We start from the raw sequence: 144,179 nt of genomic DNA on the forward strand, positions 1-144,179 counted from the left end.
GAATGGAGGGGCTTTCTTTCCTGCAGTCCCCAGGTCATTTAAAAGAGTTACAGTCGATTTGCTTTGTTTTTCCCTTTAAGACGTATAAACTTTTCTACTTAATTTTTGTCAAAGTTTTTTTTCCGTAAAAAACTTATTAAGTATTATTTTGTCCCCCTTAACACAACATCACAACACGGAAAACAAAAGTTATCCAGCAACCTTCTGAGATGCATTTAAACAAAAAAGGCGAAGCCAGGGTCGACAAAGTCTGGCATAGAAAGAATTCAAGGATCGAAATGTGATTGATCCTCAGGCTTCCCCAAAAGACCCATAGATAGTCGCAACCACCCACCAGCTGCCTCAGTACATTTGTTAAAAATGCTGATTCCTGGGGCTGGCCAGTTGGTTAGAGCCCGGCCTTATAACTCCAAGGTCCCGGGTTCGGATCCTGTACAGACCAGCAGCCAAAAAAAAAAAAAAAAAAAAACCCCAAAAATCCCCCAAACCAGACTGATTTCTGCCCCGCCCCTCGCGCCCGGCCTCGCCCAGGCCCCGCCCTCCGTCCCCACCCTTCTCGCGCAGACTCTCGCGGCCTCGCGGGCCCCTTCCCATGATGCCCCGCGCCAGGCTGTCGCGGTTGCCGGGCAACGCTCAGTCCCCCCCCTGGCGCTGGTCGCCGGGAGATCCGAGGGGCGATGGGGCCGAGCGGCCTTCCGCCGCTCCTGCTGGTGTTCCTGGGCTGCTGGGCCTCCGTAAGCGCCCAGGCCGGGGCCACCCCTGCGGTGACAACGGAGGGCCTCAACACCACCGAGGCAGCCCAGGCCACTCGCGGACCGTCCCTGTCACATGGGCCTCCGCGGACCCCCAAGGCCCCGGGGCCCTCCTCCGGCCCCAGGCCCACCCCAGTCACGGACGGTGGGTACCCAGTGCCAAATCCTGGGGTTTCACAGTGATCTAACTTGGAGCGGGTAGCACGGGTGAGGATGTACTAATAGTGATAGCGAACGTTTATTGAACAGTTACTGCGTGCACCCATCGCTGAGTGTTGCATAGGCATTAATTCTTTCGACAGTAACCCTAAGAGTAGATATTCTTATCCCTGTCATACATATGAGGAAACTGAGGCTCAGAGAGCGTAAGTGGGAAAGTAAAAATCTTTTATTAAAGTACTTGCAGTAAGCCTGGACAACATTAATGCTAAAGGTAATAATAATGAATGAATCCTTGCAGCTGAACACGAAATTAAATAGAAAGTTTCTAGACAATGGTGGAGATTAATGCATAGATTGCATGGCACTTCATTTATATTAAAAAGAGGCATCAAAGGTCTAGCTTACTAAATGTGATTAGGTCAAGGCCCTTGTCAGCTGAATTATCCTGTGTTGAGTTGGAGGTGGGAAGGTATGGGTGAGAGGTTATGCCCACTTATTAGGATTCGTATTTAAGGATAATTAACATATTCTTCACAAAGTGATCTTCTAATCCTGGAATTACACATGTAGTGAATCTTTTTTTGGTGGCTGGGATCTGAACCATTGACCTTGGTGTTACAAGGCTGTGCTCTAACCAACTGAGCCAACTGGCCAGCCCCTGTAGTGAGTATTTTATAATCTGACATGGGTGACTTCAGGGGATGGCTGTGACCCCCTGAGATTGAATGCAAAATTTTGTGAATTTGCATTTTTCTGGAGTGAAGATTCATAGGGGTCAGCAGAGTCTCAAAGGGGTTTGTAATCTCAAAAAAAAATTTTTTATCCTCTGTGTGGACTGAGGAAACCCCTGTAGAGATGCAGTATTTTAAATCCCTTCTTAAGAGAAAAATATCTTTTCTTAAATTGAGTAAGGCTCAATATTAATAAATAAAAGTCGTTGGCTGACATCCTGAACTCTAGTACTTTAATCACTGAAATATTATTTCTCCAAAGGCCTCCTTTATAAATTATGAGCAGCCTGTAAGAAAAAGTACAGAGAAATATCTGTTATTTTAATATATAAACAAAACTGTTTTATATATAAACTTGATTTGATAAATTAGTTGGGAAGTTAAATCAGTAATAAATTGGGACAGAATATGGCTGAGTATTCAATGCCTGAAATCCTCTAAGGTTTTTGGAGTGCGTTGTCTTTTATCCATGTGGGTACTATGTACTCCATCTGTTAATGCATTTTCTCCCCAAAATGAATCTATGCTTGAACTATCATTATTAGGGCCCGTGTTCAGGGCTGTTTTTCCAGTATGGGGGATGAATTTGTGCTTTTTTCATCTTTTTGAAGGACTCCTCTTTAGACCTGCGACAGTAATAATAACTTATTCATTAACTGCTTAATGTGTGGCAGGCACTGTGCTAAGCATTTCACCTGTGATATATGTTATTTAATCCTCACAACAACCCTAGGATGTTATCCCAATTTTTCAGGTAGGTGAATTACTTACCCAATTATAGGTCACACAGTTGGTAAGTGCTGGAGCAGTAGGCTGACTCCGAGTGGAGAACTGGACAGAAATTTGCAGAATGGCTTGCAGGTGGTGTTGGTGGAAGTGAAGAGTGATAACTGTTCATCTTGGATCTGAGCTCCGTTCCTTAGTACCCTGATCTAGGAGCCAGGCCTGCAGATGATAAGAGGCATAGAAGGGCAGATGAGTGCTGTTTAGACCTGGCGAGTGCTCAACAGATACTTGTTGGGTGATTAAGTGCACTCACATCCTGGATAGAGACCATCTTTCCCTAAGTGGAGTTATTAAACCCTATTGCTTTATCCTTAGTTGTCTTACATCTACCTACAAGGGTTTTAAATTTTGAAAACAAATCAAGATTGTAATTTTAAACACATAAGGCAGGGAACCTAAATACTCTTTTTATTTTTTACATTTGCATGCGTTACTTGCATCGTGATTTTACTAAGCACATAGAGGAGTCCTTGGTTAGAGGGAAGCATATAAGCTTAAGGGGGAAAACTTCTGTGTGCATTATCTATTGACAAAACCTTCCCCTTCTCCTCACACACTTTTTTCCAGAGTATGTTATACCTTTTTGGGGGGCTACATTTTTCTAAAGCTCATTTTTATTGTGAAATAATTCATACATACAAATAAGAATGTTGTATGGACCCTCTACCAGCATTTGCTTGAGTTCCTTTTTTCGAAAAAAGAAATTTTACAGATAAGATTGAAGTCCTGATCTTATTTCCTCTCTCCCAGCAATAATCATTACCATGGATTCAGTGTTTATCATTCTCATGTTTTTTAATTTTTTTTTTTGTTGGCTGGTATAGGGATCAAACTTTGGATCTGTTATCAGCCCCAGCCTCTAACCATCTGAGCTAACTGGCCAGCCCTGTACTATTTTTTTAAAAGGAGTTTTCTTTTTTTTTCCTTTGACAGAATAAAATAGGAATTAAAAATCCAGATAGTTATTATTCTTAATAATTAAAAGTTGCTAAGTGGGGGAATTTCTATCCCTCCCCCATACTTTATTGTCTAAATTACTAAAGATTTTCTAAGCCAGTTTGATTGTTGGCCAAGAGCCTATTAATGTGAATTCAGCTTCGAAGCTGCGGGTTATGAATGAGAAGGACAGGATTGAAAACCCTGTTTCCTGTAGGTGTTTAGGGGGCCCTTCCTCTGAATGATAATCTCCAGAGAAGGAGCTTCAGAATCTGTGATTTTTTTGTGTGTGGCAGCTGTCTGATACAGAATCTGTGATTTTAAACTGGTGATTCTTAGGGTGATTTAGGTGGGCTGGTTCTTAAATTGTATTATCAGCATCACCTGGAAAGTTTTTGGAAACTACAAGTGTCTGGGTTTCATAGTCACCTTACCAAATCAGAGTCTTTGTAGGCAAAGCAGACAGAACTTTCCAAGTGAGTCAGATGATTAGCCACTTTGGGGAAAAGCTCTGATTGTGGAGTGCTCAAACTGGCTAATTTCCACTTCACAAATTTCCCCCTAAGTGCAATTGGAAAAATAAAATGGACCTTTTGTATGAAATTGATTTACGGTACATCGTGGTGGTAGAGGGCAGTCACTACCTGCTGATTGTGATGTCATGGTTCCTACCTCTCTTATTTCTGTAGTTGCTGCTTTGTGTGTCTGTGACTTGTCCCCAGCACAGTGTGATGTCAACTGCTGTTGTGATCCCGACTGCAGCTCCATAGATTTCAGTGTTTTTGCTACCTGCTCAGTTCCAGTTGTCACGTAAGTTTGACACAAGCAGTTTTGATAAAACTTGACCAGGATAATAAAATTTGGGGACAGAAAGTGAAAACTCCCCCAGGCGGAGAAACTCAAACCTGATTTCTTGTATTTTGCATCATGTAGAAGCCATACTAGAGTTCGGATCCCCGTACCAGGGTCCCTCAGATATTTGGAATCTTGCCAAGCAAATGATGTAAAAATATGCACGTGTGCCTAGGTGTTCCTTGGTTGTTGTCTAATTGTGCATGTGCACCCAGGTGTCCTTGGTTATCAGACTTAAGTATAAAGGATGAGTGGCTCTGATCCCCAGTGCCTCCCACGCCTGGGATGACCTGGGTGGGGGTCACGGAGAGGCTGCTACTGCTGCTGGATCTGCTGAAGGCTGCTGTAAGCTGCTGCTGTTGCTGAGGACTGAACTCATGTCATCTGCCAGCGGCTCCCAGGATCTTTCCCAATTACCTAGCTTGTAGACCTGCATGTGAAGGGTCTGGTGACCAAGCCTGGCATGTGAGGGGTCTATGACCCAGTCTGTACAATGGGTTTGAAGGGTGTGAGCCCTAGCCTGACAGTACAATTGGCTACGTTAGCAGGATTCCAACAAGTGCCTTAGCCAGACTATTAGCGTAGCTACTGCTGTAACCCTACAAGTGGCATAGTTGTCATCAGGATTCCAGGCAGGTAAAAGAGCCCAGCAATTGGCATCATGGGTAAGTTGCCACGCAGGTAAAGAAACAGAAAGCCCCTTGGGATGAGGAGGAAATGTGGCTACCCTTGAGTATGTGGTGCCTGTCGGCCACTTTCCTGTTGACAGGGGTCTGGCTGTTGCTTGCTGTACTGCGAGCCAACATAGACCAGAAACCCCATGAAGTGGCACAGTTTGGAGAGTTGCAGCAGAAAGCAGACAGGATGGAAACACGAGTGCACTGGAAGCTGAAGTACTGCAACAGGTCACTCCTGTTTCTGACGCTGGGGACAATGGTGAGCTGGGGGAGACTGTGCGTCTCCTGGAATGACCTGTTGCTCATCAGAAAGTGAAGCACAAGCAGCCTATGGGACTGGAGGGTGCTGCATAAACCCGAGAAAAGAGTGCCTCATGCAGATGGGCAGATGACCCAAGGACGGGTGCTCCTGCAGAATTTCAAGTATGTTTTCACCTGGTGAAGAGGTGGAAAAGTTAGCCTCTGCTGTGGCAGCTGTCGCAGAATAGCTGTGGATATGCACAGGGGCGGGGCAGCCACTCCTTGATGAAATGGGCAAATGCAGTTTGAACTGTGTGGGAGAATGTGAAGATTGAACTGCCCAAGACTGAGTAAATGGCAAACTTATGCTGAGCTGGTTCAAGTAATTTGGGAGCTGGGGTTGGGGCAGCTATATGCTAACAGCCAAGAGAAGGGGAGAAAGGCCCTGAGGGCATTTCAGAAGTTTGGAAGAGCACCCCTCCCATCACAGACCCAGAGGCCTAGCAGAACTGAGTTTCTCTAGAGGTCAGACCTGGGGCACTGCTGCCCTCGGGAAACTGCTCTCTACATCCCAGCCGCTCTGGCTGAAGCAGTCCTGCTTTGGGCAGCCCCAAGTGTGGTTCGTTCAGCAGCTCTGGTGAGCACAAGCCGGAAACCTTGGTGGTGTTCATGTTGTGTTAAGTTTGTAGGCCAGCAGAATATGAGAGCAGTGGAGTTGTTGCAGCCTCCACTCAGAGTTCAGAAGATGTCTGGAAAAGCCTGGGGACCCAGGCAGAGACCTGCTGCAGGAGTGGAGCCACTGCAGAGGTCATCTACTGGGGAAATGTCTAGTGGAGCCAGGACAGTGGGGCTGCTGCCAGGAGCCCAGAACTCTGGGGCTGCTGGCAACGTGCAGCACTGGCCTGGAAAAGCTGCAGGCACCATGGCAGCTCAATGGGCTCTACCTGGCAGAGTTGTAGGAGTGAGGCTGCCCAATGTTTTGGGGGCCCAGATGCCCCACTGTGCTTAGTGTTTGCTCTCCTTGGATTTTGGATTTGTTTGGGGTCTGTTTTTTCTCCTTTCTGGTCTATTCCTCCCTTCTGGAATGGGAATGTGTACCCAATGTCTGTCCCACTATATCTTGGAAGTAGATAAATTTGTTTTTGATTTTTATCAGCACCACACTCTCCCCCGCTTTTTTTTTTTTTGACCGGTAAGGTGATTGCAACCCTCAGCACGGTGTTGTCTGCAGCACGCTCAACCAGCGAGCGCACCGGCCATCCCTATATAGGATCCGAACCCGCGGTCTGGGCGCTCCCAGTGCCACACTCTCCCGAGTGAGCCACGGGGCTGGCCCTGCTTTTGATTTTTACAGGTACACAGCTGAAGGGAGCTTTGCCTTTAGTCTCAGATGAAACTTTAGACTTTTGAGTTGGTACTGGAACAAGCTAAAGACTTGGGACTGTTGGGATGGAATGTGTTATATGGATACAAGGGTCAGCTATCCTAAGGGAACATTGCGGAAGATTCTGAGTGTGTAGATTGTGTGGTGAGGGACTCCGAAGGGGTGGCTTGAAGGGAAAATATAGGAAAATGGTCACGGACCCTCAGATGTTCAGAATCTTGCCAAGTATTTGTAAATATGCACGTGTGCCCAAGGTGTTCCTTGGTTATTTAGCATAATTGTGTGTGGGCACCCAGGTGTCCTGGGCTATCAGACTTGAGTAAAAGGATGAGTGGCTCTGCTCCACGGCGCCCCCCACAGATGCCCTGGGGGTGGTGGTCATGGGGAGGCTGCTACTGCTGCTGGAGGCTGTTGCTGCCAGGGCCCTCAGGACACCCCGGGAGACCACTAGGGCAGCTGCTGTTAGCTACCTGAGCTTGCATCTGAATAAAGCCTATTAATTTTTACCCATGGCTCCTAGGATCTTTTTTTATTACTTAGTTTGTGGACCTGCAGGTGAGGGGGTTTGTGACCCAGTTTGTATAACGGGTTTGTAGGCCCTAGCCTTAGCAATACACTGCACCCCCCAAAAAAACCATACTGTCCAAACCAACATGTAAATAGATTAGCTATCCATTATTTGCATCCAGCTAGGTGATGGTGCAGACAAAAGAAAAGAGAATGTGTTTCTTTTAAAGAGTACAGTATAATGAAATCTGTTTGGAGACTTTAGTTACATATCTGTTTGAGTTGTAAACAGGTATTGTGCCACATTTTTTCTATCAGTGATCATGTCTCATGGATAGCCTTGGGTGATGAAAAGTGAAATTTAATTTAAAGCTTTTATTGTGGACATAGTAGTTCTAACAAAATAGGAAAGCTTTGCTTATGCTTTTCTGACATGTAAACCTACCAAGAGTTCTCACAGTTCACACTGTATATAGGACAATGGAAAAATGACATTCCCAGTCAAATACAAGGTAAAGAAATAATCTTTTCTGAATGACCTGTTCTCATAAGTCAGATTTCAAAGCTTTTTGAAAAAATAGCAGCACTTAGAAAAGGCTTATTTATTCAGGATTGTAAAGCTACAACTAATGCTGGAATGCTGCCGATGTAGCCAATTGTAAAGCACACGACTTGGCCAGTTGTGGAGTAAGGCAAATCATAACTAAAGCCAAAATGTTTCATTATTCTAGTTATACTAAGTTTCCATTTATATTGTCAGAGCTAGGGCTCAGACCCTTCAAACCCATTGTACAGATTGGGTCCCCAGATGCCTCACACGCAGGTCTATGCTCAGTAATTGGGAAAGATCCCGGGAGCTGTCAGCAGATGACACGAGCTCAGTCATCATCAGTGGATTCCCGCACTGGCCAGCTGCCAAAAAAATGAAAAACGATATACTTTTAATGTAACATTGGAAAAGTGAAAACTATAGGAACAGGGAATGGATCAACATCGTCAGGGGCTGGGCCAGGGGAGGGGTTGACTATAAAAGAGCATGAGGGAACTTTTTGGGACAGTAAAATTGTTCTTTATCTTGATTGTGGTTGTGCTAATGATGTTGGAGGTAGGGTCCGAGGGGACCCGATAGTCAGCTTCAGCCGACTCAGTCCTCTTACCAGGTTCTTGACTCTGCCACAGGAAAGAATTCAAGGGCAGAGTCCCAGTAAACAGTGAGAACAAGTTTAATGTATCAGATAAGAAATACAGGTTCCACGGAGAGAGTGCGGCCTAGCTCCAGAGACTGAGCAGGGCCCCCACCAAGCTTAGCATAAAAGTAAGTTCAGTACAGACATCAAGTCTAACATAAAAGAAAGAAAAACATACTGAAAGTTCAGTACAGGGTGCAGGCTGGCTCTAGAGAACGAGCCGCCCATTGCTGAAAGTAAGTTTGATACAAGGAAGCGTAGATTGCTTCCAGGAAAGTGAGCAACAACGCTGCCTTTGGCTGGGATTTGGCTTTTACAGTTTCTCTATCTAATGAACATTCAGTTAAGGGGGTGGCCCCCAGTTATGTAACATTTAGTCTTGCACATGCTCGGCTGGTCTCTTCCTGAAGCATATTCATTGGTCAGATCCCACCACATGCACCAGACATATTCAAGAATGTTCTGTGCTCTCTATTGAGCATGCCCAGCCACTGGATTTACATAAGGGAGCCCTCTGTGCTCTCATCATCCAGATTTGGTGCTGAAAATAGGTCTGTCAACAGTAACTTTCCTCTAGGGGAGAGCCTGGAGGAAGGGGCCTGAGACCTCAGGGAGTGGCTGGAAACCCAGAGGCATATTTTGAAACCAGAGCCTGGGGAAACTGAGTACCTCCTATATCAGTTACATGACTGTATGTGTTTGATAAAACTCATAAAATTGTACACCAAAAAACCCTGTACACTGATGTATAAGAAAAACTGTACACCAAAAACTGTACACACAAGGTCAAGGATTCGAATCCCCATATGGGCAGCCACCAAAAAATAAGAAATAAAATAAAATAAATTGTACACAAAAAATTCATACTGTATATATATTATTCTTCAATAAGCCTGACTAAAAAGAAATGTGGAGCAGGAACAGCAAAAATTTCAGCATCTGAATAATTTCGGTGCAGTGTACAGTTACAGTGGTATTTTTGGCATGTTTCAATCTGCAAATAATAAAAACCAGTATGATTTTTTAAAAGCCAACTAGTTTATCCAAACTGAAGTATGGTCCAATAATAGGATGCAAGGCAGGCGGGTTAGCTCAGTTGGTTAGAGCGTGGTGCTGATAACACTAAGGTCAAGGGTTTGATCCCTTTACTAGCCAGCCACCAACAAAACAAAACAAAACAAAACAAAAAAGCAATAATAGGACGCAAGGTTGAAATTGTATGGTAAGCAAATAATTCTAATTTAAATCCTCTCAGTGGATGTCTGTGACTATACATTGCTTCATTGTGAGAAAAGGTCAGATATTAATTTGAGACCTTTCGAGAATGTGAAGTATACTCAAATAGTCCTTCTGTCTCCATAATGTTTCAGAAACACTGGCAGAACAAGAATAACACCTGGTGGTTGACGAGGCAGGTGGGGAGTGGGAGAAGGAGAGAAGTTGAGGATTATTTTCTTCTAGGTGTTGATTTAGAAATCAATTGCTGGATTGGTTACTTAACATCGAAATGGTAAAGCCAGTCCTTTGTCTTCACACAGTCGTGATCTCCGTGTAGCTCTAAGCAACCCTGTTATAAAGCTTGATGATTCATCCTCCCTATTTGTAAAATACTTGATGAATAAAGATGGATGAATATACTTAATCACTGGGAAAAAACAGATACCTAATTTTAAACAGATTAGAAGCCACGACGTTAGCAATGACAACAACAATAATAACCAATTCTGTCAAACCACACAAAGAACAAGATAGAGTGGCTGACTCTGCCTTGTGAGGTCAGCCTTAGGTTTTTTTCCTGCTTAGCTGCTCCTCCTGTCTCTGATTGTTCAGGCTCCTAAAATGTGGCAGCTTCCAAGTACAGAATTCCAAAAAGCTGAACTGTCTTGATTCCTACCAACACTGGCACAGACTATAAGGAATTGAGAATGCCACTAATCCTAGGGAAACAGATGGACATTTTACATCATCAGCAGCAGCGGTGGCGGCCTCTTAGAGGGTCCCTGGGACGCTGGCGGCAACAGCTTCTAGCAGCAGTAGTGGCATCTCAGGGGTAAGGGGGCCCATGGATCAGAGCCACTCATCCTTTATACTTAAGTCCATAACCCAGGACAACTGAGTGCACATGCACAATTATATTAGATAATAACCAAGGAACACCTGGGCACACATGCATATTTACATCAAATGCTTGACAAGATTCTGAACATCTGAGGGGCCCTGACCATTTTCTTTCACTTTTCCAACAAGGATGGAACCAATTTCTTATTCAGAGATTGCTAATTTTAGATTTAGCCTTATAGCAAGTTTTAGTAATTGATACTTCATAGGCTGAATCTTTTTTGGAAGTAAAATGGATTTTTCCTGTGAAAAACTATTTTACTGACCAATGAGAAATTCAATTTATTTCTAATATTGTGAAAATGCTTGGAGAATGGGGTGTTAGATTTATTTTCTGGCTACCTGGATTATAGTATGGTATGGTCTTTGAAAATTATTGTGCTTTCCTGACTTAGTGAGTACAGGAGCCTGAGAGTGAGATTTCTGCTCCAACTTGGGACCGTTTTTTAGAATGTTATTTTTTATTTTTTTATTTTTATTTTTAAAAGATGACCGGTAAGGGGATCTTAACCCTTAACTTGGTGTTGTCAGCACCACGCTCAGCCAGTGAGCGAACCGGCCATCCGTGTATGGGATCCGAACCCGGGGCCTTGGTGTTATCAGCACCGCACTCTCCCGAGTGAGCCACGGGCCGGCCCAGAATGTTATTTTTTTGATTAGCCAATATAGTAATTTTATACATAGACTATTTAGAACAGGGGTCAGCAAGCATTGTCTGTAAAAGGTCAGATAGTAAGTACTATTTTAAGCTTCACAGGCCATATGGGACTGTGTTGCAACTTCTCAACTCTACCATTGTTGAGCAAAAGCATCTACAGAATATGTAAATGAGTATGTTTTTTATTTATTTTTATTTTTTGGGCAGCTGGCCGGTAAAGGGATCCAAATAGAATATATAAATGAATGTTCATAACTATGTTCCAATAACACTTTATTTACAAAAACAGGTGTGGTTTGCAGACCCCTAGTTTAGAAGTCAGGGCTGAATCTATAATGCCCTCAGGAAAGGACTTGACATTTTTTTTGGAGTTATTTTTCTTGTGACTTTCTCCTAAATTTGAAGTAGGGAAATAACCAAATCAAAAGTCATAATCCTAATTAATTGAGCATTCTTAAGTAGATTCTAATTCATAAAAGATTTGTTTACATTTGTGAAACTGTCAACAAATACTGTCACTTATAAACTTATTAGTTTATTGGATTAATGTCTGTTTTCCCTTGGAAGCTTCATGAGCTCAAGAAGAATATCTCTTTTGTATACCACCGGTGTCTAGAAGAGCTCCTGCCACATAGTTGGCCCTCATTAAAAATGAGTTGAACGGATTAATGACTTTCTCCCCTCCACCTGTAACTGATCTTCGATTATCCCCCTTTTTTTTTTTTTTTTTTTTTGTCCTTTTCGTGACCGGCACTCAGCCAGTGAGTGCACCGGCCAGTCCTATATAGGATCCGAACCCGCGGCGGGAGCGTCGCAGCGCTCCCAGCGCCGCACTCTACCAAGTGCGCCACGGGCTCGGCCCTGATTATCCCCTTTTGACTTGCTCTGCCGTCAATCTTTCAGGCAGACACCAGGCAAGAAACCTGGAGGCTCCCCTGACTCCTACCTCTTCCTTACCTTCTCTAAGCAGTCTTTCACTCCTTACAGTGCCTTTCTTGAGCACCTCCTGTATGCCATCACCAGGGACGTAAAGACAAGGTAGACATGATCCTGCCTTCAAAGAGCTTACTGTTGAGTGAGGGAGACAGATGAGTGGGTGGCGGTTTCTGCACCAAACACTGGGAGAGCTCAGATGAGTGGCATCTAACTCAGACAGCCAGGCTATAGAAGGTTTTCTAGAAAATATGATCTGATCTGAGCTGAGCTGTGTCCTGAAAGGCAAGTAGAAGCTGGCTAGCGTGGAAACGGGGGAAGTGCATTCCAGGCTAAAGGAGCTGCAGGGGCAGAGTCTTGGGGGATGAAGGTGTATGGCCTGTTTGCTTAACTGCAGGTAACTCTGTGTGGCTAGAGAGGGGTGGGATGAGAGAAGAGTGGAGAAGAGAGTAGGAGTCATGTCCTGAGGGGCCATGTGTGTACGCGAGGGTTTAGATTTTTGTCCTGAAGTCTTCAGGGGGCTGAGGAGTGAGTGGATCAGATTCCTATTTTATGTAATTCTGTAGCAGCATGCACAATGGATCACAGCATCCAAGTCTGGTGGCAGAGAACCAAGTAAGCAGCTATTGGAGATGAAGGTTAACAGGTACCCTCCTCTCCCTGAAGGGTGTGACAGTGGTACTGGAGAGAAGTACCAGATCTGATACCGATACACTGCATAGGACTGGAGAGCTGGCTGACTGGAGGGAAGTAAGACGCCCCATTCTATCAAGTCTTCTTTCATCATGGCCCTCATGTTTGTCCATTCCTACTCCCTTCCACTTTATACGCCCATACCTCATCTGGTCACTCACTGGCTAAAGCCTTCAGAAGCTCTCTTACCTGTAGACTCCTTAGCCTGGTTTCACATCAATCCACAACTTATTCCAGATTCTGTTTTCTACTAACTGCATCTCAAATCCTCTATTCCAGCCCAGCCTTGGCACTCAGAATTTCCCAAAGACAATCAGTAGATCATTATCCATCCTTGGTCAGTGCCGTTCTTGCACTTGGATTAGCTTCTCATTTCTTCTGTCTGCCTGATTCCTACTCATCCTTTAAGGCCCAGTAAAAACCGAATGATAATATCCAATCTTGGCAAGAGTATAGGGAAATAGGCATTCTTACTACATGTTAGTAAGGATGTATACTGTATATTTATGGAGGGCAATCTGGCAATATGTCTTGGAAGCCTTAAATAATGTACCTGCCTTTTGACTTAGCAATTCCACTTCAGGGCGTGTATTGTAGGAAATAACTGGAGACATTCATAAAGATGTAGGTACAAGGATGTCATTATGACGTTATATATAATTGGGAAAAATTAGAAACAATCTAGTTGTAGAGGATTGGCTAAACAAATTGGGATGTATAAATAAGCTGGCATATGATGAAGCCGTTTAGTAGAATATTGCAAAAGCATATTTGATGACATGGAAGTATTAGACATTATATATTAAGTGAGAAAAGTCTTAAAGCAGTATGTAGAATATGATCCCATTTTTGTTACAACTCTATCTCCATACCATATTTATGTAAAGTCTGGGTTTGGTTGAAGATGACTGTACCATAACTTCTAGGCCCTAAACCTTCCAGATGATTTCACATTTTCTCATTCACACAATCCTGTGAAGAAATCTTTATTCTCAAGACAGAGAATTTTGCATATATTCTGGGTACTTATAAATAATCTGAAGTTCTATAAGCTTTTTTTTGTAATTGATGCTATCAGAGTTTATAAGGTTCATTTACATCAAAATTTTACCCTGGTCTATATTCTATACTTGACAAGATTTGCTTAAATGTTATTCTACTTGTCTTAATTTTGTCCCTGTTAGAGAAAAAATTGTCAAATGCCAAACATTTAAACATTGAAAAGACTAAATAAAAATGGATTCAGTTCTAACATCATGCTTTCATAAATATTCTCCATGTAGCTTTTATCATAGTATACTAAAAGGGCCGAGCCCGTGGCGCACTTGGGAGAGTGCCGCGCTGGGAGCGCAGTGATGCTCCCGCCGGGGGTTCGGATCCTATATGGGAATGGCCGGTGCACTCACTGGCTGAGTGCCAGTCACGAAAAAAGACAAAAAAAAAAAAAAAAGTCTCTAATATCATAGTATACTATAAGCATATGACAGTTTTTAAATAATTTTTCTAAGTTTATGCTTATGCCTTAAAACTTTGTATTATTATAATATATTTTTTAATTTTCAGGGGTGATAGCCAGTTTTGTAGTCAAAAAGCAGCCATCTATTCGTTGAATTTTTCAGCAAACCCACCTCAAAGGGTGTTTAAAGTTGTTGACCAGATTAATCCATCTATTTTCTGCATTCATATTACAAACTGTAAGTATTTGACATTGTAATATTTTGTGAAACTCTGGAAAATTTTTATTTTAAAGTTATTTTATGGAAAAATACCTCATGCCTTTTCTATGTTTTGTCTATGTGTATAATGTATATTTTCTGAAGCCATTTCACAGGTAACTGCAAGTAATTTTTTTTTTTTTTTTTTGGTGTCTGGCCAGTACAGGGATCGAACCCTGGACCTTGGTGTTATTAGCACCACACTCTAACCAAGTGAGCTAACCAGCCAGGCCCCGCAAGTAATTTAATAGATCTAAGGACATGAACATGAAAGGGTAGTTTGCTTGTGCAGTTGTCTTTTGAAATCTTATACTTAATTTCGAAGGTGTTTATAATATGTAGACATATATCGTAATCTAGATTAATACACATGTGTTTTTTTGTTTTCTTTTTACTTTTTTCCCTCCCGGCTTAATGGTGGAAAATCAGGCTCAGCTTTGAACATTACCTGTGGTTTCTATTTCCTCTTTCTCTTTTATTTTTACTAAGAATATTTGCATGAAAACAGGATCTTTATTTTTATCTGAACATTTAGCTGAAATAAGTGTCTATATCCAAAGTATATTAAGTGTAAAATGTTACCAAGATATTGAAGATCAGAGACTTTATATGGTTTTATTTATCAGTTAAACTTCATCATCTTTTGAGAATGTCTTTATATATTTTGGCTTTGTTCCCTTGTGATTGAAAACTTAGGTGAATGCTTTGTGTTTTGTAATCTGGAGTAAGGACTGACCAGTGACAGTCATGTTCTCTGTTGTTACACCAGCCCAGTGAACCGATCAATCTGCTCCCTTCCTCTTTCTCTCTGCACACAGCACATTTTTCTCCAGGGCTTTAGAGGGGCTTTGTGAGAGTAGAAATTAGAAATAGGATTCTTTCATTCCTATAGCTATCTGGAGAGAGCTTCCCCTTACAGGTTGATGCAGCAGACTCATCAGTCCGTGGGATTCAAGAAATCCTGGGAGAAGTGAATATGGAAAAAACCATTTTATTTTTTTCAAATTAACCTTTTTTTGTTTGTTTTTGTTTTTGGAGGCTGGCCAGTACAGGGACACATCTGCCTTAATGCTACTGAAAACTGTTTCCCAAAATATTTTATGTGTCATACCTAATATACATGTATTTTATGCTGATTTAAAATACTTTTTCTAAAACCAGATAAACCTGCACTATCCTTTATTAATCCAGAAGTGCCTGATGAAAAGAATTTTGATAAATTGATGAAAACATCTGATGGTTTTACATTGAATGCAGAATCAGATGCTTCTTTCACAATCAAATTGGATGCTCCAAATTCTGCTAAATATGAGGTGAGCTGAGGACTTGATTGGGTCTACCCATGCTGTCACAGACATCCTGTCCTCATAAGTTAATTTTCAGTAGTTACCAGCAAAACTGGCTTCTCTGAGACATAGTCTTGATATTATAGACTGAAAAACTTAATGTTTGTGCCTACAAATCAAAGATCATGAAAATTTAAATTGAGTATTTGAATTCTGAATATAGGATTTAAGGTAATTTATTCTGTGGTAAGCTTGCATTTTTATATCTGCAGAATTTTTTGTACTTTTCAACCTTAAAAGATATAGCAAAATGCTTGAGGCACGCTGCTGGGAACATGGAATGGATTGGTTGGATTCCTGGTCCTCTTCTCAAAATTCTATTTAGTTTTGCAGACTTTGGGAAGATGTGTGCTATTTTTTGGTTTTTAAAAATTTTGTCTTTTGTGTGCTGTTTTATATCTATTCATTAGTAAACCTTTAAAATGTGACATACATTAACTTTAAATAAACTTTAACTTTTTTAGAAAAATGTGAAAGCAACATGTACTAGTTCTAAAAGTTAAAAGTATAAAAAAATTAATAAAGAAGTATAGAGGGTACATAAGTAAAAATCGAAAGGCCCCATGTCTCCATTAAAACTCACACTGCAAATCATTGGTTTTTAAATGCACCTATGAAAATGTATGTATAGTATTGGATAGGAGTGGGATTTATAATTATCCACGTTGTTCTAGAAAATTCCTTTTTCAGTGATAAATCTTGTTCATCTTCCCATGTCGACATAAAAGTTATAATTTCTTGAGCATTTTTCATGTGCCAGGCACTGTGTAGAGTTTTCCAGGCATTACCTCACACAACTCTGGGAGGGACACATCATTGTCCCCATTTACCTGATGAGAAAAACCTAGGCACAGTTATAACTCATCATAACTAGTGTTAGAGCTACATTTTATAAAGTGTCTTTTTCTGTTTATGTACCTGAGCCATTCCACTCTTTACAGACTTTTTTTTCCAGTTCTTGCTATTATAGATAATACACAACAAACATTTTTTAATATACATATATCTTTGTATACTTGTGTGATTAAATCCTTAGGATACATTCCTATAAATGGGTTAGCTTGGTCACAGTGAATGGAAATTTTAAATATTGATACCAGATTGCCATTCAGAAAGATTGTAGGAGGTTATACTCCCAGCTCCAGTGAACGAGAGGACTTGTTTTCCCATACCCTGGCTGGCACCAAAAGGTTTGGATAAACTTTCAAATTCAAGAAAATTAACTGTATGCCCAATAGCTGTAAATCTGGGTTTTGAATACTGGGGAAGAATTTTAGAGGATCTGGTTTTGGGAAAGAAGGCATTCTTTCACTAAGTTGACTTATAAAATATTGACTAATAAAAATTGATTTCTATAATTTTAATGTATACTGTATCTGTTATTTAAATTTTTTTTTTTTTGGGTGGCCAGTAAGTGGATCCAAACCTTTGCCCTTGGTGTTTTTTTTTTTTTTTTTTTTTTTTTTGGTCTTTTTCGTGACCGGCACTCAGCCAGTGAGTGCACCGGCCAGTCCTATATAGGATCCGAACCCGCGGCGGGAGCGTCGCCGCGCTCCCAGCGCCGCACTCTCCCGAGTGCGCCACGGGCTCGGCCCTGCCCTTGGTGTTTTAACACCACGCTCTAACCAACTGAGCTAACCAGCCAGCCCTGTTATTTAAATAATAATGTTAGTGAAAAATAATTACTTTTCTCACCCAGTTCCTGTCTGCAGAGGCAAACGCTTATGTCAGCTTCTTGAATACCTTTCAGAGGAATTCCATAATTAAAAAGCCTATAAATACAGTAACATGCACATACAGAAACCCACATCCTTTAAAAAAGGATGAGACAGCTAGATGCAAGTTTCACATGGGTGAGGACCATATCTGGTTTTAGCTCATCACTGTGTCCCTGACACTTGCAGTGCTGCCTGGCATGCAGTAGGTGCCCAATAAGTGTTGAATGAATGCTTTAATTACAACATAGTGACTATTGGTTGTTGTGTTTGCAGTATGGGTCTCAGCTGCAGACTTCAGATTCATTTCTGAGATTTCCTTCACCTCTAACGTCATCTCTGTGCACTGATAATAACCCTGCAGGTAAGAGAGTGGCCATTCTTCTTTCTTTTTGTAAATAGTTTGTCATTAACAGTTTACATTTGTAGTAGTCATAATTAAACAGTCTTCCTAACTAGAAACAGAATCTTCAGGCTGAAAGAGGCTTCAAAGGTTATATAGTTTTATTTTCCACTCATGGAATCTTCTCTACCTTGTGCAGTCACTGCTTTGAGCACTTGTAGTGATGGGGAACTCACTCCTGAAAACAAGACCACTCAGTTGTTTAGAACTCTCTAACAACTGGAAGTGTTAAAGCTTGTCAGTAGCTGATATTTATTAAGGACTTACTGTGTGTTGGGTATTGTGTTAAGTGCTTGCATGTGTTTTTCCATTATATCCTCACAGTGCTCCCTTGAGGTCAGGTTAGTATCTTCATTTTTAGATAAGGAAACTGAGAGACGTGCAGTTTCCTGCTTAGGCTCACTCAGGCGGTGGTGGAGCAGGGATGGAACCCATGTAGTCGGCTTGCAGCCCAAGCACCACTGTGCTCCCTTGCCTCCCATGGGTCCTGCTTCTTTCAGGAACATGATGGAATCCAGGGAATAGCCCCCTAGGCAGTGGAAGGCAGCAGGCATGGCTCTCCGATCCTTAAGTGAGCCTTACTATGAAGTAGCGATCTAAGAGATGAGTCATAGGAAAATACATTTTGTTGAAAAGATGCTTAACCTTGCACACACTAGGAACAATGTAAGTTAAAACCAAACTGAGATACCATTTTCACTTATCAGATTGGCAAAGCTCAAAAAATTTGAGGCTGGGGGAAATAGGCACTCACCTACATAGCTAGTGGGACTCTAAGTTTGGCACAACCTCTGTGAAGGGCAGTTTAGCAATATGTATCAAAATCACAAGTGAATGTGCCTTTCAACCCAGCTGTTAAACCTTCTAGAAGCTGATCCTATGAAACTCTGGCCTGCATGCAAAATAATAGACTGCAGCATTGTTTGTGGTAGCAAAGATAAAGACGACTTGTGTCCATTAATTGGGAACTGGTAGAATAATTGTGGCACATTTATGATAGAATACTGATTATACCCACCCCCCAAAAAAGGAATCTCTTTGTGTACTAGACAGACTGATCTTTAAGACGTATTGTTCAATGAAAAGAACGAGGGGCAGAATAGTATATATATCGTGCATTTGTTTCCAAAAGGGGAAAGAAAAAAAAAAAAATATGTAATATATATATATTTTTAACATATGTATTTGCTTTTATTTTCATAGAATATTTCCAGAAAGATAGACAAGAAACTTCATGCTGGTTGCCTCTGGGGAAGGGGCCTGGTAGTGGGGTGGGGGGTGGGGAGGGCAGGAAAGGAGTTAGAGGGAGACTTTGCTCAATATCTTTTTGTGCCTTTCGAATTTTGAATCTTGTGAATGTGTTACCTTTTGGAAAATAATTTCTAAGCCTTATTTTAAATATATTTCATATCTGCCTTGTAATTTATTTTGCAGTTTTACCTAGATTACATTTTTTTAGTTACCATTGGACAGTTGAAAAATTTCTTCTCTTTTGTATTTTTTTTTCCTTGGGAATGTTATGATTTCCAGCGTTTCTGGTGAACCAGGCTGTTAAGTGCAGCAGAAGGATAAATTTAGAACAGTGTGAAGAAATTGAAGCCCTTCACATGGCTTATTACAGCAGCCCTAAAATTTTGAAGGTAAGAATTATTTTGAAGTGGAACTGATTCATTAGGTATGTTTCTGTTGTTTGTACTCTAAAATGACAGTATAGAATAATTTCAGTACATGATTGACGCTCAAGTTTAAATTTCTGTACTTTGGTATCAGTGATTATTGAAATAATTCTTTAAATAATTTTTATCTTTATATAGTTAGTTCATATTTTATGTTTATTTTTTTCATTCTTTTATTAGTTTTCTTTTCTGGTGGCTGGCCAGCATGGGGATCCAAATCCTTGACCTTGGCGTTTTATAACACTGCTCTAACCAACTGAGCTAACCAACTAACTCCACTTTTATTCATTTTAATGGTAACTGATAATGTCTGTCTCCTGAATTTAAAAAAAGAAAAAAAGAAAAACTTTACTAGTAACTAAACACTTTATTTTATTTTTCTTGGTGGCGTTACAACACCGTGCTCTAACCGACTGAGCTAACTGGCCGGCCCTCTAAACACTTTAGAAATCATAAAACCATCTTAATGTCTGTGACAGAAATAATTATATTAGCACCAAAAAGAGCTCGTTGTCGGAAACCAGAAGAGAAAATCCACTCTCTGGTTGGCAGATGAAGTGCACAGCCGGACAGGAAAGGAAACAGGATTGTTGGAGAAGAGAGAAGTGGGGCCCTTCTCTCTGGGTGTAGTGACCGAAGCCTGGACTGCCTAAATGAGAGAGGCCACTTGGTGGATGAGATGGAGGGTTGCAAGGGGGGAAGACTTTTTTCAGTGATTAAAAACCATATATGATTATTGTCAACTCCTCTCTGCTTCCTGATTCTCTTTTTTGGGGGGGTGGGGGAGGGTGGAGGTAGGGTGGTCCATGGCACCATTATTCATCTGGGCCTCAGTTTTCAGGATCAGGTTTAATGTTTTCCTCTCCCCACCCTTTCCCTCTCCCTTTCTTCTTGTAAGTTGGCCATCTAGGCCTATGAACCCTTCCAGTTAGCTTGACTTTCATAGTTGACCTGAAGTAGGCCCTTGGGCATGCAGGTATGGTTCTCTTTCAGCACAGGCCTCCCCAAACATGTCTATTGTCCCCCTCCCTAAAGCTCCCATGGCCTAGTAGGGTGTCTTCTGATGAGGTTAGGAGAGATGGAGGACAGGAAATGAAGGGAAGTCGAGTCTTTCAGAGGGAGACATCCAGCTGTACTGGGAGGCAGGAGCTTGGCATCAAGGGGGCCTGGGCTAGAGGCAGGAAGACCAGTTAGGAGGCTGTGGAAATCACCTGGGTAAGCAATGGTGTCCTTCCAGTAAGGACAGGTGTAGTGAGTGAGCAGGAGGGCAGGAGCTGTGCCCTCCCCACGGTGTGTATGGCAGCGATGGCCATGTGGAAATAGGGAGTATGAAACGGAAGCATGGAGGCTTCCTGAGACTAGCTCTTGAGCTGGCCACTGAGCTTCTGCGGTGAAAGTGCAGCATTACCTCTTTGAATATAACAGACACACAAACATATGTAGATGGCAAGTCTTGACTAAGGAAATTCTGTCTTCTTCTTTGTGAAATCTTTGATAAGATGAATATGCCCTTTTAATCCAAGGTCTGAAAAAGCAATTGAAATCCTCCTCATTGTTGTACTTAAAATTTGTTGTGGTTTCTTTTTGTCTAGGTGCCTAATTCAAGAATAAAGGTAAGAGTATTTATTGATTGATTGATTGATTGATTGATTGATTGGTGGCTGGCTGGTATGGGGATCCAAACCCTTGACCTTGGTGTTATAACACCGCACTCTAACCAACTGAGCTAACTGGCCAGCTCCCCCTTGAGTATTTTTTTTTTTTTTTAAAAAGATGACCGTTAAGGAGATCTTAACCCTTGACTTGGTGTTGTCAGCACCACGCTCAGCCAGTGAGCGAACCGGCCATCCCTATATGGGATCCAAACCCATGGCCTCGGTGTTATCAGCACCACACTCTCCTGAGTGAGCCATGGGCTGGCCCCGAACCCCTTGGGTATTTCTTAATGGAAAATAAGATCATTCATAGCATACTATCTTATTTCTGAGCAATTTGAAGTGAATACATTTATGATTAGAAAGGTACCTTATTTTATTTATTTTCTTTGGCAGTCGGCTGGTATGGGGAACCAAACCTGTCATCTTCGTGTTTTGTTGCAACCAACTGAGCTAACTGGCCAGGCCTTGAAGAGTACTTTACTGCCAGTAACATAAAACATTTTGCCCAAAAGCAAGCTGAAGTGCAACAGGGAAATTCCTGAGTAGATGACCCTTCTGGAATCCCACTTCAGATTTTCTGAATCCCTCAGTTTTGGTAGCTCCACATGTTTTCATGTCTAAATGACCCAGCTGTCTTGACCAACAATGGGTATGATTGGCTTCTGGACTTTCAGGCCATCCCTTGCTCTCTTCTTGGTCTCCTGTCAGGAAAGCTGGCTAGCTCCCAGGATGCTTTGTGTTCAGTGTAGAATCTGTGGGCATTTTGCTCAGTGGGTGTGCACACTTGTGTAAGGAAGCAGGTACTCTCAGAGTGTCCCATCAGGTTGGTTTGAGGGTAGATTCTATTCAAAACTTTGTTGCCCCCACCTCGGGGGTTCTGTTGGGCTGTGGTCAGGAGGTCAAAGCATCTTTGTGGATATATCAGAGAAGCAATGTGGATCTTCTACCCCCTATTCTAGGTTCTGTGCCCTATGCCTGCCGGCATGTGAACACCATCCCCAAGGAGGCCTGAGATGATGGACTTGTCGTAGTCTCCCAAACCCTGTGGAATTGGTCAGCCTAGGTTCAAAACCCAGCTTTGCCATTACTTTCTTGTCTGATATACACCTCAGTTTCCCTTTGTCGAGTGGATGGTAAATGCCCGTGCAGAGGCTTGATGCAGGACTGAGTGGGAGAATGTGCGGGCAGCGACACTGGCTGCAGTTGATTCCGGACACAAACATATTTGAGGGAGATATTGAAAGGAAGCAGCCGTGTGACCCTGGATTTCACACTACTGTGTGTGAACCTGATTCACTCATCTGTGAAGGTGTTTTCAAACTTGTTTTGGTTTTAGCGCCCCTTTGTCCAATGCAGACTTAAGCAGAGCCCTTCCTAGTGTGGAACAGTGATTGAATCCAGACCTCTGCTGGGCGGAGCAAGGGTGGAGACCAGAAGCCTCTGCCTGACCAGTCTCCCCATCTCTCTCCTCTTTGGTCCCTCTGAGGAACCCCAGGGCTCCCAGGAACCCAGTTATGAAAGTCACATCATGGAAAAAAAAGAAAAAATAAGTCACGTCATGGGCCAGCTCTCACATCCTTCCAACCACTAGAAAGTGCTTTGATTCCACCATTGAAATCTTGAGCTGTATGTGGAGGCAGTGACCCCATCTGCCTTGTTCATGGTATATCCTCATTTGTAGTGTAGCACCTGGCATGTCCTGGGCACTCAGTGGGCTATGTGTTAAGTGAGGGAGTGACCAGGAGGTTGGGCTAATCAGGTTAGGAAGGCCTATTGTGAAGAATGGGGGATGTGACTGGAAGGTATGGAGCAGGAGCTAGGCATTGTTCTAAGTGCTGTACATGTCTCAAGTCCTTGAATCCTCTCAGCAGTCATAGGAAGGAGGTTCTGTTATTGTCACTCTGGCAGATGAGTCACAGAGAGATGAATTAGCTTGCCCACGGCTACACATGTAGGAAGTGGCCAAGCCAGGGTGGGAATCCAGCCAGTCTGGCCACAGACACCTTACAATTTACCACGACAATGGACTAGCTCTACTGTGTGACAGGACGCATGTTACCAGTGTTACACATGTTGCCTCTGTGCTTTCTGAGGCCACACAAGACATGGCAGACGGGGACTTCCAACTCAGGTCTATGTCACATCAAAGCTTGTGCTCTAAAGGACAAGCATATAAACTAATAGCAGGGATTTGTTTAAATTAAAAAGAAAAAAATAAACTTCCAGGGTCTATTAGAGGATCAGGAATATAGAAACCGGATCTAGTCTTCCCATTAGGTGAAGCCTGCTATGATTGCCCAGAATCGCTGTCAGCATCTGTCAAGCCACCAGTGAAAGATTTAAGTAGAGCCCTATAGTTGCATTGTTGAGTATGCCGAACTTCTTTACCAGTAGGTGGTTTGGGCATGGAATATGATTGAAGAGGACATTGAGGAAATCAGAACACCCCTACCGTTGAATTCTCATGACGGTTCCAGTGAGATGTTGATGGACAAGTGCAGCTCTTGCCATTTACATGAGTCCACCAGTCTTTCTACAGCTTATTGAAAGTGGGCCCTTCCATTTTTGCCAACTATACCCACACACTGTGGGAGTGGTCCCATCACAGGCTGGTATGGAAGGGCATGTACTTTCCTGGACCCCAGTGTCATTGATGAATCAGGGATCAGTATATTCAGATCAAGGAATCCGAGGCTCTCTCTCTTTTTTTTTTTTTTTGGCAGCTGGCCAGTACAGGAATCTGAACCCTTCACCTTGGTGTTTATCAGCATCACACTCTTCCAAGTGAGCTAACCAGCCAGCCCCTGGGGCTGTCTTTTGAATTAATTGGTAGCATAAGACTCCCTACATAACTAATTAAATGGCAGCACGAGACTCTCTATGTAATTCTTGAACCCATTGGTACAGCTTGTTATACAGAGGGTATTGTGGTGGATGTTTTTGCCTTCTGCCAGCCTTGACACATGACAGCTTATCTTTGTTACTGAATCATAATGTTCTTATATGAGAGGTTTTGACTTATAAGGACAGTTCAGGTCCTCTTGGTCATGGCAGCAGACACATGAGGACTGCTTATTTATCTCTATAATAACAGCTTAAATACATAGTAATTTTGAATTAAAAACACCATGGCACATGACTGAGGGCAAAGTTCAAAGCAATATAAACAACTCAACACATCAGGTTCCTTCCTAAACAGTGGTTTCCAAGATTTGAAATTTAGAGCAAATGTCAGACTTGTCTTATAGTTTGAGGAGGCCCAGCTATCTTTAGAGGATTTCTTGCTGCTTTATCACTCTGCTGGCAATAGCCATAAATGAAAAATTGTCCTTTAATAGCAAGGAGGTAATCAGGGCTTCCTGATTCTGCTTAAAAAGTTTGTCTCTGTTTTCTCTTGCCTATAATCCCACCACCCAGGGATAACTGCTTTGTGTCTGTGTGTGAGGGTGTGTATAGAAGTTGTGCATCAATTGAGTTGAATTCAGGGAGGTTGTGGGGGCTTAAGGATATGTATCCCAGGATTGTGTGAGGGGTGTGCCTGTGTGTGTATAGAGTGTGTGGATTTATCAGTAGGAGTTGTGTTTTGGAGGTGAGAGTACATATATACATTCATGTGCTGTATGACTTCATTTTGGTCAACTACAGACCACATGTATGAGGGTTACACCATATAGCCTAGATGTGTGGTAGGCCATGTCATCTAGGTTTGTGTAAGTACACTTTATGATGATCAGATAATGATGAAATCGCCTAATGCATTTCTCAGAACAGATCCCTGTTGTTAAGAGACGCATGACTGTATATGCGTTTGACAGTGTGATGGAGTTGTGTGTGTGTGTGAGATATAATTCACACACCATAAAACTCACCATTTTAAAGTATATCATTCAGTGTTTTTAATTTATTCACAAGGCTGTGCAACCATCACCACTATCTAATGCCAGAACATTTTCATCACCTTGGAAAGAAACCCTGTACTCATTTGCAGTCTCACTCGCCGTTCTTTCCCAACTCTCCTCCTCATCCCCTGGCAACCACTAATCTACTCTTTGTCTCTATTATCTTTTTGGACATTTCATTTAAATGGAATCATATAATACATGTTACCTTTTGTGTTTGGCTTCTGTCACTTAGTGCATTTTCAAGACTCATCTATATTGTAGCATATCTTAGTACTTAATTCATTTTTATGGATGAATAATATTTCTTTGTATGAATATGCCACATTTTATTTATCCATTCATAAGTTGATTGACATTTGGGTTATTTTCAGTGTTTAGATATTATTAATAGTACTGCTATAAACATTCATGTACAAGTTTTTGTGTGAACATATGTTTTCAGAGGTAACTGCTTTTAAGATTTTGGTTATATCCTTCTCCAGTATTTTCTTTGTGAATGTATATATGTATTTACATATAAATATATGTATTTTTGCAAATGTGGAATCAGAGTATGCATATTGCTCTGCAGCATTCCCCCACTTGGCAGCATATCAGTGGAGGTTTGTTTAAAGGTTTTTGCTATTTTAACCCATCTACCTCTGTTGTAGAGCGTCTTTAATAATCCAGGTCTTCGTCACCTTGCAGGTCCCTATCACTGTTCAGTCCATTGTCATTCAGTCTCTAAATAAAACGCTAACCCTCCTGGAAGGCACTGATGTACAGCAGCCGTCCCTTGCCGATGTTGGGCATGTTAGAATCTGCAATAACGTCGTTCTTGAGGTGGGTGCCCAATTTGGCTTTGAAAGCCCGATCTGTTTGTGGCAGACTCAAGCTGCATGTCCTAGGGGCATAACTGGACACTCTCCAAAGAGGACTCTGGCCCATCCTGTGGTGTGGCTTTTCTTGGCTTAGCCTCCTACTTGCTGTCTCATCAGAGAGTGTTTCTTTACTAGTCACCACAAACCTAGCGACTTGCGAGGATACGTCAGAATTGTGGTGGTGTTTGTTTTCACACGTTTCCTCTGCAGAGATGGGCTAATTGCATTCTGCTTAGACCAACTGATTTGGAACTTTTGTAATTGGACACAGAGAGGCTCAGATGACCCTATCTACTGGGGGCGATGCTGGGGAACACCTCTCGTAATCCAATCAGTCAGCAGAGAAAAGCTTCTGCAAGTGGAGAAATGGGAAAGGATTTGTTGCCTATGGATATTTTGTGTTATTAATACCTGTAATGGGAACAAGTGTATTTGAAATATCATTTTGTTTTTAGGTAAAGTACAGCCTCATATATACAGATGCAGGGGAAGTAACAAAGGCTGGTCTCTCTTTCCTCCTGGGGACAGTTAACAGTGCAGTGGTTCCACTACAGCAAAAGTTTGAAATTCATTTTATTCAGGTAAGTTTGATCAATTTTGTACAAGTATGTAATTGCCAAGTTAAGAAGAAATCATAACTTAGTGAAAAAAAACTTCGATTTAGAAGTATTACCACACTAACCCTTTGTACTGAACAGAGGGCTTGCATGTAGCATGTGGAGTTTATAATGAAACCAAGCACAGTCCTTGTATCTTTTGCCATTTGGGAAAAAGATTCCCTTCCATGTTAGCTTGTTCTTTTACAGCATGATGTCCTCCTACACTTAGTAGATATATTTATAGTTTTGAGTAGGGGGAGAAATTCTTTTACTGGTTGGTAATTCCAGATTTTATTATGAAAAGCATTTGATTTTCTCCTTATTAAAATGAGAATCATTTGGGGGCATTCCTGCATTGTCTTTCAGCAAAATACAAAGCCAGTTCCTCTCAGTGGAAACCCTGGTTATGTTGTGGGGCTCCCATTGGCTGCTGGGTTTCAGCCTCAGGAGGGATATCCTTTTTGGTTCCGTGGAGAGGACTGATCTCCCCTGTTCACATGTGTGGGCTGCACTTCTCTTTATTGCTGCGGGGCCTGTGGGCTGATCTTGAGAAGGAGAGGCCAGTCTTGGCCACAGCTCCCTCTGTGGCTCTGGAGGATGGGGGGTCTGGCTGCACAGCAAGCGGGGCTGAGTGGGGAGTGGGCAGTTGGGGGTGAAACAGCTTGTCCTGGGAAAATGTTCGGGTTTCAAAGTGAAATCTGAAGACAGAAAGGTTGGCATTTAGATGTTTTTAATTTCACATCTTAACAGAAATTCCTGAACAAATGTAGTGATTTTGAAAATTTGGAATAATTTTCAAGGACCAGTTTCTGGGGATTTTTTTCTGAGGATCTACTAATCAAGGAAAATAGTTATAACTATTTTTGGCCCTCTCCTGGGAAATAACTGTCAAATCCCAGAGGCCCAGAGAAAAGGGATTTGGGTCTCACTTATGCCTCATGTCACACAAGTGTTACTGTCCTCTTACCTGAGAATCAGGCTGTTCTGGCATTGGGTGATTGTCCCTTAACTGTCTGTGAATGTCCGGGATTATTCAGATCATGAATAGATATGGACAACTTACTATTCTTCGTAGCACAACTGAGCAAGACTGCTTAGACATTGAGGGGATCCGGACCCCAGTACTATTTGGTTACAATATACAATCTGGCTGTAAACTAAGGTAAGAAGGTAACTTGTTTCTATCTGAACTTGTTATTGTTGATCAAAAAACAAAGCATTCCTGCTCTTCCCAAGGTTAATCAAACCTCTGTATCATATAAACTGATGAGTTTATATGAAAGCCATATGTAGTTTATTATCATTATTAATGAATAAGTAGCAAAACTATTACAACCACTTTTCTTATCAAATATGTCAGTAAAAATCTCAAGGCTTTGTATGTTTCATTTTTAAGTTTGCATAGCCCTGGAGTTCACAGCAAAAATATTTCTCCTAAAAGTCCTTCCTATACTTCTGAATCCTAATATACACAGCACAACAAAACAAGTGAGAGGAAGTCCAGATGTGATCTGTTTTTAATTTATCTTTTTATTGTTGAATATATACATATTGTAAGATGTCAAGCAGCTCTGCACAGCATGTTGTGAAACCAGCAGTTCTTATCCTCATTTGCCCTATCCCAGAGGTAACCACTTTGAACTCTTGTGCCTTTTTTTTTTTTTTAAATATATCCCCAAGTTATTAAATAACCAGCATGTAATGTTACTTCTTGATTTTTTGGTTTTATGAATTTTTTATTGAGTTCCTACTATGGAAGACAAAGATTTGGCTCTTTCCCTCATTACCCTTATCCCACAACTCCCACACTTCCCTTATCTTCCCAGGGTAATTATTTTGGATAGACCAGTATTCTCCATTTACATTATTCTGATCTTTTTAGACCAGCATTTCTCAAAGGGTGTTCTGTGGAGTACATTTCTACAAGATGTCAGTAGGGGTAGGTCCATGGTTCAATATGTTTGGGACACACCAAATTCAAGTTAAAGCCACGATTCTTTCCCGAAGGATTTCTCAAAGCCTTTAATATGCCAGTGTGCTTCAGGAGGGACAGAAAGACATGGAAATGCAATGTTTCCCCAACTTTTGGCCATGGAACCCTTCTGTACAGAGCTGCAGTGGAACACAGTTGGGAAATGTTGTTTGGACTCCTCTCCCTGGCCAAGATTTCACAAAGTTAGAGGCACTTTAGCTTCTGTTAAATAATCCCTCTTTTGGAGAATGAGAACATAATGAAACTGGAGAGGGATACATGTCATAGAGGCCTTTAAAAACTGCTGGCACGTGAACCAACAGCCTTATTCAGTTGACATCTCTGTCCTTCCCAAAGGCTGCCCAGTGCTCTCCCGTGTTGGCTTGTAGTACAGAAGGTGAAGAGCCTGCTGAAGGGCCAGGGTTTCCCGGATTATGTGGCCCCTTTCGGAAATTCCCGGGCCCAGGATGTGCTGGACTGGGTGCCTATCCACTTTGTCACCCAGTCATCCAACATGAAGGTAAGGGGGAAGAAGTTGAAGGCCATGTGCTAGCATAGCTGTGTCTCCTACTTCCAGGTGGGGTGATGTAACAGGCAGCTGGGGAAACCACCTGTTAAGGAGGTGGCATTGGCTCTGGGGAGGAGCTTGGGCTTTGCTGTCAGATTGGCCTGAATCCTGAATACTGATTTTGCCCCTTGTTAGCAAGGTCGCCTTAGGCCAGCAACTTTAGGGGGTTTGAGCCTCTGTTTCCTCATCTGTAAAATGGGAATGATAGTCATAGCACCGCCCTCTAGGGGGTGTGGAGAGGGTTAAATGAGTAACATTCCTTTGGCCCTCGGCATGGTCCCAAGTGGTCACTCCATCCATGGGAACCACTTTCCGATCACCATCCTATTACTACTGTTATTGTTGGTGTTACACGAGCTCTCCCTAGGCACCTTGGGATATGACAGATGAATGTGAGGCCTGTCTCAAAGACTGAGACTTCCTCCCATCCACATAGCGGCCCCACCTAGTGTTCCTGGGTTCCTAAAGGCAGCCCACATGTGAGAGCTTTCACTTCCAAAGTTCCCCAAAGAGTTTAATGGAAGGTGATATTCTACAAATAGGTTCCTGGTCATGTGTGATTTCCCTTGCCCACCTTTTTCTTTTGTCTCAGCAGTGAGAGTGTAGCTATCCCCTCACTGGAGGTGTGCTCTCCATCTTGTCCTTAATTGCCCAGAATCATCTTGTCACAGTTTCTTCAGGCCTCTCATTGTCCTTTTAGCATATTTATAGCCTGGGCATCATGGAGGTGAGGACTTGCTGACTTTGATTCCCACCCTCTCCGCTGCATCCCTGGATTACCCCAGCAGAGCCCCAGATGACCCAGTCCCTGCTGCTCAGCTGCTGAGTCTTGGCTCTGCCTTCTCAGCAAACCAGGCCAATCACTCTGGCTTCTTGGCAATGGGTGAAAACATTATTATTAGTGCCCCTCAGAAGGGCAGACACAGGCTGGGAGGAGAGGTGGCAGCGCGGACAGAGCACTGCCAGGATCTGAGCTGGTCCAGGGTGCTCCGAAGGTCTGGAGCAGGTTTTGTACTAACCCTGCAGGAAACCCAGGTAGAAGCAGGTATGAGAGCAACAGCTAAGCTTGATTTACACCAGCTGCATGTCTCATCTTCTAATAACAGAATATTTGCAAGGATTGCTCAGCCTGCAAGGTTTTTAAGAGGCAGTTCCAAGCTAAGGAACTCCATCAGTGCTTTTTTGGCAGGCACCAAATCTAGCAGGCCTGCTGGTTTTTCATGCCCTGAAGAGATGTATTTAATTTTTTCTTTTGGAAAAATTACAAGCATAGACAAAAGTAGAATAGTACACTGGAGTCCCCATCTACCCATTGTGCAGCTTCAACAGTTTTCACATTTGCCAAGTAAAGGGTCTCTAAAAGCAGGAAAAAAGTTGGGAAGGCCCACTTGCCAGCTTTTCCCTTGGAGCTGACCAAACAGAGGTCCTGGGACAGAGGCCTCAGACCCGGCTCCTGCAGCATTGAACCTGAATTTGGGCAGCTTGATGGTGGCACCAGTGCAGATGAAGAGTTAATATCTTTGATACCCAAATATTACTTGCCAATTGATGAAATTAGATAAATGAAAATAAAGCACTTAAATTTCCTCTCAGTGCATTTTAACATGTCATACAATCAGGTTTAATTTATCTGTTAATCCATTTTCTCTCTTGCCCTTCCGCCCATTTCTCTCTGGAGTATCTGTGAGGTAGATGTAAATAGTTAAGGCCCTGAAGGTTCCACAGTTGGGTACTGGGATTACCACAACTCCCAGGTGATGCTGGCTTCTTTAGAAATAGGAGGGGATGGAAAAATTATGCTTTAGGTGTTAAAATGTTTTTGGAACATTGAGTAAAACGTGCTTTCTCTAAGTTGTTTTTATCTGACCTTTTAGTCTATTCATTCTCTTGTTCAGAACATTTTGTAATATGTGAAACATTTTATAATTAAAACTCTGAAGTGCTGATTAAGTTTGACTTGTGGTTGTGTAACATTCAAATTGATAAATGGCATTTTATTTTGCAGGATTCTTGCCAGCTCCCAGTGGCTTTGGTTATGGAAGTGAAGTGGACTAAATATGGATCCTTACTGAACCCACAGGCCAAAATAGTAAATGTAACTGCAAATCTAATTTCATCCTCATTTCAAGAGGTAGGCCTAACTTTAGTTTAAAGGTATGGGTTAAGACAGAAGTTCAGGCAAAACAAGTGTGATAGGTGAAATTTATTGCTTTGTGAAAAAGATAATTAAAACAATCTGAATTCTTAAAACAATTTAGCAGTCATTCTTTATCTTTTATTTAAAGAAAAACTCCACTGACAGTGGTTTTATTCACATTAACATTCTTTAGATTTGATCTTTAAAATTCTCATGAAAATTGAGTTATGATTGATACTGATGTGTTAATCACGACAACTGGGTAAAATTGTTTCTCTCGTCCAAGTTAATGGCCGATTAGCCCTCCATGCACCTATCAGATTCATGAACTGACAGTGGTTGAGTGAGGAAGAGAATGAAAGCTGTCCCATCTTTGTTATCCTGGTAACACACTGGAGGGTGGGGCTTGCATCTGTCTTTTTATTACAGATCAACACAGGAAGCGAAAGGACGATTCTTATTTCCACTGCAGTTACTTTTGTGGATGTGTCTGCACCTGCAGAGGCTGGCTTCAGAGCCCCGCCAACCATCAATGCCAGACTGCCCTTTAATTTCTTCTTCCCATTTGTTTGATGTAAGTTGTTGCTTAAGGAAACCATGTCCCACCCCTCTGGTCTTCACCTTTAGAGCAGTGTGTATGTGGGGCCAGAAGTCTCCTGGACACACTCCATTTTATTATACTTCTCCTAACCTTTCAGGCTACCCCAAATCAACACTGCTGCTCTCCACTCACTTTCCTGCTGACTTTTGTCCTTTTGGAAATCTTATTCTGTTCAGTTTGCATTTAGAGTGGAGAAGTATCTGGTCTTGGTCATTTCCAATACTCAACACATAGGTCACATATGGACACCAAATTGACTTTAGAGAGGTGGTAAAGAGAAAAGACCTTGAAGCAGTGTAGATATGGAGGATCTGTCAATTTTATTCATTCCTTGTTTTAATGTGAGTGATTTTAAAAATATTCACTGTTCTTAGTTCAGGTTTCCTTTCCTCTTCAGGTCCCTTTGAAATGAGTACAAAAATAGCAAAGTACAAGTGAGTACAAAGCCTCCTGAGGGGCTTGTCCCCCCAAATATCATGTTAATTACAGTGGAGTCTTGTCTCTAATTGCCATTTCTGTGCTAGGAACTGTCACTAGCCAGGTCTCCAATGGGTGGGTTGCTGTGAGATGCCACAGAGGAAAGAATACAGTAGGAGGGCCCAAGGGAAGAAGGGAGTTTATTTTATACATTAATTGTACAGTAATTGAGAAGAATGTTGTCAGGTGGCAGAACTAGGTGAGCCAGCTGGAGGCTGGATGATGCAGCTGGATAACGCAGAGGAGGGGCCTGAGGACAGCCTCCCTGGGGGACAAGAGAGGCTATTTAGGACAGCTTAGAAAAGTAGCTTCTCCTTTTCTTTTTTCTTTCAGAATGCTCATATGAAAAGATGCGCTGGTCCTTCAACAGACATGTGAAATTTGAAAACAGTACATTTGGTGAGATTAAACTTGTAACTGTCCAGCTTCACTTTCAAGCAAGAATGAAGTGTTCAACATGAGCAAATGTAGTAGTTTATACATCTGCTAGCATGAGGGGTGGGAATGGGATGGGCAGCTCTTGGTCATACCAAGAAAGAAATAGAGCCTTCCAAAAGGCTGTGTCCACCCAGAATCTATGCTGCGCAGGAGGAGGCAAAAGCATCCGAGCACACATCTCGCCAGGTGGCCCTGGGGAAGGCGGATGTGTCGTCCCAGGCCTGGGAGGTAGCACCTCTCTTTAGGTGGAGCTGGTGCGCTTCTAGTTCACCTCCTCGAGAAGTCCGTGCTCCCTCAATAGCTTGGTAAGTCTTTCAATTTCTTGCTCCTATTGCAAAAGCAGACAAATGTTGGGATTTACCTTCTGAGCCTCACCAGGGACATGACAGTCATTCAGTGAGCCCCAGGACACAAAGATGAACAAAAGCTACACTCTGTGGAACTTGGTGTGCTGAGGAGACTGCTGCAGTCAGACAGGGTCCACTGAGCAGCAGTGACAAGAGATGCTCTTGGGGGAGGGGATGCCTAGGCCGCAGCTGAAGGTGGGGAATCACGAACAGGATGTCCCAGATGTGTTGTCTTACCTTCTCAGAGCAGCTGAATTCGAGGTGTTGGATCTTAGCGGCCAATTGTATATTTATCTGTTTTAACCGTAAGAGTTGCCGTTCTGAACGTGCCTTAACCGAGATAATTATCCCTGAAAAAGAATTGAGGGTCTTAATGATACTGGTTTCTAATTTAACCACTAAGGAAAAAAAAAAGATATGTATGCTTACACATGTAATAGTTGAGAAGACAGTCATGTCCTTACTTAGAGGCTTCAGAACTAGGAGTGTAACATTTTTCATTTCTGAGCTACTCAGTACCCAGTTATGCAATATTTCTTTTTTTTTTTTTTTTTTTTTTTTTTGCCTTTTTTGTGACCGGCACTCAGCCAGTGAGTGCACCGGCCATTCCTATATAGGATCCGAACCCGCGGCAGGAGCGTCGCCGCGCTCCCAGCGCCGCACTCTCCTGAGTGCGCCACGGGCTTGGCCCTATGCAATATTTCTTTTCAGCTCAGAAATCCTTAAAAATATTCACAAGATGAGCATTGAGCTCCTTAACACAGAACTGTTCACGATGGTACTGGTGCATGGTACTGCTGTGTAGCACGGTGCGCACGAATACCACGGCAGCTCTACCTCTGAAGCAGACCTGGCCCTTCACCCACTGCACATGCGGCTCCTCACTAGGTCACCAAGGGACGGAGTTTGTGGTCAGAGGACGCACCTGCCTAACCAGGCCACACTGTGGCTCCCTCACCTTCGGACGATGATCCACACCTGTTATGTTGGGCTCTAGTCTGAGGATTCCCAAACCTGGCTGGGCACCCAAATAACCTAGGAGTACTTCAGAAATAAACACCTGCCTGGGCGCTCCACCCCAGGCCCTCTACACCGGTTTTTAAAAAATGGTTTGAAGGTGACTCTGACGCAGCACATCCACAGCAGGCATCTGAGCAACTCTGACTAGGTCACTACATCCACGTGAAATCACAACAGACGCATGGCTTCTCTGAAATGGAGGCCCTGTACCACATGCAGGGTGTGTGTGAGGAACAGGATTTTTACCTGAAATGTGGAAAAGTGGTGTTTCCCCAAGTGCGTTCCCCAGAGCCAGTCTATTGCACGTTAATAAGTGTTATTTCCTCCCAAGAATGTCACAGTGGTTAATGTGGAAACTATTCGAGTTCTCAGAGCCTTCCTCCTGCTAATGCTAATGTGTGTGGCGACTTCCTCAAGGGTGGCAGAATCCCATGCAGAGCATATCACAGCTCATGGCACCCCTTTTGGATGATGCCCACCCAAGGTGGGCCAGGGTGTGGTAGAATCCTCTTCAGGAAATATCAAGTTAAAGATGCTCTGGGAAAAAGTAGGAGGGTCTAATCAGAGATCAGTCTAACCTTTCCCATAAACATCGTTTAGTAACCATGAAAATATGGCCTAAAGGAGAAAGGTTGTTCCTCTCAGAGCACACATCCTGGTCTCCTTGTGTAGCCACAGAGGAGGCAATGGGATGCCAGATCACGCCACTTCATTGTTCTCTAGACTAGGGGATAAGGGGTGGGAAGGGGAAGGTGGCGGCCATGGCTGTAATGGGAAACCTTGTGTTTGTCGGGCTGGGCCTCACACCCACAACCCGGAGTGCTGGAGACGTACCATTGATGATGCGCACCACCCGCCACAGCCGGAGGAGAATCAGCAGGCCCAGAGCCTCAAACTCGTGCTCCCGGAAGAGGAGGACAATGTCGAGGATGAACGAGACCACCACCACGACGGCATCCAGGATTTCAAACTTGTGGTGGAAGAACTCCAGGCGGAAGGCAAATATTTTAAAGAAAATCTCCATCATAAAAAAGACCAAGATGGCAATGCTCATGCAGTGGAATACCTGAAGGGGGCAAGGAGCCACAGTCAGAGTGGATCTGGGCCCTGGTCACGGACAGGTCACAGAGGCGAGCTGACCTTGGGTGCACCTGCCTGGTTACCAGAGTGAGAATTCATTTACTTGACAAATACCGAACAACTTGCACCAGGTGCTGTTCTTGGTGCTGGAAACGTGGCTATGAACACCACAGACAAGCTTCCTGCTCCTTGCAGGGCAATTAGGCAATGTCAGAATGGAAACATCCACCATACCCTTTGGCCCAGCAATTCCACTGCTGGGAATTTATGCTACACTTAAGCTCCCATGTCCACAAAGATGCCTTGTATGGCCATTTCTACAGCATTGTTTTCAGAACCAAAGATTTCTTGCTATGTTTGTAGGACAGTATCAATATCCATTAGAAGGCACTGGTCAAATAAATGATGGTTGCACTAAACAACTGTTAAAAAGACTGAAGCATGTCCATATATACTGATGAAGAATGATCACCAAGGTAGACGGTAAGTGAAAAGGGTTCCCAGATCTTGACCTATAAATCCTAGTCCTCACTAAGGTAAACATTTCCAGTTCTAGTGCAGGGAAAGTACAAAGTAAGCTAGGACTCCCTGTGCCAGAAAGCAAGGGAATGCTCAAAGACTTACAAAATCATGTCAAAAGACACAGTCAGCTTGAAGAGGCTCACAGTGCCCACATTTGAGACAATTTGAAAGTAATGACTAAGGCTGATTGTAACACCCTGAATTAAAAAATCATAAATCCATATTGAGGCATGCACACACACGTTGGGGGAAAAGGAGAGCTTTTTTTTTTTTTTTTTTAATAGACAAATACCAACTACTAAATGTAGAAGGAAAGAAGAGAAAGTTACCATTTTGCATACTGCAGTGTATTCACTGACTCGGGCAAAAATCTATGGATGCCAACTGGGAAGAGGCCATTTGCATGCTGCCAGAGTATCACAGGGCAGATGACTTCCACTGCCAAGGGAAGAGTGCCCTGGACAGTGGAGCAGTCCAACATTTACTACCTAAATTGAGTGATCCACTAAGAATAGGATCTGCTGCCATGGTGTGCCTCCTGAAGATGCAATATAAAGAACACAGCTCGTCAATGAAGAATTCTTGCTAATTGAGTTTCTGGACCTAACATCTGGTATACAGGAAATAAATGAGTTAAAGGACCTCTGAGGAAATAACCAGACAAATCCAGAATGTGGGACATTCTACAAGATTGGTTAGACTCTTCCAACAGTCAAAGGCATGAGGGGGAAAGAAAAAAAGAAAAGGTGGGAGGACTCTTCTAGATTAAAAAAGCCAGAGGAGGTATAACCAAATTGAAAATTGGAAGTCTGGATCCTAGTTTGAAAAAAAGCACTATAAAAGACATTCTTGGGATAAATGAGAAAATTGGAATAGAGTAGTTATTAGATATTATGGAATTATTGATTTTTCTTTTAGAACTGATAATGCTATTATGGTTCTATAGGAGAAAAATCTTATTCTTAGGCATGTTGAAGTATTTAGGGGTAAAGTGTCATGATGTCTAACTTTCAAATGATCAAATACATGAGTATGTGTGTAGGGATATACAGAGATAAAGCAAATATAGCAAAATATATATTTGTCACTTTTCATAAAAAATTGAGAAAAAAGACAGTGTAGCAGGTACATTGCTGATTCCATTAAAACAAAGGGAGAGGAAAGATATTCATCTTTCTGTGCAAAGTCTTGGAAGACAGTGTAACAGGACTGGTGCTGGGATAGGGAGCAGGAGTGAAAAAGGTTTAATATTTCTTCCTACTCTTTTTACCACTTGAAAAGACATGGGTTTGCATATCAATTCCTTTTTTTTTTTTCCCAAAAAGGGCATGGGGAGATGCTTCTAAGCCTCCTCCTGTGGCACTGAGGGTGTGTCCTCTGCCCCTTGGGTGACTGACTTGGGTGGCTCCAGTGTGGGGACCATGCAGACTGTCAACAAGACAGGAGGAGAAACGACTCTCCTGCCTCTGGGGATGGGACAGTCTATCATTCCCCTGGTGAGACCATCCCTCCTGAATGAGCGACATGTACCAGCTCAATGGTCTAGCATTTCTCAAGGTTCAATTTGGAAAGGAAGACATTTCCTCTGCCCTTTGACTAAAATACCCAAACTGATGAGGCCCTGCTGCTCCCAGTGGGTTGTCAGCCCTACTCTGCCCCTGCTCAGCGCACATAAAAGAAATGAACTGTGTTAGCCAAACCCCGAAAGGGCTGCCCACACGCTACCTTGGCGGCATAGTTGTTCCCGTCGCGCTGGATGATCTTCAGGTCCAGAATGAGCTCGGCGAGCACCAGGAGGGCATCCAGGATGACCAGGCAAATGATGATGACCTGTGGACCGAGGGAAGCAGCAAGAAACCATGAGACCTAAACAGGGGTCTTCCTTCCATCATTACAAGCGGGTTGGGAAACAGCAGGGTGAAACCATCGGGCAGGTACCAAGGATGGGAGGCCACTCACAGTGGCCAGAGTGCCCTACAGAAAGCTGCTGGGGCCCACTCCTCCTTTCGGCTGACCCTCTGTCACCACTGGTCTTTTTCCAACTTGTTCACTGTTTCTCACATAACACTTCTCAAACCGAACTGCCACTTCCTAGATAGCAAAAAATAATAAAGTTTTTATTTTTCTATTTCTGGGGATTGCTGCTATTGGGGCACACACAGAACAGATGCTCAATAAATAATTCAACACATGCCAGCCTCAGAGGTCTGAGTTCTGGAAACTCAGTGACTGAAGGGACTGCCAACTTCAGGCAACTGGGTTACGGTGATGTCCACATAAACCTGCCGCAATTCACACGTGCTCATCAGGAGGTAAAGGGGGGATGAATCCTGGGTTTCCTGGAGAATTGAGAAGAGTTGCTGTGGGAAAGACAATCTTGGTGGCTTTGTGACCTGCTGGTGGAGGAGGACAGGTGGGTACCAGGATGGAGCGAGTGGGTGTTCTCACTGAAGGCAGATGTGGGATCAGCTGGTGGAGGAGGTGGTCACAGTGATAGAGGTGATGGTGATGCAGGTGAGGACACTAATGGGGTAGAGGAGACCATGGTGGCAGTGGAAGCAGCAGCAATGGGAGGAGCCCCAGAGGCCCTCACATGACCCGTCTCTTCCTGTGGAAATTCAGGACCATCACTTACTTCTCTGGGGCCTTGCCTCACACACTCTCAGAAATTAAATAAGTTCAGGCCTATGCAAGAACAGACCATTAAAGCTTTGACCATTTCAATCTGTAGGTAATTATTTCAGTAATAAAAGTATTTGATGATGTGGTATATTATGAAAATTACATGGCAAATTGCTTTGTAATGAAGTTTTCACACGTATCCAAATTCAGCAGCTGAGTAAAGATTTAAGCCTCTTTTTTTTCATCCTTGGTTTTATTTTAAAGGGATCTGAGAGCTCTTGTGGTCTAAAACCAAGGCATGGGGGGCTGGCCAGCTAGCTCAGTTGGTTAGAGTGTGGTGTTATAATACCAAGATCCAGGGTTCAATCCCTGTACTGGGCAACCACTAAAAAAAAAACACAAAAAACCAAGGCACAGAGATATTAAGAACAGACCCAATATTCAGCTATAAGGGCTGGCCGATTGTCTCAATTGGTTAGAGTACAGTGTTATAACACCAAGGTCAACAGTTTGGGTCCGTGCACTGGCCAGCCACCCAAAAAAAAAAAAAAAAAAAAAAAAAAATCAGCCATAAAAAAGAATGAAGTATTAACACTTGCTACCATGTGGATGAACCTAGAAAACATCATTCTAAGTGAAACAAGCCCGTCATAAAAGTCCACATATTATAGGATTCCATTTATACAGAATGTTCAGAAATGGCAAATTCATAGAGACAAAATGCAGACTGACGGTTGTCTAGGCCTGGGGGAGAGAGGATTGGGGAGTGAATGCTTAACAGGCACAGTTTCCATTTGGGGTGATGAGAATGTTCTGGAACTAGATAGTAGTGAGCTGCACAACACTGTCCAGCAATTTATTCATGTACTAAATAAATGCCACAGAACTATTCACTTTAAAATAATTTTTCCTCAATTAAAAAACAAAAAGGATCCACTGCTGGGTATATACGCAAAGGAACAGAAAGCATCATTTGGAAGAGATACCTGCACCCCCATGTTTACCACAGTTCTATTTCAACAAAGCCAAGAGTTGGAACTAACCTAAATGTCCATCATCAGATGACTGGGTAAGGAAAATGTAGTATATATACACAGTGGAATACTACTCTGCCATAAACAGGAATGAAATTCTGCCATTTGCAGCGACATAGATGAACTGAGAGAAAATCACGTTAAGTAAAATAAGTCAGGCATAGAAAGAGAAATACCACATGTCCTCATAAGTGCTAAAAATAAATGTATAAATGAAAAGAAAAAGATACAACAATTACAATACATTGAACTTTCAAAAGGTGAACTGAGTTTACCAGACGGGAAGGGAGGAATTGGTAAAGGCCACGAAAAGTGATGATGTTGTATATTATTGAATATAATAATTACTCTGATTTGAGCACATATTACACACACGTATTGATATTCAACTCTGTACCCATAGATATATATACAATCAATTATGTTACTATATATAGGGGGAAAAAAAAAAGACAACACCAAGGTTAAAGGTTTGGATCCCTATACTGGCCAGCCAGAATGTTTCTAGGTTCATCCACATAGTAGCATGTGTTAATACTTCATTGCTTTTTATGGCTGAATATTGGGTCTATTCTTAGTATCTCTGTGTCTTGGTTTTAGACCACATGATCTCTCAGATCCCTTTAGCTCTAAGATAAAACCAAGGATGAAAACAAAAACAAGCAAGCAAAAAAACCACCAAAAAAAAAAAAAAAAAAAAGACCCAAAGTCACAAAACTACGATGCCTGGGTCCCAACCCCAGCCGTTATGAACTAATCCCCAAGACCCTGAATTTGCCAGTTCACAAAGCAATACCATTTCTTTTTTTTCCTTTTTTTTGGGGGGGTGGTGGTGGTGGTGGTGGCTAGCCAGTATGGGGCTCTGAATCCTTGACCTTGGTGTTATAACACCGCACTCTAACCAACTGAGCTAACTGCCCAGCCAGTGTACTGCTTCTGAGGGGAGCCATGTCACAAAGAAAAATGCTGAGAATTCAGAGAAGCTGGTTAATTCCAAATCCTCCCCCTGGCAAAGCCGGCCACGCCCAGCATGGAGTCCATGGGGGCACAGTGCGGCCCCCAGGCTGGCTTTCAGTGCCCCCCATCAGCTGGACCCTGGGCACACCCCTCCATGCTGCTGAGCCTCAGTGTTAACTGAGGCTTCCGTGTCCTGGGGAAAATGTGACTGGCCACATTTCCTATCTGGAGCTACAACAGAAGTGTGATATGAGGTAACGTGAAGCGTGCTCAGCATAGGGCCCAGTCGTGGTGAGCAGGAATAAAAGTGAAGCTCCTCGGTCTTCACGATTGTCTCGACTCCATCCTGTCCCTGTATGCTTCCCTGGGGGCCTGATACACCCTGTGTCCTCTCTCTTGGTTGTGCCATCCCCGTATCACATCACCTTGGCCACTTCAAACCATCGAAGAAAGGGATTCCAGGGCCTTCCTGTATGCTGAGTCTACATGCAGAGATCAGCACCCCAGGACCCTGGTCCCCTACTCCAATCTCGCCTCCCTGCTTCCACCCTGAGCCCCCCTACAGATCTGAACATGTCAACCCCCCATACTCTTTAGAATTTTTAGAAGGTCTGCCCACGGATGACCTTCCCTCTCCCCTTCTTTCCAAGCAATTGTGCTGCTCACCACACGAGCCACGTGCCCCCTCCTCAATTCCTTGATGGCTCTTTCCCACTAAGGATCCTTGGCAAACATCCCCTCCACAGGGCTCACTCAGTCTCCGCCTTCAAGCGTCAGGTGAAATGTCACCTCCTCCAACTCCCAGTCCTGGATCAGGTCTCCCTCACCCCCAGGATCTATCACATCCCCTCTGTGTTCTTGCAGAGGGCTCCTCTCCATATGTAACCAGTAATTGTCTGGGTGATGAGATTCTTGTAATTCTGCCTCTCTGCAGACTGTCAGATCCTTGGTGAGGACAAGGATGGGTTTGCTGCTGTGGTGCTCAATAAATGACTATTGTGTGAGTGAATAGATGTCTCTACTTATTTTATGACAGTCATTCTTTTCACCACTAGGTGTGTCTCTAGTGGTCTCCTCTCAGGATGCCAGCCCTAAGCCCCAGCAGGCCACATGGCCCAGACATCCTGCGGGGGCTGTCCAGGGCTCCCCCTGCAGCTGGAAGGAAACCGGCTCCTTCCTTCTGCTTCTGAAATTGAGGGTTTGGGATTTCAACCCCAACAACTTAATATCATGTTTCCTTTCCTGTCAGGGCCATGGAGGAACGAGCTGAGCCACCAGGAGTGCTGGGTTGTTGGTTTGCTTCATTTCTTTTAGCCACACAAGAGTGGAAAAGTAAAGACCAAAATATATTTCTTTTTTTCTGTTTTTCCTTGGAACAAAGTCAGTGCTGGGAGAGGCAAGGGCTGCTTCTCTCTGCTTCCAGAAGGGACATGGATTCTAAGGAGAAAGCAGTTAATTTTGGCTGAGGAGGAGGCCTGCACTGGCACCCCCAAAGTGCCTCTCTTCAAGAACTGGACTGAGAGGGGGCTGTGTGTGTGTCCCTAATGCCACTGGGCCTCCCGTGTTCCCCCGAAACTCAGAATGTGCTTCCAGACACCTGCCTGCCACCTTGGGGCTGGGGCTGGGGTGGGGCACGGAGAAGGCTGGCCAGACTCCACCTGCCTTTGTCCTTCAAAATCAGAAATGTCCTTCAAGATGTTGGAACAGACACTGAATCCCTTTGCAGTTCCCTTAGCTGCTCTCTGAAGTCTACACCTCCCGCTCCTGTTCTCTCCATAACTGTGCCTGGAGGCTGCGGTGGGTCAAGGCCAGGCAGGCATGTTTGGCATCACTCCACAAAAGAAGACACCAAGGCCTCCATGGGGATGTGTGTCTGGGAGGCAGGGGACCCTCTGGGCCTTGTTCAAGAGCAGTCATGCCATGGTCGCTGAGTGGATGGATGAATGCTTTTCTCTGCCTCTGGTGTTCACCCTTTAATTTACATTGTGTGTGCGGCAAAATGTGCAGAGCATAAAACTTACCATTTTAGAGTTGGCATAAAGTTCAGTGGCATTAAGTACACTTGCAAGGTCGTGCAACCATCGTTACTATCCAGTGCCAGCACACTTCCATCACCCCAAGTGGACACCTCATCTCCATCAAGCAGTCACTCCCCGTTCTTCCCTCCCTCCAGCCTGCAGCCACCGCCCACCTGCTTTGGATTCACCTGTTCTAGACATTTCGTGTAAATGGAGTCATATGAGATGTGACCTTCTGTGACGGGCTTCTTCTGCTTAGCAACACATTTTCAAGGTTCGTCCATATTGTCGCCTGTGTCAGTATTCTTTCCTTTTTATGGCTGAATACAATAGATATGCCACATCTTGTTTATCCATTTGTCTGCTAATGGACCTTTGATTTACTTTTGGATTACAATTATTTCCCCCCTAACAACACCAGATCTGCCCGCAGTAGCGCCAGTGCCACCTGGGGCGCCTGGCACGTGGTGGGTACTCAGTAAACATCTGTAGGATGAATGAGGCAGTGGCAGAGATGGGTCCCCACCCTGGCTGGCCTCTTGTAACTTTCACTGAAGGCTCTTCCCCCACCTACCTGAAACCTGTGAGAGCTGAAGAGCTTCCTCAACTTGCTCCTGAAGTCGAAGGGCCTGGGCGTGGGGACAGGAGTGGCACCTGGGTCCGTGGCCCTGCCCTCCTCTCCTGAGGCTGGCATAACTGGTGGCTGCTGCTCCTCCTCCTCCTCTTCTTCATTCTCCCATTTCTTGTAGTTGATGTTCCAGGCATGATAGTCATCCCCGACGACAGTGAAGTGCCTCAAGAACTTGCTCATCCTCTCTGCGGGAGCCACCTTGGCCCTGCGGGTAACTGCCTAGAGGAGCAGGGACAGAAAGCAAGAGCTTCAGCCAGGGTGGCCTCAGAGCCCATTTGGACCACTCAGACCCCACGTTGTTCTGATGGTGGGGAGGGCCCAGGCTGTGCTGGGCCACACCAGGTAAAGACAGTCCCACGGTGCTCAGAGCACTGTGTGAGCACAGAAACCGTGAGGTCACAGTGGTTTCTTGTGCTTTTATTTTTGGAGTCCAGGGTATCTGTGTCAGTGAGGCAACAGGAAACCCCAGACCCCACCAGGCCTGTCCTTGTGGTCTGATTTGCAGTAACCAACGGAATCGGTACTGCAGCCCAGTCACAAAATACCCACCACAGGCCCATGTGTAAATACCAGAAGAGCTGCCCCATGGTTCAGAGACATTACAACCTGAAAACCGGAGGTGAGAGTGGGCGGAGCAGGGGGAGGGGAAAGCCAAAAGTAAAAGTACCCAGAGTTTCACACAAAAGTCATGAGACCCCCACTCTTCACGCCACTGATTCAGTCCTTGACAGATGAGTGGAAATCGACTTTTTTCCATGGTTAGCAAGTGCTATTTTAAGTACACAGACAGCTGTTTAAAGAGGGATGACTTCAAAGCAAAAGCAAATATCCCACCCCTTGCCCCCATTTTGTATAACTTACCCTACCAAATATCAAATTTCATATAAACAAATAATTAAAACTTATGGGTATGAGAACAAGAATAGGCAATATGATCAGTGGAACAGGAAAAGAGTCCAAATAGACCCGTGTCCTTCTGCAAGGCTCGAAGAAAGGTGATAGCAGTCCAGGTCAGTAGCAAAAGGCTAGAGAGGTTAGGACATCTGGCTTTCCCAATAGAAAAAAAACAAAACAAAACACCAATCCCTACCTCATGCTGCACTAACATTAATGCATTAGCATTAATGTGAAGAAGTGTATTTTAAACAAACTCTAAAAGTCTCAGGACAAAGTACAGGCAAGTATCTTCATGACATCAGCATAGGGAAACATTGCTTAAATAACACACAAACATAAAACAGATTTGACTGCATCAAAACTAAAAGCTTTTATATGACATACGCACATACACGCACACACATATGTACACACAGCCCTACAAAAAGGATAGATTGGGAGTAAATATTTGCAATGTATTTAATAGGCAAAGATTTAGTGTCCAGAATATATAAAGAAATCTTATAAATCAGAATGAAAAAGAAAACTCCAAGGAAAACTGGGCAATGAATATTGACAGGTAGATCACATAAGAGAAAACCCAAATGGCCAAGGTGCTCAACCTCAGGAAAATGCAAATTGAAGTAACAATCACACAAACGTCAGTGAGGGTGTGAAGCTCTGGGGTCTGTTGAACACTGAAGATAGGACAAGTACCACCATTTGGGGAAGCAATTTGGCACTGTCTTGTCAAGTTGGAATTATGCACATCTTTTCTAATGACCTACCTAGTGATTCCATCCCTAGATAGGGTCCAAAACTTGCCCACATGTGCTCAAATTGGTGACATGTTCAAGACTGTTCACTGCAAATATTCACCTAAGTGGTGGGAGATAGAGGAATGAACCCTCTCTATTCATGTGATGGAATACTATGCAGCAGTTAAAATGATTTAACTGAATCTCTTTATGTCACTAATGATGCCTACAGGTACCCACTCAGTTGTACTGAATACAGTAGATCACTCCTTTCTTCAAACACTTTCCTTCATTGGCTTCTAAGATGCCACATTCTAGGGCCAGCCCGTGGCTCACTCGGGAGAGTGCGGTGCTGATAACACCAAGGCTGTGGGTTCGGATCCTATATAGGGATGGCCGGTTCGCTCACTGGCTGAGCATGGTGCTGACAACACCAAGCTAAGGGTTAAGAAGATCCCCTTACCGGTCATCTTTAAAAAAAAAAAAAAAAAAGATGCCACACTCTCCTGGTTTTCCTCCCATCTCAGTGGCTGCTTCCTGCTAGTCTCTTTTGCTGGAAACCTGAAGAGGAAGGCCTTATGTTTAAGTATTAAGTTCAACTGTACAACTGTATGTGCAGTGCCTAGAATAGTGCCTTGCCCTTAGCAGACACTCAAAAACACTAAAATATTTAAGTGACTGAATAAATATAGCAATGTGGATAGATTTTTAAAAATAGTTGAGTCAAAAAGGAAGATGTGGAAGAATATGAACAATGTAATGCCACTTAAGTAAAAAATTTAAATACATGGCAAATATTACTGTATATTGCTTTTTGAATGTGTAAAGATGTGAGTGTAATCATATACCAAAGAATGGGATTTCTGCTTCTAGCCGTGATAGAGTAACTGGTACCAGATTATCTCTCCTGCTATAAACAACTCTAAAACTAGATAAAATATATAAAATTTACTGTGATCCCTGAGAGAAAAGAAGCAAATGAGGTAAGCCTCACAATCACCCTGGCTTTCTGCCTGGAGGGACTTTCTGAATTGTGGAGATAAAGATTGTAGTTCAGGGCTACCGAGGTTCCCTCAGGAATTTGCATGGCAGGGTACCAGAGAAAAGTAAGCTGTGCAGAGAAGGAGCTTCAAAAAATGGACTTTGGCTAAGTCCTAAACTTCATATGTGCAGAGAAAGACACTATGAGGCAGAGCAAAATATGACTTTCAGGAAAAAGAAGTCTTAGGGAGCTGTGAGCTGAACCACCACCAGATATTACACAGGACTGGGCTGGAAGATGTGTGAGTTCCTAGCAGCTGGAGGAGAGAGATCTTTTTGAATGCCCCAAGCATTAAGTAGAAATTGCAGAAAAGCCGTGCCTTAGAAGTAGACCTAAACTAGTCTTCCCAGTTAAGGGCTACCTCAGCCTCATCCCAACAAAGCTTAAAATAAGCCTTGAAAAGGTCAAGCTGATCCCCAAGTAAACTAACTGCCTGTTGGAGCAAAGCTCAACACTCTATTAGGAAAACAACAGCATACACTCAAAAACAGAGAATGTATAATGTCTAGCATATAATAAAAATTACTAGACAGATAAAGCAGAAATATGTGGCCTGTAACCAATAGAATAAGCTGCTAATAGAAGGCTCAAAATGGACATAGATAATGGAATTGGCCAAAGACTTGAAAATAGTTATTACAAAGGTACTCAAGGATTTCAAGGAAAATATGAACTTAATGAGGGAATGAATAAAGAATCTTAATAGACACATGGAGACTATCCAAATGGGTACTCTAGAACTGAAAAGTACAAATATGAAATGAAAAATCACTGGATGGGCTTAGCTGATAAGATGCTACAGAAGAAAGATCAGTGAACTTAAATACAGAACAACAGAAAATGTCAAATGGAAGCATGGAAAGAAAAAAGGCTGAAAGAAAAATTGAACAGAGGGTCAGGACAATATCAAGTGGCCTAACCTAGATGTGCCTGTAGTGCATGGCCCAATGGGGCTTGGCCTCTCCCATCCCCACAGCCTGCTCACCATGCTGCAGCCCCCCGGCTGCGCTTTGTCCCTCCGATGCTCCCCATCCCCCCACTCCAAGCCATCATGTGAACTGTGCCCTCAACCTGAAATGCTCTTCTCCCCACTTTAAGCTGGCTCACTTTTACCTATGCTTGAAACCTCAGCTGAAAGCTCTCTTCCTTAGAAAGGCCCTCCCTAGCCCCTAAAATCTAAATCAGGTCCCCTCCCAATTTGATCACATCTCCTCACATTCTTTACTTTTCCTTTGAAGAGACTTATAGTTTCTAACTAGAAATTGTTTTGTGCAGCTCTTTATTTATGATTTCTCTCTTCTCATTAGCATTTACACTCCATGAAGGCAGGATGGGTCTGTGTCACAGTCTCATGTGACACCTGACCTAGAGCAAAAGGCCATTATGCACCTGTCAACTGAGAGCACTGGTACCCTGTCTCCCATGCCAGGGTGTGGGCTCATCTCAGCTGGACCATTCATCTCTGGGTGCCCAGGGGTGGCCAAGGGCCAGGCCCAGGTTGTACTGAAGCTATTCACCATAATCTTCCCCAAGAAATGCCTTGCACAGCAGGCAAAAGTTGCCCGTGCTATTGCTCATCATGGTGGGAGCCTCAGGGTGCTTTGCAAAAACCACATTTATATTTCACAGGAAAGGAAAATTTTCTTTCTGAAACTTTGCAACCAGTAAAGAAGCAACTTTTAGTAGTTTGGGATGAAAATATTTATGGCACCCAGCAGAGCAGAAAACAAGTCTCGTTTTAAGTCAAGAGTCTGTCATGCCAGAAGCAAAAGAGTTCCAGAAAAAGGCAAAGATAGAGCTGACCGAGAAAATGTGGGCCTTGGCAGCATCACCACCTGCCCTGGACTCCGGCACTGATGGAAGGATTGACTCAGTGAGGGACGTACCTTGCCCCCTCCCAGCCTGGCCTGGAATAACCCCTCAGGAAGGGCTGGCTATTATCATTCTTGATAACAAAACTCTCCTCTCCTCCAGCTTCATCACGGTCCACGGACATGTCACTTCTCTGTTCATCTACTGCTGCCTGCCTCTGCAAACCCTAGACTTTTCCATGACATGAACTGATAGAGTCCCTTTGTGGCTTAAGCTACACTGAGCTGTGTTTTTGTGTCTTGCAACCCTAAGAATCTACAGCAGTAAAGTTGCTGACACTGGACACCGCCACAGATCCATCTCCTTTGCATGAATCCTTGCTGTCCCCATTATGCCTTGACACTCTTCCCTACGAGATCACCTAACAAAGCCCATAGCTTTGGTTCTAACCAAAACAGTGACTGTAATAAACCCTTTGGCACCGTTGACTCTGTCCTGCTTGGCAATCTTGCCTCCTGATTATTCTCCTATCTCAGGCTGCCCTTCTCAGTCTCCTATACCATGTCCCATCCCCATTTCAGAAGTCCTGGAGACCCCAACCCTGGCCTTGTCCTTGCAACGTGTGGCTGTCCCCCTTTGGTGGTCTCAGCACACCTGTGTTCTCAATGTTGCTCACGTTCAAATCAAAGTCTCCAGCCTGACGTCTGAGATACTGCCAGAGCAAGTTTGCTGTGACCCAAACTGACCTCGTTTCTTACGCTTTCCACCAACCCACTCCTCCTTGCATGCTCCCAACTAGGACTTGGTGTCACATCCAACCTGAACCAAAGACTGCCCTCAGCTGGCCCCCCAACCCCCTGCCAAGCATCAGCAACTTCACTTGCTAAACATGACTCACACCCCCTGGTCTCCTGGCCAGCTCACTTGCCTTTGCTACCACCATTGCTTCCTGCCGGCACCCTGTGCCAGTCCCACTTGGCCCCTGCCCTGATCCTGGCTGCCTCCCCAGCCACCCCTGCCTCCACCACACTCCAGACACACCGAACTTCTTGTGGTTCTAGAACACATCACGCTCTTTCTTGCTTCCAGGACTCCTCGCAGCCTGTCCCCCGTGTCTGGAACACCCGTCACCTGTCTCACCCTATTTATCTTCCAGTTCTTATGCACAGACTTTATCTCCCCTGGGAGGCCTTCCTTAACCCCTTCTCCTGCCCCCCTAGCTGGGTCCTTCCTCTATTTGCACCTCATGCCATTGCTAACAAGCACCGTGACATCTCTGCCTCATCTGTCTCCTGCACGGGGCTGTGAGCACTGCAGAGACTCTTCCTCCCTCAGTCACGGGGAGGGGGGGTGGTGTCAATAAATATTTAATAAATGAATTGACCACAACAACAAAATCACAGGAGCTGCCCATTTAAGGTAAACGTATCATCTACTTCTCTTTTACAGTTGACAGGTAAAATACCAGAAAAATTACTACCTGAGAGGGAGGGGAAAGTGAAAAAAACAGACCTAGAAGTGATGGCAAAAAACGTTCTTGTGGATGTCTATTTTTACAGGCTACGAAGCCACCTTCTGTAGGAGGGGGAAAGTCCCCATTTCATGGTCATCCAACAATCACAGAAAAATGTAGGCACTTTTTAAGAAATTCAGCCAACTCCCAATTCCCAGGGCCTGATGTTCCTTCAGTTCCCATTTCCCTGTTTCCCCTCCAAGGTATTTTTGAGGACTTGATTTGGTTATTAACCCCAAAACTCCAACAGACACAACAGCAGCGACATCTATTTTTACTGATTGCTTACGTTACTACTTATTTTATCACATTAGCACACTGCTAACTTCCTTCCATGCACTATTTCTTTTTCACTCCTAACAACCTTCCGAAGTCGAGGCCATCATTTAGGGTCTTGGTGAGGTAGGCGACTTGTCCAAAGTCACATGATTGGAAAGTGGAAGAGCCAGGATCTTCCCCTGGGCTATATAACTTGGAGACTATGTTCCAGGATACACGACTAAGACAGCGCCAGGCGGCCAGCAACCAGAGATCTGTCTACTAAGATGGTATAGTGGGTGGAATTGTGGGCCTCTCCCCAAATTCATGTCCACTTGGAACCTCAGAACATGACCTTGTTTGGAATACGAGTCTGTGTAGATGTAATTAAAGATCTGGAGATGAAATCATCCTGGATTAAGGGTGGACCCTAGGTCCACTGACTGGTGACCTTATAAGAAAAGGACACACAGAGGATAAGGTCATATGAAGATGGAGGCAGAAACTAGAGAGATGTGTCTACAAGCCAAGGAACGCCAAGTACTGCCACCAGAAGCTGGATGAGAGGCGTGGACCAGATTCTCCATCAGAGCCTCCAGAAGGAACCAACCCTGCCAACACCTTGATTTCGGACTCCCAGCCTCTAGAACTGCATGAGAATGAATTCCTGTTGTCTTAAGCCACCTGGTTTGTGGTAATTTGTCACAGCAGCCCCAGGAAACTCATACAGAGGGTGTGTGCCGCGTGCTCTCCTTTTGTCACCATGGGCCACACGTCCGTGCTGGACTCCGAGGAGGGGGCAGCCTTCTTCTGAGGTCACCAGACCACCTGGATGATGCCCGTTTCTGCAGCCAGTCTCCAGCAACAGCTGCTCCTTTTTGCATACAGCTTACAGGCCACCCCCACCTGCTCTGGCTTGATGCTTGTAGCGATCCTAAGAGGTAGGCAGGGCAGGGAGGAGCAGTCTCTCCATTCTGCAGAAGGGGAAATGGAGGCGTGGGGGGGAGAGGTCACTTGCCCACAGTCACATCATGTCACAAACCAGTGGTAAGGTGACAAAACTGTAGGGAAGCAGGCATGCCTATATGCCCCCTGGTGGGCATGTAAGTGGGTATAGCCTTTTTAGGAGGGCAACGAGGTAGTTTCTTTCATCTTGTGAAAAGTATCTGAGTCTCTCTGACATGCCAGGCCTGGGAGTGAAGGAGGGGATCAGCTTTAAACCAGTCTCTATCAAAATTATAAATGTCCTTATTGTTTGACCTGACAAGAGACTCACATGTGCACATGGAAACTCACTGTGGTCCTGCTACAACAGCCCCAGACTGCAAACCACCTCCAAGTCCACTATTAAATACACTGTGGTAAACCCACACTGCAGGGTCCTGCGTCCCTGTTGAGAAGGCAGCACTTGTATGTACTGACACGGAAAGGTGTCCCTGATCTATGGTTACGAGAAAACCGACAAAATCAACAATGCAAACCAAACGGTTACCTATGGCGGGGGAGTGAAACCGAGTTGGAGGATGAAGAGAAACTTTCAATTTTTTTTTCTATTAGGTTTAACCATAAGAAATTGCCATTTTTGTAGTGAGATCCAGGCTGCAGAGACTAAAGTGGTGAATGATGTATTTAGTGGGGGAAGGGAAAGAAGGAACCAATATAAACGTAACTGGAATCCCTGATTGAGAAAACCAAAATAATAGAAAAGATATAATTCAAGAAGTTTCCTGAAATAAAAGAGAACTTTTCAAAAAATGCCATTTTTGTGGGTCAAAATCAATAGAAATCGACAATTTCAAATGGTTCAACCTAATATATACCTGTTTGTTTTAATTTTTATGCTGAAAACTTGTTCAGAGTTCTTAAAAACAAATGGAACACCACAAGTGATAAACCTGGCATATGAACTCAAGTCTAACAGCCTCATTCTGCCAAAGAGGGGAAGATATGGCAGAAAAGCTGATTTTTTTAAGCAACAAGAATGATGATTTTGTAAGACATGGAATCAAGGTTCTGAGATGCAGTCTTCCCTCCCTTAGTGGATGGGGAAACCGAGGCCCTACAACATAGTAACTACCACCTGTCTGTGGACAGTCCATGGACTTGCACCTGAGTCTCCCATCATCTGGTCCAGGGGACTTAAGACACACCCAGGCAGGACCAGGGAAGTTGTTCCTAATCCTGGCTTTGCTCCCTCTCCCCACAGCCCACCCATCACTAAGCCCTGTGCATTTCAGCAACTAAATGGCTCCTGATCTGCCACCTACTTCTCCTACCCTCTGCCACCGCCAAGCCAAGCCCTCCCCTTACTTGGAGGACGCCCCAGCCTCTCACTGCTCCGTCCTGTCACTCCTGCATTCTCTATCAGCAGCCAGAGGGCACTCCTCAAAACAGAATCACGTCTCTCCCTGTGCAAAGAAGAATTAACCCAGCAGGCCTGAGGCTGCCATCCTCAGCAAGGCCTGCCTGGCCCTCTGCTGGCGTCTGGGAACTTGGACTTCGGGAGGTGGCCCATCATTCCCTGATAAGAACAGTTCCTGTGCCTAGACTGTTTGTATAAACAACGTGGTCTATGCTGAACTCCTGCTTTCCTTTGGAGAGTCTAGAATCTTTGTACATGCCAGACAGATGGTGCCTATGTGACTGGCCCCAGTAGAAGCTCTGGGCACTGAGTCACTAATGAACTTCTCTGGTCATCATCACTTCACCTGTCTTGGCACAACTTGTTGCGGGAGGAATTGTGTCCTGTGTGACCCCCCCACCCCCACCCCCAAGAGGACTCTGGAAGCTTGTGCCTGGTTTCCTCTGGATTTCACTCCATGTGCCTTTTCCCTTTTCTGATTTTAATTTGTATCCTTTTGCTGCAACAAATCTCAGCTGTGAGTATATCTGTATGACCAGTCCTATGAGTCTTCCTAGTGCATCACTGAACCTGGGGTGGTCTTGGGGACCCCTGACACACTCCCTTATTTAAAACTCTTCTTTGGCTTCTCATTGCTCTAAAATAAAGACTTAACTGCCTTCCAGAGGCCCACTTCTGTTCTGCACGCTGCAGCCTCTGCCCACCTGTCTGACCTCACATTTCACCCCTCTTTCTGCTCTGGCCATGCCGTCTCTGTTTAGCTTTTCATACTCAGCAGGCTCCTCCAACCACAGGGAACTTGCATGTGCCATTTCCTCAGCCTTTTACCTTGCCATCTGTCTTCTTTTCCTCCTCAGGTCCCCCTCGAGTCTCCCAGCTGAGGGGACTGGTGGGGCCTCCCCCACTGTACTCTCAAGTGGCCCCACACTCCTCTCCTGTGGAGTCACCCCCACTAGACAGAGCACCTACAGGGCAGAGACTGGGCAGGTCCTGCTCATGCCGTAACCTCCATGCTTGGCAGTCCACAGGCTCCCACCGAGCATACCTGGATGGGGGAATGAAACCCTCGAGCAAATCTCCCCTCTGGGGGGTGGTGAGAGGACTCCGAGCAGCAAACTCACCTACCCCAGCACCTCTCCTCCACTCCCTTGGGGATCTGTGTTCTGAGAAAAGACTATTTTTAAAATCAGGGAAGTCTTTAAATAAGCATAGAGGCTTTTCCTTCTCTAGGGTGGGGAGGAAGTTGAGGTTCACATAAACAACCACTGTGACCGCTGACCAGCTCAGGCAACGGGGTGCTTGTGGGGAGCCCAACTAGCAGCACATGTGCCCCCAAAGCTGTGCTCCTCAGCTTTCTCTCCCTTTCCTGTGGGAAAGACTTGACAGACAAATCTGCCAACCTGGCAAGGTAATCATGAGGCTAGGTGAATACGACATGGGAAATAATGTTTACAGGAGTGGAGATCATAGCCATTGTAACTATCCCCAGAGCATGTGCTACTTTTTGAGCTTTGTGCAAAGTGCTTTATAACATATTGCAATAACCCCATGAAATGAGGACTGAATAATCTGTTTACAGATGAGAAAACTGGGAACAGAAAGGCCAAACAACTGGCCCCAGGTCACACAGCCTTTGAGAAGCAGAGCTAGGATTCTAACCCAGCCTGCTGCTTCTCCTGCGGGACACCTGTGAACACGGCCCAGCCCTGCACCTGGCTGCCAGGTGGTGAAGGCCCATACTGGGCAAGGGGCTTGAGGCAGAGCTTTTCAATAAGAAATCATACATTTTATGGCCTGTTCTTAGTACACACTGACATACACATTCTACAACCAATACTAAAGTTACAATGTGTGAAACACGTTTTATTCCATTTCATTTCTTAAAAGGCTGATTGCAGCCCATTACATGGATTTTAGGACCCACCAAAAGGCTGAGTTTGAAAGACACAGGTATCGAGGACATGCCCTGTTTCTCTGGAGGAGGGAGGAGAGGATTGTCAGAGAAGTGAGAGTCTGTGACGTCAGTCACGCCAACTTGGAGCATAAGCTGTGCTATTTGTTTTACACAGGTGGGGAAAGAAAATAGTCATCCAGCTAGAATTAAGAGCTAGTATCAGTGCGACTAAGTCGCCCAGGCCAAGGTCTTAGTGATGCTTCAGCTGTGGAAACAGAGGGTGAATCATTAAAAGGTTCTCTGAACCCGTAAAAGGCTTATCTGCCACAAGTGCTGCCAGCCCATTCTTCCCCTGCTCCCTGACAATGCTGTCCTGGGCCAGCTTCTGTGTGACAAAAAACAGACACCCGCCACACCCCCCATACCACCCTGGAGTTCCCCAAGGTGTGTCACTGGTTCTGCATTCCAGTCTCTGCTTCCCCTGCTGTTTCTGTGCTCTGGTACAGGCCTCTGACAAAGCCTCCAAACCACCCCACCCCACCCCTGCAAACTGTCTCTGTACCTCCCCAGCGGCACTCAGAACCCCCAAACTCATGTGGACACCCCCTCCCAGCTTTACCTGCTGTCATTCACCTCCAGTGAATAGACCTTTAGCCTAGATCTGTTTCTTCTAGTATTACTATTATGTAAACATGAGCAAAAGAGAGGGAAATAAATTCATAATAACCCCAAGACACCAACCTCATCAATCATCTATCTACCCCTCTTTCTCTTTATTTATATCTTTTACAATTACAACTGAAGACTGCAGACAATTTTGGATCTTATTTTTTCCCACTAGTAACATGCATCAGACTTATGCCTTTTTAGTGGCCATGAAGCTTACCAAGGAGTCAAATGATATTATTGCAGTTTTGATTGCTTTTCATTTTTAGCTCCTTTATTACCAGTGCCAAGACCACATTTTCTCACATTTTAACCTCTCTGAAATCTGGACATGGCTTACAATTGATCAGTTTCACTGTGTGACACATTGTATCACAGTAAATAGCAGCACATGCTTTTTTCTTCATAGGACATAAAATAATGGTGCATCTACAATCAACAGTGTCCAATGTGTTGAGAAATATGGTGCCACAAATTGTACTTTTTCCTTCTTCTGGATTATTTCCTTTCCCATAAGTGTGATGGCCAGGCTTGAATATGAACATTTTCATGATTCTTGAAATACGTGGTCACATTTTTTCTCAGAACAGCCATATGAGTTGATCCAGTTCTCTGTGCTATGTACGAGTGAGCTGGTTTCACCACATCTAACCAGCATCGAGCATTTCCTCATGCTTTCATGGTTTGCCTAATTAGGGAACTACAAATGAAGGAAAAGTATGCATTGTTCCCACTTGATTGTCTTTGATACTTTCTTATTAACAATACATGGAACTCACGGAGCTCCTAACTCTTAGTTACAGGTGTCATCGATTGGATGAAATATAAGATCGCCATCACTACCACTCCATGGTCCTGCTGACCCTCGTATTTGCTTCTTGGACCCTGCCCCACTCACCCCTGATACTACCCTGAGCCTCAAGCACTGCCCTAGACAGTTCCACCCATCCAGGCCCCCAGCACCTCCAAGTGAACAGCTGAAATGGCAGTCAACACTTCCTTTCCACCTTGACCCCAAACTTCACAACCCATGTCCCCCAAACCCAACAAACCTGCACCCCAGATATCAAATATCAAGAATAGGGTTTATTAGTCCTTCTCGGGGTGGCCACAGGATACAGGAGGCAAAGTATTTGTTTTGGAGTCAGGCCAGATTGAAATCCCATTTCTGTCACTTCCTAGCTGTGTGGTCTTGAGCAAGTGGCTTTAGTTTTCTGTGCCCAAGTTTTTTTACCTGTTAAGTGGGCAGTAAGAAAAAGCCCTGGATGGGCTCAGTATTTGCTTAGTGTTCTGAGACCACTGTCTCACCGAATCCTCCCAACAATCCTTCAGAGGCAGGCTGGTAATCTTTTTCCAGTCTCCAAATAGGGAAACTGAGGCTCAGGGAAGTGAAGGGGCTGGCTTAATGACACATGGTTATTAAAATGCAAAGCTGGGATTTGAACAGTCTGATTTAGATTATCAGGCAACCTTGAGGTTTTGTGATGTCCTTCTGAAGTTTTTCAACTATGTGACTTTAAATACTTCGGTATGGCAGAAACACCTTGAACAGGTGTTTTCTCTCTATCCTGTCTGAAACACCAAACAGAATTATCTTCTCAAGGTTTGGGGGGGTCCTCTAATGCTGTTAGACCCCCAGAATCGATTTACCTTTTCATCCCCAGTGGCCATTTTCTTGTTGCCTCTGGATCTGAAAAATAAGAAAACATTTGTCCAGATCTGTCATCCTGCTGTCAATCACCTTAGTTATGTGCTTTGCAATCCTCTTCCAAATTAGTTTTACCTTGCTTACAAATTAGTTTTAACTTAAACAGTGTCTGAAAATAGTATAAAGCTCAAAACGTATCTAGGATGTACAGCTGGTATAAAGTTTCAATTCTTTTGGGTATATACCCAAAAGAATTGAAAACAGGCACTCAAATACCTGTATACAAATGTTCATAGTGGCACTATTCGCAATAGCCAAAAGGTGGAAACAACCCAAATGTCAGTGAATGGATAAACAAAATGGGTATATCCATACAACGGAATGTTATTCAGCCACAGAAAGAAACAAAGTACCGTACATGCCGCAACATGGATGAACCTTAAACACTATACTAAGGGGAAACAGCCAGACACAAAAGGCCACATAGTATATGATTCCATTGATATGAAATATACAGAATAGGTAAACCTATAGAGACAGAAAGCAGATTGGTGGTTGCCAGGGGAAGGGAAGAAAGTGGCTGCTTAATGGGTATAAAGTCTCCTTCAGGGGTGATGAAGATGTTCTGGAACTAGAGGTGACAGCTGCAAAACATTGTGAATGTACTAAATGCCCCTGAATTATTCACTTTAAAATGTTAAGTTTCTGTTATGTGAATTTCACTCCAACTAAAAAAGACAAACAGACATATAAAGTGTTGGGGTTGCTCTGAAAAGCAGCAAATAATCTAAATGTCCATCAGTCAGGTCTGGTTAAGTGAGTTAATGTACATCTGAACAGTGGGAAACTCTAGTGCTGTTAAATCTTCATTATATAGACGTGGAAAGATGTCAGTCATACAGTAAGCAAAAAAATACCACATTACAGCACAATGTGTACAGAAAAACCCATCTATGTGAAAAATACCACACATGTTTTTTTTGTTTGTTTGTTTTGAAGGTCTGTAAAGGTATAGCCATACTCTTCACAGCGTTATCTTTGGGAAAAAAGGGAGTGATTTGGGCATGGGGGTTGCGTGGGTCTTGTCTTTCTCTTTGCTCTGGGAGGTCTGAACTTTTACAATGACTACGTGTTACCTGTAAAAATTATTTTTAACATAGGTGAAATATGCTCATACCAAGAAATTTAAATAAGACGAAAAGATATACTGACAAGTAAGTCCCCCTTCCACCCCTGCTGTTTTTCCCAGAAGCAGCCACTCTTACCAGTTTCCTATGTAGCCTTCTGGAGCATTCTATGCCTTCACAAGCACATACATATACGAGGGTACATTCAAAAGTTCATGGAAAAATTTCTATTATCTTTCAATTCTATTTTTCCACGAACTTTCCCAAGTACCTTTATATATCCATTTTTTTTTTTCTTAAACAAATGTAAGACCACACACTGAATGTTGTTTATTTCCCTTCAGGGTGTGGTAGGCAGAATAATGGCTCCCCAAAGAAGCACCTGCCCTAATCTTACACGGTAAAACGGACTTTGCAAATATGATTAAGTGAAGGATCCTGAGATGGAGGGAATATCCAAGTGGGCCCAATGTAATCAGAAGCATCTTTATAAGTGGGGGCAGGAGAACCAGGAGATGTGAGGATGGAAGCAGAGGTTGGAGACAGATTTGAAGATGCTGTGCTGCTGGCTTTGAAGAGGGAGGAAGGGGCCACAATCCAAGGGACGCAGCACCTCTAGAAGTTGGTAAAGTCAAGCAAACACTCTCCCTTTGACCTCCCAAAACAACACAGCCCTGCCAACACCTTGATTTTGGTTCACTGAGACTGATTTTGGACTTCTGACCCCCAGAACTAAAAGAAAATGTGTGCTGTTTTAAGCCACCAAGTTTGTGGTCATTTGTTACAGCAGCCACAGCAGACTAATACATCTCAGAAAGGGTCATATGCCAGTGAATGTTCTAGGTGTTCTAGATCCTTGTAACAGCTGCACAGGATTCCCCTGTAGGAACATGTTTAGTCCCACTAGTCATGAACTCATAGATTGTTTCCCAATCTTTTCCTGCCCCAATGTTCCTGTGAATAACCCTGCACACCTTGTGTTACTTTTGTATTAAAAATAAATTATTTTGAAAAAAATATTCACAAAGACTTAAAAAAGAGTTCCCTCTCCCCACAAAGTCCCATGCTGAGGATGGGAGGGACTCTCAAAGATCTTCTTGCTGGTTGACTGACAGAGCAGCTTCTGCAACCAACAGGTTTGGCTCGGTGTGTTCCCTGTGTCAGCTGTCTGGGGGCACTCATCCTGCTCTTCTGAGAGGGGCTCAAGTGGAACCATCACCACAAGGGAAAGTTGAAGAATTAAAGTGCCTTGGAGATTTCCTTCCTTCACAAGACAGGAAATAAAACTAGCACAGATGCAGAAAAACAATTCAAACAATAGAAAATCTAAAACCACTATGCCCTACCCATTAAACTAGCTGAAACAAATAAAAATAATAAAACTCAGTGCTTGTGGGACTGTAGCGAAACTTGCATACATGGCTGGGAATAATTTTTTTAAACAGCCATCTGGTAACAAGTGGCAAGTAACTTCAAAATAATCATATGCTTGACTTGAACACCTACGTTTTCAAACCATATCTCAATGAAACAATTTGATAGCGAAAAACATGCACAATATGGACAACAATGTTTGCAGGTAAGTTAGATACATCTAAAACCTAGAAACAGCCCTTAAGCCCCACGTTAAGGAGAAGGTAAGGAAGTCATTGGGCTGTTAGGAGGAATGATAATTCTGAGGTCTATATAGAAATGGGAGAAAGGAGGGGTCAGCCCGTGGCTCACTCGGGAGAGTGTGGTGCTGACAACACCAAGGCCACGGGTTCAAATCCCTATGAAGTGATGGCCGGTTAGCTCACTTGGGAGAGCGTGGTGCTGACAACACCAAGTCAAGGGTTAAGATCCCCTTACCGGTCATCCTTAATAAAAAAAGGGGAGGGGAGAAAGGATGCTATTAAGCAGTGAGAAGTAAGAAACTTCAGAGCTAATGTAGCACTCTGACGGTTGTACACATTGCTTGCAATTGTGCACAATTATCTAAACCTTTACTAGGTGCCTGGCACTGTGCTGGGTTCTGGGGAATCCAAGGTGAAGAGGCAAGAAAAAGGTCTGGGTCCTGGGGGGCTGATGTAGCCAGGGAGACAAAAAACCAAGGAAACATATAAGCAAGATCGCATCCCCCAGGACTAAGTGCTGGGAAGAAAGAAAAACACAGAGCAGGTGAGAGTAGCCCCTTCAATTCAGATGGAGTGGTCAGGGAAGACTTTCAAGGAAGTGACATTTACAGTGTTCCCTGAATTACAAGGGTGCAGGTCATAAGAAGATTGCAGGGAAGAGGTTTCCTGGGGAGGAAGAGCATGCACACAGGCCCCGAGAGAGCAAAGAAAGAACTTGGAAGAACAAGAAGGCTGGGGTGACAGCAGTGGGCGGTGGAGCAAGAGGACAGTGGCAGGAGATAAGAATCGAGAATAACCACATGGGTCCCAAACTGCGGAGGGCGTGGTAGGCAATGTTGAAGATCTAAGCATCAAGGATGGCAACAGGGAGGCCACGAGGAGGCAAGAGATGATGGTGGCCTGGACTTGGGGGGTTGGAGTGGGGATGCAGAGGAGTAGCCAGATTCAGGCTATGCCTAGGGGTAAATACTTGCTGCTGGCTCCAGGGTTTGAGGCCTGAGTGACTAGGAAAGGAGCAGGTTTGGGGCAAGAACACTCTGGGCTTCCTCCTTCTTGCTAAACCCGTGGCAGGGGCGGGCTTGGGGGCTGCAGAGCAGTTCTGGAATTGTGCAAGTCTCAGCCCAAAGATTTTCAAAACTCTGCCCTCACCAGCCTTTCCCCAGGAGAGTCTGAGGGGGAGGAGTTGCTGCCCAGCCTGGGTCTTACTCAAGAAGTTTCCAGTTGCTGGTGGGGCTGTCCGGAAATACTGCAGATCTCAGAGAGCCCTGAACAACCTGAGGTTAAAGGTGTCCAGGACAGAAGTGCTTTCAGAAGGGCGGGATGAGAGTGGAGGGGGCACAGCTCCGTAGAAGCCTCCTGCCAAGCGCTGGCTAAGCTTTTACACAAAGCATCGCATTTAATCTTCTCAGCAATCCTGTGAGGTAGCCACATGCCTAACCCCGTGGAACAGATAAGGAAACCGAGGCCCAGAGCAGCAAAGTTACACGGATAAGCCTTCAAGAAGGGCCCCTGTACCCAGCGGAGGTAGCGGCTGAAAATTGCGGCGCTCCTGAAGGGGCCCCGCGAGGACGGCTCTCCCCTCGCTGTCCTGGAGTTTGCCCCGGCCCCAGCCCACCATTCTTGTTCCTCGGCACCCCTACCCCAAGAGATGGGTGTTTAAAGCATTTCCAGGTGAAGGATTTGCTGCCCTGGGGGGCTCCTTCCAGCCTCCTCCCGGGACACCCAGCACTGCCTCTACCCACCGCCCCCAACCTCTCTCCCTGCAGTCCCCCTAGGAGGGCAGTGGGGCAGACTGGGGATGACGAATCAGAGCACTGAGGGTTCACACAGACCTGGGTGTGCGTTCCTGCTCTGCAGTCTTCGCTGTGTGACCCCAGGCAAGTGGCTTGGCCTCTCTGAGTTTGCTTTCTTCACCTGTAAGAGGGAGACGACTTAGAGGCTTGCCTCACCTGTTGCTGCTGCTCTGAGTGCAGTGAAGTGGAGGCAGCTGGCCCGGGCAGGCTCGCAACAGGGACGCGTGGCTCAGCCCTGTTCCATTTTCAAGGGGACTCAACCGAGGCCGAGAGGGGCTGCCCCACAGGCCCGGGTCGTGCGTCCCCGGCCTCCCCCTCCGCTGGACTCTAGCACCCCGCGGGCAATGCAGGGGGTCCCGGGGAGGGGGAGGTCGTGGACCTCCGCGTTGGCCCGCGCTGGGAAACGCGAGACCCGAGGGCAGCTGGCGGTGGGGGTGCTGCCGGGACCCCGCGGCGGGGACGGGACAGCGGGGACACGGAGGGGAAGGTCGCCTCTCCTCGGAGGGATAGGGCTAGGAGAGGGGCGCGCCCCCCACCCGGTCCGGAGCCCTTACCGTGCGCCACGCCCGCCCGCGGCCACCGCAGCGACCGGAGGCTCGGCCGCCCCGCCGCCCGCCTCTACCGCCGAGCCCGTGTCCCCGCCTCGGCGCTCGCCTGGTCTCAGTCCGCTTGTCCTCGCTGGTTGTCAGTCTCCCTGCAGGTCTCCGGCGGCCCCGACCATCCCGGCCCCTCCCGCTCCGCAGGCCCGAGCCCGGCCTGGGCCTCCCGCCGTCCTGCCGACGGACAAAGGTCCCGCCCGTGGGAGCGAGTCGCGAATCACGAGGATCCCGGCCCCGGCGAGCCGAGGGGGAGGGGTGGGAGGAGGGAGAACTTCCTTCCTCCGGCTGGCTGGAGGGGGGCGGGTCCACCACGCACGCTCGGGGTCGCAGGGCCCGGCTGCTGGCAGCCCGCCACCTTCCACCCCGGGCCTCCCAGACTCCCGACTCCTCAGGGGTGGCCCGAGTGGCCCTGCTCCTCTCCTGCGCAGTATTTGCCACGTGGGGGGTGGAGGGTGGGCAGAATGTCCTAAGGGGGTGGCCAACCTTGAAGCCCTCGAGGATCCCCTTGGTTGGGGACTGAGGCTGGTACTGGCAAGAGGAGGAGGCTTCCTGCGTGGAAGCTGAGCCCCCTTGCTCCGGGCTCCAGCTCACCTGCTGGCTGGCCCAGCCCTGAAGTCTCTCCCCGCTGGGACCCTCCCTTGCCTGGGCTTTTCCAGTGCTCTGTTCACACAGTGGAATCAGTTGTTCTGTTAGCCTCTGTCTTTCCCCAAAGACCATTTGTCTCAAATTTCCGTGGGCAGAACCCATCGCCTACGCACATCTCTGCTTCTGATTAGTTGTGGGGTGGAGGGAGAATCTCAAATCCTAGGGGTTGTATTAGTTTCTTATTGCTGCTGTAACAAATTACCACACACCTAGTGGTTTAAAACATTACAAATGTGTTATCTTACAGCTCTGGAGGCCAGAACTCTGAAAATGGATCTTACAGGTTAAAATCAAGTTGTTGGACTGTGTTCCTTCTGGAGCTCTCAGGGAGAAATCTGTTCTTTGCCTTTTCCAGCTGCTAGAGGTGCCTGCGTTCCTTGGCTCCTGGCTGCATCCCTCTGACCTCTACTTCCATCATCATATGGCCTGCTCTCTCTCTCTTATAAGGACCCCCATGATTACATTGGCTCCACCTGGATAATCCAGACTATTCTCTTATGTGCAAAGTCTCTTTTGTCACTTAAGGTGATATACTCACAAATTCCAAGGATTAGTACATGGATACTCTAAGAGGGTATTGTTTCCACTGGCTTCTTCTGACTCTGCTCTTCTCAATCCTGCTGGGCAGCAGGCTTCTTAAAAACAGTTTGGTCTGATCTCTCGACTTCTCAGTCATGTTATGTTATGACAACTGCCCCATTCCAGTCCCTCAGGCATAGTCTGGTCCATTTTAAACTTCAGTCTCCCCCACCCATTCTGGGTCAGCTAGACAGAGTGAAGAGGATGTGGGGACTGCTCTCCCTCAGCCCCTCCTCTGCATTCACTCCCCTAGGGTTGGGGAAGGGAAGAGGGAGAAGGAACAGGTATCCCCTCACCTATCTGCCCACCTGGAAACAGCAATCCTCTTTCTGTTGGTCTAACAACTGGTCCTGCTTATAGTTATAAGCACAGACAGCTGGTGGCCTTGACAAGCCCTGCTAAGGTAAGGCTCAAATGCTGGCCCTGGTTTGGTTCTCTGGCTGACCCCCTGCTGGAGGCATCACTCAGTATTCTTCCCAGGTGCTTGCCTCTTTGCCCCACATTGCAGTGGTCTGGGAAAGCCCACAGCTTCCAACCTTACCTATGCCCTAAGGCCACCAGCAGGGACCTATTTCCATACTTTTGGGGAACCAGGATCCCAAGGGAGCAGCTCAGTAAATCTGAAGAATTTAGTAATGTTCTAAAAATTGCTATCTTCACTGAAATCCTTCTACTACTCAGTGTTCTCAGTGGGCAGGAAAATATTTCAATTGTGTTACATCTTTATCCCCAGCACAGATTTGACACATAGTAGGTGGTTCACATTCCTATTGCATAAATTAATAAATAAGTATTGAGCATAATAAGATATGGGTGCTCACCATCACTGCTACTATTCAACACTGTACTGAAGATCATAGCCAATGTAATAAGACAAGAAAAGAAATAAGAAGTACAAAGATTGAAAAGAGAGTAACTATCATTTGCAATCAATTGCTTGTCTACCTGGAAAATCCAAGAGACCCAACAGGCTAATCATGGACACCTTCTGTGTGGTAGGCCCTTTCCAGATACTTAATATAAGATTAAGGGGCAGTCTCTGTTGTGGAATATACTATAAAGCAAATGTATTTCACAGGGCCTATTTTCCAAAGCCCTGTAGTCTCAGGTTTAGCCTACCCTTTTGGAATTACATATAGAAGTGTTAACCTTGCAAAAGACAGGAAACTTTCCCCATGCTAACGTCTCTGTTGTGGATATAGAATTGTAACACAGCAAGGTTGCTGGCTCAAGGACAGACAATTTACTTGACTGATATGTAAAAATGCTGGGGAAATTGCTGTAGGGAAAAACAGTGTTTGCTAAGATCCAGCTTTTGTTGGTGGATCAACTTAACCTTTTGCAAATTGCATTATGGAATGTCACTTTGCTTATTTCAATGATGTTACTACTCTTCCATTTGTTAGCTGTAATTCTGCCGATATCGTTGTGTTTTGGTAATGGTTAAATCAACTGAATTTTCTTGTAAAACTTCCTTGTCTTTACAATAAAAGGGAGAGGCTAACTTTGGAGGTGGCTGACACATTGTTTTGCCCCTCATAATGAGGAAATTACTGAAGTCCAGTCCGTCTGGGCCTCAACACATACATAGTGCTTGAGTATTCATGTAATTCTTTTCTTCATATCCGTTATACAGGGAAAAGAGGTGTAACACTCTGTTGTCATAGAGCTCCCACTTTAATTGGGTAAGTGAGGCCAACAGTCCTTAGAGAAGACTAACCTCTGGTCCACAGAAAGATCTAGGAGGTCCATGAACCTGGGTGGGAAAAAAAAATTCACCTTTATTTTCATTAACCTCTAACTAAAATTTAGTTTTTCCTTCTGTTATGAATGAAGGAAACCAATAACTTTGTCATCAATTGAAATCACAGATGTTTTTAAATCACAATATAGTTAGTGTAGATATTTCAAAATATAACTTATACTTACCGCTGTTTCAAAATTACAGTAGTTATTGAGCCAGCTGTTAGTTCTCATAGTTTAATGTGTTAACAAAGAACTTCATATATTTATCACAATTTTAAAAAACAAATCAAACCTGCATTTCAAGATAGCTGGTATCCCTTTGTAATACAATGCATCCTATTTTATGCATTGAAAAATATTACCCTGAGAAGAGGTCCAGAGGCTTCACCCGATGTCAAAGACTCCAGATTACAAATAGATTAGGAACCGCTTTAGGGGAAGGACTTGTTCTGGTTTAGGCAATGCCAACACAGTTCTCTTGCACAAGGAGCCCCTTGCCTCACCCCACCCTTCACATTCCTTATCAAGCCATGAGCCCAGCTTGTTGGAGTGTCAGTCATTGGCCCAGGAGCTCTCTGGGTGTCCTGCCTTTTGATGTTCATGGAGCATCTTGAGGAAGAGCTAAGGATGGCCCTGGGGGTCTGGGCCTGCTTGTGCCCCAGAACAGCCAAGGCCAGGCCAGAGCAGTGGGAAGCTCTGACTTCACCCAGTGCAAAGGAAGAGGGCTGCCTCTGCTGGTTTGCTTCCTCCAGAGCAGTGTTTTCAGCTGTTGCAGTTGACCACTTCCCTTCTTAAGGCAAAAGCCGGGTCCTGGCTTTAGGAGAATGTGAGAAAACTGAGAGAGCAGATTGGATCTCAGCCAGGAACTGGGCTCTGTTTGCATTTCCCAGAGTTGCATATGCTTTCTGGGTCCAGAGGTGCCTTTCCCAGCGGATATGCTTCATCTGTAGCAGTGACAGCCACACTACGGTATCTGTACAAGGCTTGGATACTTTTGTGTGATGATGTGGCTACACTGAAAGGGCATGGCTAACTCTGACCCTCTTCTCTGATGCTTGGCTCAACCGTCTATTTCATAGTTCAGAATCATGTAGAAGAGCAAAAAGAGCATAGGTGTTGGCATCACAGATGCCTGGGTTTAAGTCCTGCCTCCATCTATTCTCTTACTAGCTGAATGATCTTCAATTCAGCAAATAGTTTCTGAGTGCCACCTATGCGCTAGGCGGTGAGATAAGAGGTGAACAAGACAGGCAGGTCCCACCTGCCCTCCTCAAATTTATTCTCTACAGGGAGGCACACAAAGACAAAGTTACAAATTATAAAGGGAATAGTATAAAAGGAATGACCAGGAAATTATGGCAGAGAATAATAGAGGTGGGGAAAGAGATGAGGACCTATCTAGGTATGGTAATCAGGGAAAGCGTCTGTAAGGAGGTGACATTTAAATTGATGCTGAAAGCTGAGATAGAGCTGACCAAGAAAGGAGAGAGGAAAACCATCTAAGCAGTGGAAACAGCATGTGCAAAGGGCCTGAGGTGGGAAACAGCTTGGCATGATGAGAGACCAAAGAAGGTCAAAATTAGTAAACACATTGGGGCCAGCCCGTGGCTCACTCGGGAGAGTGTGGTTCTGATAATGCCAAGGCCACGGGTTCAGATCCCATATAGGGATGGTCAGCTCACTGGGTGAGTGTGGTGCTGACAACACCAAGTCAAGGGTTAAGATCCCCTTAACAGTCATCTTTTAAGAAAAAAAAAAAAAAAAAAGAATTAGTAAACACAATAGGTGGGGGAGAGTCATGAGAAGTGAGGCAAGAGGCTAATGGGAGGGGTTGAAGTTCATGTGGAGTGCAAGAAGCCATGGGAGTTTTAAGCAGGGAAGAGAGAGTTTGATTTTTGTTGTGGTGGTGGTAAAACAAACATAGCATAAACTTTACTATTTTAACCATTATAAAGTATACAGTAGGTGGCATTTAGTACATTCATAACGTGGTGCAACCTTCACTACTATCTGGTTCCATAACTTCGTCATCATCTCAAAAGGAAACCCTGGGATGTGATGGCGATCTGGCTGTGACATGTCACCCCATTGATTGCCAGAGTTGATTCGGCTCATCTGGCTGGCTAGGCAAGTGTCCCCTTACTCCCTCACTGCTCTGTGTGCATCCCTCCCAAAGCTGCACACTTAGTCAAAGAGGACAGCCTTCCCCGATAGAGAGGACCGTTCTTCGGTCGAGGGTATACGAGTAGATGCATTCCCCAGCTAGAACCTCCAAACGAGCTCTCAAAAGGAAACCCTGCACCCATTAAGCAGTGACTCTCCATTCCTGCCAACCTTCAGCCCTAAGCACCCACTACTAATCTACTTTCTGTTTCTACAAATTTACCTATTCTGGATATTCCATGTAAATGGAATAACACAATATGTGGTCTTTTGTGTCTGTCTTCTTTCACTTAGTGTAATGTTTCAAGGATCATCCATGTTGTAGTATGTATTAGAACTTCATTCCTTTTATGCTGAATGATATCCCATTATGTGGTCATACATTTTGTTCATCCATTCATTCACTGATATAGTTTGATTTAAAAAGATAACTCTGAGTGGGGACTGGATTATGAGGAAGGCGAAAGTGGAAGTGCAGACGAGAGACAGTCTGTTGGGCTAGGCTGTTGGGAGTTGGGAAGGAAAAGGGGGCATGGATTCAGGATCCATATGGGAGATAGAGCAGACAGGGACTGTGGACATGGAGAGGTGAGGAAGAGGAGCACCTGGGAGCACAGTGGTGGAGGGATGTCTTGATTGTTTTTGATGTCAGGTTTGAATGGTTGAAGCAGAGGTGTCAAGGTGGCAGTAGGATTTGAGTCTGGAACTTGGCAGAGAGGTTTGGGCATCAGTAGCACACAGCTGGTACTGAAAACTGGACCAGGTTGTGATCCTCCTCTCAGAGTGTGGACCAAGGGGTCCAGGACTGAGCGAGTGTTGAGAGGATGAGGGAGACGCTGCACAGGAGACAGAAAGAGTAGCTGGGGAGGTGGAAGGAAAAGCCAAGGGCGTGTGGGGTCTTGGAAACCAAGAGGAAGAGGAGGAGTCAGTGGTGTCAGACAGAAACTGACAGGAGTGGAAAGGGCGGTGGGGGGCGAGGGGGGAGTGGAGGAAAGACATGAAACCACTCACAAGGGGGCAGAGAAATGCCCACCTGGAGGGCCCATACTGGGGTCCCCTCAGGCCTCCCATGGTGCCTGGAATGTAAGAACTCGCAGCTCTTCCTGTATGCCAGGCACCGTGCTAAGTAAGCATCCTGTCCCCATTTCACAGCTAAGACCAAGATTCAGAAGTTTCATGACAAGGCCACGCAGCTGGTAAAGGCAGAGCTAGAACAGAAACCTTGCTCCCAGCACAGGGTTCTCAGCGGACTCCTTCCCTGCCTGCGCAGGAGCAGTGGCTGCTAATGTTTGTGGGTCAAGTTCTCCAGTTCTCTGGGATCTTTCCTGTCTGTTGAAGTGGGTGGGCCTTGACATTAGGAAGAGGAGGGCAGAAGACACTGGAAATACTTTCTGACTCTCATTTTAGTGAGCAGAGTCTCAGGCTAAACGATTTTGCAGCATCACCTTGTTCCACCTGCTGGTTACTCAGGGAAACTACTCTCGACCACGTGGGTTAGCCCTCCTGGCCAGCTGGAGAAGGTTCCACCTACTGGGTCCCACACTGGTGCAGAAGCAGACTGGGATGACTCCCAGCTTCTCTCCAGCCAGGAGAGAAGTCTAAACGAAACTTGGTGAGTCCATCCACCTTTGCCATGATCTGTGTCAGGAGAGGCATGTGACCCACTGCTCTGGCCAGTGAGACTTAAGGCAGTCTGCTGGGGCTTCTGGGAAGGCTCGTCCGTCTGCCTCACTCCTTCCCGTGAACAAGGCCTGGAGATACTCCTGCCTGGGAGGGTGGAGCTAAGAGATGGAAAGTACCAGGTCCTCCTCATGGTGCTGAGTCACACAGCCCCCTCGCCCTAGGCAGCCCCACTTCCCTACTTCCATTTCTGAGAGAATACATTTCTCTGTTGTGGGGTCAGGGTGTCTGTGACTGTCAAGCACATGCAGCCACCATCCATACTTGCACCTCTGTTGGGTTGTGGCTGCTGCTGCTCCATGCCCATTTCACTTTCTTTCCATTTAGGGAACCCAGTCACTCCTGCTGGGTCCCACTGGGTGAAAGTCTTCAAGGTGCTCCCCAGTCCAGCTGAGAGGTAAGCACAGACCCAAATGGAGCCAACAGGGAGAGAAAGAGACAGCAAACGGCCCCTCCATGCACATCAGGGAGGGGTGGGATCCTGCAGTGGACAAGGCCTGGGTCTCTAGCCTTCCCTCATCCTGCGGGCGACCCACTGCCTTCCCATGAGTTCTGCTGGCTGCAGTCAGCCTGAGCTGGCTTCTGTCGTTTGCACCCAAGAATCCTGGGCCCTGGAGTGGAGGGAGAGGGAGAAGATGAGGTCCTTGCTGTAACAGAGTGGACCTTAGTGAAGGAGACAGAGCTGGAAATAGCCGGCACCAATGTGAGGCAGCAGAATGAAGTGGATGGTGCTAAGAATAACGGGGAGAAACTGACAGCCCTCCTTTTCCCGAGCCAGGGCCTCCCCATGCCAGGCGCTGCACCAGCCACATTAACACATCTCCTCATTTAGACTTCATGACAACCCTGTGAGGTAGGTGCTCTGAGTTAGGATGAGGTTCTGCTGGGCTGGTCAGGTAGCTCAGTGGGTTAGAGTGTAGCCTTATAACACCAAGGTCACAAGTTCAGATCCCCATACTGGCCAGCCACAACAAAAAGGATGAGGTTCTGCTGCAACAATAGAATGACCAAAATATCAGTTGGCAGGGCCAGTCCATGGCTCACTTGGGAGAGCATGGTGCTGACAACACCATCTCAAGGGTTAAGATCCCCTTACTGGTCATCTTTAAAAAACAACCCCCCCGCAAAAAGAAAAATATCAGTGGCTTGATCAAGCTGGCAGTCACTGTTCATGCCAAAGGCTGGAGGCACTAAGTCCAGAGGGGCCCGCAGTGCTGCCCTTTCACAAGGCAGTGGGGACCCATGCTGCTTCCAGCTCACTGCTCTGCTATCCCTAGGGGTCTTCTTCCTCATAGTCAAATATGGCAGCATCTGCGTTTCAGATAGAACTCAGAAGGGGATGGGCAAGAAAGGGACAAGAGATGTATCACAGCCATCTCTTCAGGGACATTCCCAGAAGCGGCCACACGATGCTGCTGCTCCCATCCCTGGGGCCGCACGTAGTGCCATGGACACCTAGCTCAAGGGAAGATGGGAAATGTGGCCCTTATTCAGAGCACATGTGCCCAGATAAAAAGTCTCTGATTGTGGAAGAAGTGGAGGAGAGATCTTTGAGAAACTGCCAGCTATTACACAGATGAGAAAAAACAAGGCTCAGAGAAGTGAAGTCACATGTCCATGTCACCCAGCCATGAAGTGGCAGGGCAGGACTTGAACTCACTCTATTGGAGCTATGACTATAGTCACACAAGAGAAGGCAAAGTCACAGGGAAGCTAGAGGAGGTTTCTTGGGGGAAGTGGTGTTTAAGCTGGGTCTCCTGGTTAGGAAAAAGGGAAATAAAAACATCATGAGCTAAGTTCTAGAAGAAAGAGAAAGAAAAGAAAGTTTATTTTTCTCGGGGTAGTATCTTACAAAAGCACTCTCTGGCACAGCTTGACTATCTTCAGCAATGGGGAGCTCACTACCTCTGAGGCAGCTCAGTGTACTTGGGGGTATTTCTAATCAGAGTTCTCCCTTAGAGTGTTGTGGCCATCTTTAGTTTTTCCCTGCTTGGGTAATGTTCCCCCCCTTTCTTCTGGTAACTTCAGCTTTTCCCTAATTTCAATCCAGGTGGTTTGCGAGAGGCTGACCCAACCAGACCAGCGGGGCTCCCTGGGAGGATTCCGGCCGGAACTCTTAGTTGAGAAGTCCTCTGCTAGGACTGCTATTTGGGACGGATGGGGCTCGCCTGTGGGGTGTCACGTGGAGAAGGTCTGTCTGGGAATTAGGCCAACACAGAGCAGAGCTGTCGGATGGAAAAGGAGGCTGCATCCTAATGATCTCACTGAGGCTCTGTGTCCAGCTGTGCCCAGAGCTATCCTTGACGTGTTGGTTGCACAAGTCAATAAATTCCCTCTTTGCTACATCCAGTTTGATTGGTGTTTCTGACGATTTCAACTGAAGAGTGCTGACTAATAGAGATGTCAGGCCTGTTTTTGTCACCACCTAGGGGAGGTGGGGAGTATCTGTGTGTATTTTATAAAAGTGGTATGGCCTGGAGCAGTATTTCTCCAAGTGTGGGCCATGAACCACCAATACCTCTGATATTGAACTCAATGAATATGCACACTCCTGGGCCCCGACTTCCAAATCAGAATCTCTGGCAGCAAGGCCCAGGACTCTATTTTTGTCCAGCACCCCAGGCAGATCCTTAGGGCACCCAATTTGAGAACCAGTGGCTGAACTAGGTGACCTGGGGTCCAACCCACCAACATGGATGTTAGAACAAGTCTCTAGCTTTTCATCAACAACAACATGGAGCCCTTCTATTTATGGGTTGTTTCAGGTGTGCCTGGCCCTACGTGAAGGAGATGCTTTATATGCACGCCCTCATTTAATCCTCACAACCACTGAATATCTTCATTGTCAGGAAAGAAACAGAGGCTCAGAGAGACCTATTGACTTCGCTATTGCCACAATGGTGATGGACTGGGAACCAGTTCTGTCTGTCCCATAGACCCTGCCTAGCCTGTCTTCAGAAAGGCTTATGCTTTCATAACATAATTTCTGACTTCTTAGGCAGGTGGATATTTTATTCATGCTAGAGAAGGAGTCCTGACTCCTCCTTACTCCTCCCCCGACCCCTCACCAAACCCCATGACCCTCCCTCCTGATGCTGCTGGAGTCCAGCCTCTTTCTGTTCATGTCACCACTGTCACCGCCTCCGGCTTGCAAGTCTCTGCTTCTACTCTTGTCCTCCTCAGACCTCCTCCCCACACTACTGGGAGTGCTTTTTAATGAAATCTCATCTCTCGACTAAGAAATATCTCATTCAAACAATTATACAGAATATTATTAGAAACACTTATGTCCTCACCACCAAGTTAAGGAATAAAATAATTTTTCTTGAATTGCAGAGCTCAGGATCCTTCTCTGGCTCCCTCCAGCTGTTGGGATGAGGCTTACCTGCTCTGGGCCCTGCTCTTTCTCCAGTCTCACCCTCCCCCGTCCCCTCATGCTCTGGGCTCCTCAGTCCGGGTGGCAGAAGTGCTCTGCCAGCCATCAGGTCCGGCTTTTCCTCCTCCATTGCAATGGCGCTTGCTCAGGAAAGCCCTCCAGCTCCCCCAGACCAGGCAGCCTGGATTATCTCCTCTCTCACACCTACCCACACCGTCTAACTCTTGGCTTAATTCCTGTCCCTCCCACCAGACCAAGTTACAGAAGTGCAGGACCCCTGCCTTCCCAAGGCCTGTTGCAGAGTAGCCGCTATAAATAGTCCTTGAACGAAGAAACCCCAGGAAAATATAAGATGTAACATTCATTCACCTGACAAGTATTTATTATGAGCATACTGTCTGCCAAGCTAACATATTTACATATTTATTATGTAGTTTTGGTCTTATTCTTTATAACATATTTATTGTTATTTTAAAAACAGATCATTTGGCCTTAGTAAAAACAATCTGTGCTTCAGTATTCTCATTCATCGGTAAAATGGGGATCACAGTGCCTCTTGGGCTTGGGAAGACGGAATGAGCAGATGCAGGGTAGTGCCAGGCGCACACAGCAAGCAGGGGCTGTGAGGACCCACATCAGGGCAGGCACTGGGCTTTGCACCAAACAGAACATGTGCCTGACCCAGCACTTGCTGGATCTTTTCTTGGGCTCTGGCCAGCGAGGTCCAGTTTCTTGAGTTGATGCTGGCAATACCATTTCTTCTCTGCACTCCGTAACTGTAGGCCATTACTGCTCCCCAGGAGGGATTACAAAAGCAACTGCCCATACAGGTGCTCAGTGCCCTTCTCTCAATGTGGGGAAGGACTCAGGGAATTCACTCCTCTGCTGGTTAATTCCAGCTGCTGGAGAAGGAAGTAGCGGGGTCAGGAGCACATTAAAACCATCCTCTAGGGCTGGCCTGTGGCTCACTTGGGAGAGTGTGGTGCTGATAACAAGGCCACGGGTTCAGATCCCTATATAGGGATGGCCGGTTAGCTCACTTGGGAGAGCGTGGTGCTGACGACAACACCAAGTCAAGGGTTAAGATCTCCTTATCGGTCATTAAAAAAAAAAAAATCTTCTCATACAAATGTCCCTAGCTTGTCACCAGGTGTGGGCTGGGATGGAGCAAAAAGGTGATTTGTGAAGGCTTTTCCTGAAGAACACCAGGTCCTTGAATGATACAACTGTTGGTATTTGGTAGCAACTTTAAGCCATTCTATTGAGAAGCTGCATTTTTGGTTCCTATCACTGCAATAAATGGATGGAAAATCCAGATGCCCATTTTGGTTGCAAGTAACAGAAAACAATTCAAACTGACTGAAATAATGAAGAAACCTTATCTGCCACCTAACTGAACTAGTCCAGTGGCAGGAGAGGCTTCAGGTATGGCCTGATCAAAGCTCTGGGCTTTTTCTGTTCTCTCCGCCCTATTTCCTTGGGTTGATTTTTGTCCTCAGACTAGTTTGCCTCTTTGTTGCAAAATGTTGTAGTTGTAGGCTTCACGTTAGCATACCACAACTCCCAGAGGAGAGGCCTTCTGCTCCCCACCTCCACCCATCAAAGAATGGTCCTGGGCTTCCTTCTCATTGGACCAACCTGGGTTGCCTTTCTATCCCTGAACAACACTCCGGCCAGGGTAATATGTGCAAGGTGGCTTGGGCGTGGCTTCCTATCTCAAAACCAATCTCTGTGCCAAGGAGTAGATTAATTACACCCAATCTCTGGCCCTACACACCAGGAGAGGGTGGGGTGCAAGTTAGGGAGGCCACTGTACTGTCCAAAATGTCCACAACAACCTGCTTGGATCACCTATGTCTAACCTTAGAGACTATTTACATGCAGGCAACAGAGCTTCCCAAAGTAGATCTGAATGGAAAAGGGATGTGTGAGCCCAGGAACACATCAAATACTACTTCACATGGAGCTCTGAATCGGCGGCAGCAGACTTCAACGGTTCTCTGCACCTCTCTTCCCTTTACATTTTCATGGGCTTCTCCATCCTGCATCTCCCACCCAGATCACCTGTTAGGGAGGCCTTTTCCAAGCATTTCTAGTTTCAATCTCATGGAAATAACTCTGAGGCCCCAAAGGGTAAAGAATCTGTTCTGGAACCTCTAATGTCCACTGAGGACATGTTGGCCACTTAATAAATATGTCTCTGAAGGAAGGAACTGAGTGTGCTGACCTGTAATGGAAAGGAACTTATTGACAAGTCAGTGACACATCCAGACATGTACACACTCACAAGTACACCTATGTATGCTTGTGAATGCAAAGAAACAATCTGGAAGAACACAGAAGAAACGTAAGACCAAGGAAGACTTGGGTCAAAATGGCCTGGTTTCTGTTCTAAGTCAGCACAGCCCTCCCTCCCCTCCCTCCCCTGGGCCCCGAGTCTATGGTCTGTGAGCACGGTACTAATCAGGGGCCCAAGAGGTCAAGCAAGGACATCTGTAACACACAGGGACACTGAGCTGGACGCTTGCAAATGAACATTTCAAATGAACCAGTCTAGTCTCAAACGCTGTTGGTGGGAGGCAGGCAAGGATCCCTTTGGAAGGCAGGAGACCAAGTTAATATGTCAAAGTATTAAAAAAAAAATGCATATATAAGTCCAATTACCCTTGGAGGAGGCCCACCTACTATCTCAAAGACACAGTGACAGGAAAAGACGTTTGTGCAAGTTCCTCACTGCAGCACTACTAGAGAGTACAGGCTTTTAGAAACTGCTTCGATGTCCACCGATAGGGAACTGGCTGAATAAACTATGTAACATCCCGCCTGGGAGGAACATGGAGCTAGAAAAGGGCAAGAGGAACACAAATACAGCTGTGGAATGGCCTTCAAGATAAACTGTTAAGGAAACATGCAAGGTGGGAGCAAGTGCTACTGATATGCCTCCATTCTCCAGGAGAAAGGGGTCTAAGAACACGTATCTACTTCTACTAAAGACACATACACCTCCCCACCCCCCACCCAGTATACAGAAACAGGGTGAGGTGCTGACAGGGTGGAGAGGGCAGGGAGGGAAGCCAGATTTCTCTGAATATACCTTGCTTTGTATATTTGACTTTGGAAAGATGTAAATGTTATACACTAAAGTACTAAGGCAAAATTAAATGTAAATTTAAAGAAGCAAGATAAGACAAATGAGCCTCACTGATTTGGCATCATCCCATTGAGAAGAATTATTTCAGGTGACTTTAAAACACAGTAATTTGTGCATCCCAGTAGGGTAAAAAGCACTATAAGGACACAAAGAACTGCCAACAAAAATTATATTTTATTTTATTATTTATTTTATTATATTTCATTTATTTTAGTTATCACATTGTTAATATTCATATTATTCTTCTGAAACTATTATACATAATATAGGATGAAGCAAATAATTATGTTAATGTTACTGGGAACTAAGATTTTTCACTATAAGAGATATAAATATAAGATCAAAGAAGTAAAAACTGTGTAGAGGCTGGCCAGTTAGCTCAGTTGGTTAGAGTGCAGCTTTGTAACCCCAAGGTCATGGGTATGGATCCCCACATATAGGCCAGCTCCAAAAAAACAAACAGTGTAATCTTAAATTTTCATTGAAAATATCAGAATGAACTAATGATTTATTGTCTCTTAAAAAAATATATTTCCTAACTTTGTTTATTAAAAAGGCCTAGAAACAAACAACTATGATAATAAACACCCACCCCCAATACCCAAAACTAAAGCCATTTCCCACTAAGAGGAATCATGGCTCTCCGGGGAAACAAAGAAAAGTTCAAACCTAGAACATGTCCTTGGAGCAGAAGGAAAGGAAACTGACTACAATGGTCATGTCAAAAGGCCACAGAAGGGTTAAAAAACAGAACATGAAGCAACCTGAAGAGGCTCTGACTGGCTAAGGATGGTGAAATGTCAACACCAACAAGAGTATGAATTCCAAGGGACTGAAGCATTTCAAATACACGGAAACGCACAGGTTCACAATGATACTGAGACAGAGCAATACAAAACAAAGTCCTAACTCAGTGGCCACCTTTGAGAAGATGCTTGGAAAGCAACTCAGAGTGATCAAGTAGCAGATGAAGGGAACTCTCTCTGTATAGAACTGTTCTAGTTAGCAAATGAAGAAGGGATGACACAATGAAGGAATGGTAGGGATAGAGTTTGGACATTTTGCAATCCCTAGCGTACCAATGGGATCAAGAGCTGCTGACTTCACACACACTGAAAGACAACCAGATGGTACGTGCCTCCTAATGCAAGGTCACTGCCAGACCAGGTGAAAAGTGGCAGCCAGCAGCACGGTGGGAAGAACAGGAGAATCGTCAGGGTAAAAGGTCCCTGGCGGCCATTTAGGAAAGTCCCCAAATCTCCATCGTAGTGCTTGCTTACCAAGGGCAACAAGGCCCCCCTTGACAGTCCAGGACAATCTCCGAAAACGTCACTGGGTTAGCCTGGCGTGGTTCCGCAGGCAATTGCTCCAGCCATTGGGATTTGGGAGAAAGTCTAGACCACTAAGGGGGCACTCCTGGCTGGCTCGTCCAATTTGTTACCGCCAGACCAGGCTTGGCTTGCCCTATCACATTAAACAAATGACTCAACAGTCCAGAAACTGGTGCAAGGATTAGGTTTATTCAGATAACCGGCATCTGGGGGATGACCAGGCTAAAATCATACCACCTTCTGATGCCTGTCCTGGGGCTTATAAAGGGGAAGAGGTAGGAAGATGAGATAAAGGTCTTTGTTCTGAAGAAAAAAAAAGGGGGGGGGGTGATCTGGGAGCAGCAGATGGTCTGAATCAAATGTCAGGGTTCCATGATGGATTGGAAACTTCAGCATCAGAGTCTGTGTTCAGCTTCAAGTCTTTGATGTTAACTCGAGGTTGGAATCCTTATGTCCTAGAGAGAGTTCAAGGATAACAACCTTAGTCAAACATCATAAAAATACCTGACTTAGATTTCTAATTAATGTGGATGCAGTTTTCCTTTAAGTAAGAGGGGGAGTTTACAACCAGCTAGGTTGTCTTGCCTCTCTCCTCTTGTTTGCAGCTAATTAGAGAGGTAAGAAAAACAAGAAACTTAGTTTCAGTCCTTAATTGCAGGTATACCTCCTCTGAAGTGAATCAACATAAGAGGCGGTGACTTCATCTCCCAGCAGTCTCTTAATTCTTCTGCTAACCTCAAGGAATTGATAATTATCAGTTCCCAAGGGCTGACTAAAACGTTCTCTTGGTCTTAGTTACTCCAAATATGGTTATTTTTCTGGCTAAGGTCCCTTTCAGAAGAACCCCACTTATAAAATATTGCCACTCCCAAATGGAACCTGCATCTGATCAAATCTACAGATTTAACTATTGATTTAAAGAAAAGATAACATTTAGAGGGGGATGCAACAGCCAGAATGAATCAAACACTTAGAACCAGGTTTCTTCAAAAGGGAGGGATAACCTAAAGATTAAAGAGATTTAAAAGACCTATCAAGGGCCGGCCTGTGGCTCACTTGGGAGAGTGTGGTGCTGATAACACCACCACCACAGGTTTGGATCCCTATATAGGATGGCTGGTTAGCTCACTTGGGAGAGTGTGGTGCTGACAACACCAAGTCAAGGGTTAAGATCCCTTTACCGGTCTTTAAAAAAAAATAAATAAATAAAAGACCTATCAACCTTACCTTATGAATGGACCTTATTTGGATCCTCATTCGAACTATAAAAAAATTTTAAATAAATCTATCTAGAAAATTTGAACACCAACTAGATATTAGGTGTGATAGTGGTATTATAGTTTTTAAATCATTATCTTGTAGAGAGAGAAACTGAACTACTTATAATGATATTTAAGACTTACTTCAAAATAACCGCACCAGGGAATTGGAGAGGACACAAGTTCAGCTCTGAGTTGATGACTGTTGAAGCTGAGCAATGGGGACATGGGACTTCAAATTCTATTTGTTTATACATTTGAATTTTTTTCAGAATGAAAAGTTAAGAAAAGTGGACTGCCCACTGTGATCAGCAATTTGACTTCATGGAATTTATTCAACAGATAGCACTTGAACTAAACATGTGTACACCTAAGAATGGGCCAGGATATTTATTATGGCATTACTTACAGTAGGGTGAACGGCCATCTGTAGGGGGCTGGTTAAATAAATTATGGTAAAACCATACAAAGCAATACTGTGCAGTTCTTAAAAAGAATAAGGCAGCAGTATGTATACATAATATAGAATAATCTCAGTATAGGTTGATATACTTGCCTAAATCAAGATGTAGAGGTGTGTAAAAAATTAGTGTGTAAGGAAAAAAGGATCAACATTTACCTTTATAAATAAACAGGACTGTAAATTGTCTCTGGGGAAGAAAACTGGGGCTTAGGGGATCTTCCACTGTCTATCCTTTTCTACCTTCAGAAAAAAAAAGTTTTAACTACATGCATGAACAGTATCTACTACATAAATACAATTCAAAAGCCAGAACAAGGGCTGGCTGCTTAGCTCGGTGGGTTAGAGTGCAGCCTTATAACACCAAGGTCACAGGTTTATAATTCCATACAGCCCAGCCATCAAAAAAAAAAAGCCAGAACAAGCCTCTTTGGATACATAAACACAGGAACTGTCACTGTGAGTGAACACTGCACTCATCAGGCCTCCAGGCCCCCCCAGGTGATTGGGGGGCACAGCTCCTGTTGTTTTTCTGGCACAATCTGAGGCTGGACTGGGGCACCGCTGAGCTCACTTCCCTCTCTTGGCCTTGACGGAGTGGGCACGTGGAGGAGGCAGGGCTGGGACATGGCTGGTTTTAGAGAACAAATGTTTCCAGGTAAATACTGCCAGTTCTGTTGGCACAGAACAGGCCTCTGTGTCTGATCACTCTTTCTTTCTATCGTACTCCTGGCTTCACCCTTCTCTACTTTCAACAAAGGGAGGTAGAATGTTGTTTAATAAGCTTTTTGAAAAATTAGAATCAGGAGCTGTGCTGGAAGGAAAGAATGAAGTGACGCCCTATAATGTACTAAAATAGGAAGTCTACAAGATATGGTAAGTAATGTAAACAATGTTTCTATGCCATTTGCATTAAAAAAAAAAAGACAGAGGACTACATATACTTAAACATGCTGGCGTATGCACAGCACATCCTGGAAAGGTGCATGAAAAATGGAGACAACTACATCTGGGAAAGTGGTTGGGGGGCCAGGGGTGAAAGGAAGATTTAACATTTCTGAGTGTTTGGATTTTTGTTTAAAAGACATTTTTTTTTTTTTAGAACAGTTTAGGTTCACAGCAAAACTGAGGGGAAGGTGGAGAGTTTTCCCATGTACTACTTGCCTGCCGCCACCCACACGTGCATAGGAGTATTTGGATTTTTAAAAAATGATTTACCCTGTATTATACCTATTCAAAAAATAAATGAACTAAAAAGGTTAAAAATGTTAAATATATAAAAGGAATCAATTACTTTGTAACTGATTGTTGAGACTGTGTGAAATTACTTTTCCTACAGTTTCCCAGTTGGCTGTGTGTACTTGTAGAAAGCTTGTGGATCTTTGCAGAATAGAATTTCATTATCAGTGCTTTTTGCAAACTAATTCCGTTTTTGGTTATCAACTACATGACAGCAGGAGGATGGTTTTTTGGTTGTTCCTTTTTTTTAACTGTTTTATACTTTTCATCATTGCTGCATGGATTTAGTGGCAAGAAAGTTAAAAAATAATAATGCCTAATATTTACTGCACAGCTACTATGGGTCTGGGCCTCAGTTCTTTCATCTTGCAGCAACCATTGATATCAGCCCTGTTTTAACCAAGAGGAACACTGAGGTACAGGGAGGTTAAATGACTTGCCCAAGGCCACACAACCAGAAGTGGAAGAGTAAGAATTCCCACCCAGGCCATGGACTGCAAAGCCCAGGCCTTAACCACTGCCCAGTGTGGTCTCTAAGAGGAGGAACAGCTTTGAGATGCTGCCCATGTGTACTTCTGCAGACTATGAAGCTAGTGTAATCAGCTCAAGGCCACATGTATCCACCAACTCATTAAAGAAATGGGTACCCTGCTTTATGTAAGGTCTAGCTTGAGCAGTGTAGTTTGCAGAAAATCTTATATAATTTTGAGTTAGTTTTCCTACTTCTTTATAAAAAAACAGCTCCTAAAGGAGTAAAAAGCTTAAATTGAACCTCACCCATCTATACTGTTCAAAAACTATTGACAACTCAGAGTTCCCTGATGGCTGGAAGATGTATGATTCTACTGTTTATTCATCAAAACAAACACATATGTGCACAATACAAACACTAAAATTATTACCAATGGGAAAACCATTTACTCTTTGCAAAAAAGCTCTCCTTTGAGAATTCACAACGAGGACCTGCAGGTTTGTGGCCTAATGAGAACCTGTATGACCTGAAAAATGTCAAGTGAGGAATTCTAAGATTTTGGGTTGGTACTGCCCCAGTCTACCACCAAAGGCAAACTCTAACCTTCTCTGGAGGAACTCAACTTCAACCCAGGCCACGGAGAATCCCCATGGATAAATAGGCAAGGAAAATGGGCAACTCTGTCAAAAATCACAAAACACACAGAGAAACAACTATGAGAACCAGTAGGAACAACAAATGATAGAAACAGATCAACAAAGACTTCAGATATTGGAATAATCAGGTGGAATATAAAATGACCATGGTTATTATATTTAGAGAAATAAAAGTCTAAAAAGTGTAAAAAAGATTAGCACGGACTAACGACAAAGAATGACTACACAAAATTTGAAAAACAAACAAAAAAACCCAAAAGAACTTAAAATAAAAATGTGGTAAATTAAAATTTAAAAATCAGTGGATGAATTAGATAAAGCACAGCTGAAGAGAAAATTAGTAAACTATAAAACAGAGCTGAAGAGATTATCAACAATGGAGACCACAGGGACCCAGATGGAAAAAAACAAGAGGTTAAAGTGAAATGGAAGACAGAATGAGGTCTAACACACATCTCATTATAAATCCCAAAGGGGAGAGAATGGGAAGAAGGGCAAATAACTTTTTAAAAAATTTTTTCTTCTTTTATTTAGACATACACATACTGAAAAAGATAATTTCTAACATTAATAATGCAAATTAAAACTACTAGGGTAAACAGTAAAAGAATAATCAAAAAGAATATAACTTCAAACAAGTAGAAAAAAGTAGAGGGGGAAAAAAAAGGCAAGAAAGGGGCTGGCCAGTTAGGTCACTTGTGAGAGCATGGTGTTGATAACACCAAAGTCAAGGGTTTGGATCCCTGTAAGGCAAGAGAAGAACTCCTCCCACCTTACGGTTTTTGAAACCATAAAGTGGGAATTGGGCAAGGTGGCATGGATAAATCTCTAAAAGAAAAAAAAAAAAAGTTGAAGGAAATCATTCACAGGAGAATATATATAGTATTATTCTCTTTCTATAAAGTTCAAAAATTGGCAAAATTTAACAATATATTGTTTAGGGATACACACATGCAAAAAAAAAAAAAAAAAAAAAGGAAGTAGGGCTGGCCGGTTAGCTCAGTTGGTTAGAGCACGGTGTTATAACACCAAGGTTAAGGGTTCAGATCCCAATACTGGCCAGCTGCCTCCCCCATAAAAAAGAAGGAAGTAAATCATTAATGTCAAAGATAGTGGTTAGCTATGGAGGGAGGGAGATAAACATGTAATTGAGGAGGTACACACAGGGGACTCCTAAGATATTGGTAATATTCTACTTCGTAACAAAGGACGTAGATATGTGGGTGTTTGTTTTATGTATTCTTCTGCATTAAGATGCTTCACTAAAAAGATACACTAAAAATATATAGTATATAAAATACATAACATGACAATATACCTTATATATATACACACACACACACACATTGAAATATAATTAAATCACACACACAAATCAACAAAAAAAGTGGCACTTGAACCCCCCTAAATGAAAAACTCTGATCTCCTAAAGGATGTTTTGTTCAAATCTGCAGAATGCTTTTCTGATCTACTATATCCCCTAATGTAATGCTAAATAACTCTGAAAGTGGTTGTTTGACTTTCTATGTGAATACTTGGATTAATTTCTTAGCTATTTGGATATTACACAAGGCATCACAAAGTCTGGGAGGGTTCTTCTAGTAGAAGGTGGTACTGACATCTTATCAATGCTGGTCTACAAACACAATTTAAAGACTGCCTGGAAGTAGCAGCCAATGTTTCTCTTAGAGCAGTGATTTCAATACTTGGGGGTGAAAGCTAGTAGGGACAAGTGGCCCCTAGTCCCTGCCTCTAACAGATTCTGATTTTATTCATGTTACATATGAGGGCTGTTGATGTGAAGGGTGCACCTGTCAAAAGTTTGAACAGCATTGTCTTGGAGGAATCCTAGCTTTCTGGAGTTGAGAAGAGAATGCAGATCACCTTTCTCAACCCTTTCGTACTATAAATGCAGAAAGAGAGGCTGAGGTTTTGAATAAAGCGGTGCTGACCAGAGCAAGACTGAATCTTACAGAAATGTGCCATTCATGGGGACCAAAACGTGAACCCAACGAGCAACTTGCACTGCCTTTCTCTCGTCCTTAGTCTATCGTCATGAGAATACCCAATGGGCCTGGAACAGTGGGAGGAATATGCGGCAGAACTGAAACCAGTCTAAGCCAAGCTAATGAGCTGAATCCAGCCAGCCCCGATCCACACTGAATCAGTGCATCTGACCACTTACTCTGTATAGCCTCCTGACTGCGGCATTATTTGAGTCTATGATTTGTCAACTCCAGCCACCTCTTAATCTGAAAGGTTAGCACTAAACACAAAGAGGAAGATACATGGTGGTTGTGGGTGGGTAATCAAAATTTGGAAATAAGTGATTTCATTTTGATAACAGGTTTAGAATCTGGCTCCTCTAAAGGCTTGAGGAGCTGGTGAATGAATGAGCAAATTCCCAGCAGGTGGCAAATTAACTTCTGCCAACCTCAGCAAGCACATCCTTTATCCCACCCGCGCTCTCTGCCACACCTACCTAACTTGCCAGGGTTTTTCTGGAAAGGTCAAGCAGTCTGTCTGTCCAAGAACATAATGACTGGTTTACTGTTCTCTTGTTCACCAGCCCTGTACAACTGGTGTGTGGGCTGGTCCTCTCTGGGAGACTCGGTATTTGATACTGTGCTAATTGGGTGGCTAGAAGAAAAAAGGAATATGCATTTTTAACTTGCACTTCAGATTTTTTTTCTAGAGTTGCATCAAATACACAGCATGGCTGAATGAGTAAGATCAGTATTAGGTCACTGCAAACAAAATGCCACTATTAGAGAACTGGTTGCTTGGGGTAGAATTTCAATTTAATAAATTCTTGGGGTAGAATTTCAAATTTAAGTGTTATAATTTAGCCATTAGAATAGTCAGAATTTTCCAAAGTCTGACATTGGGCAGGAATGATACTTTCTTAGCACCATCAGTTGCTTTACTGCTTCTGTGGTATCTGGGCAGCTTAACACTAGATAAATGCTCATTTTTACCTGAGGTTGGTGGAATAGCAAGTTGTTTTTTTGGCTGGCCCTACTGCCAAATTAAGTGTTCCATCCCAATAGCAAGATTATTACTTACGTCTTCCTCAGTTCCCAGACTTTTGATGGCAATGATTTAATTTTACACAATCCCTAGATCTCAAGCTTTGTGCAGTGCCTCAAGACTATTTTCAGAAGCACTTATTATTGCTATTTCCAATATTTTGCATGCCTTATATTTTTAAATTCTTATAAGCTTTTGTTCAAGAGTATAAAATTGGGCTGGGTGGTTAGCTCAGTTGGTTTAGAGTGCAGTGTTATAACACCCTTGGTTAGGGGGGTTAGGATCCTCATACCTGCCAGCCACCAAAAAAAAAAAAAAAAAAAAAGTATAATTTCTTCCGGACCTTATCTAGGTAACATTCTATTTCTCTATGTAATTATTGCAAACTTTTAGTTTTAACTTTTTGATTACCAAGTTTACATAATTAAGGTGACTTAGTCTTATATATCTCAATAACTTACAAATTTATAGATAATTCTCACAACCAAAATCTAAAATGCTTACCTGTATTTGCAATTATTCAGATATTTGCCATAAGTCTGATGCCAAGCCTGCTGGAGCTAATGAAGCTGTTGTGCTGATCAGTTGGATGGCAGTAATCTCTGTGATTACACAATCGTTAATTATGCACTAATTTGGGGAGGCCAGGAATTCATTCTACTTGAGTTACTTGAGGTTGAAGTTGCTTAGTCTGTCTTCATTTTCACTGTTCTTCTGAAGCTCACACACACGTCATCAAGGATGGATGAAAAATGACTTTGCCTGTGCCTGGGGCCAAGTTTTCCTAACATAACTTGAAGTTCCTTTGTTCCACTACTGGTAAATCTTAGAAATATTGTTTGGTGTCTTATGCTAGCCAATGTTTACTGAATGCTTATTATGTGTAAGTCAAGTTGCAGATAGTTTTGGTGGGTTAATCCTCACAATCCCATCAGGTAAGTATTCTAGTTTTCCCTATTTTGTAGGTGAGGAAACCAAAGCCTGGGGCAGGGGTGTCATTTCTTTTAGTCTAGGCTGATGTGTACACTTGATTTGCAGAACAGAAAAAGTTCTTTTTCACTAAAACCATCCCTGCAGATTGAAACTAGCTGGTCCATAGGGTTGAATGAGCTTTGGGTCTTTTTCTCAAGAGGAAAATGGAAACACGGCACTTCAACACTATTTTAATCTGCTTTTTAGAAGCAGCTCTCTTTACTATCTTCTATACACCCAAACATGAGCAAACATCTCTTCCTTGTCCTCACGCAGATCCCCAGCTTTGTCTCCTTTCCACTACTAAATTCATGGGATACTTGGATTATGAGACTCTTGTCTCGGTGGGCGTTTCAAATCACATGCTTAGTCTGCAAACTGCAAATACAACTCTAAAGTTTAAGCACTTCTTGGATATCATGATGCTCACTTTGCCTTAGTTTACTAGTTGGTCCTGTATCTTCACTTCCTCAAAACTTGAGTTCCCTTTCAAACTCCCTGATCATGGTCCTAACACTGGGAAACAGGTGATTTCTCTTCCTTTCCATCAGTCTAAATGCTGTGTCACCTTTGTGGCTCAGCACTCGGTGATTTGTTCCTAGTCCCTGTGCTCCTCAGTCCATTTATGTGTATGTTATTTCAGAAGTCTCTAGTCTTAAATCAAGGTACTTCAAGAACAAGAACACTATGTTGGCATCTGTGCTGTCCACTGCAGCTAGAAGTGGGCAGGTCTGGTCTGTGGGTACCAAATCAGTGATTCCAACAGGTGACGTTAAACTGTGTTATACAGACTACTTAGCTACATAAAGCTGGCATCATCTGTCTTTCTGTATGGATTTGTAATGCTGCTGTCATCTTGAGACCAGGAATACCTCTTACTTAAAAGAAAACTAGAATTTAAATATCACACTAATAACTACAACAACTACTTCATGCTTCATGGTTCTTTTGTATCTGCTGAAGATGTCTATAATGGTGTTCTCTATGCAGTATGCATTAAGTGCTCAGAGATGCTTAGCTATCAGGTCATAAGAAAGCTACAAACAAGAGGCAGGTGCTGCGTAGAACTCACCCAACTGAGATATCCAAAGACATGAAACAACTGGGACTTATTATAAAGCAACAAATAGTGAAACATTTACTGAATTTCATTATGAGTCAGTCATTTTTCTAAACACATCACATTATTTCATTCAAGATTCACAATATGAGGCAGCTTACTACCTTCTGTTTTATAGCTAGGGACACTGTGGCTCAGCTCAGCATTCAAGCCACTCACTCAAATTATACAGCTAGGAGAGGAGACTAGTCTTATAGTGTAATCACTAGGTTATAAAGGCACATGGAGATAAAGGAGGAATGGGAAAAAAGGTTAGTGGACACTAGGATTTATAGGTCAAGGCCTCAAGCTCTGTTGTCACATCAATTTCAAATTGTTTGAGTCTCTCCTAAGGATCCCATGTCCTGAAACTAAAGACTGATTTTCTACTCAGCCAATGCTATATGCTTATGTTCTCTGAAATAAGTTTATAAGCTAGATGACACACTGCAATGAGATAGTATAATTCAAGCAGAATGGCCCAATCTTACAACCTTTTAGGCTTTTGAAATCCTAGAAGTGACAATTCATAATGTTCAAGGCATAGATTAAAGATGTGGAAGTCGCCTCTGACACAATTATTGCTCTTTTTCTTCCTGTAGTCAGAGAAGTCTTAGAGAATATTATGTAAAAGTAAAATAACGCCAAGTTTGGACTTGTCATAGAATGTGGAGTATGAAGGTCATGAAGTCCAACCTCCCTCACAGCCAAAGGAACAGACCAGGAGGGGCCAGGTGCCTCAGGACCCCCTAGTAGGGAACTGTTTGGAGGGCAGTAGGGTGTGAGGGAAGAGCACAGGATCCCTGGGGTCCAGCCTCCCCATAGCAGGGAGGATAGTTCAGTGTTATCCTCTATTTCAGAAATCTAGTTCTATCCAGGTTGGAATGTAAAGAATATGAGCATCTGTATTACAACTCATCTTTGGAAAACAGACTATATGAAGGAAGACAAGTCCAAAATGAAACTGTGTGGATTCCAGAGCCATTTATTAATTAAAATCTATTCAATATACCATCAACAGTTCTGTGTGTATTGTGCTGATAAACAGACACTGAGAGGATTTAACAAGTTCGTCATTTAATAAGTCTGAATTCATTTTCACCACATGGTATTGTACATGGTCATCTGTTGAAACAGATTTCTTTTTAACAGATCTTAGTTTTAAAAAGTCATAGATACTGTGAGTTCTGTATAAACTGGTGGATAGTAAGTTAGTTCCTTTGTTTTGACTTATACGCCTCAACTTCACCGCAGAATAAACAATGTAGGCCAAAGAAAGCATAATCGGTCACTCGTATAGAACAGTATTGTTTCTATAATTTGAAGCTTTCTGAATGGACGGGTTCAGGCCTGATGTAACTGTAAAAAGATTGCTTAATGAATAAGACTATATGGAAATTGTACAAAATGTTATTAACTTTAATCATTAATGGCTTAAATAGCACTATATTTCTAATTGCTATTCGAAATCAAAAACCTGTTTTTGAATGCCTAAGAAGGTGGCATGTGTATACAACCATGCTACCTTGTACTTCAGGGTGTGTCAATATGTATTTCAACAGAAACTTTGGCTTTAGGAAAGAGTCACAAACATTTAAAAGAATGGCTTTAATCGTCATTTTAAGTATACGGTAGGGGAAAAGTGTGCTTTAATTAAATATACATCATACCAGTGATGCTGGCAAAGTTGAAAGTTACTCCTAATGTTGATAGCTATAAAAACTAGTTTGTACATGACAGGACAATGAGAGAAAAATGCAATCCCTTTGAAACAAAATTTTAAAATAAAAAAATGTTCACAGTGGTTTGTATCAACAGTATGCATTTTATGACAATAACATGTACAGATTTAGAGCACCCTAGGGCTCTCTTTATATCCTAAAGAAAACGAACATTTACATTATTCATGGGTTGTACGGAATTAAAAAAAAGATCAATTGTACACTTACTCCTTAGACAAGATAAACTGTCCTGGGGTATACAGCTTTAACACCATCATTAAAATTGTTTGCAAAAGGAACAGAGAATTAAAAAACAAAATACTTTATCTTGGGAGTGTGGAGAGTCTTTGATTTGCTGTTATAACCAGCAAATGCCATTCAAATCAAAAATGGAGGGAGGGGCCCCCACAAACACAGACCTATCTGAGCAAGCTGACCAGTACACATTACAGTTTTAAAAATGAAGGTTATAGACTATATGTTACAAGTCCCAACTAGGCAATGTCAAAATGACATCTATTTCTTTGCTTGCTTTGTGATCATACCCCTTGGAGGTGTTACCGGTCTTGTGGCATTCGGCTTCTTCTTCTCTGCAGGCTTTAAAATCTAAAAAGATTCAAAAGACCAAGTGCATTTTAGGAAATACACTCAACCCAAAATCTTATTATGAGTCCTTAAATCTCATTTGAATCTTTTGCTCAGAATGATTTTTGACTATTTAAAACTGCCCCAACAATTTTGAAAGCCCCACGAGCACACTAACACAAACCAAGCTGACATGTAAACATTTCAGTAATCAATGCTATGATGAACAGATAAAAATATATGATCTGGACAAATTATTTTCCCTTTGGGCAAAATAATTTTCTAAAGTCTACACCTGGCAGTATCTTTAATTTTTTTTTTAAAGATGACCAGTAAAGGGATATTAACCCTTGACTTGGTGTTGTCAGCACCACGCCCTCCCCCAAGTGAGCTAACCGGCCATCCCTATACAGGAATCCAAACCCGTGGCCTTGGTTTTATCAGCACCACACTCTCCCAAGTGAGCCACGGGCCGGCCCTTGGCATTTACCTTTAATTATTGCTTCAGACATAAGGGAAGAAAAGTTCTTCGAAAAGTGTTTCTCAAATCCCTAGGGGATCTTTGCATCATCTCTGGGAGCTAACAAGTTCTCCCTGAGAACTGGTGAAAGAATTGTTTTAATTCATTTAACTGATGACTACCACATGATTTCAGTGGCTGTATTTAGTTTAAGATTGGGCTGGCCTGATGTTGTACAAATTTACCACAGTAAGTAAATAATGCTTCTGTGCTCAGTGAAGAACAAATGACGTCATGGTTCACCAACAAAGATTTTGTAGAAATTAGACTAGAGACAAGTAGGTAGAACTAAATAACCACACAGGGTATCTGGCGCGTGGCAATTAGTACTATTTTCATGTGCAAGCAGTAATTTAATTTTAGCTGAACATTACACTGACATTATGGATTTAGATTTATAGTAGAAGTGCCATAAGTGTAAAAAGCTAATACATTATTTTGTTTTTACCTACTTAAGTAATGCAAAATTAGTTAAATTCAACACTGGGGGAAAGGTTCCCTGATAACTTTTTCATTTAAAAGTGATCCACACATTACTCATCTAGGACAGATACTGGTTAAAGGAAAATGAAAATTTAGCTGACTCAACATAAATGAACAGTAAGCAGAAAGTAGCAATTTTTTTTTTTTTAAAAGGATGACTGGTGAGAGGAACTTAACCCTTGACTTGGTGTTGTCAGCACCACACTCTCCCAAGTGAGCCACGGGCCGGCCCAGCAATTTTTTAAAAAAAAAATCAGCAAAATTCAAACATAATAAGCGGAAATAATATTGAAAACACGCTCTACCTGAAAAGAACACATCAGTGTTTCGTCCACACTCATCATGGCACCTGCATTGTCAAACTCTCCACAATAATTGGGTGCAGAAAACAGAGTGACTAACTGCCTCTTTGCAAAAAATTCATATCCATCTTCAACCACCTTGGAGAGAAAATTATTTCAATATAAGTAGGAGCAAATTTTAGGTGAATAAAACCACTCTTCAGTTTCCCATTGAGCCTGATACCCTGTAGAGGTTGTTTCCAGAAACATTTTGTATAAATAAGCAATACCTACCCACCAAAATCAACAAGGAGAATCTGTGCTCACACACATGCTCTTAAGTGTACATGTAAAATTCAAAATCAATACCTGATGGGCTCTACATATAAGATCCAAATCATGCTTATGGAGAAATTTTGCAACCACTTCTGCACCAAATGTGAAGGACACTCCTCTGTCATTTTCACCCCAGCCTAAGACATCTTTATCGGGGTCAGACCACAAAAGATCACAAAGAAGACCTTGATCTGGTACATCAGTTGGTCGCATAATTCGCCGAATCTGCTCCATAGATTGAAGATCTGGTGATAAACCTATCAAATGAGAAAAAAAATTAAAGACCACAGAATTTTTAAAACAATGTTATCACTTTAACAATTCCATTTGTTTACAGAGACTCAACAACTCTGACACCAAAGCTTAAATTAAATCTATAGGTATGTTTTGTTTATGTACGTAGTTTTCAAAGCAAAACCAAAACAAAACACAACCACTGAACAAGGACTGGAATTTACTATGTACACTAATTCATGGAGCACAGTATGAACTTTAAATTGAAACATAATTGGTTGTACATATTTGTGGGGTACAGAGTTGAATATCAATACCTGTGTGCAATATATGATGCTCAAATCAGAATAATTGGTATATTCAACATTATACAATGTAATCATTTTTTGAGGCCCTTTATCAATTCCTCACTAACCCCTCCCCCATCTCTGGTAACCTCAGTTCTGTTCTCTCCTTTTGAAAGGTTAATCTATTATTGTGCTTGTTAAAAACCACTCCTCTGTGTGCCTTCCCAGTTGATGAGAATAAGGAGAAATGTACGTACTAAATGTTATTTTTGACTATTTGCAATGACTAGGCACAGAAGATGCAGATGCTCAGGTGTGGGGTATCTGTCTAGAAAACCTGTGCTGTCCACAGACCATCAAATCTATCAGACCAGCTGAGATGTAGTCAGTTATCATCTGGGTTAAAAATCACATGCCCAACTCTACCAAAGCCCGCCTAACTAGGAGAACAGAGACAATGCCTTCATTAAAATATATTATGTTGGGGGCTGGCCCGCGGCTCACTCGGTAGAGTGCGGTGCTGATAACACCAAGGCCCCGGGTTCGGATCCCATATACGGATGGCCGGTTCGCTCACTGGCTGAGCGTGGTGCTGACAACACCAAGTCGAGGGTTAAGATCCCCTTACCGGTCATCTTTAAAAAAAAAAAAAAAAAAAAAAAAAAAAAAATATATATATATATATATATTATGTTGGCTCTTTGATGGTTGCCTAATTTCTGACCACAGATGAAAAGGAATCCTCTCTGCAATCACCATTGCAATTACATTATACAATGTACAACCACCAAGCAAAGCAAAATAGATTTAAAAATCCAAGTCAGAAAAAGTTCTGAGGATCAAAAGCGGACGAAGGGAAAGTCTATTCACGTTTTCGGTATTCTAATTTACATCATAGTTAAAAATACTTTTTGCACTATGAGGGTACTTCAAGAAGTTCATGGAAAGATTTCTATTATCTATTACCCTCATATTTTTAAATCAAACTGCTACAGAGTCTAGAATTCCCTGTAACAAGTTAATTGCTTACTTCAGATTTCTATCCAAATGAGCCTGGCTGTGTGAGTAGCCCCTGTGATGTAACACATCAACAAAGGAGAGTCATCTGACAGGAAAAGTCACCAATGATAACTCATAAATGTCAAAGTGTCCACCCTTTAGAAAAAATCAAAACCTATTTGGACTAAAAATCAGCCCACATACCTCCATGACAGCAGAATATTTTTTCATCCACGATGGCTGCTATCGGCAAGCAGTTAAAACAGTCTGTGAAAGTTTTCCATAGTTTAATGTTGTATCTTCTTTTACCTGTGGAAATTTTAGGATGGTTTAAAAGAGATTACTTACTATTCTTCAGGTTCATTTTCTGAGGATGATTTCCCCAAAGCAAGGTTCTGATTACTTTTTAATGGAACTATGCATTTACTAAAAATCTCCTGGAAGGGGCTTAGACAAATTGGATATACATGACACTTGAAGATGTCTATCAATAAGCAGCAAATTACATTTTCATGTGAAATATTTAAAAATCCCACAGAAGTATGAAATCAGAATTCCAGATATAATGAAGATTAAGGATTACATCAAATCTCAACAATTATTTGTCAGCACCAACTGTTTGAAATCTAGTCTGTTTCGTACAATCTCAAACTATAGGTAGCTCCCTATTTCTAACGGAAATTATGAACAAGTTGTACATGTGCCATTACCATCTTCCTTCTGAAGAAACCTCTGAGAGTTAACTGCCATCCTGTTTCCAATAACCTACCAACACCAGATAACCTGCAACCCTTAAATATTCTAGCAGGTGGCACAATTATGATAAGGGAATACAGATTGCTTACTGCAGGCACTACAGGGTACCTGTTCCCTCACATTGCACAAACTCAGAATGCTCCCCATGGAATCGATGTTCTAGGGTGTTATGTTTCCTCCCCAACACATGTGTCCCACGCATTCTAGAGTCCAGAGTGCGATTCTAACAGGGTATGCCTTTAAGCACAGTCTCTATACGAAAAGTGCGTTCTGAGTTAAAAACCTACTCACAAGGACTGGCCCGTGGCTCACTTGGGAAAGTGTGGTGCTGATAACACCAAGGCCATGGGTTTGGATCCCTATATAGGGATGGCTGGTCAGCTCACTTGGGAGAGTGTGGTGCTGACAACACCAAGTCAAGGGTTAAGATCCCCTTACTGGTAATCTTTTAAAAAACAAAACCAAAACCCAAACCAAAAAAAAACCTACTCGCAAACCTTGGAAGAACAAATTTGGTTGAGACTGCCCAATTCCCAAACCAAGACTTTGTCTTTAGTCTCTCTTTTTTATCCTGGAGACTAGAGGGACATCTAAAGGTTTAACCTTTACCTCTCCTTTGAAAGCTAGAGCTGGCCCAGGCAACAGACTTCCTGGACCACACCTTCTACCCTAGAGAAAATCAAGCAGGACAGGGAGTTTAGCACAGGGTGTGACAGATAATGCAAATCCAACACTTGACTTTTCCCTCTGCACAGGAGGACTGTTGTCTTTCTTCCTCGTAGTTTCTGGCTATATGACTGGGTCTAACTCTGACCATGGTTCACCTTGTTTCACATTTCTTTGGAGGCCACTAATTTCCTGTCCCATATCTTCCTTCACTTCCTTTACATTTTCACATGAAATATTTAAAAATCTCACAGAAATATGAAATTGGAGGGCTCTGAAAGCAAATCCCTCCCTACAAAAGGTTGAAGGGGAACTTATGAACAATTACCTCTAAATCCCATAGTAATAATAACAATAATTCAAAAACAGGGGCCAGGCTTTCTTAACCCCCATTTATCAAGTGATTTGGTTCTATCTCCATTTTCTACTGAAGCTTGTCTTTCAGCAATCCTCAGGGGCTTCCCTGGAGATCTTTCCTTTTCTGTATGCTGGATTTGCCATTGCTGGCTAAGCTTTCTTCTTGAAGTCAGCTTTACTTTTTGATTCTTTAATCAAGCAACACATTCTAGCATCTCTTGCTGGTTCCCTTGCTATCTTTGCTAGCTTCTCCAACAAAAATCAGTTTTCTTCCTCCTCTTACCTCTGAGCATCTTAACTAAGTCTGGGGCCACTGCTTTCTCTTCTCTCTACATTTCCTGCCTAATGCCACCTCAGACCACTAGAAACAGCTGGCTCCAGGAAGGTTTAGTCTGAGTAATTGACAAGGTCCCTTTAAGCTGCCAAATCCTAAGATTCTGAGCCAGAACCTGTAATGTGGTTTCCTATTACTACATTAGACAGTTCTAATATCAGAAAAGGACAACATATTCATGCTTCTCCTAACAGATAACCCAGCCTCTCTAGCATCATATTCATAAAGTTAAAAAAGGAAAAAAAGGTAGTACACAGTACTTATACTGGGAAATGAGCCTATCATTTAAAGCAGTGATTTTTAAGCTGTTCCATGAAAATCTACATTTGAATAAAAATTCATTTTAATAAAACTATCAATGGTGTTTAAAAAAAGACTGTCTGCAAGCTATCAACTGGAAGCCACCTATATCAAAGGACACCTTTATGCCCACATGTAGACTGGAGAGCAAATTACAACTGCCTGATGGGAAAGGGGGGTGCTTAAGCATAGGGTCTAGAAACGTGTCTTGATAACCAAACAAAGAGTCAAAACTGGTATTAATCAACACTGATTTTCTAAATCTTTTTTTTTTTTTTTTAAAAGATGACCGGTAAGGGGATCTTAACCCTTGACTTGAAACTAAAGTAGCCAGTACTGTCACATTATGATATATGTCGCAACAAAGAGAACATCTGGATTTGAACTTCATCAATGTAAACAAAGTACATGCTGAGCTAAGAGATATGTAAAAAGATATATTCCTTTAACCCAAAAGTAACACTTGTAATAATTATCCAAAACACAATGTTACAAAAATCTCTGCCTCTCATTTCACTACTTAAGGAGTAGTAATTGCCTTACTAGTATTTCTTTGATACAGACTCACTGTAAATATCATATTATCTTTCTTGCACAAACTCAGTTGCTCCAGTCAGTCCAGAACCTGTAAGATTTTTTTCCCTGGTAATCCTTTTTATCTGATTTTATTATCAGCTGGATCTCAAGGCCACAGACCAAGCAGACATTCAGTTGTAGGTAAGGGTGGTGGCGGGAAGGATAAATCTATGAATGTAACTGTTCCAGCAGTGTTCCTCTAACAAATGGGCGAGCTCAACACATCTATGTGAAACTGAGATGGACAGACTACAGGTTATTACTGTAGTCTAAGGGAGAGCTACAGTCCTTTACTCATCTTGTTAGAATCACAGTAGCAAGTGCTAAGAAACTGAAATTCCTCAGTGACCCCTTTTCTCTCCTGCTAGAAATGATGAGCACAAATAGAGGGTGGAGATAAGAACTCAAAACTTTTTTTGACATTTTGTTACTTAAAACAACAATAACAAAAAACTCTCTATCAAATGGATTATTTTTAAGGCTTTAAGACTCGTTTGTGTCAACTAACTCAAAGTGCATCTTCAACTAAACAAGCCAAAATGGGTCACAAAATGTGTAAAATACTGTAAAAAAAAATTTTTTTTTTTTTACAATTTTGCTTTCTCCGCTTAGCACATTTTAGGAAAATAACTGCTATTTTTCCTGGGTGCAGACGTGCCAGGAGAAAAACCACAACAATACACATTTCAAAAACTAATTATTTTTATATTGCGAGATTCCATTTACATGAAATAATCTCTAGAAAAGGCAAATCTATAGAGACAGAAAGATCTGTGGTTGCCTGGGGCTGTGGTAATGGTTGTACAACTATAAATTTATTACAAATCATTGAATTGTACACTTTAATCAGATGAATTTTATGAAATGAAATTATATCTCACTAAAGTTGTTAAAAACAAAACTATTTAGACAGGTTCTTAGAGCTGTACTGAGAATTAAGTTATCTGGTGCATACTCACAACAATTATCTTAAAAAACCCACTACAGCCATCATCACTTCCTAATCTGATCATCACATCATAAAAGAATCAGGACATTATTATATTACAGTGGCAGTGTTATTTTTCTACGCCAAGATAAGCAAGTTAATGAAATAGAAAACATGAGTGATTATAACACTGCATCTAAACTCTCACATATCCTAACAACAGAAGTATGTGATAGTTCAGTTTATGACAAAGTATCTTAATTTATATAACTCTTCTTTAGATGTAGATAGTACTTACATTCATCATAAAATCCGTAAATCCTATTGATGCTGGCACATTCATGGTTCCCTCTGAGAAGAAAAAAATTCTCAGGATATTTGATTTTGTAGGCCAGTAAGAGGCAGATAGTCTCTAATGACTGCTTCCCCCTGTCCACGTAGTCCCCAAGAAACAAGTAGTTGCTTTCTGGTGGGAAACCACCGTACTCAAAAAGTCGAAGCAAATCATAGTATTGCCCATGGATATCACCTAGAAGCAAGAATTTTGTTACACAACGTTTCCAGACTTACAGCTCAATACACTAACAAAGCTTTGGAAAGACATTCCTTAAATACCCACTGAGCAATGACACTGACCTCTAATAATGAAGAGTTTAATTTGACAGCTAACACTAAGTAATTTCCAATCTTGTATCACATTTAATTCAATTCAACTTAATAAAATTTTTACATGTATGTATATTTCCAGAACCTCACACAAAATTCAACTAATTAAGAATTTATTTTGTGGAAAGGAGTATTATATCTAGGCATGCCTTCTTGCCAAGTAACATGGTTTTCCTTTCAGGGCAGCTGATAAACATTAGACCTCAGACAGCTCAATGTCTGGGTACCATGTCAGCAGAACTGCTGCATTCCTAGAGCCTTGGACCCGTCACAACAAAAGCACACACACTATACCACTACACCCATCAATGCATTCGGCTTTCATCTTCTCCCTGCTAGATAACACCAAAGAACATTTTACTTCAAAAACATGCATACAAGTTCTGTTAATGTCAAATATGCTTAAAGAATGTATCATTACCCAAATGAATAGTTTCATTTTTATAGTACACTGAGATAAAACACAGATTATCTGCTTCTGTTAAGTAGAAAATTAGTAGAAGAATAAAACCAGCATAAAGGAAGTTCTATTTTCAGTTATAACCAATGTTGCATTAAGCTTAAATATAATCATACATTCAGGTAGTTCAGACTTTTTCTTAGCTCTCCATTCTTAGTTTCATTTTTTCTTCTGCAATGTTTGTACTCATTTAGCAAAATAATTTTTCAAGAATCTGAAGCACTTCTAAGTCCATTAGAGGTATTTATTCTAAAGCTACTACTTAATTTTAAGCAGTTCTAGATTATTCATAAACAGGAAAGAATTCTACTATCTAATACAAGGTCATCTACATATCTTTGACTCAGCTAATCAATCATGTAACCAAAGATAACTTACCACATATTTTCAGTGGTGCTTCAAGTTCTAGTAGGATAGGCTGACTGAGAAAGATCTCACGAGACTTTAAGCACAGTCCTCTGATTTCATTCTCCTGTAGCTGGACATTCTTACCGGGTTTCGACCCTCTCACTGTAGGGGGGGAAAACAATTAGTCCAACGAAGTCAAATCACAATTTTACATAAACATTAAAATATCTGAAAAGATACAAGTTTTAAAGTGGGGGCAAAAACATGGTTTAACTAGCCTTCTGACTGGCTTTATTTTCAGAACACTTAAAAGGAACATGGTTTCAATGCTGAATCAGAATCTTAAAATCTTAGACAGGATTTCAGAGATTTAGTTGCATCTTCTATACCAAGTAAGACTTTATAGTATTCTGAACAAGGGGTTATCCTATCTGTGTATGAATAATAATTGCTAGAAAGTCTTCCTTTTACTACGGACTGAAATCAAACTCCTTGTGGGACACAGGTCCAGGCCTCAGTTCTGCAGCTAAGCCACGCAATTGGCCTTCTTCACCTACAGCCTACCCACTAGGACAGCTTTTTTTTTTTTTTTTGCCTCCTGTCTTCTCTTCAGCTTTATAAATGAATTAGTATTTGTACAGCAGGAGATTTCAGAGATTGTCATGTTACCAACTTTGTTACAAGAACTACTTGTTTTAAAATGTGGGATTGGAAATGCTCAAGAACCCTCCCCCGTCAGTGTTTTTCAGAGGACCATGTGTAATATCTCCTCAAAGGTCCCCAAGTTATCTATGAAAAATTTTAACTGGTGCTTTCATTTCATTAAAAAAATGTACAGGGGGCCAGTCAAGGGTTAAGATCCCCTCCTTACTGGTCATCTTAAAAAAAAAAAAAAAAAAGTTTACACGGCTGGCCAGCTAGCTCCACTGGTTAGAGCGCAGCCTTGTAGCACCAAGGTCAAGGGTTCAGATCCCTATATCAGCCAGCCGCCAAGAAAAAAAAATTCAAAAATTTTTGAGCTCGCCAGTTACCTCAGTTGGTTAGAGCACAGCCTTATAACACCTAGATCATGATCCCCATACCAGCCAGCACACACACACAAAAAAGTTGTAGGCTCATTGTACATATTTTGCCATGTAATTTCTACGCCTGCATCTGTGTTTACAATCATGCTTGTATAAGGCCAAGGATATCAGTGTGTGCTGTAACAAAGAAAGTTTTGCAGTAATCTGACAGATAAGCAATAATAGAAAGAAATCACTGCACAACACGGAGCATCCTATACTCAAAGTGCCCACATCAGAGCACTGAGTTTTACTATCAAAATGGAAGGCCTCGCAATAGTCCATTTATCAGCACATAGGTAGTAGTAGAAATGAAGAAATGTTCTGTTTTGGTTCCACTTGTAACAGATTAGACAGTCATTAAATACTGATTAAATGGCCTTAGTTTTTTACCAGTTATGAAGTGGCCCCTTCATGAAACTGGCAATCCAGCAGAACCACTTGCTAGCAGTCTGGGTAAGTATGGGGCCTGATTATCCTCAATGTGCTTGAATCCTTGTTTTGTACAAAATATTAATGAAAGCAGGCATCCTCTGAATTAAACACAGGGCTAGCCTAAATACAGAACTTAAATCTACATCATTCTACCACTAAACTCAATATTAAGTGATTTAGTTTTAACAAAACTACAAAATCCACCAGATTAAATCAATGTTGCTAATTTAAATTTTATTGGTTTTGGAGTCTTTGTATTCAAACTAAAAAGGCTGTGTCCAAGTTTGAGAAATTTTGTCCTAGGTGAAACCATCCTTCAGCCTGAATGGCCATTGAAACCTGAATTCTCTGAAGAAACACGTTTTGAGCAGAAAGTGGTAATATTTTTCCAATAAAAAATAATAAGAAAGGATGGCAAGAGAGAAGGGACAAACTCTTGAAGCACACAATGAAAAGAAAATAAAAAACAGGGCTGAACAGGAGCCAGTCTGGAGCCACAAGTTTCTGAATCAATTTTATAGTTTTGGCAAATCACTTCACTACTTTGGACCCAAATATATGTAAATGAACTAAAAGACTGACAAAGTATCTTTCTCATCAAAATGTTATGAAAAAAGAAGCAATAAAAAGGGGAAAGCACAGTAACGGTAATTTTTGAGGGAAGATATGAAATAGACACATATGTAATTCAACAGCAACTGAAAAACAGAAAATGTTTTTTCCAGAACCACCACAATAATTTTATTTTTCTCTCTAAACACACACACATAGAGTAGAGAAACATTCCCAGTGGAAAGATGGTAAGATCCCTCATTCATTGGCCAGAAAATCTCAATCAATAGTGATTTCACCACAAGTTAGCCAGAAACTTGGGCAGACTGCCCAGCAGGATGTAAAATCACATTGTACCCTTACAAATAGGAAGCATTAAGAATTAAATTATTGGGCTGGCCAGTTAACTCAGTTAAAGCGTGGTGTTATTAACGCTTAAGGACGAGAGTTCAGATCCCTGTACTGGCCAGCAGTAAAAAAAAGCAAACAAAAACCAACTAAAAATACCCTATATTATGGAACCTGTTTGTTAAGATTATCAATACTTATTCACAATGCTTCAAACATTCAACAAAATTGTTGCTGAGCACCTACTGCGTGCCAGGTCGTGTTATATGCTGGCAACATAACCCTGGCAACAGAATGGGCAAGAACCTTGTCCTTTTTCTCATGAAGGTTACATTGTAGTCGAGGTAACAGAAAATTTAGACAAACTAGGTAACTGCAGATTGTTATACATGCTGTGACTAGAAGAACTATCCCGCTATAAAAATTCTAAGACTAAAAGTCCGCCTTAAGCATGTCTTCAATACTGTTAAAAAAACAAAGGCATGGATGTCTCTATTTTATCACTATTAGTTATGAAGAAAAATACAAACAGTGCAGCTCTGCTCCATAAACATCAGTCAATATTTACCTTAAGGTGTAAAGCCCTCCCTGTGCTTTGTGCACAGGAGAAATCTACACAAAAAAGGAGACCCTAGGCAGGAAGTTCAATAGTTGTCACCTCATGTCACCTTCCTAAGTAGAAGTTCAAACAGTAAACGTAAAATTACTTCAACAACTCAATACCAGTGGAATCCAAAATATTCCAATGAATAAGAATTCCATTCTCCAGATGGAATGTTTCTCAGACATACAAGTGCTAGGCATTGCATGGAAATAAAAATCAGTAAGCACTGTGAACATATATAGGTTAGAGATCAATACATTTAAATTCCAACTTAGACTTAAAACATACAACTTTAGAGTAAAAGCATTTCTTTGTCTGACTAGAAAGGGAGATTCAGAAAAATGCATTATGGGGCCGAGCCCGTGGCGCACTCGGTAGAGTGCTGCGCTGGGAGCGCGGCGACCCTCCCGCCGCGGGTTCGGATCCTATATAGGACTGACCGGTGCACTCACTGGCTGAGTGCCGGTCACGAAAAAACGACAAAAAAAAAAAAAAAAAAAAGAAAAATGCATTATGGCTGTAAATAGCAAAGACTGTTCCGCAGAAACTTATTTAAGTATCTGGCAAATCACTAACACGAGCACATCATAAAAACTTCCACACAATTTTATCAAAAATAAACTGATGAAAACTTGAAATTATAAAAGAATATAATTAGTGATTATCTGTAACACCAGCTTTTTCTCACAAGCAACAATAATTTTTCTGATAGCCCAGCAACAAGCAAAACAGTGATGTAAACTATGGAAGAAATTTAAAGTACTGTGAGATTATTAATGAGAAATAAAAAAGTATTCTCCTTGCCACATAAAGACTGTTGAAAGGAGGTCATATTAAAGAAACAGCATACACAAAAAAGTCCCAGTTGAATTACAATGAAGTTCAGAAACTAAGAAAGGTACAACCAGCAGAAAAATAAATCAAAAGATTTTGCTGTTTTAAAATAATCCTATTGAAGTAGGTGATAATCTTAAGAATATGCCACATCACATTTATTTCAGTGAATCAATAACTTCATGATATTTGACAGATTTAGGAAAATAAGACCTCAAACCAAAACAAAAAACAGTAAATATCTGCAACATTAAACTTTCCCACAAACAATGAAGTTCTTTTCTACAAAAAATATAAACCACAGAAACGTTATCAAAAATTCTTTGGTTTCTTTGCAGTCACCAGCAGGGAGACTTCTACTCCCGACCATCTTAATTGTTTCCATACCACGCTGCGCAACCCTCTCCCCTCATCTTGACTTTCCTAACTGCTGGTATCATACTTCAGGCATTTAAAGGTAACACCAAATTTCACAAGACATAGTTAAGATGTAGCTACAAAACACTGTCCACTGCTCTCAATAAAGATTTTTGAATTTTTCTACCCCTAGAGTAAAGCCAGTTCATTGAAAAATGTTTAACTTTTCACAGTCTAACAACACATTTTGATAAAGTACTACCGAGCAGACTATATCTTTTACGAGTTTTCCATCTCCTATAAGCCTTAATATCAGTGACACTCAGTTCCCTCTAGACAAGGGATGCTAGTAAACCCTAGAGTAGTGAAGAAACTGGAGATTTCAGGTAAATCATCAAAAACCCATAAGTAAATCATCTCTTCATCTTTGGATACAGAAATCTGATCATAAAACATAAAAATCCATCCCAGAATTCCATATGCTCCAAGGAAATGCAATTTTTCCTTATTCCTCTTGGTGAGACTTCCCAATTTCCTCATCTACTAAACAATTTACACCCAGAATATTATCCTCTTCAAATTCCAATCTTTAAGGTCCATTACTAGCCCTAATTGTAAATTAAATGAAATGGTTAAGTGTGTATAAAAGCAATCATTTCCCTGCTTCAGGATCAGTAATCCCCACCTAGTCAAGTGGACTGACTGCACATTATTTTTGTAGAACAACAGGTCACGGGTCAATAGCAGGATGCAGTTTCAAAGACATAAAGCAATCTCATCAACATGTACCACTGACTAGTGCTGGGCTACTAATGCATGGCCCAGCCCACCTCCCTTTCCCCAGTTCGGAGGAGAGGACAGGCCTCTCTGCTCCTGTGCAGCACAAGACCCCAAGCACAACTGAAAGACATACACGATATAGTTAGAGTCAATGCTGCCTCCGGCTACTGACAAGCAAGGGGGCACTGAGGGCGTCAGGAGAGTAATCCTTTTGATGCTATAGTTTAAAAAAAAAAAACTCACTCAAGATGCAGAGCACCGGTCTCCAATAGAGCTTTCCTGTCTTGCCTAGGAGGATGTGGGCTTAGAACTGACAGGCAGGAAGGAGAGGCAAGGGCAGAGGCTCACAACACAGACTTCTTATAAATTAGGGAATTAGAAACACAAAACTCGAATGTCCCTGTTAAAATTATCTGCTGTGTAAAAAAGAAATTACAGATGTTCATGAGAAAAGATTACTTTTGTTTTCTTTGGTCAGCATTTTAAGAACTCCTTTTTTTTTTTTTTTTAACCATTACGTTTGTCCTTTGTTATCTTTAGGACCAGGGATGGCTGGCTGCCTTTTAAAAACACTAGAATATGAACATGTTTTCATTTATACCAAAAAGCTGAACATGGGTTAATCAATTTTAGAATTTTGGAATATCTGAACACTCACCATCTTCAGAAGAACTCTTACATATCAGAAGATTAAATTCACAAACACTTTCAATGAGCCAGGGCAGAGGTCATATGTAAATCAGTCAAGCAAGTCAGGCAATTATGCAGAGTCTGTACCGTCTTGCAGTTTGACAATGGCCTTCTTGAGAGCAAAGATGCTTCTTGCAAACCAGGATGTGAAATAAGTTACAACCATCTGATACGCAAGAAAAATGCTAGCTATCCCTGCTCCTTGAACTAGGTTGTTTACAAAGTAAAACTCTGCCCCAAATCTCACTTTTCCCCAACAGAGTATCAGACCAAACCAACAGCTGGTTTATTTTCTCTCTAAATCCCCTAAGTTCTACTGTGTAGTCATTTAAATAACTAACATCTGTTATACCAAGGACTAACAACTTTAAGGTTTTATCATCAGCAAGGCAGAGCCTTGGGTAAAAGTTTCCAAGGTGGGTTGCGGAGGTGATGCTTCCACTTAGGAAAAACTACTCAGAGTTTAAAGAAAAGAACTGCAAAGCTGCAGTTAAGATTAAAAAAAAAAAGTCAACAAGGTCATAAGTGACATAGTCTGTCCATTTCCAGACATATTTAAATCTTAAAATTTTTAAGGAGGAAGGTTTTTGGGACAATACAAAAAGCATAAAATTTATTATCAACATCCTCTAACACAGACGTATACATATCAATGGATCATCTTCAACTATTTCTGTACCAATTTAACACCCATGAGAAAAAAAGGTATTTAAGTATATTGTACACCTATTTCCTGAGACATTAAAACATGATACTCGATAACACCAAGGTCAAGGGTTTGGATCCCCTTACCATCCAGCCACCATAAAAAAACAAAAACAAATGGACCACTTTATACTCATTTCAATGAAAAATGAAATATTAAAAAAAATCTGGCTTTGAAGTGCAACATAATATGTAAAAAGGAACTATTAACAATGACTGATCTCATTTTAGATGAGCTAAGTTTACCAGGCAAATTTCTTAGCACAATTTTAAAGATTAAAATTAACAAAATCTGTTAAGTGAATACAGAGACAGTTATGAGCAAACCAAAACTTAACAAGACTTAAAAGTTGACCTTAAAATTCTAATGTTTCAAATCAATAGAGATTTCAATTTTTCCTGTTTTCTCAGAGAAATAAAGCCCACTCTAGTCTAGCCACTCATATCTCTGAATAGATGTGCAGAATTAAAAAATTTGGAACGATAGGCTGGTTGGCTCAGTTGGTTAGAGCATGGTACTGACAACACCGAGGTTTAGGGTGTGATCCCTTACCTGCCAGCCACCAAAAAAAAAAAAAAGAAAGAAAAAAGAAAAGAAAAGAAAAATTTAATAAAAAAGTTCCTTTCTTAACCGCAAACTATTTTCATTGGTTCCTGACAGATTGCTACCTCATAAATTAAAGAACTGTATTAATGAGTATGAAAAGTGTGATTCTTGTATAAATGCCAGGCACTGAATGAATGACAAGGTTTGCACCTACAAATGCCATTTCGAGATCACTTTAGGGATCCTGAATGACATGTAGTGGGTTTTTCTTTTAAGAAAATATAAAAGGAAAAAAATGCAGATTAAGAAAAAGAATATTTTCAGGAGTTTCATTATAATGACTTACTTTAAAATAGCTGCAAATTCTAACACCAGAGCTGTCCACCTGTTCATCCTCTCGACTTTATCACTCAGCATATATATTCCAACAATATTTATTTTTCCTCTCTATTCTAACATTATTTTAGGACAGTACAAAAGCAAAAGGCAGTTAAAACTCAGCCAAATTGACATTATCAAGTGCCCAATCAAGAAAGGGATTTGACTGAATTCTTCCAAAGTCTTGGATTAAAATGTTAGCATTAGTAGACGTGCTTTTGATTTTGAGGGCAGCTCAATTCAGCTTCTCTCTTTAAAATCTAAACCTGTCCCACATCAGTATGAATCAAGTGGCTGGCGCCTCACAAATCTCAGGTCAGCCAAAATTAATGCTTTATTTCAACCTTTACTTAACCATTGGACATCTTTGTTCCTTCCTTCCTACATAGGGTGACAGTTGAATGTAACCTGTTCTAGCTCCTCGCTACCTGGGTTTGAAACCTGACAGTCACTGTGTAACCTCGGTCAAATGACTTCACCGCTCTTAAATTTCTTCTGTAAAAAAGTAATAAACGATAGTACCTACCTCGCAAGGTTGTTGGGATAATTCAACGACATCTATATTTAAGTGCTCAAAGAATGCCTGATACACAGTGAACACTTTAGAAGCTATTATAATTACAGTAGTAATTTCATGAACACAAAGCGCTTAACACAGAGCCTGGCACTCCGGAAAGATAACGATACTGTCATCGGCTGGCTTCATGTTCAGATGCACGTTCAGGAAAAGAGCGCGGAGACCTTTCCAAGATTAGGACAACTTAAAAGGATGGGGGGGGTAGAAGGAGACAGGGTCTGACATCCCCTTGAGATATGAACGTTCGTCACCAAGTAACAACAAATGGGTTCCCCAAACCACAAAAAGCAAAAATAAAGCCAAGTAGGATAGGAAAACAAAACAAAATCCGGTGGAACTCATCCCCCCTCAAACTGCTTCTAGAGAGATGAGTACCAGAAACTCGATCTCGCGGACAAAAGTACGGTGCACACCGTCCAGCAGGTTGGACTGGGGCCCCAAACCTTCTCTCCTTCAAAGACTGGTCCGGTTTGCCGTGGGCAAGTGGGTAGGGGCGGGAAACGTGGGGGTGGGGAGCGGAGTTTTCAAATTTCACGGCCAGGAAGAAGGCTGTATCCTCGTACAATGAATGAGCAGAGCCAGAAGGATCCGCGGGTGGCGCCAAATTCGGGACCCCGGGCCGGCCTCCTGCCCGCTGCAGCCCCCCGCCCGCTGGCCAACTCGCGCGGCTCAACCCCGCGGCGATGCAAGATCAAACGGCCTCCCAACTCCCCTCCCTCGAGCCCCCAGGGCAGCCCGTCGCCGCGGGCCCGCCTCCCACCCCCAAAGTCCTCCGACTGCCCCCCTCACCTTCCAGCAACCGTTGGATGATGCTGTCGATGTTGAGTTTATCTATATCCGCCATCGCCTTCCCACCGCCGACCTTCCAGCAGCGGCGCCGCCGCCGGCTCGCGCCCGGGACTCACACCTCCTTTCCCACGCCACGAGCAGAGGCGGTGGTGGCGGCAGTGGCAGCAGCCGCTGCGGGTCCCCCCCCCCCAACCGCCCCACTCCCTGCTTCCTCCTTCTCTCCCCACTGGAACCACGAGAAGAACAAAATGGCCGCCGACTCCTTAGCCAACCTCGGGCGGCGCACGGATGCGCGCGGGGGAGTGCAGCGGCAGGCCGGGACTTCTTTATGGACCACAGAGTGCTCGGGAAGGGGCGGGGCCAGGCCGCGGGAGGGGGCGGGGTCAGAGCACGGGACTGGAGGGACGGTTGAGCGTAATTGCGTCCGCGCGCGGGATTCTTCCGCCAAACGGGACGAGCAAATAGGCCCCCCGGCCCGAGCGCGAGTTGCAAAGTTGCATGCGGTAGTTGGGGCTGAGGGAGAAGATCTGCTCAGTACGCTCCGAAGGTTGAGTTCTCTACCGGATCCTGTTCATTAGGACCAGATGTTTGAAGACCTGACCATGTGGAAACCCACTGAGGGATTTCCGGGGTCCTGGGATTCACCTCTTAAACTAAGTCTGGGCTGGAGAGAGAGAATAATAAAAACGAATAGGTTGACTTGTTTTGGATTCAGATATGCTGGGACTTGGCGGAAGAGAAAGGTTTATTGGGTATCTAGAAAGAAAAAAACCCTTTCCCACGTAAGCCAAAATGTTAACAGTTATTCATTGAGAGCGGTGGGAATATGGGTATTTGTTTACCTGTATTTTTTGTGCACTTCTGTAACTTTAGATTTGGGGGAAAAAATGCATCCTCAAAAGGAGATTTCATCATCTCTATCTTTAGATTATCTTTCTTGAACTCGGAAAGTTATATAATCATGAAGGGTTACCCTGATTTTAGCCGGAGCAAAGTTGAACGAGCGCGTGCAGCAGATAAAAGGATTTGCAGATTTCGTGCGTCGGGGCGGGGCCGGAAGAGAGCAGCGAGCTTACGCAGGCGAGCTGTGCGGGCGGCTCGCGGGTTCTGCCGACATCCCGAGAAACTTTGATCCATTTCGCTCCGACTTCCCAGCCTCCCTTTCCAGAGGGTCCTCAAACTGTGCCACCTCCGGGAGCTGCGCTTCACCTTTAGCTGGGTTTGAAAGTGTAGCCCACACTCAGCAAACACGTCTGCGCTCTTTCCTGACCTTTTCATTGATCTCTTTCTTCCTGCAGCGCTTTACAATTTGCAAAACCCTTTCCCTCCCCCGAGAACTTCATTTTGTTTCTCAAGGCACGTAGGATGTACGAATTCCATCCCCGTATGCCATCGAGGGCATCCACCCGGATGCGCCACCCGGGCGTCCATCTTCGGAAGCGATGTGCTCCCAGGACCCGAGCGGCGCGGCACGGGGTCCGTGCACCCTGATGTGTGCCTCCTCAGGTGCGTCCCCTCGCTGCTGGCGCGGGGCCGTTGCGATTCAAGGCTCGGCCTCTTGCTCCACTTTCCCCAGTCACCAGCTCACTCCCGTGCTACAGCTCTGTTCACCAGAAGTCACAGGAGTACTGTTTCTCAGCACAAGGCATTGAGTCCAGTTGGTGACATTCGGAGTCAGTGCCCGGCACTGCTGTGAACATCTGGCTATCGAGGTCAGAATGGTTCTCACTGGAGTTCAGGAGACCTTGGGATCCTCCAGGATAGGGCACATATCGCAACGCAACGGCATTTAGAGCAGGAATGTGAAAGACAGTGATTCATTCAGCAGACCAGTATTTATAGAGCATCTACTCTTTGCCAGGCTTTGTTTTAGGTGGGGAAACGGGTGCACAAGACAGAGAAGGTCTTTCTGTCATGGACAGTCATTTAGTAAGTCAGACAAACAATAAACAAAGATGCAAATAAAACTATCAACTTCTGGTAAGTGCAGTGGAGAAAAAACAAAAAACAAACAAAAAAACCAAATACCACATACATTTTCTTAATAAGTGCCAAAAAATTATCTCATCGAATCTCCAAGACAATCCTAGGAATTATTTATTATTCCTATTACCCCATTTTACATATGACAGAGTGAGGCATGGAGAGGCTAGGTTGTTTGCTCACGGCCACACGGGCTAGTAAGTTATACAGCCAGGGCTGGAATTCAGGACAGTCTGATACCACAGCCCTTGTTCATATTCAATAAATCCCCATAGTGAATCCGTAGCAGCTACCACAACTCAGGCACACACTGGGCACATAATCAATGTGGAACCCAATGGAATGATCTAAATGAAAGAGTGCCATACTTTTCCATACACCAAATGGCAGGTGTGTTAACCTCTGTCAACATATGAGGGCTGGAGGAGGACCTCAGACTGAGCTGGGACATGGGAGAGCTTCTGTGCACAAGCCATTCTTTGCTGGGCAACTCCTCTCCAGAGTCCAGTTTTGTTGGCATGTGCCTAACTTGAGTTAGCTGGCTCCACATCTGAGAGTGGCATAGCTCACAGGGGTGGGCCTGAACAGTTTTTGGGAACCAGCAAACAGCTCGTGAAATAAAGAACTGATTTCCTATTGGCCTTTTTTCTGCCATTATCAACACTGGTGGCTTCCCTAAGGACCAGCATATACAAGCATTCTGGCCTAATAGATGGAGTGTTCCTTCCCTTTTCTAGGCCTCAGTTTACCTATCTGTAAAATAAGAGAGTGGGTTAAAATGTACTTTTCAAACTGTCTTCCCTGGAACCACAGAGCTTTCTTAGGGGGCTGCTGAAGATGGTGGGGAGCTGAGGATGAGAAGAGAGGGGCTGTGGATAAAATATTTGAAAACCAATAGTATCTCTAAAGATACTTAGGCTTTGAGGGGATCTCAGTGCCTAAAGGGACTAGACCAATGACATGAAAGAATTCAGCTATCTCAGTATGGACTATGGTGAACTGCAGAGCCCGTGTCCCATCTGTGGGGGCGGCCTCTTCTCAGCTCCAGTCCACTGGGGGGCCTTGTGGGAACCTTGGGTGCAGTGTGACCAGATACTCTGAGTTTTCAGCACTTGGTCGTATATATTTTTATGTGAAATGTTTCGATTTTAAAAAGTTGGTCATCATTCAAGACAGCTAGAAAAGAGGGTCTTGAATGTTATAACCACAAAGAAATGATACATGGTTAGGTGATAGATATACTAACTATTCTGATTAGATCATTATATAATATATACATGTATTGAAACAATAAACTACCTCCTAAACATGTACAATGAAAAAATGAATTAAAAATTTAATAATAGGCTGAAAAAAAATGTTGCTCATGAACTCAAGTTCTTTCAAAACACAGGTTGAGACAAAGCATATCTGTTAGTTACATTTGGCACTAAGCCAACAGTTTTGGAACGCTGTTCTAGAATGTTGGGAATAAACTCTTCCTCTTTACTCCCCCCAATTTAATGAGCATTAGGATTATTGTTAAATTATTGAAAGGAGTGTTGGTGATGAGATTTGTCAGCAAATTCAGACCTCCCTGGATATTCCAGAGGTTTTGTACAAAGTAGGGAATCACAGGAAAAAATATGCATGAAAGCTCTTTGACAAAGTCCACAGCTTTATTTCAACTTCCTGTGCTATTACCAGCAGACCCTGGGATTCTCTTTGGCAAATGTTCGTTGAGGCCTTACTCTGTGTTAGGCACTGTATGAGAAGCTGGGAACACAGTGGTGAATAAACCAGATATAGTCCCTGCCCTCATGGAGCCCCTTGTCTAGTGCAGGAGATGGGTAAAGAAAAACCAATCAAAGAGGATAATTTCAGAGAGTTGTGTGTTTTATGAGAGAATTACAAAGGGTCGTGTGACCATATAGGGAGGGACTCTGAAGATTTGACATTTGAGTCAAGATCTGAAGGATGAGAAAGAGTAAGTCATGGGAAGAACTCCATAGGGAAGAGCATTCCCAACAGAGGAAACAGCAAGTGCAAAGGCCCTGAGGCAGGAACAATCTTCCAGTGTTGGAGAAATGGAAAAAGGCCAGAGTGGCTGCAGTATAGTGTGAGGGGTGAGGGTGTGGGCAGAGGCCAGATCACTCAGGGTATTGCAGACTATGAGAAGACATTCAGATTTTATTCTAAGTCTAATGGGAAGTCACTGTAGGGTTTTAGGTAGAGGAGTGACATGATTGATTTCATTTTTTTAAATAAACTTTTTATTTTGGAATAATTTTAGATTTGCCAAGAAGTAGCGAAGATGGTACAAAGAGTTCCCATATACCTTTCACTCAGTTTCCTCTTGATATTAACATCTTACACAACAGTAGCATTGCTCTTTATTTTTCCTGACGCCTAAATCATAAAAAAAAATGGTGGATTATAAACTATCGCATAACATCATTACCCAGAAAGTATCTTCTCCTAAGTAAGAGCTGATTTCATTTTTAAAAGATCCCTCTTGATTCTGTGAGGAGAATGCACTATATGTGGGCAGGAATGGAAGTGTAAGACGAGGGCAGAGGCTGTTGAAAAATGTGGCTTTACTGCTCTGAGCCTCAGTTTTCTTATCTGCAAAATGGGAACAATATCACCTATCTCAGAAGGGTGTTGTGAGAATATACCTTACAATGTACTTAAAGGTCAGGTAGGAATAATGATGACAATAACGATGATAATAATAATCATAATAGCTGACATTTAGTGAGCACTTACTATGCACCAGTCTCTGTGCTCATGACCTTTCATGCATGTTTGTATCTAATCTTCACACCATTTTAAGAGTTAAGCTTTAGGGGGGAGGGAAGAAGATATAACAACCACAATTATTTGAAGTTGATACAACAAGCAAACAGAAAGGACATTGTTGGGGGGGAGGGGGGGAGGGAGAAGGGAGGGAGGTTTTGGTGATGGGGAGCATTAATCAGCTACAATGTATATCGACAAAATAAAATTTAAAAAAAAAAAAAAAAAAAATAAGAGTTAAGCTTTAGAGAGGGGAAATCACTTGTAACCCATCCAAGGAGGGACAGAGTCAGGATTTGAACCCAGGGACTCTGGCTTTACATCTCTTACCTCCAAACAGAGGAGCTGTGTTCCTGGGGATAAGGAAGAGCCGATTCTTTTGGATGTTCCCAGGAGTCTTCTCAGAGTAGAGGGGCTTAGATGGGTTGTTCAAAATCCCTTGAACCAGCCTTGGCCCTCATGGAGCTTATGTTGTTGCTGGGTGTGTCTCTCTTTGAGAAGTCTCTAAATATGTTTCCATCTGGACTTACCCAACAGAGAAATTAGGACGATTATCACCTTGCTAAATGATCCTCAGCTTCACAATATGACTCACTCTGTGGTCAGGAAGGCAGCAAGCTGTCCTGGTATACGGAGGGTGAATTAAACTGTCATTTGGAACTAAGTCTGGCAAAGGGTGGCTCACTTTAGAGCAGGGATTCTTGACCTGGCCACTATTTACATTTTAGGCCAGATCATTCTCTGTGGTGGGGCCTGTTCTGTGCATTACAGGATGTTGACCAACATCCCTGATTGCTACCCACTAGTTGCCAGTAACATGCCCCCGTCCACAGTTGTGACAATGAAAAATATCTCCAGATGTCAACTGGGGGTCAAAATTACCCTTCCATCCCCAGTTGAGAAACACTGCTTTAGAGCATGTGGCGCCTGTGGCAAAGAGGCTTTGAAATTGTTCTGTTCTCCTGTCACTCTCAATCCTATGTGTTAAATGCTTTGCCAAAGGTGACTTTTTTGACTATTAATACTAACAGCCATAATTTATTCAGTATTTACTAGGTACTAGGCTTTGACCTCACACCTGCTTTACATCTGTCTTCAGGTGTTAATCTCAATAATGCATATGGTAAATCATTATTCCCATCTTAGAGATGGAGAAACCAAGAATCGGAGAGGTTAGGTGATTTACCTAAAGACACACAGCCAAGAAGCAACAGAACCTGGTACTGACTCCAGTTTTGTCCAACTCCAGAGGCCATGCTCTCTAACCACTCTGTTATGCTGAGCCTCTGAAGTCAGGAGTATTAGAACATCACATGTGGAAAAATATTTTATAAACAGTAAAGTGCTGTTCAAGTATCAAGTAGGAGAAGCAGTGGGGAGGAGAGGCCTTGTTCTGGACTCACAAGTTGGAAAAGCCGAGTTCTAGTGCAGAGACCACATGTGACTCACTGTGTGGCCTTGGGCAAGTCACTAACCTGACTTAGTAGGTGAAACATGCTCAACAAGCCTGGCCTCATCTTCTCAACAAAGGGCGAGATGTCTCCTTGAGCAATAATGATATCAGTGAGGCACAGTGCTAGCAGCTTTGGATACATACATGTTCTTTAATTTTATCCTCAGTAACTCTAGGAGGCATGAGCTCTCCCCATCGCCCTTTTAAAAATTGAGTGAAATTTACATAAAACTAACCATTTTTAAAGTGTACAGTTCAGTAGCATTTAGCACATTCACAGTGTGGTGCAAACTTCACCTCTATCTAGTTCCAAAACATTTTTGTCACCCCAAAAAGAAACCTTTCATACCCATTAGTCATCAATCCCCGTTCCCCCTTCTTCCCAACTTCTGACAACTACCAATCTGTTTCCTTTCCTCTCTGTATTGGTCTATTCTGGGTATTTCATATTAGTAGAATCACACAATATGTGGCATTTGTGTCTGGCTTCTTCCACTTAACATAGTATTTTTGAGGTTTATTGACATTGTAGCATGCATCAGTACTTCGTTGCCTTTTTTTTTTTTTGGTTCCCGGCTGGTATGGGGATCCGAACCCCTGACCTTGGTGTTATCAGCACCCTACTTTCCCAAGTGAGCTAACTAGCCAGCCCAGTACTTCATTCCTTTTTATGGTCGAATCATATTCCTTTATATGAGTAGACCAGATTTTGTTTATCCATTCATCTGCAGATGGACATTTGGGTTGTTACAGCCATTTTTTTCCAATGAGGGACCTGAGACCCAGGAAAGTTAAATGACTTCCTCCAAATCACAGAATAAACAGACAACCTGGTGGCTCTGGATTTTAAACAGCAAAGACCAAATTTTGACCTGTTTTATCCGTATTAGAAATTCCCTAACTCTTGGGCTGCCTGGTTAGCTCACTTAGTTAGAATGTAGTGCTAATGACACTGAGGTCATGGGTGCGGATCCACCTATCAGCCAGCCGCAAAAAAAAAAAAAATCCCTAACTCTAGTTGATGATAAAGAACATTTTAATAAACTATTTAAAACTTAGAATAAAGTACAGGTTGGTAATAAAAAAATTAATGAACTACTTAAAGCTTAGAGCAAAGTACCCATGTAGATACCCCTGTTCACACTCCAGGGTTAACAAAGGTTAACTTTTGGCCATATTTGACTTAGATTTTTTTCCCCACTAGGTAACAAGGGAAACAAAGCATTGTGATTGAGACTTCCTTTGAATCCCTTCTACAAACTCCTGGCTTCCCCTTCCCCCTCCCTAGCAGTGGCAACCAGCTAGCCTAAGATTGTGTGTAATTGATTACATTTTCACTAGTTTACAACAATGTACAAACAATCAACAAGGAAGAAAACCAACAACCTTAACTCACAGAGGCAGATGGAATGAGTTTTTATAAAGCCAGGTTAATTCAATTTAAAAGATTATCTTTGATTCTGACAGTAGGACTTTCTGACTTTATATTAAAATGTCCTTCCAAGTATAAAATGATGGTGATGGTGACAGATAGCTACTTTTTAAATGTTTCCTTTGACAGAAGAAAAAAACCAATCATGGGAGGATGGAAAAATAACTTGTGGCATGTTTATGCAGTGGTGGAAATGAATGAAACTGAGCTATATGTATCAACATGGATACTTCTCAAAGTCAATGTCAAATGAACAAAAGCCAGCTGGTGAAGGATTAGGATTAGGACGCTATTTACATTTAAAACAACAGAACAATATTATATATTTAGGGCAGTGTTCTTCAAAATTTTGGGGCCACAATGTGCTATATAATTTCTTATATATAATTTCTTATATAGCACATTGACATTTTAAAAGATGTCATCCCAACTCAGTATACATATACACAGTACACATATACACAGATGTAAAAGTTGAATAAAAAATTCACAAAACAATGCTTACCTTACTTTGTATAATATACTCTGATTATTTGTTTTTATCCTATCCTATCCTTATTTTTTAAATGCTGGTTGGATCCTTTAAATTGATTTTACGACCTACTAAAGGGTTGCAATCAGCAGTTTGAAAAATACTGGTTTAAGATTAGACACCATGTAGTAAAAATATGACTACACATGAGAAAGAGACATATTCTGGAGGAAAGGAGGAAGAGATATGCGGGAAAGTATACAGGGCTACAATTTTGTTTCTAATGCTTTGTTTCCAAACTTGGAAGATGGTTATGTGGGAGTTTGTGAATCAACTTTATTGAGGTATAATTTATATACGATAGAACGTACCTATTTTAAGTGTACAGTTCAATGAATTTTGAACAATGAATACTTCCGTGTAACAACCACCCCAATAAGATATAGAACATTCCATCACTCCAAAAAAGATCCTTCATGTCCCTTTGCAGTCAGTCTTCCTCTGGCTTCCAATCCCCAGTCACAGGAAACCACTGATTTGATTTCTGTCATTACAGGTAATATTTACAGTTTAGATAAACGGGATCATGCAGAGTGGGCAACTTTTGTGTCTGGTTTCTTTCACTCAGCATAATGCTTTAATGATTCATTTGTGTTGTCCATGTCAGTAGTCCATTCCTTTTTATTTCTGAGTAGTAGTCATCGTGTGGCTAGATAAGAATATGTTTTTCCTTTTGGTGGGCGTTTGGGTGCTTTCCAAATTTTGGGTGATTTTGGATTATCTATCATTTTTATACCTGAGATGATTTATCAAAAACAAATACACAATTTGAGATAGTTTCCAAAACAGAAAAAGAAAAGGGAAAGAGAAACACACCAAAAACAAACAAACAAAAAATACATTGTGTGAGAGCCTCATCCCCACCACAATTTTTCTGGCAATTTTCTTGGTGTCAAACCCCACAAGTCAAGGTTCCTTGCCAGCACTCTGGAAAACCGCTGGATGCTGTCCACAGCGGAAGCTGATGATCAGCCTCTGGGCAGAGAAACTAGTGGTCCCCAGAGACCATCTTGGTTTCTGTACTGACCTGGCCTTTTCACCCAGGAAATATCGATCAAAATAAAGGGGCTGTTTGCTCAGCTTAGAAAACCTTCTTTGGATCTCAGATTTGTCAGGCCTGGAATGCTCAGCCCTCCCCTTGCTGAGCATCCAAGCCCCATATTGGTGGTTTCTGGAATAAGTGTCTTCCACCATCCGTTCCATCTGCCCACACACTGGCCTTCACCCAGCCCAGCAGGGAAGCTACGTCCAGATTTCAGGGCCCTCCACAGCCAAGAACAGGCTTCCAGGGCCTGCCGCAGAGCAAATTGTCTTTTCTGCTATGACTGTTCAACCCTCATCTCCTCTTTACTGCCCTGAAATTTGAGTAAAGTCATGGCCTTAGAACCAGTTGGCCAACCCTAGGAGGCCAGAATGGTTGTGAGTGGGCCCAGGGTAGACAGCTCTGAGCTGTTGGCTGCCCCCTCTCTGGCTTAACCTGGAAAGGCCATTCTCTGCCGCTTCCAAGTCTTGTCTGGCTGCATTTGCCTTGGCTGGGTGCTTGTCTGTTACTTGGAATCAGATTACGGGGATCCGTCTCTAGCTCTGTCCCCTTAGTGACTGGGTGGCCTTGGGCAAGTGACTGGACATCTCTGAGCCTCAGTTCTGTCATCTGTAGAAATAGTACAGGATTAAACGAAATAACGTATGTGGGGTACTTAGCATAGTACTGACACATAATGTGGGACTGTGTATTAGTCCTTACTGGGTGATTTATAAAGAAAAACGAAATTTATCACTTACAGTTTCTGAGGTTGGGAAGTCCAAAGTCCATCTGGTGGTGGCAACAGTGACCCAGGGGTCTCACATTGCAAGATGGAGGTAAGCAGAGAGAGAGACAGATTTTCCTTTTAAAGCCCTCAGAACCACACTATTGACTACCATTTTTTTTTTTTTTTAAAGATGACCGGTATGGGGATCTTAACACTTGACTTGGAGCCATGGGCCGGCCCCACTGACCACTATTTTTAATCTGTTTACTACTGCATTGGTCCTACAATCCAATCACCTCTTCAAGGCTCCACTTTTCAATTACCATAATAGGATTTCCTACCCTCTTAACAGTCACAGTGGGGGCCAAGTTTCTAATACATAAAACTTGGGGGACACAATTCAAGCCTCAGTGAATTCTGGGGGCACACAATTCAATCCACTACATTCCACCCTGGCCCCTGAAAACTCGTGTCTTTTCACATGCAAATACATTCATTTCGTCCCCAAAGTCTTAACTTGTTTCAACTCAAAAGTCCAAAGTTCGAAGTCCCATCTGTGGAGTCATAAGTTAATCACTTCCAAGATACAGTGGTGGGACAAACACAGGGTACATATTACCCTTCCAAAAGGGAGAAACAGGTGAAAAGAAAGGGGTAACAAGTCCCAAACAAGTCTGAAACCCAGCAGGACAGGCATTAAATCTCAAAACTGGTGAATCATGTACCTTGACTCCATGTTCAACGTTCTCTGCACACTGGTGCAGGGGTTGGGTCCCCATGTCCTTGGGTAACTCCGCTCCTATGGCTTTCCTGGTCTCAGGCCACACTTCAACTCTCGCAGGCTAGGGTTACACTCTGGTAGCTCCACAACTATGGGGTCTCCATGGTGGTCCCACTCCCACAGCTCCACTAGGCATGGCACTGATGGGGTTTCTCTGTTGCAACTCCGACTCCACGTTTCCACTCAGCATTGCTCTAGTGAAGGCTGTCTGCGGTGACTTCACCCGTGTGACCCATCTCTTCCTGGGCCCCCAGTCTTTTCCATACATCCTTTGAAATTGCGGTGGAGGCTCCCAAACCTCCACAGCTCTGGTATTCTGCATGCCTGCAGACCTAACACTACATGGACGCCACCAAGGCTTCCTCCGGCTTGTATCTTCCAAAGCTGTGCATCCAGCCACACCTGGGGCCAATTTAGCCATGGTTGGAACAGACAAAGCAGCTGGGGTGCTGGTGCTGGAAGCAGCTTCCTGAAGTGGCTCTGAACAGTAAGCTTTTTGACGGTGCCTCAGGCTTGTTCCAAGATCATTTTGTCTCCCTAGTCCTTTGGGCCTGAAATAGAAGGGTCCCAGAGGCTTCTGTGATGCCCACAGGGCCTTTCCCTCCTTCTCTTGATAATTCCGTTCTTTTGTGTTAATCTTAGTACCATTGAATTTTTCTTCTGAAAATGCTCTCTGCTTCTTTACCAGAAGGCCAGGCTATAAAATTTCCAAATATTTACACTCTGCTTTTCTTTAAAATTCTGTCTTTACATTGTGCCTTTGCCACCATAACTCAGCATAGGCCATGCAGTAGCCATGCAGTTTCCTTAATGCTTTGCTGCTTAGAAATTTATTCCACCAAACATTCTGGTTCACAACTCGTAAGTTCCAACTTCCACAAAGTCCTAGGGCATGAAAACAACACAGTCAAGTTCCTTTCCAGTTCACAGCAAGGGTGATCTTTGCCCCAGTTTCTGAAAAACTCCTTATTTCTATCTGAGACCTCCTTAGAATGGTCTTTATAGTCCATATTTCTACCAGCATTCTACTCACCACTATGTAACCAGTCTCTAAGACATTCCCTGGTTTTGTCTTCTAAATTTTCACTAGCATCTAGGCTTTTTCTAGCCTGTTCCTCCAAATTCCTCCAGCCTCTCCTTAACACCCAGTTCCAAAGCTGCTTCCACATTTTCAAGTATTTGCTATAAGCAACACCCCACTTCTCTGGAACCAATTTTCTGTATTAGTTCATTTCCATTGCTTATAACAAAATACTTGGAACTGGGTAATTTATAAAGAAAACAAAATTTATTGCTTACAGTTTCTGAGGCTGGCAAGTCCAAAGTCCAGGGAACACATCTGGTGAGAGTCTTGGTGGTGGTGACAGTGACCCAGGGGTCTCACATTGCAAGATGGTGGAAGCAGAGAGAGCAGAGAGAAAGACAGACTCTCCTGTTCTTTTAAAACCCTCAGAACCATGCCCCTGATCACCAGTTTTAATCCATTCACTACTGCCTGGTCCTATAACCCAATCACCTCTTCAAGGCTCCACCTTTCAATTACCATAATAGGATTTCCCAGGCTAAGTTTCTAATACATAAAACTAGGGGGACAGAATTCAAGGTTCAGGGAGTTTGGGGGGGACACAATTCAATCCACTACAGACTGCATTTTCCAAAATTTGCCACGACAATATTTCTGGTTCCACATGCTCTTCCAGAACCTTTCCGCTCCCTGAGCAAGAGATAAAACCTATGGCCCCTCTTCCCCCTGTCTGTGCGACCATGGCTACAGCAGGAGTGATGCTATGTGGTGTCCCTTTTGGGGACTTGGTCTCAAAAGGTAATATAGCTGCCTTTTGGCTCTCTCTTTCCCTGGGGACACTAGCTCTTGGAACCACTGTGCTGTGAGGAAGCCAAGACCAGAGGAAGAGGGTCTGCATTGGTGTTCTGGACACAGCCCCAGCTGAGGTCTCCATTAACAGCCAGAATCAACTGTTGGACCCAAGAGTGCAGAATTTTCAGATGATTCTAGCACTTGAGTGATCCTTCAGCCAGCCTAGCAGATGCTGGGTAGAGCAGATGAGCTGTTCCCACAGAGTCCTGCCTGAATTACACATTTGTGAGCTAAATAAATAATCATTATTGCTTTAAGGCACTAAGTTTCCTGGTGTTTGGTTATGCAGAATAGATAACTAGAGCACACAAAAGCCACAGTCAACCTTGGTGTATCACTCAATGCCTCTCTTTTGCTTACACTTCACACTCCTCATCCATCAACAAATCCAAATACATTCCAGATCCAACTCTTCAAGTCCAAGCGACCGTCATCTCTTGCCAGGAGGACTAAAGTAAACTATTTCAACTCATGCCTTCCTCCAGTCTCTTCTCCTGACAGTTCAGAATGATCTCTTAGAAACAGAAGCATTACATCATTCCTTGTTCCCAAGCTCCAATGGCTTGTCGTCAAACTTGGAATAAATCCAAACCCCTGACTGTGGCCTACAAACAGGAAGTTGGCACTCCAAGAAGAAAAAAAATAATAAAAGCCCTGATTTATAGTGTTTGCCAGTTGTCATGGTATAAATGCTTCCATCACAGTCAATTTCAGGCTCTCAATGCAACATCATCCAGCTCCTGGGAGTTGGGATGAGCTACTCCTGCACACCATGGCTGCAAGGCCCACATAACCTTCCCCTTCTTTCCTTCTCCAGCCTCTGACTCTACCACCTTCCATCTGTTCATCGCTGTGCCTCAAACACCCCAGGGATGTCCCATCATAGAGCTGTTCCTGGAACAGAAATGCTGTTCCCCAGATATCTGCTCCCTCACTCCATTCAGGTCTCTGCTCAACTGTCAGAGTGGACTTCCCTGACCACCCTGTCTAAAATACCTCCCTTTCTCCAACCCTTCCATCATGTTTTCTCCTCTTCCCATTTTTCTATTTTTCTCCATGTCACTCTTCACTACCTGACATTGTGTTATGTCTTTACTTTTCTGCCTATTTTCTGTTTCCCTGCAGGCAGGGATTTTTGTCTGCTTGGTTCTCTGCTGTAGTTCCAGTGCCTAGACCAGCTCCTGGCTCATACAAGGTGCTCAGTAAAAATTTGTTGAATAAGCTAACAAATTGAAGTTATTAATATTATAGTTGCAAAGTGAGAATAATAATAGTTGGGGAGGAGGATTCAATGAAATGATGCAGGTAAATGCTTTACACAGCACTTGGCTCCAAGCAGGTGTGCATCATAAGGCTGCTATTTGCCTTTAAAATATTAAATTAAAAAGTAAATCATTTCTTTAAACCAGGGGTTTTCAGACTAAGCCCCTGGCACCACTAAATGTTTTTGTAAATAAAGTTTTATTAGAACACAGCCACACTCACTCATTTACATATTGTCTATGGCTGCTTTCATGTTACACTGTAACTTGTCTATGTCACAGGCCTGGTGGGGCCCAGGGTTGTGAGTCTGTTCCTGTGAGGAGCAATGACCATCTGTGGTGCATCCCCCCAGGGCAGAGCAGGCCACTGCCTGACCTGACAGTGTCCTTCATGCAGGATAAGAAAGCAGCCCAGGGCCTGGGACATTCTCTCTTTGGCCTTGCTGCTTTATAAACTGAGGAAGAGAGAGCACCCAAGGGATATGTGGGGTTGGAAAAATCTTGGTTATTTTGATGTTGGAGTCAGGGTGGGGAACAAATGCTCTTTATTAATTTTATTTTCCAAAGTCCAAAATCAGCATTGCAGCATCTCCAAGGAAAGTAAAAATTAAGAGAATAACCATCTCCCTCATCCCAACCACTACCCATACTCTTATTCTGTTTTTTGTTCATTTTGTGATTATGTTTAAAACTAAAAACAAACTCCCGATCTTTTAGTGATAGCTGCTCAAATATTTATGGATAAAATGACATGATATCTGGGATTTGCTTCAAAGTAACCTGTTGCAAATTTGGTTCTCCAGAGGCAGATGCTGAGATGAAGATTGAAGTGCAAGATGTTTGCATGGCTTTGAAAATACACAATGATTTATTTATTGTTCGCTGCAAAAAGGCAAGTTGCAGAGCAGTGTAAAATAATAATAAAAAAGATATTATATATCCTTGTCTACGAATAGAAAATTTCTGGAAAGATATGTAAGAAATCATCAATACTGGGGAATGGGATTGGGTGGAAGTGGGTGTCTACATTCCTCTTGTTATCCTTCTGTACTGTTTGAATTTTTAAAGTACTTACATAACAATATTTCAGGTTAAAATTTTGGTCACGTTTGTTATCTACCTTTTAAAGATATTTAGCAGCAATGAACATTGGGGAACAGGTATACCTTCAACTTGATGATTTCCATTCCGCTGGATATATTCCCAGCAGTGGAATAGCTGGGTCATATGGTAGCTCTATCTGCAATTGTTTGAGGAACCTCCATACCATTTTCCATAGAGGCTGCACCATTTTGCAGTCCCACCAACAATGTATGAGAGTTCCTTTTTCTCCGCAACCTCGCCAGCATTTATCATTCACAGTCTTTTGGATATTAGCCATCCTAACTGGGGTGAGATGGTATCTCAGTGTGGTTTTGATTTGCATTTCCCAAATGCTGAGTGATGTTGAGCATTTTTTCATATGTCTGTTGGCCATTTGTATATCTTCCTTTGAGAAATGCCTATTTAGCTCTTTTGCCCATTTTTTAATTGTGTTACTTGTTTTCTGTTGTAAAGTTGTATATTCTGTATATTAATCCTTGTATATTCTGGATATTAATCCTTTGTCAGATGTATATTTTGCAAATATTTTCTCCCACTCTGTTGGTTGTCTTTTAACTCTGTTAATTGTTTCTTTTGCTGTGCAGAAGCTTTTTAGTTTGATATAATCCCATTTGTTTATTTTTCCTTTGGTTGCCCGTGCTTTTGGGGTCATATTCATGAAATCTGTGCACAGTCCTACTTCATGAAGTGTTTCTCCTATGTTTTCTTTAAGAAGTTTTATTGTTTCAGGGTGTATATTTAATTCTTTAATCCATTTTGAGTTGATTTTAGTATATGGTGAGAGGTATGGGTCTAGTTTCATTCTCCTGCATATGGATATCCAGTGATCTCAGGACGATTTGCTGAAGAGGCAGTCTCTTCCCCAGGGTATAGGCTTGGTGACTTTGTCAAAGATCAGATGGCTGTCAGTGTGTGGGTTGATTTCTGGATTCCATTGATCAGTGTGTCTGTTTTTATGCTAGTACCATGCTATTTTAGTTATTATAGCTTTGTAGTATAGTTTAAAGTCAGGTAGTGTTATGCCTCCAGTTTTATTTTTTTTGCTCAGAATTGCTTTGGCTATGCATGGTCCTTTGTTATTCCATATAAATGTCTGGATAGTTTTTTCCATTTCTGAGAAAAATGTCATTGGAATTTTGATGGGGGTTGCATTGAATTTGTATATCACTTTGGGTAGTATGGACATTTTCACAATGTTGATTCTTCCAATCCAAGAGTATGGGATATCTTTCCATCTTCTTGTGTCCTCTTTAATTTCTCTCAGCAGTGGTTTGTAGTTCTCATTATAGAGATTTTTCACATCCTTGGTTAACTCTATTCCTAAGCATTTTATTTCTTTTGGTGACTATTGAAAATGGGCAATCTTTCTTGATTTCTCTTTCTGCATGCTCACTATTGGAGAATAGAAATGCTACTGATTTTTGTGTGTTGATTTTGTATCCTGCAAATTTGCTGAAATCATTTATCAATTCAAAGAGTTTTTCGTAGAGGCTTTAGGCTGTTCGATATATAGGATCATGTCATCTGCAAACAGGGACAGTTTGACTTCATCTTTTCCAATCTGGATGCCCTTTATTTCCTTCTCTTCTCTGATTACTCTGGCTAGCCCAAATGTCCATCATCAGATGAGTGGATATGGAAAATGTGGTATATCTACACAATGGAATACTACTCTGCTATAGAAAAGAATGAAATACTGCCATTTGCAACAACAGGGATGGACCTAGAGAGAATTATATTAAGTGAAACGAGTCAGGCACAGAAAGAGAAATATCACATGTTCTCACTTATTTGTGGGAGCTAAAAATAAATAAATAAATACACAAATAAACTGGGGGGGGGAGGGAAGAAGACACAACAATTATAATTCCTTGAAGTTGATATGACAAGCGAACAGATATGAGGTTGTTGGGAGGCAGGGGGGATAGGGAGGTGGGAGGGAGGTTTCGGTAATGGCCACAATAATCAACTACATTGTATACTGAGAAAATAAAATTTAAAATAAAGAAGTAAAAAATTAAAAAATTAAAATATTTAGCAGTTTACTGTCCATTTTTAAATAGTGCAAATGATATTTGTGCTATGGGCTAAATTGTGTTCTCCCATAATTCATATGTTGAAGTCCTAATCCTTCCCCACCCCCACCCCCACCTTGGAATGTGATTGTATTTGGAGCTAAGGCCTTTAAAGAAGTAATTAAGTTAAAATGAGGTCATTAAGGTGGGCTCTAATCCAATATGAGTGATATCCTTATAAGCAGAGGAGATTAGGACACAGACAACACACGTAGAAGAAGACACCAGGAGGCGATGGCTACCTACATGCCAAGGAAAGAGCCCTCAGAATGAAATCAACTCTGCTGACACCTTGATGTTAGAAACAAACCCAGAACTGTGAGGAAACAAATTTCTGTTTAAGCCACCTAGTCTGTGGTACTTTGTTACTAGGAAGCTTATACAACAGGCTAAATATTTGAAAAATATAGAAACGTGGGAAGGATAAAATCACACATAATTACACTATCAAGAAAAACCCACAGGAAGATGCTGCTTCTGGCTTGGAATGAGAAACAAGGGGCTTTGAGCCTATTCTTGTGTTTTCGGCTTGTTACCTTTAGAAAGCTGGAGAGAGATTTTGCAGCTAGAGCCTGCTTCAACACAAGCTAGATGGCATTTGACCTTTTCAGATTGCTGTGGGCTTTCAATTAACATGAGATGCTTCCGTCTATAAGGTCATAAAATTTCACACCAGAGATTTTGAGGGTAACATGATGAGGGTAACATGAGCAGGGGTTGGTAAACTTATTCTATAAAGGTCCAGATAATAAATATTTTTGACTTTGCAGGCCAAACGTCTCCATCGTGAATTCTCAACTGTCAGTGTAACATGAAAGCAGCCATAGACAACATGTAAATGAGTGAGTGTGGCTGTGTTCTAATAAAACTTTATTTACAAAAACATGTGGCCGGCCCAGGAGCCTAGTCTGACAACCTCTGGTTTAAAGAAGTAACTTACTATGGCTGGCCTGTGGCTCACATGGGAGAGTGTGGTGCTGATAACACCAAGGCTGTGGGTTCAGATCCCTATATAGGGATGGCTGGTTAGCTCACTTGGGAGAGTGTGGTGCTGACAACACCAAGTCAAGAGTTAAAAGAAAAAAAAAAAAGTAACTTCCTTTCTAATTTAACTTAATATTTTAATTAGAAGCAATGATTATCTTAAGAAGAAAGTCTCAGTTGGTGCTAATACATCTTTAATAGTGTCCTAACCCTGCTGATCTTTTTTTTTTTTTAACAAAGAGAACATAAACCTCAAGTCTGGTTTTCAGGACATGTGAAAATATCTAGTTAGAATTCAAGGAAATTAACAGTTATCTTCTATTCATGGCAAATGACACTGGTTTTCCATTTATGAAAATTTTCTTTTTAAAATAGATTTTAAATGCAACCATTGTTAAGTTGGTTAAAAATGTTAAATATGTAATAACACAGAGAGTATAAAGTGATGGCAAAATTGTGAAGAAGTTTAGAAAGCACTGACCTTTGGAATACCTGGCACTTTTAATGTTATTTTTACTTTTAAATTTATATCTTGATTTTTATATCTTAATTTGATATTCTGACTAGGTAATATGTACATGTTTTAAAAGTTAAAAATATATGAAAAGAATTTTATCTCCCTCCCACTCTTGTCCCTGAGCACCTGTTATATGCCAGCCCTGTCATGAACAACTTCATTAATTTCTTGGGTATTCTTTCAGAATCATTTTATTGACAAACAGATACAAATTACATTCTTTACTTTTTTTTTTCAATTAACAGCATATTCTGGCGATTTTTTTTCCATATCAGTGCACAGAGAGTTTTAATTCTTCTACGTGACTGCATAGTATTTCATTGTGTGGACATAATTTGTTTTATTTAACCAGCCTCCTTGATAGATATTTAGGTTGATAACTGGCACTTTGAAAGGGGTGAAGTCAAAAATTCCCAGGGTCCCTGGACACTCTCTTATATGCTGAGAACACAGGCTCTTTCCCCTTTTCTATTCTACCATCTCAGAGTATTGGCTGTCTCAGGGTCACAAGACTGGTGCCATAGCTCCAGACATCACAGATAGTCCCAACAATGTTCAGTTGAAGAAGGGAGGAGGCACTTTATTTATTTATTTATTTTTAAATTTATTTTGGTGGCTGGCCAGTGCAGGCATCCAAACCCTTGATCTTGACGTCATAACACCATGCTCTAATCAGCTGAGCTAATCAGCGAGCTCAAAGGAGGCACTTTAAAACATACTTGTTGTGCTGATAACACCAAGGTCAAGGGTTTGAATCCCCTTACCAGCCAGCTGCCCAAAAAAAAAAAAAAAAAAAAACCAACCTGTCATTTTTTTAAAGATAGGAACACTATTTTAAAAACTTCTTAGAAGACTTCCCCTCAGGCCGCATCAGTCAAGAAGGACCCAGTGCAGCTTCCACACTGAGAGTCAGGCTCTGCCAGCGAGGGAGAAGTAAGGTGGAGAGAATATTCGAATGGCTGTTGTGTGGCAGCTAACCAACAGTGTCTCTCACAATAGCACTGGCTCTGCTGCTTTCTAGCTATATGACTTGGGTCTCTCTTAACCTCAGTTTCTTTCTCTGTAAATTGGAATAATAGCGGCACCTACTTTGGTGGGGGATGGGAAATTGGGTTTAATAAGGGAATGTAGGCAGAGGGTTGAGAGTTTGCAGCAGCAAGAGTTCAGTAAATGGTTGTTATGGTGACTATGTTGTTCTCAGAATGATAAAGGGAACTTCAGTGCAACATAATGTAAGAGATATGGACTTTGAACCAAAGGCTTTCATGCAAATGTCAGATCATCCATCAATTAGGTTGGACACATTAAACTTCTCAGCCTTAGTTTTCTCTATCTGTAAAATGGGGACAAGGTCCAAATGAGATTATATATAATAGCTCCTATTCAGGACCTCTTTATTTTTCCATTCAAAAAATATTGATTGAGAACCTGTTATGAGCCAAGCACCCCCCGCCCCTCCCCGGCTCTGTCTGAAAAAAAAAAAAAAGTTAAAAAAATCACTGCCCTGGGGCCGGCCCCTGTGACTCACTCGGGAGAGTGCGGCGCTGGGAGCGCCGAGGCCGCGGGTTCGGATCCTATATAGGGATGGCCAGTGCGCTCACTGGCTGAGCGCGGTGTGGACGACACCAAGCCAAGGGTAACGATCCCCTTACCGGTCACAAAAAAAAAAAAAAAAAAAAAAAAAATCACTGCCCTTATGAAGCAGTGGGGGGAGGTAGGGGACACACAATAAAAAAGACAAATAAGTAAACTATATGATATAATGGGGAAAGGAAATAGGAAATTGGAACTGTTATTTGCAGGAACCAGAAAACTCAACTCCAAGTGGCCTAAGCAAAAAAGTTAATTGATTGACTAATGTGAGTAAAAAGTACACATGTAATAAATGCCATCCAGGTGTGGCCTGATCCAGGAGCACCAATGATGCTTTCAGGGCTGGTCTCACTGTGTCTCTCTCCTCCCATCACTCAGTTCAGCTTCCCATTGTGCTAACTCCACTCTCTCAATCAGATCTTCCCCTCCGGGTGGAAAGATGGCTGCCAGCTGCTCCCACCCTCACATCCTCCCAATCCCCCAATCCCCCAACCCCCCAACCTCAAGATCAGCAGAGCATCAGCAGAGCAGCGAGCTAGCGTCTTCTCCCCAACAGATGCAACAAAAGTCCATCTGTTGGTCAAGTGACTCCAGCCTGACTCTCAGTGGTCCAAAAAGCTGGCAATCATTGTGGCCAGAGGCCTGTGAGGCTCTGGTTGGCCAGGACTGAGTCACGTGACCACACTGGGCACTGGAGGTAGAATTGCCATCACCCATACCAGATGAGCCAGTAGTGGGGGAAGGGGTGTCCTCAGGAAAATCGAGGTGTTGTTACTTGAAGAAAGGAGAAAAGATAGGGTGGGTGGGTAGAGAAACAGAAAGGTGGGTGGTTTATGGCAGCTGAATTTGAAGGGAGTCACTGGCCTCTTTGAGTTCTAACTTGGCTATCCTTGGTTGCATCAGAAAATTATTTCAGAAAATTATTCAGCAGTTCTGGCCTGGTGTCTCCTGCCAGAAAACTGCATCTGTCAGGATGTAAAGGCCCAGCTGCCTAATGAATGGATCTGGCAGGAAGGTGGGCAAACATGAGTAGAACAGGTGTCCCTTGAACTCAGGGCAGTGGGGAGGGAAGAAGACAGGACTGGTGTCCAGTAGCTCATACTGCTCCTGTCCTCACTGACCTCAGGCTGATCCGACATTGATGGATTCTTTCTCTTTTCTTTCTTTTTTTTTTTTAAAGATGACCGGTAAGGGGATCTTAACCCTTGACTTGGTCTCCCAAGTGAGCTAACCGGCCATCCCTATATAGGGACCCGAACCCCTGGCCTTGGTGTTATCAGCACCACACTCTCCCAAGAGAGCCACGGGCTGGCCCTCATTGATGGATTCTTTAGGTTACTGCAGAATGGGGGTGGAAGGTCTTTGACAAGTGACAGAGAGAAGATGAGGGCTGAATTCCAGGGACGTGCGCAGGGCAGCAGAACACTGCAGGAGTCAGCCTGGAAACTATTTCCTCTGTGGAAGACTTGAGAACTTTCCTCTGCAACTCCCAGATTACACATTTCTCTTCCATGCCATCCCTGGTGCATAAACAATAATAAATTAAAATAAAATAACAAAATAAGATAATAAAATAAAATGAAGGATGCACACCATAGAATTAATTTTGGTTGCATAGAACAGAGATTCAAGCACATATTGGTTTGTTTTTCTCTCACATTAAAATAAGTTCATGGGTGGGCATCTCAGGGTTTATGTGAGAGATCCACAAGTCATCAGGGACCAACTTCTCTAACTTTTCCCTCTGCCTTCTTTTGGGTTTTCTTATGTTCTTAAGGTTGTTGGAAAGTTTACTCCACCCACTCTAGAGAGGAACTGCAGTCACAAAGCAAAGGGCTCGGATGTGTGACTTTATTAATGGAGGAATGGAAGAATTCTAGTCCACCATGAGGACCAAGATGGAGTGTTAATGCTTCATTTTAATAGCCCTCACTTCCCATCTTAGTGCCTTGCGTCATGCAGGTGCGCGATAAATGTTGCTGACTGAATTATGTCTTCCTGGCTGCTCCAACACAGCAGCGACTTCCTGCTTGTGTGGAAAATTGAACATGCTACAATCACGTGAGCCTAAGATTTATTGTACACTTGACTTCAAGCAAACACAATGTTTAGAGAAGCATCTCGCAAGTATCTTTTAACTTTATTTAAAAAAAAATTTAATTGTAGCTAAACATCTTATTATTTGATAATGATTTTAAGTATCAGAGACCTGAGGCCCAGAGAGGTTAAGTGAGTTGCCCAAAGTCACACAGTAAGTGGTAGATTGAAGACTCGAACCCTCATCTGCCTGACTCTAAAGACCCTTTTCTTAACTATTAGGTGATCTTGCGTCCTTGATTCTCAAAAAACTATATCAGGATATATACACTATAATCATTGCAGCGTAACCAGAGCTAATGATTATGGTGGGCTGATTTTGTGCCCAACTCTGTTCTAAGAACTTTATGTAAATCATCCTGGGTAATCCTCACAAATAGTCCTATGAAGTAAGTACTATAATTATCCCAGTTTATGGATGCGGAAGCAGAGTCACAGGGAAGTTAAGTGGGAAGCCCTTGTGGGGCTGAGCTAGGATTCAAACCTGGGCAGTGGGGCTGCAGAGCCTGTTCCAGATGCTGTCGGCGTTTCTCCCATATCCTTTCAGCAATTGCCTTTCCGTGCAAGCTGACCTGATGGCTCACTCCCGGGAGTGAGTGCCTTCTTCAATTTTGCACCCAAGGCATTGCAACACCCGTACTTGGCTCTGTCCAGCAGGCCAAATCAAAAGTGCCAGGGAGTTAGGTTCACCTGGGAACATCCTTCAACCAATGACTAACAAGAGTTGGTGGATAAATACCCCAACTCTCTTGCCCCTCAGATGCGGGAACTCTGAGGTGCGTTCTGCACAGTCCCTGGCATTCATTCCCCAGCAGGATGGAGGCTCAGTTGCCTGTGCTAATAGTTTGCTTGATAAAATATACCCTTTTAAAATTAACTTCCTTCCCTTTCCTGTCTCCCTTCCCCAGTTCTCTCCTGATGTTTCCTGGAATCACTTTCCAAATAAACAATTTGCAGTAGAATCCTTGTCTCTGAGTCTGTTTTGAAGTGAACTCACATTAAGTCAGAACCTAAAGTCACAACCACTACACATACTGCCTACATATATCAATGTTGTTTGTAACTGCAAACAAAATAAGTAACTTAGAAAAAACCTGGAAGTCATTTAAATGGGGAACTGACTAAATAAATCTTTTGTGTGCAGGTGTCTAAGTTGTTGTATATGCATGAATGTGTGCATGGGTGTAAGGTTGTGTGTGCACAGGCCTCTCTGATGGACCACTTCCACATCATAAAAACTTGCTGAAAAGTTCAAGGTCATACAGTCAAGCCAAGAGTAGGCAAACTTTGAAGAGTGCACTGATCTCTCTTCCCAAACAGCCTAACAGGAAGGGCATTTATTGATAGGATCAACACAAAGGAATTTGCCATTTGTTCTGAATTATCAGGTTCAAGACAGCCTCCAGCATCACCTCAAGCTGTGGGTTTTCTGTTCTTGTGTTTTTTTTGGTGGGGGAGGGCTTCCTTCAGAGACCTGTGGCTGGGAAGAAGCGTGTGGAGGAAAGAAGCTGATGTTGCTTAAACTTGTAGGGCTCTTGTCAACCTAAATTTTATGTATATGTATAAATATATGCAAGTTTACAGAAAGATTTGTATTATCTTTCTATTTTTTTTTTTTTTTTTTTGGTGGCTGGTGGTACAGGGATCCAAACTCATGACATTGGTGTTATAACACTGTGCTCCAACCAACTGTACTAACTGGCCAGCGCCTTGTATTATCTTTCAATTCTATTTTTCCACAAACTTTCTGAAGTACCCTTGTATGTGTGTGTGTATGTGTGTTTTACCAAGTTACTTAGCCTGGATAACTCAAAGAGATTACGATCCCAGCTTGAGGCCCAGCATCAGGCCTTGGCCAGGCCTGGGATCTTAAATGTCAGCTGAACTGGCCCTTTCATCTCCTATTAATAGAGCTCTTTCTCTACCCCAAGCCATTGACGGACGTTATTTCATCTAATCTTTAACGTAACCTTATGAAGTATAAGCATTCTTATGATCCCCATTTTACAGATGAGGAAAATGGGGTCCCGAGAGGAGAAGTGACTTGCCCAAGGTCACCCAGCATTAGATGCTTGGCAGAGCTGAGATTTGAAGCAAGGCCTGCCTTTCTCCACAGCCCTCAGCCCTTCCCGGCAGCTTGGGGTGGGCTTGTTAGATTTGCTGCATAATGAACAACCCTACCATCTCAGTGGCTTGCAAAAATAAACACGCATTTCTCACTCTTGTGGTTGTCAGTAGCTGCAGCTGTGGTTCCATTGGCCTCTGCTCAATATGTCTTTTCACGCTGGGGCCTGTGGGACATGCCCATCCATTCATGGCAGAGGGAAATGCAAGAAAGCAGGAGAAAACTCTAGCAATGCCTCCTAAAGCTCTTGCTTGGCTGCGATGTCTATCACTCACATTCTATTGGCCAAAGCATGCCATATGGCAAGTCGGTGGGGGCACGGATGTGTAATCCTCTTACCGGGGAAAGGGGAAGGAGAGAAAAACTGAGAACAACAATACACTCTACCATGCTTGGTTACACATACTTGCTTCTCTTCCATCTGTACTTAAAATACACCTGTCACCCCCAAGGAAGATGTCTCAATAAGTCACATCCAATCATGACAGAAGACTTGGAATCAAGGACCTGTGATGTTCTCTGCTTCCTTTGCTAAGACATCATTGACTTTGAGAGTCTTTTCTGTGGGACCTTGTACTGTCTGGGAGGAACAGAATAAGCTGTCACTGTTTCAGCCTCCCATGGGACAAATCAGGGAAGGGAATTTCAGTAGCAGGAGAGCTAGGAGACCACCTAGGCCAGTCATAGCAAGAGATGATGGTTATGATGGTGATGATAATGATGATGTTAATAATAATAGCTGACATATATTGTGCACATCCTATGGGTCAGGCAGCATGTTAAGAACTGTGTCCTATTTTATCATTACAACACCACCTTTTCATTATTTTATCCCATTTGTTAAAATTATAAACCCCTTTAATAGATATGGAGGCTGAGGCTTGGAGAGGTTACCCCTGACTGCAATTCACAAAATCACTTGCTTAATTACTGAGCTACCTCCTCATTACCTTAGATGGTGGTTTACGGTCCTGAGATATTAACCCTTTAATCTCTACAATTGCCATCCCACTTCTAATGTCTTCAGCACCATCTGAAACAGTCCAATGCCCCCACCACCATGCTCTCCCTACACTTTCACTGATCTTTCCTTCCACTCCCTCAACCCACATCTTGTCACTATGAGCAATGGTTCTATATTAGTTTTAAAGCAAGTTTAGTTGCTTTAACAAAGAGATAGCAGCTAGTAGTGACCGAAATAATATAGAAGCTTATTTCTCTTTCATATAAAGGTACATATACACAGACTGGGTTTATATGGTAGTTCCACAATCATCAGGTACCCAGGCTCCTTCCAACTTATTTTTCTGCTATCCTCAACATGTGTCTGTCTTCTGAAGATACAAGATGGCTGCTATAGCACCTGCCATCATGTCTGCATTCCAGCCATGGAGAAGCTCGTAAAGGTGAAGTGAAAGGCATGTCCCTTACTTTTAAGGACACTTCCTAGAATCTATACATATCATTTCTGTTTACATCCCATTGACTGAAAGGAAATTCTATGATCTTATTGCTGCAATGGAGCTGCAATGAAGTGTAGACTGTATTCTGGAAGGCCATATGTGGTTTTACCACTAAAGGAAGAAGGAAGCACAGATATTGAAGAACAAGTTTCAGGTGTGTGTGTGTGTGGTCCTTACCAAGCCTGTCAGTGCTCCAGACTGGTTGATAAATCAAACTACTACTATTTTTTTTTTTTTTTTTTTTTTTTTTGCGTCTGGCCAGTGCCAAACCACTACTTTTAAAATATGTTTCACATTAATTTAGAGCCGGGGGTGGGCCTTGCAATGGGTAGAGCAGAGAAGAGGGTATGGGAATAGTCCAATTGGTTTCTCCTCTGGCCCCCAAACTAACAAAACCAAACCCATTCTCTAGTGGCTTCTGCCCCCTACCCCAGTGCCAAATATAAGCTTTTCTCTCTTTCTTTTTTTTTTTTTTAAAGATGACTGGTAAGGGGATCTTAACCCTTGACTTGGCGTTGTCACCACCACGCTCTCCCAGGTGAGCCACGGGCTGGCCCTGAAATATAAGCTTTTGGATGGTTTCCTTCTGACTACACTTGTTTCTGAGATGAACCCCTGTAAATGGTTTTCTTGTCCTGTTACTCTACAGGGTTAGTTCCACAAGTGATGTGTTCAGATTGCTGTTCTGCTGCTTCCTGGCTGTGTGACCATGGGCAAATGACTTCACCTCTCTGGGCTTCAGTTTTCTCCTCTGCAAAATGGAAGCAAGAATAGTGCTTACCTCATACAGTATTGAGAGGAGTTGGAGGAGAAGGGGGTGGGACGTGTGTAGCCTGCAACCCAGCCCGTGAGCGCTCGACACATTTGAACTGCTATTACTGTTCTCCGTGAATTTTTTAAAATAGAGTGTCTCCTCAAGCAACCATTTAGAACAATGCTACCTATTAGAAATAGAATGCAAGCACATATAGAATTTAAATTTTTTTAGTAGGCACATTAAAAAAGTAAAAAACAAACTAACAAAAAAAACAGGTAAAATTAATTTTAATAAAATATTTTAATAAAATTTTAATAAAATATTTAAATAAAATATTATCATTTCAATGTGCAATCAGTATAAAGAGTTTATGAGATGTTTTACACTTTTTTTTAATGCATAAGGCTTGTAAATCTGGCGTGTATTTTACACATACAGCCCATCTCAATTTGGACCAGCCACATTTCAAGGGCTCAAAACCACAAGTGCGGAGTGGCTGCCCTATTGGACAGCATAAGAGATAACCCGTCCTTCTCTGGTTTTGTCTCTGTGGATAGCCAAGGAAACATTATTATGCATCCAACTCTCTGGCCCCTTGGCTGAGTCTACCTTCTGGCAGCTGTCAGAATATTTACAGGTAACTGATCTTTAAAACACAGAAAGTGATACCATTTCCAGCCCCCACCTCCTTCCTTCAGTCTCAGGTTTACTGCCTCAACTATTGTTTTCTTGAGGGCCAGTGGGAAGAGTCTGGAAAGTAGCAGTAAAGTACATACGTAAATTCACAGGAAAAAGTCTGGAATGATTTTTACCAAATTGTTCACAGTGGAAATTAGGGGTAACGTCAAAGCAGACTTTAGATTTATCAGTAATGCCCCAGTTTTTTCCATTGAAAGTCAATAAAGAGAGAGAGGGGGGAAAAGGTAAAAAAAAGGAAAGTAACCATGATTTGGGGTAAATCCCCAAGAATTTGAACAGAGAATAGGGTGCGTGTGCGGATTGCAGTGTGGACTCTGGTGTCAGCTGCCTGCTTCTACTAGCTGTGCGACCTTGGGCAAAGTTCTTATGCTCCTGGGCCTCAGTTTCTTCTTCCATAACATGGGGGTAATAATAGGACCTACATCACAGGATTGTCATGAGGATTAAATGAGTGAACATGTGTAAGGTGTTGGGGTGGCGTCTGGCACATAGCAAGTGCTCAGAAGATACCCGCCATAATAATTATAACGACTATTATTATTGTTGTTATTGTTGGTTTTGGCAGGGAGAAGGTAGCAGGAAACTCTTTTTGTGAAAATACACTGGAGTTGAGAACTGGGAGACCCAGATGCTGAGTGTGGATTACCTAATTTATGTGAAATTGGGCCTCAGTTTTTTTTGTTTTTTGTTCTTTTTTGGTGGCTGTCCAGTAGCGGGATTCAAATCCTTGATCTTGGTGTTACAACACCACGCTCCAACCAACTGAGCTAACTGGCCAGCCAACAACATACATTTTTGAATACTTACTATCACGTCAGAACTTTACATGTCTTATTTCATCAGATCTTCCAAAACCCCCTGAGGTAAATACTATTATTATTCTCATCTACAGATGAGGAGACTGAGGCCCAGAGAGCTAAAGCAGCTTGCCCAAGGCCACACAGCTTCTAAGTCCCAGTGGAGGGATCTGAACTCAGGGCTGTCTGCCTGAAGCAAGAGCCTGAGGTGATGCCCACTGCACAACCCTGCCCCATTTGTAAGGTCTTTCCTGGCTTTGCTGGTCCTGTTGCTGGCACTTGAGTTGCATGCTGGAAGCTAGGAGTTCTGGGTGAGACTACTCATTCTGTTGAGCATTGGACCCCATGGTTTGCCTATCAGTTTTTTCATCTGTAAAATGGGGCCAAGAATAACACATTTGAGGTGCCCTGCTTTTGAAGTTTTCTTTCCGACTTTCTCCAAGGCTTCTTTTAGACCCTCCTCCTCATTTTATTTTCTCTTTCTGAACACCTCACTCATGTGATCATGTGAAGATCACAGGATGCTGGTGGAAGGTCTTTGATGTGCTTAAACAGCACCACGTTTTTTAGCTATGTTATGTAGGAGGAAGAAGAGGGAAGTTGCAGGGAAGGAAATTTGAATCAATTAGAGGATGCAATTGGGGGCTTTGAAAGAACGGGTGATTTTTGCATACTGTTTCACAAGAGAACACACGGGGCACACACTTGTGTGTCCTCACATCGACATGCTGTGTGAGACGCCCCCGGGGCAGATGTTCCAGGAAAAACAAAACTGTTAAATTATCCAGCTGTTCTGTCTAAATATGTTGCACATCTGGTGGCCTGGAAATCTCTGGATGACTTTTCACTTTATATTCACTGTCTTGCTGTCTGGATCCAACCTTGGGAGAATAGGGGAGGTAAAAAAAGAGGAAAAGGGGTAGAATAGAGGCAAGGGGTTGGGGGAGGTGAAAAAGCAGAGAGAGAGAGACAGAGAGGAGACCCAGGTACAAAGAGAAATTGACATGAAGAAATAAACACAAAGAGAAGCAGAGAAAGATAAAGATAAATGCACAGAGAGAAGAGAGACAGAGACACAGGGAAGAAGATAGACTTACATGGAGAAAGTCAGTCTGACACAATGTACAGTGTAAGAGAGAGAAAGAGACAAAGATTGAGAGCGAAAGACTCACATACAGAAACGGAGACAAAGAAATACAGAGACACACACACAAATACTCCAAGAGACAGAGTCACATAAAGAGATGGGCTGCCACCCCACTGAGGAAGAGAGGGATGGAGAGAGAGAGGAAGAGATTGAGACTGAGAGAAACAAACACACATACAGAGATATAAAGAGAGAGATATAAAAGAAAGAGACAGAGGAGACAGAGAAAGAAAAAGGCACAGAAATAGATGCACACAGAGATGGGAAATAAACTGTTCAAACAAAAAGAGTCATCAGGATTTTCCATTTTGCCAAAAGATCCTGGGAATCAGAATGTGTTAAGCCTTAATGCAGAACATTAATCTCTTCAGAGGAAAGAGTGGGCTTTAAAAAATGTTTTTAATATAAGCAATTGCTCCCCAAATAGAAAATTATTTTGTTCGTTTTTTTTTTTTTTTTCTTTTCTCCTACAACATCAGAACTTTCTGAGCCGTAACAAAGACAGTATTTGGGTGTTGTTTATCTACTTCCTATAAACATCTAATATCAGCAATTTCAAAAGGAGAAAAAAAGTTTCCAGATGTGAATGAGGCCTCTTGATGAATGCTGTGGGGCACAGAGCAGACTGCCCTGTAGAAAGTGCTAGAACAGGGAAGGAAATCCCCTTGCCTCTCTTACGCTGATGGTGATCAGTAGTGGCTCCCCAGGGTGCTGTGTGAGGAGAAATGAGGCCACGTCTCAAGAGAAAGACTACTGTGATCCATTACTGATGGCTGCCATGATCCTGGAAGGGGGAAGTCATGGTGGGTTTGCCATGTATTTGCTATTTCTGTAGCAGAATATAGAACATGCCTGGGACAAGACTATGAATGGAGGCCCACATACCATATGCCTAAACACATAAAAATGAGAAAAGTTAGAAACCAAGTTATACCCATGACCCCAACAGCCTGCCTCCTAGGTTTTCCCTGGTAGCCCACAGGCTAAAAGAGCTGAGCCGTTCCCTGGGCCACTCTCGGCATCTGCAATCCTGAGTGGTAGCTGGATATGCTACTAGGCAGGGCAGGGTGGACACTGGGTCCAGGTCTCGGATGCCCAGGTGGTGACTGGACCTGCAGGAACCTGCGATGGGGACTCACCCAGGCAATCTAACTCAGGGTTTTCAGGCAGTGCTAAATTACACCGTCTGAGGAGAGGAGAGGGAGGCAGCATTGTCAGTACAGCATATATCAGGGGAATATGGCCCACAACACCAATTTTGGGTGATTTGAGGCAGCTAGCTTTAAATCAGAGCAGCCACTTTACCCTCAGTGCCCAGCTCAATGTCTGGTGCTAAGTAAATATTTGTTTTTAAAAATGAAGGCATTGGGGCCGGCCTGTGGCTCACTCGGGAGAGTGTGGTGCTGATAACACCAAGGCCACAGGTTCACATCCTGTATAGGGATGGCCGATTAGCTCACTTGGGAGAGCGTGGTGCTGACAACACCAAGTCAAGCGTTAAGATCCCCTTACCGGTCATCTTTTTATAAGGAAAAATAAATAAATAAATAAATAAAATAAAATAAATGAAGGCACCCTTCAAATGTAGATTTCTCTGTACATGAGCTCATTTGAGTCGATGTCAGGCCCTTCAACTCAGTGATCCCTCCCCAAAATGAGGAGCCAGTGAGTGCCAAGAGGAGGGGGCTGTTGTTTCTACTTTATATAGGTGGACAGGAAAGAAGTCACTGACAGAGTGACATCTGGGCAAAGACAGGGAAGTGAGGGGACAAGTCATGAGGATATCTGAATGATGTTCCAAGTGGAGGGAACAGCCAGTGCAAAGGCCCTGAGGCAGATGGTGCCCAGAATGCTTGAGGAAGAATGAGGAAGCCCGTGTGGCTGGGTCAAAGTAAAGTGGAACCGTGGGTGAAGCAGTCAGAGGCAGCTGAATTTAACTCCCATGGGGCCTTGTAGTGGATTGGATTATGTCCCCCCAAAACTCAAAGAAGCTTAAATTGTGTCCCCCAAGTTTTATGTGTTAGAAACTTAGCCCCCACTGTGACTGTTAAGAGGGTGGGAAATCCTATTCTGGTAATTGAAGTGTGGATCCTTAAAGAGGTGATTGGGTTGTAGGACCCTGTAGCAGTGAATGGATTAAAAATAGTGGTCAGGGGCATGGTTCTGAGGGCTTTAAACAAAGAGGAAAGTCTGTCTGTCTCTCTCTCTCTGCTCACTTCGCTTCCACCATCTTGCAATGTGAGACCCCTGAGTCACTTTTGCCACCACCAGATGGAATTTGGACTTCCCAGCCTCAGAAACTGTAAGCAATAAATGTCGTTTTTCTTTATAAATCACTCAGTTCCTGGTATTTTGTTATAAGCAACAAAAATGGACTAATACAGTCCTCATAGCCATGCTAGGGGCTTTTTACTCTGATCGAGATGTGGGCCATCAGAGGGTTCAGAGCCCAGAATCCACTTACTTTTTTTTTTTTTTTTGTGACCAGTAAGGGGATCGTAACCCTTGGCGTGGTGTCGCCCGCACTGCACTCAGCCAGTGAGCACACCGGCCACCCCTATATGGGATCCGAACCCGCAGCCTCGGCGCTCCCAGCGCCACACTCTCCCGAGTGAGCCACGCGGTCGGCCCCCACTTACATTTTGAGAGGATCCTGCTGGCCACTGGCTTGAGAATAGGCCAGGCAGAAGCAGGGGCACCGGCGAGGAGGCCAATGCCTTTTGTCCAGGTCAGAAAAGATGGCAGCTGGACCAGTAGTACGGAGATGGGAAGAAGTGCTCAAATCCTGGATACGTGCTGGAGGCAGAGATGAGAGAATTTGCTAAAGAACTGGGCATGGGATGTGAGAGAAAAAGAGTCAAGGATGATCCAAAGTTGTGGCCTGAGCAAATGGAAGGATGGAGCTGCTGCTGTTTCCTTAGTCTGGGAAAGGCTGTGGTTGGGGCAACAGATCAGGAGTTCAAAGTCACACAGGGATTCAGGGCCCAGATTGTGGAATCTAATCACAGTAATACTGCATCAGGTCGTTGCCCTTTCTTTTGGGGGCCCCCTGGATTCTCATCTTTATTCTGATTCTCCCTCTTCTTTCTGTAAATAGGTTTACTCTGATTATTGTTTTTAGCATGCTTCAGGCTGAAAACACCCAACCCTTTCCTGATTCTACCACTGCTTGGCCAGCTACTGCTTCTGTCTTTTAGTTTATGCTCTAGATGTGCAACTTTCAAATTGTGTGCCAAGGCTCTCTGGGGCTCCCACAAACTCTTGGGGGCACCGTGGGATATTTACAGTGATACAGTGACAGTCACACCTCTCAGATACCTCCCCAACTATCAGCTCAAGGTAGTTCATCGTTTCAGCATGCAATCACACTACATCCTTTTCCCTGATGTCATATCTTTTCTGTGGTTGCTGTTATAAAAAGCAGCGATTACCCGAAAATAACGTGGAACAGGAAATGAGGTGGTCAATCTGATTCTGATTTTCGAGAATTTGTGCAGTGCCCAACAGGCACACACATTCCACAGCAATTGTGGTTATTTAAGAATGAAAAAAAATTTTTTTTCTTTCCATTTATCTTTTCAAGTGATTGTTGTTAGGCCACAATACCGATTCAGTTCTTTGGGCCTAGCTACTTAATAAAGGGAACTGTAAGGTACTTCTTTTGGCCTGAGGCTACTGTGAATAAGAATCATGGAGATTCTAAGGACACAGAAAGTTTGGGAACCTCTGCTCTCAAAAGAGACTCTAATTGGTTACTGGCCAGCTGATGGGTTGACAGGCTTTGGATCAGGTGGCCATGGCTGGCCCAATCAGGGGCCTGGCTGGTCTAGTGTCACATTCTAGAGGCTGGCAGGTCAGTAAAACCCTAACACTAACTCTAATGTTAACTGCAAAAACCTCACTCTAGATCTTAACCTGAGCCCTGTTGGTGAGGAAGGGGCATTCTAGAATTCTAGAATTTAGCCTTCTTTAAGATCCTTTAGATGATTTTGGACTTGCAGTGGTGTCTGTCCCTAGTCTCTGACACATCCGGGAGAGCAAACAGTGTGGGCTTTCCATTTTCCAGCTGCTCAGCCTTTGTGTCCCACATTGACTTTGGGACTTCGATTACGGCTCTCATGGGGGCAGGCAGTGCTACCTCAAGGAAGCAGGGGTGGCCAGAGCCTCTCTTTCCCAGCATCCCTAGTAGCCAGTTTGAGGAATCAGTGGCACCCACTGAGGATTTTGACCCTGGGTGGGCAGAGAAGTAGGGACAGGGAGAATTTGGGGTGGAGGATGGGGGATGGTATAGAAGTGACAACACCATCTGGGTTCCAGGGACAGCAGAAGTAGCAGCGGGCAGGGTTCAAGCAAGGGGAGCCCAGGGTCCTTGCCACTTGGTTATGGGTAGGTTTCTGGCTGTGGTTCTCTGTCCTGCTCTGTTTGTCCCTTCCTGGCAATTGTGGGAGCTCTTGTCTCTCCCTGTGATAAATTCCTTTTGTGCTGAATTTACTCAGGATCTGCTTCTATGTCTGGAGTTGCTACTAAAAACCCTGAACTGATCTTGGCACCCACCGTAGTAATTTATTGGTTGGAAAAAAAGTCTATGAGATACATCATATAAAGAAAATGTACATGTCCAGTTTAAAAAGCACCAACCAGGCCATGAAATAGAACCTTATTCATGTCAACCAAGTAGGGTGATCCTGTGTTCTGGTTTGCCTGGGGAAGTTTTGGAGTGCACCTGTTTTCTGCCATAACTATTACTAGCACCCCCCTTTCCATATGCAAAACTGTGCCACTAGCGATAAAATGTACTGTCACTTTACCCAGAAGCCCACTGTGTGCTCCCTCCCCTGTACCCATTGCAGCCCCTTCCTCCCATCAAATAACCAGTATCAGGAAGTGGTTTAATCATTCCCCCATTTTCTTTATAGTTTAAACACCAAAACAATGTATTGTTTAGTTTTACCTGTTTTTGAATTTTATATAAATAGTATCATACTGTCTGCATTTTTGTGTGACTTTGCTTCTCCTACTTAACGTCAGGTATGTGAGATTTATGCTTGTTTTTGCAAACAGCTGTAGTTCATTCCTTTTTCCTGCCATGTCATATTCCATTATGTGAATACACCACAATTTATTTATCTCTTCTTGAGTGAGTGTGACTTGTTTCCAGGTTTTTTCATTATAAACAATGCTGAAGAATGTTCTTGGACATGTCTCTTGGCAGACATGGGCAGGGGTTTCTCCAGGGCTTATTCCAAGGAGAGTTGCTGGCTCATTGTTAGGCGCATACAGTAACCAACTTTATAATTTAGTTTTGCCAAACTGTTTTCCAGAAAGGAGGTACCAGTTGCGTTAGTTTTCTGGGGCTGCTGTAACAAATTGCCACAAACTTGGTAGCTTCAAACAGCAAAAATTTATTCTCTCACTCTTCTGTAAGCCAGAAGTCTGAGATCACTGGATTCAATGTGTGAGCAGGGTCAAATGTGAGGTTCCAGGGGAGAATCCTTCCTCGCCTGTTCCAGCTTCTGGTGGCTCCAGGTGTCCCATGCCTTGTGGCCGCCTCACTCCAATCTCTGCCTTTGTCTTCAAGTGCTCTTCTCCTCTGTGTGGGTGAAATCTCCCTTCGCATCTTTTACACAGACAATTGTGATTACATTTAGGGCCCACCCAGATAATCCAGGATAATCTTCCCCTGGCAATCTCCTTAACATAATTACATATGTTGTCATATAAGGTAATAGTCACAGATTCTGAGAATTAAGGCCTGATCAATTTGGGGGACATTTTTCAACCTTCCATACAATTTACATTTCTACCAGCAACGAATAAAGTTTCCTGTTGCTCCTCATCCTCACCAATGCTGAATTATCTGACTTTTACATTTTTTTTTCATCAATTAAAAAATTTATTTATCCTTATGTATTGATGCCTCTTCTGTGCCTGGTTTGGTGCTGAGCATGGGGACATAGAAGTGAGTCAGACACAATCCTTGACCTCAAGGAGCTTGCAGTTGAATAGGGGAGATGGATAAGTAGGTCAAGCACCATGACAGAATCAATTCTGAGAGGTTTCTAGAGCACTTGACCCAGCCTGAGGAAGTCAAGGAAGGCTTCCTGGAGAAGGTGACACTTCAGTTGTCTTCAGTCTAGTTTCTGTCTAGCTTGAAGGACTAGAAGAAGTTAGGCAGGTGGGAGGAATTGAGGAAGTGGGAGAGGGTGTTTTAGGAAGAGAGACCAGCAAAGAAAAAGGCCTGGAGGTATCAACAGCATGATACATTTGAGAAATATAAGGAGTTTGATTAGTTGGAATGAAGGATGGGGGCAGGTGAAGAAGTGAAGGCTTATGTGCAAAGCTAAAGAGTCTGAAATAAAATACAATATAAAGAACATATATTTCAAAAGGCTTCATACTTGTGTGCTTATAAAATATTCAGATATACATTGGAAGTCAAAAGCCCCCCATAATCTTAACTGTCTCAGGAGATGATCTCCAATAATATTTTGGGGTGCATCCTTTTCCTTTAAAAAATTTGTGTGAAAAAGAAGATTAAAAATTGTGATATAACTATATTCAGGAAAGTGTCTAAGTCTTAAGCACAAATTGATGAATTTTTAACCCATGTTTACACCCATGTCTGTGTAATCACCACTAAGATCAAGATGTAAAAACCAGCAAGTTTGGGGTCTTTCTAAATTTTTTTTTCTATTTATAGACCAGTAATCATGTATGTATCCATGTATATACTAAAATATACATATATATGTGCATATGCTAATGTGCAATACAATTATATATAAATGTAATTACCCTATTTTTCAAAAATAAGATCATCCTTGACATAAGAAGGTGTACTTTTCCATATCAGTACATAAAGATCAAGAGATAAAGTATGATCTAGTTCCTTCATGCATGTATTAATTTACCCATTGAATGAACAACTGCTCTTTTTGAGCTTATACAGTATGCTTAGCTGTGTGTCATTGAAAGGATTCAAACAGAGGAATGACATAAAGAGGAACAATATAACCAGCTTTCCTTTTTACATAGATCATTCTGGAAAAAGTAAGCTCTTCCTCACCCTCTTTGGTGGAAGAGAAGGGGTAAAACAATTCCCCAAGGTGGGCAGCAGCTGCGTTTTCCTCTTTTTTTTTTTTCTTTTCAAATTTTAAGTATTTATTTTTGAATAGGCTTTACACTCAAGTGATTCGACATTCAAATAGGATGAAAGGGTATTTTAGTGAAAAGTCTTCCTTTCATCCCATCCCTCAACATTTCGTTTCCACTCTGTAGAGGCAACTGATGTTACTAGTTTTTTAAACATCCTTCCAGAGATGGTGGCAGTACGCACAGGCAAATGTGTGTATGTATTATTTTTAAATCCTTTAAAAATTCATCTTTGCTTACCTAACTGCATATCTCAGAGACATATATCACTCATGTCAGTGCATAAAGTGCGTCACAGTATCCATCGCACGGAAGGGCAACTTCCGCTTTCAAGCCTTGCTCAGCAGCTTGATGTCTTTTAGTCCCTGCCCCTGGCCAGTGGATGCATAGATGGGCTGGGTAGGAGGCAGGGCTCTGAGAGTCAGGCATGTTCCCTGGCCTGATGGGGGAGCTGGGAGGCTGGCATGTTTTCTGCTTTCCCAGTTATTTGCCACTGGAAGACATCCTGTGGCCCTGAGGCTGTTTCCATTCTGTTATTTCAAGAAACTGCCCTGGCATGTTTATGGCCCCTTTCTCCCTTGTTCCTGTGGCCAAGTGGGTCACCAGCTGGCCTCAGGGTCCTTCCTTGGCCCCACCCCACATCTGTTTCTGATCTTCCACCCATGCAGACGTCCAGCTGTTACACAGCTGTGTCAGAGCCCCTAGGACTGTGCCTATATGTTCTAGGGTGGCTGCCAGGCAGACAGGGTCACTTCAGGCCATGGGATGAAGTTACTGATTTAATGAATACCTACTATGTGCCAGGCTGCCTGGCAGCCTTTTAAAAGTTAGTGTTTAATTCTCATAACAATCCTGCCAAATAGGTATTGTTGTTCCCATTTAATGGATGGAGAAACAGGCTCAGAGAGGGGATGTCAGAAGGAGGTGATAGTGGAGCCTGAATGTGAACCCACTGATGCCAGCTGTCTTGCTTATCCTTGTACTAAGGGAATAGGGCTGGGCTCCCTGAGTCATTAAGCAGTAAGTCTCAACAAATATGTGCTGAATAAATGAATGATGAGTAAATTTGAGAGTTATTTCCTGAGCAACTCCTATATGTTAGGCACTGATACAGGGGGCTAGGGATAGAACGGTGAGCCAGAAAGCATTCCTGGAGCTGAAATTCTAGTGGGGAAGATAATATAAACAAATAAGCAAGTAAACAAACCCAAAACAACGATGGGACAGTGATAGGATCTATGGAAGAAATCTAATAAAATGTCATAGGCAGTGATTGGGTGAGAGCGAGGGTGGGTGGACCAACTTTAGATAGAGATGGGGTCTCTAAAGAGGTGAGCTTTGTATTGATATCTGAATGGCAAGAAGGAGCCAGCTACACAAATAGATAAGAGGGGAGAAAGAATTGGAGGCAGAAGGAACAGCACACACAAAGTTCAAGATGCAGGCAGGGGCCAGATCAAGAAGGCCACATAAAATTGTGGGGGATTTAAGCAGGGGCATAACATTTTCTTAGGTTGCTGTGTGGAGAATAGACTGTGGCATGGCAAGAGGGGAAGTAGGGAGGTCTCTGTTTGCTTGCTAGCTGTCAACAAGGGAACACTCACAGCTCCTAGAGGTTGTTCTCAAATCCTTGCCATGTGGCCCCCTCCACAGGCAGTTCACACATAGTTATTTGCTTCTCCAAAGCCAGCAGGCAAAACCTTTCTGACTTTGATTCTCTCTGGCCTCTTTTAAGGGCTTATCTGATTAGGTCAGGCCACTTGGGGTATCTTTCCTTTTGATTAACTCAAATCAGCTGATTAGATTACATCTGCAAAATCTCTTCTGGTTTATAGTGTAATATAATCATGGGCGTGACATCCATTATGTTCACAAATCCTGTCACACTCAAGAGGCGGAGATTATACCAGGCACAGGATCTTGGGGCTATCTTAGAATTCTGCCTACCACAATACCCTGGTGTAGCACCTCACACTGAGTAGGGCTGACCTGTGTGACCAGTTGGATATTGCAGAAATGATGGTGTGTGACTTCCAAGACTAGGTCGTAAAAGACATTGTGGCTTCTACCTTGATTTCTCTTTCTTGGGTCACTCACTCTGGGGAAATTTAGTTACCATACTGTGAGAATACTCAAGTAACCCTGAAAATCACAAACACACACACACACACTAAGAAAGGATTTTTTTTTTTTTGACTGGTAAGGGGATTGCAACCCTCGGCACGGTGTGGTCTGCACCATGCTCAGCCAGTGAGTGCACTGGCCATCCCTATATTAGGATCCGAACCCGTGGCCTTGGCGCTACCAGAGCCGCACTCTCCCAAGTGAGCCACGGGACCAGCCCAAGAAAGAATTTGTTAAAAAAACACATGGGGACCACTGTCACTCAGAGTCTGTCACTTGGAGGCTGGTACTCAGGGCTGTCACAACACTACCTGGAACCTAAAACATCCTCTCTCATGATTAATACCATTCAGACCTTAGGGAAAAGCATTTCCACATCCCTTAGACTGTGTCCTCAAAATAACAACTGCATCTTAATGCAGCAAAAGTGCATGGGTTGTACTGCTGCCAGCATTGGAGATGGACGTGCTTGTAGGGCAGGGATAATTTGAGAGTTGGAAGCACTTAGACAAGAGCAAAGACAAGTGAATTGACTTGCCAAATCCTTCCTCTCTGATAGCATAAATGCATAGGAACTCTTGGGCTTTTCTTTGTGTTCCAATATGTGGTTCTGGAGATACTCATACATTAGCGTAATCTTTGCAACAACTGCACATGGCAACTGTGGGGGACAGATTCTAAAATGCTCCCCAATGATTCCCTGCATAATCCTCTCTGCTTGGGTGTGGGTGGGACCTGTGACTTGCTTTTAACCAATCGAATACAGCAAAGGTGATAGGATTCCACATCTGTGAATTTGTTGCAGAAGACTGTAACTGCTATCTTGTTTGCAGACTCTCCCTGTTGATGCCCCCCTTTGCTGGCTTTGATGAAGTGATACAACATTTGGAGAAGCCCACGTGGCAAGAAGCTGAGGCTAGCCTCCAGCCAACAGTGAACAAGGGACTGAGGGTCTCAGTCTGACAGCCTGTAAGCAATTCAATTTTGAACAACCGCATGAGTTTAGAAGCAGATTCTTCCCCATTTGAGTCTCAGATGAGACCCCAGCCCTGACCAACACCTTGATGTAACTTTGTGAGACTCTAAAGCAGAGAACTCAGCTAAACCATGTCTGGATTCCTGACTGCAGAAACTGTGAGATAGTAAATCTGTGTTGTATAAGCTGCTAAATTTATGGTAATTTGTTACATGATAATATATAACTAACACAGCAATAGAGAATCATTTCAAAGTATTAAACAATTCATATTACTCTTAAATTTGAATATGTATGGATCTAGATGTAAAATGCATGATATATTTCTTTACATTGACTACTAGACATTTGTATCAGTCCATTTTGTGTTGCTATAACAGAATACCTGAAATTGGTTAATTTATAAAGAACAGAGGTTTTCTTGGCTCACGATTCTGGGACAGCTGCATGTGGTATGGGCCTCAGGCTGCTTCTCTGCTTGGTGGAAA

General features: G+C 43.0%; 3 protein-coding genes across 7 annotated transcripts; 1 reads left to right on the forward strand and 2 right to left on the reverse strand.

The window, feature by feature from the left end:
* Positions 1 to 646: 646 nt before the first annotated feature.
* Positions 647 to 37,847, forward strand: TCTN1 (tectonic family member 1). 4 transcript variants are annotated; one of them, XM_063086248.1, is made up of 16 exons: positions 647 to 897; positions 4,057 to 4,177; positions 14,180 to 14,310; positions 15,493 to 15,644; positions 17,669 to 17,756; positions 19,326 to 19,435; positions 21,064 to 21,084; positions 25,719 to 25,853; positions 26,347 to 26,472; positions 26,857 to 26,942; positions 27,512 to 27,652; positions 28,820 to 28,982; positions 31,036 to 31,161; positions 31,597 to 31,741; positions 32,166 to 32,202; positions 32,579 to 37,847. In XM_063086248.1, exons 1-14 carry the CDS (start codon positions 678 to 680, stop codon positions 31,738 to 31,740), a joined length of 1,764 nt encoding a protein of 587 aa, XP_062942318.1. In that variant the 5' UTR covers positions 647 to 677; the 3' UTR covers position 31,741; positions 32,166 to 32,202; positions 32,579 to 37,847. The 4 variants fall into 4 exon arrangements, with proteins under 4 accessions (XP_062942318.1, XP_062942317.1, XP_062942319.1 ...); XM_063086247.1 differs by lacking the exon at positions 32,166 to 32,202; XM_063086249.1 differs by lacking the exons at positions 21,064 to 21,084; positions 32,166 to 32,202.
* HVCN1 (hydrogen voltage gated channel 1) lies at positions 32,383 to 60,944 on the reverse strand. Its single transcript, XM_063086251.1, has 8 exons — positions 60,834 to 60,944; positions 60,319 to 60,400; positions 55,746 to 55,785; positions 42,858 to 43,133; positions 37,378 to 37,482; positions 34,885 to 35,116; positions 33,268 to 33,380; positions 32,383 to 33,011 (listed from the first exon to the last, which is right to left on the reverse strand). Exons 3-8 carry the CDS (start codon positions 55,764 to 55,766, stop codon positions 32,946 to 32,948), a joined length of 813 nt encoding a protein of 270 aa, XP_062942321.1. The 5' UTR covers positions 55,767 to 55,785; positions 60,319 to 60,400; positions 60,834 to 60,944; the 3' UTR covers positions 32,383 to 32,945.
* Positions 60,945 to 75,821: 14,877 nt separating this feature from the next.
* PPP1CC (protein phosphatase 1 catalytic subunit gamma) lies at positions 75,822 to 104,454 on the reverse strand. 2 transcript variants are annotated; one of them, XM_063086533.1, is made up of 8 exons: positions 104,234 to 104,454; positions 95,604 to 95,735; positions 94,398 to 94,628; positions 90,387 to 90,491; positions 88,696 to 88,919; positions 88,351 to 88,485; positions 87,003 to 87,063; positions 85,702 to 86,095 (listed from the first exon to the last, which is right to left on the reverse strand). In XM_063086533.1, exons 1-8 carry the CDS (start codon positions 104,286 to 104,288, stop codon positions 86,025 to 86,027), a joined length of 1,014 nt encoding a protein of 337 aa, XP_062942603.1. In that variant the 5' UTR covers positions 104,289 to 104,454; the 3' UTR covers positions 85,702 to 86,024. The 2 variants fall into 2 exon arrangements, with proteins under 2 accessions (XP_062942604.1, XP_062942603.1); XM_063086534.1 differs by lacking the exons at positions 85,702 to 86,095; positions 87,003 to 87,063 and adding an exon at positions 75,822 to 76,004.
* Between the last annotated feature and the right edge of the window lie 39,725 nt (positions 104,455 to 144,179).

Source organism: Cynocephalus volans, chromosome 2, assembly GCF_027409185.1.
Source record: "Cynocephalus volans isolate mCynVol1 chromosome 2, mCynVol1.pri, whole genome shotgun sequence".
Classification (NCBI taxonomy): Eukaryota; Metazoa; Chordata; class Mammalia; order Dermoptera; family Cynocephalidae; genus Cynocephalus; species Cynocephalus volans.

What these genes read in the sequence shown, in the direction of transcription:
- PPP1CC (XM_063086533.1), bottom strand. Translation starts at nt 104,288, where the DNA reads ATGGCGGATATAGATAAACTCAACATCGACAGCATCATCCAACGGTTG. An exon ending in AGCACCACTGAAAATATGTG is followed by an intron (nt 94,629 to 95,603) that starts GTAAGTTATCTT and finishes TCTTGCTTCTAG; the next exon opens with GTGATATCCATGGGCAATAC. An exon ending in AATATTCTGCTGTCATGGAG is followed by an intron (nt 88,920 to 90,386) that starts GTATGTGGGCTG and finishes CTCATTTGATAG; the next exon opens with GTTTATCACCAGATCTTCAA.
- HVCN1 (XM_063086251.1), bottom strand. Translation starts at nt 55,766, where the DNA reads ATGGCCACTGGGGATGAAAAG. An exon ending in TCAGCTCTCACAGGTTTCAG is followed by an intron (nt 37,483 to 42,857) that starts GTAGGTGGGGGA and finishes CTCGGTCCACAG; the next exon opens with GTCATCATCATTTGCCTGGT. An exon ending in GGTGGTGCGCATCATCAATG is followed by an intron (nt 33,381 to 34,884) that starts GTACGTCTCCAG and finishes ATTCTTTTTCAG; the next exon opens with GGATAATTATCTCGGTTAAG.
- TCTN1 (XM_063086248.1), top strand. Translation starts at nt 678, where the DNA reads ATGGGGCCGAGCGGCCTTCCGCCGCTCCTGCTGGTGTTCCTGGGCTGC. An exon ending in TGCCTAATTCAAGAATAAAG is followed by an intron (nt 21,085 to 25,718) that starts GTAAGAGTATTT and finishes GTCACCTTGCAG; the next exon opens with GTCCCTATCACTGTTCAGTC. An exon ending in GGGTTTCAGCCTCAGGAGGG is followed by an intron (nt 26,943 to 27,511) that starts ATATCCTTTTTG and finishes CTGTCTGTGAAT; the next exon opens with GTCCGGGATTATTCAGATCA.